At 40.3% G+C, this 144,179-nt stretch overlaps 7 protein-coding genes across 20 annotated transcripts; 3 read left to right on the forward strand and 4 right to left on the reverse strand.

Moving 5' to 3' along the window:
* The first annotated feature begins 841 nt into the window (after positions 1–841).
* On the forward strand, positions 842–4,029 carry LOC141754370 (uncharacterized). 8 transcript variants are annotated; one of them, XM_074613376.1, is made up of 6 exons: positions 842–1,000; positions 1,081–1,124; positions 1,209–1,734; positions 1,828–1,895; positions 2,028–3,297; positions 3,954–4,029. In XM_074613376.1, exons 1-5 carry the CDS (start codon positions 978–980, stop codon positions 3,293–3,295), a joined length of 1,929 nt encoding a protein of 642 aa, XP_074469477.1. In that variant the 5' UTR covers positions 842–977; the 3' UTR covers positions 3,296–3,297; positions 3,954–4,029. The 8 variants fall into 8 exon arrangements, with proteins under 8 accessions (XP_074469477.1, XP_074469472.1, XP_074469474.1 ...); XM_074613371.1 differs by having other exon boundaries at positions 1,209–2,373; positions 2,452–3,297; XM_074613373.1 differs by having other exon boundaries at positions 1,209–2,028; positions 2,149–3,297.
* Positions 4,030–8,886: 4,857 nt separating this feature from the next.
* LOC141753850 (protein MTSS 1-like) lies at positions 8,887–66,200 on the forward strand. 5 transcript variants are annotated; one of them, XM_074612464.1, is made up of 15 exons: positions 8,887–9,324; positions 21,153–21,214; positions 22,593–22,666; positions 46,326–46,410; positions 48,395–48,486; positions 49,742–49,816; positions 50,195–50,206; positions 55,186–55,343; positions 56,647–56,754; positions 56,854–56,951; positions 57,718–57,940; positions 60,258–60,515; positions 61,858–62,025; positions 62,248–62,404; positions 64,059–66,200. In XM_074612464.1, the coding sequence occupies exons 1-15, from the start codon at positions 9,253–9,255 to the stop codon at positions 64,712–64,714; spliced, it is 2,298 nt and encodes a 765-aa protein (XP_074468565.1). In that variant the 5' UTR covers positions 8,887–9,252; the 3' UTR covers positions 64,715–66,200. The 5 variants fall into 5 exon arrangements, with proteins under 5 accessions (XP_074468565.1, XP_074468566.1, XP_074468564.1 ...); XM_074612465.1 differs by lacking the exon at positions 60,258–60,515 and adding an exon at positions 59,530–59,622 and having other exon boundaries at positions 8,888–9,324; positions 57,715–57,940; positions 64,059–66,199; XM_074612463.1 differs by having other exon boundaries at positions 8,888–9,324; positions 57,715–57,940; positions 64,059–66,199.
* Positions 66,201–71,583: 5,383 nt separating this feature from the next.
* Positions 71,584–103,997, reverse strand: tmem65 (transmembrane protein 65). Of its 3 annotated transcripts, none has more exons than XM_074612509.1 (8): positions 103,723–103,997; positions 103,287–103,602; positions 83,566–83,610; positions 82,303–82,370; positions 82,098–82,152; positions 79,431–79,473; positions 78,424–78,529; positions 71,584–76,200 (listed from the first exon to the last, which is right to left on the reverse strand). In XM_074612509.1, the coding sequence occupies exons 2-8, from the start codon at positions 103,534–103,536 to the stop codon at positions 76,054–76,056; spliced, it is 714 nt and encodes a 237-aa protein (XP_074468610.1). In that variant the 5' UTR covers positions 103,537–103,602; positions 103,723–103,997; the 3' UTR covers positions 71,584–76,053. The 3 variants fall into 3 exon arrangements, with proteins under 3 accessions (XP_074468610.1, XP_074468609.1, XP_074468608.1); XM_074612508.1 differs by having other exon boundaries at positions 103,287–103,605; positions 103,716–103,997; XM_074612507.1 differs by having other exon boundaries at positions 103,287–103,997.
* A 5,800-nt stretch (positions 103,998–109,797) lies between these two features.
* On the reverse strand, positions 109,798–117,584 carry rnf139 (ring finger protein 139). Its single transcript, XM_074612749.1, has 6 exons — positions 117,096–117,584; positions 113,138–113,793; positions 112,774–112,921; positions 112,535–112,641; positions 111,008–111,259; positions 109,798–110,718 (listed from the first exon to the last, which is right to left on the reverse strand). The coding sequence occupies exons 1-6, from the start codon at positions 117,256–117,258 to the stop codon at positions 109,945–109,947; spliced, it is 2,100 nt and encodes a 699-aa protein (XP_074468850.1). The 5' UTR covers positions 117,259–117,584; the 3' UTR covers positions 109,798–109,944.
* A 2,379-nt stretch (positions 117,585–119,963) lies between these two features.
* On the reverse strand, positions 119,964–127,773 carry tatdn1 (TatD DNase domain containing 1). The gene is made up of 12 exons (XM_074612496.1): positions 127,655–127,773; positions 126,667–126,732; positions 126,522–126,571; positions 125,886–125,949; positions 124,198–124,341; positions 123,285–123,327; positions 122,660–122,745; positions 122,543–122,583; positions 122,079–122,155; positions 120,774–120,844; positions 120,353–120,479; positions 119,964–120,222 (listed from the first exon to the last, which is right to left on the reverse strand). Exons 1-12 carry the CDS (start codon positions 127,734–127,736, stop codon positions 120,120–120,122), a joined length of 954 nt encoding a protein of 317 aa, XP_074468597.1. The 5' UTR covers positions 127,737–127,773; the 3' UTR covers positions 119,964–120,119.
* Positions 127,774–127,945: 172 nt separating this feature from the next.
* Positions 127,946–131,495, forward strand: ndufb9 (NADH:ubiquinone oxidoreductase subunit B9). Its single transcript, XM_074612510.1, has 4 exons — positions 127,946–128,104; positions 129,358–129,550; positions 130,883–130,996; positions 131,096–131,495. The coding sequence occupies exons 1-4, from the start codon at positions 128,016–128,018 to the stop codon at positions 131,225–131,227; spliced, it is 528 nt and encodes a 175-aa protein (XP_074468611.1). The 5' UTR covers positions 127,946–128,015; the 3' UTR covers positions 131,228–131,495.
* Positions 131,496–132,423: 928 nt separating this feature from the next.
* On the reverse strand, positions 132,424–138,487 carry LOC141754377 (angiopoietin-2-like). Its single transcript, XM_074613381.1, has 7 exons — positions 138,387–138,487; positions 135,305–136,041; positions 134,171–134,405; positions 133,787–133,921; positions 133,449–133,665; positions 132,811–133,006; positions 132,424–132,635 (listed from the first exon to the last, which is right to left on the reverse strand). The coding sequence occupies exons 2-7, from the start codon at positions 135,917–135,919 to the stop codon at positions 132,489–132,491; spliced, it is 1,545 nt and encodes a 514-aa protein (XP_074469482.1). The 5' UTR covers positions 135,920–136,041; positions 138,387–138,487; the 3' UTR covers positions 132,424–132,488.
* Between the last annotated feature and the right edge of the window lie 5,692 nt (positions 138,488–144,179).

Genomic DNA, 144,179 nt, shown 5'->3' on the forward strand with positions numbered 1-144,179 from the left:
TCTAATTGTTTTTCTTACTAATTCTCTTATTTTTATTATTCTTAATGGTCTCTGTTTTTAATTCCTCTGATATTATATTTATATATATTCATATTATATTAAAAACCATGTATATTTTAGCATCTACTGTCCTTTTATCGTCTAAATTCATTGTCTATCTGCCCTTGTTTGAATGTGTTGCGTGTTTATTTTATTTTGTAAAGCACTTTGAGCTACATCTCTCTATGAAGTGTTCTATAAATAAAGTTATTAATACTATTGATAGATGCATAATGTACAGCAACATCCCAAAATACTTTTTTTTTTAAAAACTTTTTTAGCTCACAACTTCACAACATTTTAATCATCTGTCAAGTTTATTTAATACAGCTTCAGAGTGTTGTTTTTGTAGATAAAGAGCTGAATATGAGAGCAACAACTTGAGTGAAAATGATCTGACCCTACAACTAACAATCTCTTAATCCTTTTTTTTAATTTTGTTTTATTTATGTCATGTTTTATTTATTTATTTATTTTATTTATTTATTTATTTATTCATGTATTTATTTATTATTTTATTGTCTGTGTAAATGCTTTATGTCTATTGTGATATCTGATCAGTTTTGAGGACTTTGAGGATGTTAACTTTGTTCTTCTTCTACTACTTTTTAGATGTAGATTCTAGGTCTGCTGTAACTTCTGTTTTATTTGTGTTGAGGCAGAAATGTCAGAGGAGGAAATCTCAAAACCTCAACAGATAAAACCAAAACTACTTCAACTATTGTCTGTATATGTATAAATGTGTGAAATGAGCTGAAGTGCAAACACCTGCCCAGGTTGTGAGAGAGGACTCCAACCTGATTCCCGTTACGTCATCAGTGTCAGACCTGATTGGTCGATTCAGGAACCAACATTTGAAAAGGGCCGCTGTCTGTGCAGCAGTCATGATGGTGTCGGGGGTTCACGTACTGCAGGCTGGTTGGCTTTAGAAAACAAAGATGTCTTTTGGATTTTATGTGAGGTGAGATCATTTCTCTTTATTTTGGCAGAGATATTATTGTTCTAACCTGGTTTTGTTCACGTTATCTTCTTCTTTTTCAGAGTGCTTGTTCTCTCGCTGTTGACTTTTGGGCAGCATGTGGAGGGTAAGACTTCCTGCTACACAAACTGCTGTTCAGTTTATTAACTTCTTTACAAGACGGACCTTTTTAAATTGTTTCTCTCTCTAGCTCTCAGCTACAGAAGTGGAGGCTCCAGTGATGTCAAACCTTTCTTTGATTATCCAAGAAGCCTCCGACCTGGAGGCTTTCTGGGTGGATCTGGATCCAGTTACAGTGGAGGTGTTTCATCTGAGAACCTGAAGCCAGCTGCTGCAGGACGTTCTAGTGGCTCTAATGGTCGGCAGGTAGATGGTGAGAGACAGAACCCACAGCAGCCACGTCAGACTGACCCGGATACAGATGGCATCCTCCGGACCAAAGCTGGTATGTGGGATATTCTGGATTTACCCCCGACTGGAAACGGCTTTGAGTCGGGTATCGCTTCCAGTTATGGAATTGAGATGCATTCTGGTCCCCAACTTCAGCTGGACTCAGCTTGGCCGGCCAAGCCCCAGTGGCGCAGCTACCGGCCTAAGCCCCAGCAGCCCGGCTACCCATCCAAACCCCGGCAGCCCGTCCACCAGCCAGGCTACCCATCCAAACCCCAACAGCCCAGCTACTCATCCAAGCCCCAACAGCTGGGCCACCACACCAGGCCCCAACAGACCAGCTATCAGCCCAGCTACCTATCCAAGCCTCAGCAGTCCAGTTACCCATCCAAACCCCAACAGCTGGGCCACCAGACCAGGCCCCAACAGACCAGCTACCTATCCATGCCTCAGCAGCCCAGCTACCCATCCAAGCCCCACCAGCCCAGTTACCCATCCAAACCCCAACAGCCAGGCCACCAGACCATGCCCCAGCAGACCAGCGACCAGCCCAGCTTACCATCCAAGCCCCAGCAGCCTGGCTACCAGCCCGGCTACCCATCCAAACCCCAACAGCCAGGCCACCAGACCATGCCCCAGCAGACCAGCGACCAGCCCAGCTTACCATCCAAGCCCCAGCAGCCTGGCTACCAGCCCGGCTACCCATCCAAACCCCAACAGCCCGGCTACTCATCCAAGCCCCAACAGCCGGGCCACCAAACCAAGCCCCAGCAGACTAGCTACCAGCCCAGCTACCTATCCAAGCCCAAACAGCCCAGCTACTCATCCAAGCCCCAACAACTGGGCCACCAGACCAGGCCCCAACAGACCAGCTATCAGCCCAGCTACCTATCCAAGCCTCAGCAGCCCAGTTACCCATCCAAACCCCAACAGCCAGGCCACCAGACCATGCCCCAGCAGACCAGCGACCAGCCCAGCTTACCATCCAAGCCCCAGCAGCCTGGCTACCAGCCCGGCTACCCATCCAAACCCCAACAGCCCGTCTACTCATCCAAGCCCCAACAGCCGGGCCACCAAACCAAGCCCCAGCAGGCTAGCTACCAGCCCAGCTACCCATCCAGGCCTCAGCAGCCCAGCTACCCATCCAAGCCCCAACAGCCCAGCTACTCATCCAAGCCCCAACAGCTGGGCCACCACACCAGGCCCCAACAGACCAGCTATCAGCCCAGCTACCTATCCAAGCCCAAACAGCCTAGCTACCCATCCAAGCCCCAAGAGCCGGGCCACGAGACCAAGCCCCAGCAGACTAGCTACCAGCCCAGCTACCTATCCAGGCCTCAGCAGCCCAGTTACCCATCCAAACCCCAACAGCCGGACCACCAAACCATGCCCCAGCAGACCAGCTACCAGCCCAGCTTCCTATTCAAGCCCCATCAGCTGGGCCACCAGACCAAGCCCCAACAGACCAGCTACCAGCCCAGCGACCTATCCAAGCCTCAGCAGCCCAGTTACCCATCCAAACCCCAACAGCCAGGCCACCAGACCATACTCCAGCAGACCAGCGACCAGCCCAGCTACCCATCCAAGCCCAAACAGCCCAGCTACCCATCCAAGCCCCAACAGCCGGGCCACCAGGCCAAGCCCCAGCAGCTCGGCTTAACCCGAATCAAAGCTGGCTTGTGGGACTCTCATCCTCCTCCTCCTCCTCCTCCTCCTCCTCAGGTCGGTGTTGCCTCTGGCTCTTCCTTGCAGCCCACTGACTTAAACCCACAAAAAAATGTGGATCCAGGAAGTTCAAGACCTCTTCCTATGGCATCCCCGTCCCATCCCAGGTGGCAGCAGCAACTGCTGCCAGTCAACAGACCTCATCGACCTCGGGTATCCTAACTGTAAGTTGGTTGAATTTTAAATGTTTTCAAACTGATTTAAATCTTTACGTTAACTAATGTTCAGTGTTGTGCTGAAGTGAGGTTAAAGGATTGTGCTAAGTTTTTAAATGAGAGAAAATTACCTTCCTAATTTATTTCATGTCAAGGTTGTTGGATTTATTATGTACAAAAGTGCTTACAATAACCTGACTGTTGGATTTGTTATGAATAGAGTGATTGTGAGGAAAAGGGAGGTGGCAGGTGCTGTTTTCTTTTGCAAGGTCAAGGAGAGGACGGAGCCAGAAGGAGATAACGAAGAAGACATGCAGCAGAAACATCACGTGCCATAACTCATGAATATTAATATTGTGTAAACCATAAAACGCTGGATCAGGGATAGCTCGGGGTTCAGACTTCACGAACTGACCCATGCACTGTATGTTGTCAGGGACACGTAGACTGGATCCAGATATCTGTATACTCTTTTATTTTACTTATGCAACATTAATTGTTCGGAATAAATTGTATTATTATGCTTTAACCCGTCTGTTTGGAAAATCTCTGTCATACAAGATTAACCAGCACGTAACTGGGCCTTGACCTCTCGGAGGTAGAAGGCCAGTTCCTTCAAGGTATAAATGCATTGCAAACTTGCTAAATGTTATTTCTGTTCTCAGGTTCCTGACGTCTCTCTGGAAGCAGTGTGTCCTGGTATCAACTTTTGTGAAATTCAATAAAGTACTTGGAACAGCACCCTCTGACATGTATGTCATTTACAACTTGAAAAAGTACAGCACACAGTAGCCCAACAGAGTCGTATTGTAATGTCTTTGAACAAGATCTTCACCAAATCAGAGGTTATATTGGGGGGGTCTTCCCGGTTACACTAAACGGTAGCTCGCAGTACTGTGTATACAAAAACAAGAATAGAGCAGTATGTTTATACTGAGATTCTTCAGTATTCAACCTGCAGTGTCCCTTTTGAAAGGGTATAAGAGAACTGTCAAGTCATTGACTGATAGATCAAAAGTTCGAGGTAGTTGCGGGGGGGGGGGGGGGGTGTTTGCCAAGCAGGTGGTTGATCTCAGGAAAATTACAGAGGACGGGCATGAAGAGTCAGTCTGCAGAATCTCTGCCACGGGCGGCTCACAGTCCTGCAAACAGCTGCTTGTTATCGCGGCCAGTGAGGATGCTTTCTATGCTGCTGCTGCTGCTGGTATTATTTAACATTGAGAGTTGGTGGAGTTTGGTACCAACATTGCCAGGTTGAGTTTTGACTTCCCCTGTCGCTCATTATAAAGCAGGACATTGTTAAACTGGAAAGGGAGCACAAACCGCTTTATACAGTAACACACGGGCAGCAAGAAGCTGCAAAAGTATATACTTGAATGTTGGCAAAAGTGACCCCAAAGAATGCAAATATTTCTAAAACGGTCTCATCCTATGTAGGACGGAACCTGACAAAATGAAAAATAAATAAATGACTCGTTAAATAAATGTCTTTAAATATAGCAAAAATAATATTAAATTAAATGTAGCCATTAATTAGTAGATAAAATGTGACATGAATGTATATATTTTTTTATATGCTTTTTTTAATTTTCCCTTTTATTTATGTTTTATGATTTTTCATGTTATTTTTATTAAATTCTAAATGTGTATAAATATGGTATTTGACGAGTTGGGAGTGAGAATGTGTTGCATCTGTAACCTCACCGCCAGATGTTACACACTGTACCTCTAAGTCACCATTTAAGAGCAGGAATATTGTATAATTTAGCATGTTTTAACCCATTTCATACAAACTATACATGTACGTTTCATTACAGAAATCAATTTTGAAAATCACGTTGCTCTGTGTCACTTCTTTAGATTTGATTTTCCGTTTTACATCCTCTTCTCCTCCTGACTTTTTCAGATCAAGTTCAGGTTATGCCTCCACCAGTGATGTCAAAGCAGGTATTTTGCCTCTGGCAGCATCAGATGCTCTCTGATCATCACTCTGAAGACTCCCCTTTAAACTACCGCAGCAGGCTGGTGATTAAATGAAAGCAAAGTTTGAAAAGTGCATGTTGGTTTTCTTTATCTGGTCACTGGTGTGAAGATAATCTGGAAATGCAGAGTCATAATCCTCATGATGAGGCTCATAAAATATTCTTCTGAACTCAATTGAACGTGCTGTGAGTCTCCGGCTCCTCATCGTTTCACTTCCCTCCCACTTCTTCTCCTCTCTGATAGCTGTTATTATTACTGTTATATCCTGTTTGGGGGGAGATAATGACACACAGCGCTGCTCTCTGTGCTCTGACTATCAGTGTGTATGTGCTCCCTGTCATTAAGCAGCCAGTCTGTGTGGTTAAAACGACACAGCTTTGACTGTTTGAAGCTCTGCCAGCTTCACCATCTGATCCCAGATCTTCCTCCAAGCAAACCGGTCGGCCCCGCTGGCCTCAGACCAGCCACCAACGCTTCCACACGTCTGCAGGTTTTCCCTCTCGGCCGCTGTCGTGGAAACTCTTTTGCACACATGAGCCAGGGGGTTGGTCCATGTCTCATAGTGATTCTTTTTAAAGGGTCTGTGTCCCTACTAGTGTTGGAACTTGCATGATAGCATTGCAGCAATGGTAGGTTTCTGCTATCACTCCTTTTTTCATCCCTCCATCATTATCATTTTTTCCATGTTTTCTTTTGCCATTTTCCATAAAGATACAAAATAAAGGAGGGTAACCAACACAGAATATCATGAGGTCATATATCATTGTAAAGCTTAGACTATAATCTATCCATCTGTCACATTGTCATGACACAGAGGTCAAGAGAATTTGACCTTTGACCTCTTAATGCTGCAATAGGGCAAATTCTGAATGCCTTATTTTATCTTTCTATTTTACATTATATTTTATTTTGAGTCCTCTTTTTGTTAATATGGATAAATTAGTTTTTAGTGTTTTTATTTTTATGACTGTCTTGTCCATTCCTAATCTTACTATTATTTTTTCTTATTTTATTTTTTTTATCTTACATTTTTTATTTTAAGTGTTTTTTTTATTGGTATGGATAAATTATTATTTTTTTTCTGTTTTTATTTTGTATGACTTGTCTTGTCAATTAATAATCTTACTATTATGTTTTCTTATTTTCTTATTTTATTCTTATATACCATTATGTTTTTGCTATTTTAGGATAAAGTTTATATTTCGGATGTATGTTATCAGATATTTTTGATGACCACGAGCAAAGACATAAAGAGTAAAAAAAAAGTGAAGGTGTTTTTTATAAATAGTTTCACTGACTATGTTTTACCACTAGGTGTCCTCCAACTGACATGAAGTATAACAATAAGAATTCATTCAGATCTGATTCGTGAGTTATCACAATGAGACAGACAATAGTATATTTAGAAGGCTAACGCAGATATTTTCTACTGTAGACTTACTCTATATAAGAAATAAAAACCTCAGAAGTACATGCTGAGCTGCATCTCAAATTAATCTTCTTTTTCTTCTATTCCCCAATGGGAAATGTATATATATATATGCATATATATATATATAATGTGAACACTTTGATAACAGGTTTGACCTTTGACACATGTTGTTCTGTAAAGTGACAGTCTGTCCTGTCTATAGGTTTGACAGAGCATCTTTAACTTCTCCTGGTCGGCAGTTTTTCTTCTTTATCTTCTTCCTCTCCTTCTCCTTGCGCCTCATCTTCATCCTCAGCATGAAGATGATGATGAAGATCTTGATCTTTTCCAAACAGTTCAGTGAAACACTCACTAGGTGGCGATGTAGTTTTAAATATCAGAGATCTGACACACAGTAAGGTAAATATATTAAACCATTTTGTAAAGCCCTTTGACTTGTCTTGTCGATTACTAATCTTACTATTATTTTTTCTTATTTTATTTTTCTTACATTTTACATTGTTTTTTATTGTAAGTGCTCTTTTTGATTCGTATAGAAGAATATATATATATATATTATGACTTGTTTTGTGGATTCCTAATCTTATTACTATTTTTTTCTTATATTTCTATTTTTCATGAATTTTATTTTAAATGGTCTTTTTGATTAGTATGGATTATATTTTTTCTTATTTTATACTTCTATTTTATTTATTTCTTTTTACTTTAAGTGCTCTTTTTGATTCATATGCACGATTTTTTTAACTGCTTTTATTTTTATGATTTGCCTTGTCGATTCCTAATCTTACTGTTATTTTTTCTTATTTTATATTTCTATTTTACATTATTTTAATTTTAAGTGCTCTTTTTTATGGATGATTTATTTTACTGATTTTATTTTTAGGACTTGTCTTATGGATTCCTTCTATTTCTATGTCCTTAACTTTTATTTAATTTAATTTAATTTAATTTAATTGTATTAGTTTTTTTTTGTTTTATTTAATGTAATTTAATTTAATTCAATTTAATTTAATTTTTAATTTTTAATATATTTTATATTACTATTATTTTATTTATTTTTATTTATTTACTTATTATTATTATTATTTATTTTTTAATATTTAATATTTAATATTTCTGTTTTACATTATTTTAATTTTAAGTGCTCTTTATGAGTAGTAACACTATTATTATCATTATTATTATTATTATTACTATTATTATATCATCTAAATGTAGGATCAATGAAATATTCAACACATCCTGTTGCATGAAAGCAGGAGGAGAAGCAGACATTTTCTCTCATCTGATTCATCATTCATTTGTTAATTATAAGAGTGGAGGTGAAGTGGGTGTGTTCAGGGCCTGGTGGTGCCTTCACGTTCAGGATGTGTTGGCTGCAGATTTCTCTCTAAAATAAAAGAGTACAGTATGTAAACCAGGTTCATCCACACAGCTACAGGCTGCTAACATTTCTATATAGGGAGGGATGACAGTGACAGAGATCGTTTATTTATTTTTTTACTGTTTTTACTTTAAGTGCTCTTTTTGATTCATATGCACGATTTTTTTTAACTGCTTTTATTTTTATGATTTGCCTTGTCGATTCCTAATCTTACTGTTATTTTTTCTTATTTTATATTTCTATTTTACATTATTTTAATTTTAAGTGCTCTTTTTTATGGATGATTTATTTTACTGATTTTATTTTTAGGACTTGTCTTATGGATTCCTTCTATTTCTATGTCCTTAACTTTTATTTAATTTAATTTAATTTAATTGTATTAGTTTTTTTTGTTTTATTTAATGTAATTTAATTTAATTCAATTTAATTTAATTTTTAATTTTTAATTTTTAATTTTTAATATTTTATATTATTTTATTTTATTTTATTTTTTATTTTTTATTTACTTATTATTTTTTTATTTTTTTTTATATTTTATATTTTATATTTTATATTTTATATTTCTGTTTTACATTAATTTAATTTTAAGTGCTCTTTATGAGTAGTGTGGATGAATTATTTTGCTGATTTTATTTTTAGGACTTGTCTTATGGATTCCTTCTATTTCTATGTCCATAACCTTTATTTTATTTTATTCTATTCTATTCTATTTTATTTTATGCCCCCTCCCCTCTCTCTATTCCATTAACAAAATCCTTCCTCAGTTGAAGGAGGGGCCAAGAAGAAGATGCGCGTCCCCGTGTCCTCCCCGTCCCCCTTGCAGCGCGCTCCCGTGCCCGGTGTCTCCAGCAGTGCGTGTGGATCAGATCAGACTCTACCTCTCTGTGTAAAGTTGATCCTCTCCGGTGGTGCATCGAGCTGTTTCCTGCTGTCACCTTCCTCTCTTTCGCTCCAACATGCTGCAGACATCATGGGATCTAGATTCACCTGCTCCGAGTGGAAACTAACCGGTTTTGTTCTGAGCTGAGCTGAGCTGGGTTTATTATTTCACCGACACACCGACACAACGCGTTAATTGAATTGTTTGCTGTCGCTTCATTAATGGACGTCAGGAGCTCCCAGTGAGACCGTTTGTGTGATTTCTTTCTGTTGGACGCAGCTGAAGATGGAGACGGTGATGGAGAGAGAGTGCAGCGCGCTGGGGGGGCTTTTCCAGACTGTCATAGGAGACATGAAGGTAACACTATGATTATTATTACTATTATTATATCATCCAAATGTGTGATTAAAATCAATGAAATATTCAACACATCCTGTTGCATGAAAGCAGGAGGAGAAGCAGACATTTTCTCATCTGATTCATCATTCATTTGTTAATTATAAGGGTGGAGGTGAAGTGGGTGTGTTCAGGGCCTGGTGGTGCCTTCACGTTCAGGATGGTTGGCTGCAGATTTCTCTTTAAAATAAAAGACTACAGCATTTAAACCAGGTTCATCCACACAGCTACAGGCTGCTAACATTTCTATATAGGGAGGGATGACAGTGACAGAGATATTTGTTTTACCTTTATTGTTTTTATGGCTTGTCTTGTCGATTACTAATCTTACTATTATTTCTTATTTTATTTTCCTATTTTACATTATATTTTATTTTGAGTGCTCTTTTTGATTCGTATGGATGAATTATTTTGACTGTTTTTATTTTTATGACTGGCTTGTCCATTCCTAATATTCCTATTTTTTCTTATTTTGTTTTTTTTATCTTACATTTTTTATTTTAAGTGTTTTTTATTGGTGTGGATAAATTATTATTTTTTTTTTTTTTTACTGTTTTTATTTTTATGGCTTGTCTTGTCCATTTCTAATCTTACTATTATTTTTTTCTTATTTTATTTTTCTTACATTTTACAAGTGCTCCTTTTGCTTCATATGCACGATTGTTTTTAAATGTTTTTATTTTTATGATTTATCTTGTCGATTCCTAATCTTACTGTTATTTTTTTAATTTTTAATTTCTATTTTACAATATTTTAATTTTAAGTGTTTTTTATTCTATTCTATTCTATTTTATTTTATGCCCCCCCTCTATAATTGAATAATTATAAGGGTGGAGGTGGGTGTGTTCAGGGCCTGGTGGTGCCTTCATGTTCAGGATGTGTTGGCTGCAGATTTCTCTAATAAAATAAAAGACTACAGTATGTAAACCAGGTTCATCCACACAGCTACAGGCTGCTAACATTCATATGTAGAATAGAGACTTTATTGTCATTGCCATGGGAAACAACGAAAAACAGTTTAGCAGCTCTTGTTTGCAGTAAAAGCAAACATAAAAACATAAAAATAAAAATATAGACAAATAAATGTCCGCATTTGTGGACATCATTTTGAGCTTTGATCGACATTTTTCACCATTTTCTGACATTTTTTAGACCAAAAAAGTAATCGATTAATTTAGAAAATAATCAACAATGAAAATAATGGTTAGTCGCAGCTCTAATGATGATAGTAACTGAATATTTTGGATTGGTGGTCGAACAACACAAGCATTCGAAAGATGTCACTCTGGGCTTTAGGAAAATGTCTCGGGCTTTATGATTAATTGATTAATTGAGAAGATGATTGGCAGATTAATTGACCTGCCAGTGTCTCTAAATCACCAACACAGATCCATCAGTGGAAGTTGAATATCCAATGATGGAAACTAGATCATTTGGTGTTCTTTTCCTGTAAAATAGGGACTTCTGTGGCTCTCTGCTGTTTCTACGAATGTCAATACGTCTTCAGTTAGGTGTCAGTTTGTTCTTTCAGTGATTGGCAGTTTTTGCTTGTGACTTGCCTCCAATTTGGGGACAAAAGGCCTCAACATTTCAGTCTGATTCAGGTTGAGTGTTGAACTAAACTCCAGGATAAGTTAAGTTTAGGTCAAAGGTCGTGTTAAAGGTCGGGTTTATGTGTGTGCAGGTTAGAGCTGCAAATATCTGTTAATTGTCAAATATTAAATGAATCAGCAGCTGTTTTTATAATCAACTAAAGTGGCAGTAGGCAGTATAATTTTGGCATCATTGGACAAAAATCCCATAATAACCTTTCAGCATATTATAATTCAAATGTTCTGAGAGAAAACTAGACTTCTCCTCCTCATGGCTCTGTTTTCAGGCTTTAGAACATCTAGCCTGTGACGGGAGACTTTGACCAATCACAGGTCATTTCACTGAGAGAGCGAGCGTTCCTATTGGCTGTGCTACGGTCATGTGACCAGAACTTGGCGTTACATCACCAGATTTCACTATGGCGGCGGCGGCGTCACAAACTTTCTCATTTTACAGCTAAACCGTGCACTACAAGATGATTCTGAGAACATCTGAGGAGAGAAATAGGCATTGACGTAACATAATATTGATTCATATTTGATCAGCGCTGCCTAGTTTGACCGTTTGGTCGGAGTTCAGAGTGATTGACAGCGGGCTCTCATAGACGGCAGCTGGACAGCGGACTGCTTGTTTTCCTGCCGTTAGGAACACCAGAGGACACAGAGGAAACAGTTTTTTTTCAGGTTACCTGTTTCATTTATAAAAATAACTTTAATCATATTTGCTCCGATCTGTCCTACTGCTGCTTTAAACGAGAAAATAATCAACAATGAAAATACTGGTTGGTTGCAGCTCTAGTGCCGGTTATAGTCGGCTGTGTCCTCTGTAGGAACTCTGTGTGTTGGGGGAGGGGCACCATGTAGACACACACACACACACACACACACCTGTTTCCATGGTGACGTAATAACAGACAGGTGGTTTCTAACAGGTGTGGTGGTTGGTTCACAAAGGGAGGTCTGGGAAATCTGCCACACCCTCTTCTCCTTTCTATTCCCGTCTTCCTGCTCTTTTCCTCTTCTTCTTCCTTTACATGTCTTCCTCTTTTCTTTTTTCTTGCTCCTCCTCCTCCTCTTCTTGTTCTGACCCTTCTCCACCTCCTTCACTTCCCTTTCCTCCTTTTCCTTACAGAATGCCCCTCCTCCCTTGCCCTCCTCTTCTTCCTCTTCATCATGTCATCTTCCAGTTCTGCTCCTCTTTTTCTTGCCAGCGTGCTTCTCTCCCTTCTCCTCTTCCTCCCTCTCCCTCCGTCATTTGCTTTCTTCCTTTCGGCATCCTTCCTTACCGTTCTGTCCATTTTCTTTTTGCTCTCCTTTCCTCTTCTTCCTTTTCTTTCTCTCCTCTTCTTCATCCTCCTTTGTGTCCTTCTCCTGTTGCCCTTTACCTCCTCCTCCTCTTCTTCATCTTTCTCTCCCCTCTCTTCTGTCCTTTCTCTGCTTCTCATTTTTCCACCTTGCAAGTGAGTCTTCATCTCTCATCTGTTTCAGGTGTATTTTGTTTCATCTTCTTATGAGGTGAAAACACGTAACGTTGATACCAAATGCTGCCACACTTTCTTTCTAAATATTCATGTAAAGATTCCCACCTGCTTTCTAACCTGCTGTGTTCACAAACATGGCTGCTGCAGAATGATTTGAGCTGAGAGTGATGCTGCATCATGAACGTGAACAGAGAGACTTGTGTTCTCCTTCCCCCCCGTTCCATTACATTCACTTTACGACAAGTCGTTGCCAGACACTTACCGTCAATCTCAGCCCAGACCCAGAGATACCACCTGATACCAACGTGGTTCTACTATTGGCTCTCAAGCCTTGTTAGAAATGAGACTTTCCTAAATCAGCTGCTCACTGTATTTTAGTTTTTCATCAAACAAACCGAAGGAAAGTGCATTTGTTGGGGACTATTTTCAGCGGCGGATTGATCCACATGTAGGTGCTCTAGTGAATATTAGTGTCAGACGGTGTGTGGGGTTGAGTCAGAATAAACCACAGTGTGTTTGTGTTCATGGTGATGAAGGAACATTTCTGTGTTTTTAATGGAGCTCAGAGGAAGAAGAGATATCAGGCTGTGATGCAAAACTGACTCAGAAGAACAAAAGTAATCTTATTTTCATTTTTGACTGCAGACTGTATAATCTAGATTAAATAAGATTGCAGCTCACTTTGCAGCAGCCTGATGTTTAATTCATCCAGGTGACTCGCAGACAGCCAGATGCAGGATTTGCCTTGTTAGCAGGAACATGTGGGAGGAGAGAGACTCCAGTCTGCTGCTCCTCATTGTCTTCTACATGCAACAACTCCGTCTGTGTGTGTGTTTGTATAATCAGACTGCAGAGGCAGGTGACGGCTCCTGATCTTTATGTTGAACTACAGATATACAATGAGAGCATTTTACAGCCGCTGGGTTAATGAAGTTAAAATACCAGCTCGTCTGTCACTAATTATAAGAACGTTTGGCGTGTTCAGAGATGAGGTGTGAAACAGTAGTAGATGAATAGTATTTTTCTACTGTAGGAACTTTCAACCCATAACATGTGGCTTCTAAAAACATGTAAGAACCCGGCGTTGGTGCCAAGTTCGTCCTTGTTTCCACTTTATTTTACAGACAGGAACATTTCAGCCAATAGCAACGCAAAAGTTGGACCATCTACGGCATTTTTATGCCTCTGCGCCGGCAACAGTCGTAATTTCTTATATCGAACCTCAAGTTTGGCACAAACGTCAACTTGAACTCAAGATGAACTGATTCGATTTTGGTGGTCAAAGGTCAAAGGTCACTGTGACCTCACAAAACACGTTTTTTGGCCATAACTCAAGAATTCATACGCTAATTATGACAATGTCACACAAATGTCTAACAGGATAAAATGATGAAGTGATGACATTTTGGAGAGACATGAATGTAAACTGTGACTAGTTGGCGGAGGCCAAGTCTAGTTACGTACTGTAAGGTGTATGCAAGAGAAGAAAGTGATTGAGTGACCGTCAACAAATAAAGTGATATAGGTTTTGGCTTTCTTTCATGTTTATACAAACATATGATCCAAGTTTAGACGTTAGTGGAGAATCCAGGGCCGACACAAGCTGGTTATTTGCCTAAAACGGCGTCCGTCGGGGAGGTGGAGCGTGAGCGCGCGCGATAGGACCCAAAAGATGGTGACAAGAGGTCAACTTCACGCTGCCGTAAAGTGGTATCGGTGCCGTTTTGCAAGTTCGAGTACATGAGCACAGTATCGGACCCGATACTGGTATAGCACCGTACAGCACCGTCCGCAGCCCCTGGAAGTATTTTGTGACTATAACTTGTGTTTAGTATCCTAGTATCACCTCCTGAGCTGATAATATACCTGTACTCTCTGCAGGTCGGTCGGCTACTACTACTACTACTACTACTACTACTACTGTGTTCATGTGCCGTATAATGTGAGTGTGTCTGGCTGTTCATCATCCACACGTCACTGAGCCGGTTATTACTGTTGATCCGTTTAAGTGGAACTGATCTGCATGTTTCTCCCTGGAGCAGGATCCTCCTCTGACACTGAGCTGCTTCACGTCTGCCTTTAAACCGTCTCCTATAGTGTTTTCCTCTCGTTGAATAGACTCTGAACTGAAGGTCTAAAATGTTGCTGCTGTGGATTTGGAACATGCCCATATTAGCATCTTTACAATGCATAAAATGTCATTTTCTGCCACATCAATTCACTGCCTGTTAAATGTAATAACTATTCAATGACGTTTATATTTTCAGTTTTTTTTTATTACAAATGCAGTTTGAAATGAGCAGCTTTTCCCAGCAGACACTGTAGATGAAACGTTGTGGATGTGAAGCAGCACGCGGGACAATAAACCCCAGAGCAGACTTCCAGTTCTTCCTGTGAGAGCCAGACAATTGACAGGAAGCAGAGTGTTGTGATGTATTGTGAGGAACATCTGTGGAAACCACTGTGATGCTAACTAAAAAGAAAACTCTGTTTTTAACCTTGTTATTGCTACCAAACACTCTGGTGTGCATGTGTGTGTGTGTGTGTGTGTGTGTGTGAGTGTGTGTGTGTGTGTGGTTTAAAGTAATGCCTCTGAGCGTATTAGCTGAATGCTAATCACCATTTATCTCGGACTGAGCCGTCGCCTTAATCACCTCTGAGCTAAAATAATCCTGCTCTCTTTTTCGGGAGGCTGCTGTGTATCCGTATCGGGATCGTCATGGAAACATCACGGACAGAGCTGCTGCGTTGGCCTCGGCGCCTCGGCCAAATGGGTCACTTTGTTTTTTTGTGGTCCTGTTTATTGGCTTTGACTCGCTTTGCTGACATCAGTCTGGTTCTGTGTTTTACTGTCTGATGTCTGGTTTTAAGAGGGGGAATCCACTGTTGGGTCATTATGTTTTGGTATAAAAGCACCTGCTGCCACCTACTATTCCAATTATTCACTCACACAATCATAGCTTTGTGAAATAGTCCAAGCTTGAGGGCTGTGTAATTAATCAAATCTCAATTTTAGGTATGATTTTTGTCTTCAAACAATTAGTTGTTTGGTCTATAAAATGGTGAAAAATGTCGCTCGGTGTTTCCCAAAAGCCCAACATGACGTCCTGAAATGTCTTGTTTTGTCCACAACTCAAAGATGTTTAGTTTACTGTCATAGAGGAGGAAAGAAACAGGAAAATATTCACATTTAAGAATCTGCAATCAGAGAATTTAGACTTTTATTAGTTAAAAGAATTACTGAAACCATTTAAATCGATTATCAAATTATTTTGGCGATTGATTTAATAGTTGATATTAATCAACTAATTTAGATTTAATTTTTTTGGAACTAGGGCTGTCAAAATGAACGCGATAATAACGCGTTCATGCAAATGAGTTTTAATGCCACTAATTTCTTTAACACATTAATGCAACTTGTGATTTTTAGGTTTTAGCAGCTCAGTTTTAAAGCTAGAGTGAATATACTGGTATCACATGAAACTACACAACCTAATGAATCCATTGGTACCAATCATGTCATACTAGCTTGTCATGAAGGAGGCTAAATAACGCTCCAAACTTACGCTAAATGTTGGCGAGGAACAACTGTCATGGCCATTTTCAAAGCGGTCCCTTGACCTCTGACCTCCAGATATGTGAATGTAAATGGGCTCTATGGGTACCCACGAGTCTCCCCTTTACAGACATGCCCACTTTATGATAATCACATGCAGTTTGGGGGCAAGTCATAGTCAAGTCAGCACACTGACACACTGACAGCTGTTGTTGCCTGTTGGGCTGCAGTTTGCCATGTTATGATTGGAGCATATTGTTTTATGCTAAATGCAGTACCTGTGAGGGTTTCTGGATCAATATCTCTCATTGTTTTACAATAATAAATATATACATACATTTGCATAAAGCAGCATATTTGCCCACTCCCATGTTGATAAGAGTATTAAATACTTGACAAATCTCCCTTTAAGGTACATTTTGATCAGATAAAAATGTGTGATGAATTTGTGATTAATCACGACTAACTATGGATAATCACATGATTAATCGCGATTAAATATTTTAATTGATTGACAGCCCTAGTTAGAATATAATAAATAGGCCAATCACTTAAATCCACGTTGTAGTCAACACTGATACTCTCATGTCTGTTAAATTAGCTTAGCATAGCATAAAGACTGGAAACAGGGGGAAGCAGCTAGCCTGGCTCTGTCTAAAAGTAACAAAACCCACCTACCAGCAGCTCTAAAACTCACTGATTAACACGTTATATCTCGTTTGTGTAACAACAACAATTGTCTGTTTTATTGGGGGTATGTGCTGGACTATTTCTTGGCTGGGAGCTGTAACCCGGCAACTGTGAGAGTCCGGCACATAAACCCCCGTAAAACCCCAACTTGACGTTTTTACACATCAGTTTTTGTACACATTGAACAAAGGAGATATAGGATGTGTTAATTAGTGAGCCGTTGCCCCCCTTTTTTCCAGTCTGAATGAGCTAAGCTTTACTGTACAGATATGAGCGTGATATCAAGCTTCTCATCTGACTCTCAGCAAGAAAGCAAATAACAGAACAAGTGCCAAATTATGCTTTTAGTTCAGGATACAAAAATCTGTATTCGTTCTAGTGGAACGGCAAAACAAGGCGACTGTTCCTCTTCACCTGTCTGACATTCCTCCAATGACAAATCCACAAAGATGTCCACCTTTTATGTTCCTGTTCCTCTGGGTTCAGGTCTAAATATCCCCAGTTTGACCTTTTAGAGTAAAGTAGCTGTCTGGACTCAGTGGACTGATATTCACTCATCTCCTCAGGCTTTTTTTTTGTTCTTGGCTTTAACGCCACAGAATCACACAGTCATGCTGAAGGTAGAGGAATCAGATTAGTCGTTATTGTCTCACAGGATCAGCGGTAAAGAAGAAACAAACAGGGATTTCTAGTTTTAAAGCCGGTGCAGGCGCTCACAGAGCCAAACAAACAGAGCAGAGGATTCCTGAAGGACCGGCAGGCTGCTGCTGCTGCTGCTGCCTCCGGTTGTTGCCACGGTGACAATTTATGTCCTCAGTGACTGATTGATGCAGCGGCCCTGCCCTCGCCATCGCCTCGCCTCGCCTCGGTGTGTTCGGGAGAGAGAGAGGATGTAATGAGATGTGGGTATATCGTATATATAGTGTAGTAGAGAGGAAATGATGAATGAGTAATAAAGAGCAGAGGATGAAACGGCAGTTTATGAGAAAAAATTATGTGTGTGTGTTCATGAAAGCAAGAGAAGAAGAAGAAGACGTGTACGTGTTGAATGTGAGAGAAACAAAGAAAGCAAAATGTGTGACAGGAAAAAAACAGTGTGTGTGTGTGTGTGTTTGGGTGAGGATGAATGCACGTGTGACCCACCCCTCCCCACAAATATCCATCTCTGTCTGAAGCCCCCTCTGCAGCTGCAGCAGCAGCGTTACCATAGCAACGGTAGCCAGGCGATGACGCCGGGGCATCACTCTCACAAACAGAACAGAACAAGGCTGAACACACCCAGCGCCGCTCAGCTGGGCTGTGCGCCGCGTTGGATGATGATGACGTTGACAAAAGGCAACGCCCACAGAGTGCAGCTTATTACAATACTCCTATATACCATGTGTATGTTTAGAGAATTATTAGTTGTAATTGTCCCTCCTTTCCATACTGGAAGTGAAGAAACCCACTCATAGCGGGACAAAATCCACATTCCTCTATATGTCGCCGTATTCGGGTCGTTGTAGGCAAAGAAATGGATCCAGGGAGGGGGGGGGTAATATTCTGAGAACAAACATTGTCCAAGATGAATATAGCAAATTTTAGAGAGGAAACCCACAAATGTAAAAACCTTGAACCTTAGAATAAACTTGAATATTCTCTGATATTATTTAGTCATAAATTCACGTGTTATTATGGTAAAGACGACCTCAGAGCGAGGCGACGGTCCTGGACGGTACATATACATGTTTTCTTTCACGTTCTTTTATAAACATAAATAAATAGTAAAATAATTAATATATTTTGCACCCGACGGCTCACGTTACCGCAGTGTATAACGGTGGTAATATTCAAGATTTTTTCTTTATAATCTCAGAGAATATTAAAGTTATTTTCTCGTAAATTTGTGACTTTATAATCTCAGATTATTCAAGTTTTTTTCTCGTAAATTTGTGTTATTTTTTTCCTTGTAAATTAACCTCCTTAATCCCAGAGAATATTCAAATTATTTTCTCATAAATTTGTGTTTTTTTTTTCATGTAAATTTGTGACTTTATAATCTCAGATTATTCAATTTTTTTTTCTCGTAAATTTGTGAGTTTTTTTTCTCATAAATTTTGCACTTTAATCTCAGAATATTCAAGTTTTTTTCTCGGAAATTTTTGTCTTTGTAATCTCAGAGAATATATATTTTTTTCTTGTAAATTTGTGATTTTTTTTCTCGGAAATTTTTTTCTCGGAAATTTAAGGAATATTCAAGTTATTTTCTCGTAAATGTTTTTTTTTTTTTCTCGGAAATTTTGAAGAGGAATGATTACAACGACCAGTAACTCTCCCAACGGACACACAGCACACAATAATTGTATTAAAATAGACTTTAGGAAAGCCGAGCCATCCTTAACACAAACATCTGTCCAATATATCATCTTCAAAACAGCTCCTATGTGTGGACAAGCGATTACATGTGTCCTCGCCCAAACCTTTTTATAGCACTTGAAACAATTCAGTGCCACAATTACAAAATGCTGTACAAGTACACAGAAGTAAAATAACATAAAACATGAAAAAAATTATCTATAATTCCCATTTTTGGCTGAGAGATGTTGATTCATCTCCATAATCTTTGTTTCAGGCTGTTGCTTTCTGGTCTTATGTGAAGTAATCCTGGCCTTTTAAGTATATTATATTCATACACAATTACAGCATAAATGTAGATTTTTAAAGTGTGTCTTAATTCTGGGATTATTTTATTTCAATTGGTGTCTCCGTTCTGAGTCTACAGAATCCACTGAGTGAAGACGCCTCAGATGTTTCACTGCAGTAAAAAAAAAGCCCCACCCTCCCCAAAACCACCAGGGGACTCCCGCTGACATTAGAAGCGTACCCCAGTTTCTTCTGTCTTTGTGTGTCTGGCTGCAGACGCTCCGTGTGTTTCCCTCCATGCAGCCGACTTTCTGAACGCTCGTACTGCACTGCAGAGCTCAGCTCAGTCTCTGTATCGGTCTCATGTTGAACTCAGTGGACCCAAACTGTATTGGCATGCCTGGGGGGGCGCTTGTTTGGCTTCCTCTAGACGTGCTGCTGGGGCGGGTGGGGCGTATGGATCGTTGTATTGATCCGTCTCCTTGTTGTCTGTTGGCTCACTGCTGCAGCTGATGCTCAGGATTTATGTGGGTTGGTTGAGCCTGAGGATCTTTACATGGGCTCAACTTTATATGAGGAGGAATTTGTTGTTTTAGTTGAGAATATTTAATGTAAATTAATATGAAAAGAAATGAAAAACTGTGAGCCTACTTAAGTAGAATTACTGCAAACAAAATAAGAGCATGATGGAGATTATTGGTAGTGTGAAGCTGTGTTCACTGTGCGAGCAACACAGTAACAGTTTACGTCACTTTCAGTAGTAGCCGGTGACATGAAGCTGCAAACTGACGCCCAACACTCGTTGTTGATGCTCCACCTCCCTGATGGTGCGGGCGAGACGGGCCGGTGGTGTGCCCGACCCCGCTGGGCCGGGATCCCACCTCAGCCGGCACGCACCGGCACTCACTTTCATTGCGCCACGGGGTTTTGCTTGAACTCTCGCGCTTGCTTTAGACTCCTTGGTCCGTGTTTCAAGACGGGTCGGGTGGGTTGCCGACACCGCTGCAGACCCCTGGCGCCTTTTATGTCGGCAGAGGCCCGCCCTGGCGGCAAGACGGTTGGGGCGCACCGAGGACAGTCTGCACCGGTTGACAGTCGCACCGGGAGCAGGGGGCCCCGTCCCTCCTCAGCGTGGAGAGAGGGCGCAGCGAGACCTTTTTCCACGGTGCGACGAGGTCCGGGCGGGGAGCGCTGTAAAGCTGCAGCCGCGAGCCACCTTTGCCCCGCGCCTTTCCAAGCCTCGGGGCAAAGGGTCGGGGCAAAGGTGGCTCTGAGCCCCGAGCCCCGAGCCTTTCCAAGCCAACCTAGAGCCGGTCGCGGCGCACCACCTCGTATGCGGGACTCCCCAGCCTGCCGTGTGTCGCTCACACCCTCCAGCTGGCCGTTAACGAGGGTCTTTTGGCACAGAGAAGTACTCGTATCGGAAATAATTGTTTGGTTAGAAGAAGTGATTTCAGTGATCTTTTAAAATGCTCTGGAGACATAATGCTTTTCCTAAACCTAACTAAGTGGTTTTGTTACTTAAACATAACCACGGCCGCTTCACGGTAACGACGTGGCGTCTAAATGACACGCAAAATAAGCCTAAAATGCGTCTCATGACATGCAGAATGTCCTTAAAACATCCTGCTATTTATACGCCTTCCCATGAGATCAGGTTGCCCAGTGACACGCTGACCTGATTAATTTCTATCAGCACAGATACTGACCTTATTAGTCTGCCAGACACATTGAATACGGAGTGTTTTAGTCACAGCAAAAATGTGAAATAATAGTAATAGATTAAAATAGATTTTAAATCCATCCTTCTGACATCTCTTAAAAATGTTTCTTCTCTTCTCTCTTCAGGGCAGTTATCCTGTCTGGGACGACTTCGTCAGCAAGGCCAGCAAGCTGCAGTCACAGCTCAGGTAATGCAAGTTAAAGATGAAAAAACACACCACCACAAATCATAGAAAATAACCCATTTAAATAACCCATTTAAATAACCCATTTCTATGAGATTAAAATACTACCAGTTGCTCCGAGACAAAGAAAGAGACAAAAAAAAAAGGTTAATTCCTTCGCTGGTGTTGTTACTTGTTGGCCGCTCCAACAGGCATAACGCTAAATGTGCGCACAGGTATTACACACACAAATACACACACGTTGAGTCTGTGTGTAACCTGAGCTCATGAAAATCCAATCAGTCGGCTTCATTAAGTGTTTAAATGTCAGGTTCACCTCTCCTGTTCTGTCGCCTCGTCCCCGACACACACACACACACACACACACTGAAGGTCGTGTACACACAAACACGTAGAGAAACATGCACATACAAACTGCAAACATACACTTAATTCATCAAGAACAATAACACACATATACACTCAGCCCTTCCAGCCATTAACCACCCACCAACATCCACCTGCACAAACACACACACACACATGCACACATGCACAACTCAATTAACCTTCTGAGGCTGGCAGAGATTAATGATGCCACCATAAAGTCATTATCAGTAAGACGGATCAGCAGCAGCCACCAGAGATTCTGCACTGGGCCAGAGGTCAGCAGAGGTCACAGCTGATTACACACACACACACACACACACACACACACACACACACACACACACACACACACACACACACACACACACACACCAAGGCGTCAGACATCAAAGGACCACGCCATTGCTTTTGCATGTTTTATCCTGTCGACTATACAGCCGATGATCTGCCGTAACACGGAGCATCGATTTTTAGATCGATTTCCTTCCTTTCAGGCAGTCATTGATTTCAGTTCAGTATGACGTGAAAAATCAAACTTGCTTTTATACATATCAAGATCAAGGTTAACTCAAGTGAGATATTAAAATAAGACGCGATGATAAGGAACATTTGGTAGAACAGATAAAAAAGGGAGAATAGACGTGCATATTATATGAAACACGGCGATTAGCGGCAGTTTAATGAGCGATATTTTGCCCTTAACAAATTTTCTAATGCCAAAATCACACCAGAGCAGCTGCAATTACAATAGTTTAACTTTTAGCGCCGAAGCGCCGCCAAACTAAAAGTGGACGATAGTCTAATTTTTAGCGGCGAAGTGCAGCCAGAGAATACCTGCAGCCACGCCTTGCGGCCGCAGAAAAATTTCATTTTGTATTTTGGCGAGCTGCACTTCGCCGCTGCCTGGTGTGTTTTCGGCGTAAAGATAAAACATTGAAACAGATTTTGAAATAGTATTTTATAGGACAACTCTCTCCTCCTTATCCTAACCTTCCTCTGTTGTGTCTCCCAGGACGACGGTCGTCGCGGTAGCAGCCTTCCTGGATGCCTTTCAGAAGGTGGCCGACCTGGCGACCAACAGCCGAGGTAGGCTGGAAACATGTCTGTCTGTCTGTCTGTCTGTCTGTCTGTCTGTCTTTACTCATGAGCTGCTTTGGTTTTTAATCTACTTTTTGTTGTTACACTGTCTTTACATGCACGAAAATACAATTCTACTGTAAGCTGTTTACGTGGTTGATGAAAACGAACACTAGTGACGGACTCGTCGGTCATAGAAACGGCAGTAATCAGTGTTGTTATTGTGGTGAAGCAGTTTGCACGTTTTCTATTGATTTGTACTTTTCCATTATTGGCAAATGATCAGAGGTGGCTGTCTTCCCGATCGCTGGACTGGAACATCAATAGAGGTCACTTCCTGGATTGATTAGAGGAAGCAGGAAGCCTTGATCAGGAGCTCCGTTTGTTCTTATTCCAGCACAGTGTTTTATCTCTGGGAGCCTTTTCTAGATAACTCCAGGTTTTAATGGATTCTGTATATTTTGTTTTTGGGAAAAGACTGTGTGTGTATTTGTGTGTGTGTCCGTAGTGGGATGTAGGCCAGCTTCCTGTCGGAGTGACTCGCCGTCACAATGACAGCAGTAGCCGAGGAAACAATCAGTCAACGCTGTGATGATTCTAGGGCTCCGGGTCACAGCCGCTCTGTAATTGACTCTGTCTGCTGTGTGTGTGTGTGTGTGTGTGTGTGTGTGTGTGTGTGTGTATAGCTGTTAAACCTGCAGGAGTGTGTAGAATTATTGGTTTCTTTCAGCAACTGTTGGGACAATTAGAGGTTGTGGAGCCACATCCCACTGTCCCCGACATCCTCCTCCAACCTGCCTCCTTTATATAGCACCATACATACTATTGTGTCGAGTGCTAATTTTCCCAGTTATGTTGCGCTGACAATTTACTGCCTGGAAATATATTGTTTTTGTGTGAATGAGGCCTTTTTACTTTTATCTACCAGAGGGAGTCACAGGCAGGAGGTCAGAGTGGATGGTAGGTGTACAAAGCGCAGGACTTTGACACCAGAGAGCAAAGTTCACATCCTGGGTCACGTCTGTGTTCGGGTTTAAGCTCAGGACAGACCGGCCGCATCAGCAGAGCGCGGCGGCTGCGTTACCTGTTGTTTTTTATTTCAGCGTCCATGTTAACAGGTTAGAGCAGCCACACAGCCGGCATGAGATGCGCGTCTCGTTTGCGTCTCCTCTAGAGATTCGAGGTTTCCCTATTTTCGACGCGAGCCGCACGGTTCACAGCAACAGTGAAGGTGATCTATTGACTGTAGATTGACATCATATCACCATCGTTACTACAGTTACGATGTCTATATCTGTAGAATATGTTAGAAAAAAAGTAAAGATTTATTTTTAAATCAACACTTCCTGCTTTCATTTCAAAATAAAAGCCCTCAAGCGTTTTCACTGTGGACAGAATTCCTTCATTTGTTAACACAAGGCTTTTATTCTGAAATATTTGCAGGACAGTGTTGTAGAACATGCAGTGACTTGCACGGCTCCATGTATGAATAAAGTACGGGGTTTTAATCGTGGATTTTCTCTGTTATAATGAAATGAAATGGCCATTATGAAAGGGAAACTCTATGTAGAAAGAAAGGGCTGGCAGCAGCAGAAACGCAGCTGGTCTGAACACCTGACGCGTGAATCACGCAGCCGCCACGCGACACAAAGTGTTTAAAGTTGCTGCAGATTTTTTTCTGTTATTGATGCAAGACCATAATCCGTACCTGAACAATGTTAAATAATGCTGTCGTCACTATGAGCAGATATTGTAATGCAAGGTTGGTTATTTTGGTGGAAAACAAATAAAATACGTCGTCAGTCAACATTTTACTGATTCGTTGAGTATCAGTATTATTTCAACCTGCCAGATTAAAATTAATCCGTCATCTGCATTACGTTTCCCTCTGAACATATTAGCCTTTGTATAAATAAATAAATAATTTCTTGGAGACAGCGTTGTGGCTCCTCACACCTCTGACTCAAGAAAACAAACAGCACTTATTACTTATTGCATCTAATTTAAAAACAATATTTATTTAATAAAATAATCCCTCAAAAAACATAAACAACTAAGGCTCAGATCTAGACCCAGTTAGTCGTAGATCTTAACGTAGATTTTGTCGTTTGTTTATGCTGTAATATGTAGCGCTCCTTTTTGCATGGATGGGATTTTTACATCAATGTGATTGATTAGATTATTTTTTTTTTTTTGTTATAAGTGCAAACTGTAGATTTAATCTGTGAGAGACGATGGAGGGATGAAAAGTGAGAAACAGATGGAAGTGGTGTTGGAGATGACGGGGGGGTAAATGTGTGAAATTTTAGGCCAAAACAGATAAAAATGTCGGATTAGAAAGAGAGGATGATGTGTAGTAAAGGGATGGATGGCAAATGGGAGAGGAGGAAGAGCAGGTAGAGGAGGAAGATAGAGGGCAGATGGTGATGGGGGGAGAGAGAGAGAGAGAGAGGGATGATGGAAAAGGAGGGATGATGGAAAAGGAGGGAGGATGGAGGGGGGAGGGAGGCTGTCATGTCCAGCCGGCTGCTGCTGGTGCTCATGGCAACAAGATGGAAATCACTGCAGGATTCAGTCAGAGCAAAAAGAACCGATATCTCATCTTATCTCATCCTGTCTTATCTAATCTAAATTCTCAAATAGTGGCCTGGGCCCTCGTAACTAATCATGGCCATTTTATCATTCTGTAGATTAAATGAATCAGCAGCCAGAAAAATGATCAATAGATTTTTAAAGTAATTGTGAATTTCAGCCGTAATAGAAGTCCGTTAAAAGTTCAGGTGAATGTCGACCTCTAGTCACGTTCTCATGCTGTCCAACAAACAACCTCCATGTTCAGAAAAGCATGACCCCACTTTTATTTATTACTATAGCTTATTATATATTTATTTTTTTAAACTTTCCTACTTCAGGAACTTTCCACGTTGCTGAGCGTTGACAGTTGGGAAGTATTCAAACATTGTTTCTGTAAGTGGAGGATCTCTATCTTATTATATCCAACACAAACACTACGGAGATAAGATGCGGTGCATCCTCCTCTCTCTCTCTACCTGTCAATGTGTGTGTGTGTGTGTGTGTGTGTGTGTTGGTCCATGGTTACCATAGCAACCTGCTGACGGGGAGGATTACGTCCTTAAAGGGCCCGGCGAGCCGTCGCTTTGGCAGGGGCCGCGTCAATATGTCAACACCTGGAAGAGGAGGAGGAGGAGGAGGAGGAGGAATTTAGTATTTTCAAGTCAAAAGGCTCAAGTAAAGTGAAGTGATGAGTCACTGGTGTTAAAGTTCAAGTCGAGTTTCAAGTCTTTTTTAATTTTGTTGAGTCTAAAGTCATGAAGTTTGTGACTCAAGTCCATCCCTCTGATATCTATCATATAGAATAACCTCAGCAGCTGTAAATAAGAGCTGTGTTGTTACAAGTCACCACGTCCACAAAATGTTTGTTTCTTCCAAATCGGATCCAAAGTCGAGATGAATTCCTGAATTTTATGCTCAACCTCTAACTTCACTCCTTCATTAGTGGTGAGTGGATGTTTCTGACCGCAGTGCTCTCTGGGACTTGTAGTTCACTTCTTTCCTGGAGTTGTCTGGAAGTTTGGACTTTTTTTTTTTTTTTAAATGAACGGGAAGCTGCTCACCGTTTGTTCTGATGATTCTGTAAAGGTTTCTGTTGAGTTTCACGGCTTTACGTCGTCTATGGAAGAAAGAAAAATCATCACAGGATTGACTGGCAGTTCTAGTCTCATCCTCTGCGGGGCAGGAAGTGATTCTGATGATTGTAAACACAACACACAGCTTGTACCAAGTGTTGTTCCCTGATGTAAAAAAAGACGTGACTCCCTGTGGATGCTGCTGCAGTCGATATCTGCGTGTGTGCGTGTGTGCGTGTGTGCGTGTGTGCGTGTGTGTTGGGGCTCACAGATGGCCTCCTTTGGCAGCTTGTCATTTAATGATATCATCTCAGTCGCAGGTGAGTGATGTCATATCTGCAGTGTCCACATGGCAGCGCTTTATTTTTAGGATTTCCATCAAGGTCAGATCAGAGGCTAAAAATAGACACGTGTTTAAATACACGATCAGCTGTTTTCTAAATAACTTGAAGTAAAGATAAACCGTGTTTTAGTCTTTCTAACACGTGTTGATTCCTCGTATATAAATACAGAAAACACTCTCACACACTGTCTCTGCTTACAAACTGATAAACCATAGTCTGAAATAAGTTTCTCTGTGTCGGTGCAGAGAGTGTGCTGGTGTTTTCTGTGCTTTTCAAAATAAATTCTGACATCTGTACAGTCGGTTCATTAAACACAGACTGCAAAAATAATGTCAAGCGGTCAAATTTGCGTGAATAAAACAAGGAGAAAATGAGCTTTGCTTTCGAGGTCGAGGCGCTTTTATGTTGGGATCAGAATACACAACGTTGTTGTCTTATCCTGTTTCGCTTCGCCCTGTTTGCAGTTGTGTGCGGAAGAGTTGCTCTCATGTGTTAGGAGTTTGTCCTTTAGTTGGGACGTCATGAGGTGGTTGGCTCCCATTAACACCGTCCTCCCCGAAAAAAACCTGTCCGTATAATTCGTCTGTGCAAGCAGCGTATTAAGACCCATATTTACTTTTTGTTGTTAGGCAGCGACCTCCTTATTAATGATGACGGGAGCAAAGTAGGAAGTCGGGTGACGTAATATAAAGCGCGACAAAGTCCACGTAGGGAGGAGGTCGAGGAGGATGCACAAAAATTATTAATTATTATTTGTTCTAAAAAAAACAAACAGGTTTGAACTATTCTAATATCTATTTTTACGCAAAATGTCCATGACACCGTGTCCTAACTGGCCGTGAGCGTCGCAGCGCGGCGCGCTGTTTAAAACTGAACTTTGTCGGACGCCCCATTTCAATTTAATTCCTGCCGCTCGCTTTGAAAGCATTTCAATGGACGAGGAACGGCTGATTGGTAAAGTTGAAATGAGGAGTCATCTATCCGATCTGTTTAGCTCCACGTCATGGTTTAATACATTACAGGCTCTCGTCTCTTTCATTTTTAAGTTGCGTGTTATCTTTGCTATATTACATCTCATGTTAATAATGTTCATGGCCTCACTTCTTTACTGCATACCGCTCACATGGTAGCTATGTGCTCCCATACTTCAGGGTCCAGTAGGAAACTGGAGCTTCGCTGTCAGTTGCTGCTTTACTGAAAAACCATCTCACATTTCCTGTGAGCTTCACGCTGAGCTCTTTACTGAACACACTCGTTGATCAGAAACCGTCATGTTGTTTTAAGTGTTTTGCATGTTTATGCATTCAGCTCTCTCTCCTCTATAGAATCTGCAGTGACAGCAGGAGTAGATGTTAATGCACATCCAGCATTATTTCCTCATACATTATAAACCAGTGCATTCCTCAAATATCTTTAAATGTTTACAAATATTTTTATTTTTAAAGAGTTGAGATGCAACGATGGTTATTTTTCCAGTGCATGCCAAGACACAAGTAAACGGGTAACCCTTCATTTCACAGGTTATTTTGCACTAATTGTCAAATAATATCTTTATAACGTTTATTTGAAAGAGCTACCTAATTTGACAATTATATGGAAAATTCAGAAACATATTTTTCCCACTGTTACTCTTGTTAATTTAGCTTCTAGTTATGTTGAGTTTGAAAGCAGTTAATTATTTCCAGAGGACTTTCCTTGAAAGAATTTGAAACTTCATTCTTCATATTTGTAGAATTTCATGTTTTTTGTTGTGGAAAAATATAGATAAAGATATTTTTCATGCCCGTCTGACCTGCCGTGAACTGACTGACTTAAAGAATGTACTAGCTCAGCAATTAATTATAATTATTGGAAGTATACCAATTAAAATACTGTCTTTATTTGATCTTTAATTAGTGCTAAATTACACGGATATTTCCCAGAAAATTATTAGGAATTTATGGATGTGTGTTACTCAAATTGCAGCAGTTTTTTTTAAGAAAACATCTCAACCTGAAGCAGAAAAATAAAACAAAAACGGCCCCACAAATATAAAATAACTGATGGTAAAAGTCTCTGTATGAGCTGCCAGCAGTGGGAGAAAAACATCTGTGGTAGAATTGAGTATTTATTTATTTGCCAACGTGTAATTCATTTGATTCATTTCACAGTTCAGTTAAATCAGATCAAAGAGGCCAGAAACTAGAAGTTGTAGCTGGATCAACTTTAATCAGCAGACATCACAGGAGATACTCTACAGAGTGGGATGATGTCAGAAACTGTTGAAGTTAAAACCAAACGCTGCGTTCTTCTGTTCCAGCTCCAAACTCCTCGTCCCAACAGGCTCGTATATCCTCCGCTCCACCGAGGTCAAACATCACAAACACAGGTCACGACATGTTTAAAGCAGGAATAGTTATTTTGATGTACTACTGTTGCTGCCTGATGACTGTGGGGTTATTTAAAGTAGCTCAAAGGCTCAATGAAGTCAGAAATATCCACCTTTCCTGGTAGAAAACTCACATTTACGTGACTCTTTGGTGAAAGTCCCTCAGAATTAATTTGCATGTGCTTCTGTCTAGAATCTCCATTTTGCACCGACATTAATAACAGTAATAAATCCATCCAAGAGAAGGAAACAGAGACACATTTCTACCGTCAGAGTTGAGGAAGATGGACCAGAATGCACTTTAGCTTCAGGATAGGTCATACTTCCCAACCTTGAGACCTCAGAATTAGGGAGGGTTTAAAAACATTCACTTGAGATTGGGACTTTCACCCAGGAGGCCGCTGTTCATTTCCCGTCTGAAACCGGAAGTCAACGTTGACTTATTTTTTTTACGTAACTTCCGTACTTAAAGGGACTCTATGTAAGAATCAGAAATTGTTTGTTAACAGCGACACCTTTGGCCGTTAAGTCAACAAAAGTCAGCGTCCTGTTGCTCGCGCTTGTGCATGAACGAGCATCGCTCAAAACAGTGAGTCGACACACGTCAGCTAAAACCACAATATCACTCTATATTTCAGCTGCTTGGCAGTAATGTTAGCAGACCAGACGAAGGTCTCTCCATGGATCGATGCTTATACTGTGTTTTCCTGCTTCAGCCTCCCGACCGTGGTCAGAAGGAACAGGGACAAGGAACATGAAAAATGAGGAATAACTATACGTTGACATGTCGTTATTGAGGATGCTTGGCTGTTAGGTGACAAAGACACACTAGACTCTAATGACGTCGAAGAAAGGTAATGGTTCTCTCGGTCCACATCGGACCGGAGACCGAGACCTCAAACTGGGTCTCGGGGTCTTTTAAAAAAAGCAGAAAACTGGTGTCAGAGATAAAACCACGTTGATTGTAGGTTTTCTGCTGCAGATAGAAAGATGAGTTTTATAAATGAGGCTCCAGGTGTTTCTCCTCACATGTGCTGTTTTATGTGAGAGCAGAACTCAACTGACTGCCAGCAGCAGCAGCAGCAGTAGTGTGTGGTCTTTAAGGGCCTCATTATGGTATGGCATCGCCACGGCAACGGCAGCAGCTGCCTGGTTTGACGTCACAGAGAATGTGATCCTCTGTAACACACACACACACACACACACACACACACACACACACACACATATACAGCATATGGAGTGAGTGCAGACATGCATGTAGACTTACTGTACGTCACATTAGTGCAGAACCAGCAGTAGATAACAACATCTACTGGGACAGTTTATCCACCAGTTAAACCTGCTCACACACAGCTGGGCCAACCGTTTCTCCTCACTGGTCAGGTGAAAGCCCGGCGTCACGTTTCACGCTTGTCTCATACTCCGTTCGTAGCTATATCTACGAAAAGTAATGCACTGTAAGTCGTGTATATCCCATGAAATCAATTTGTGTGTAATTTAACATTATGGTAAACGAGGAAATATAAATGGCAGTGAACGCCGCCGTAGAAGGAGGTTGTGGTGGACGGGTGGGTCAAAAAATACCAGACTTTCTCCTCAGGAGACCGCCGTTCATGTCCCCTATGAAACCAGACGTCAACGTTGATTTCTTTAGCTTTCTTGCACAAATTTAAGGAAGTTGTTTCCTGTGAAGATGGAAGTTTATTTTGAAAAGACCATATGCATGTAACAAGCGGGAATTGACACGTGTAGCTGGACATTCGTAGGAAAACGTAAAAGCATCTTGGAATAAAAACAAAGTGGAAAAGAACAGATCGGCGTGATGTCGGATAAGAAAATAAAAAATAAAAACAAGTGGATTTCTTTCTGCTAGATAGATTATAATTCAAACTTTCAAATCCAACTTCTTCCCTTAAATATGTCAAGTAAGGACACAAAATAAAACTGAGTAGAAATAAGGAAAAAAAAAAAAATATTTTAACCTGGAAATGCTAAAAAATTAAATTCTTTATTGACAGAAGAATAATCCTTTAATAGTCATGTATTACTATATCAGATAATCTTTTATTCCTCATAACATTGTGGCTCTTTGTCGCCTCCATCTTACAGTAATATACCTGCTGTATGTCTTTGTGAGGCGGCCTGAGGGTGTGTTTGAATTATTAACCAGGGCGCCCAGCAGGTGAGGCTGTGTGTGTGTTTTCTTTTCATCCTCTGCACAAACCGCTCCTAATTAGTTATGAGGCCCCACCCGTCTGAGGGAGCATGAGAGGGAATAATGAAGCGCTCCCTCTGCAGGCCTGGACCCGGGCTGTGTGCAGGCCTCTGTTGAGAAAGACCAGGATGTGGGGGGGGGGCAGGTTTCCCTTCGGCTGCTGGCCCGCCGTCATAATACAAGCTTTATAATTCATAGTTTTATTTTATCATCCAAAGAAGCATTCTAGTCTTTACTTTCATGCCAAAATTGGTTGAGAAATAAGAGATGAAGGAATTAAAACGAGAAGAGATATTAAAGAGAAACTGCTGAAAAAGAGAAAAGCCGGTGTTTGGAGACGTCTGTCCCTCCTGAGAGCGGCGGTGTTGTGGTGGTGGAGGTTACCAGCAGGAGGTCAGATCCATTTGTAAAGGTTGAGCGGCTGTTAAATAATTCACCGCTACACTATCACGCTGCAGAGATGAACTATCTGCTTTATACTAGTTTCAGACGACTTCACTTCTTCCTCCGGCTCAATCTGCTGTGATACGTTGACATAATAACCCCGATAATCTGAGCTCCACTAATTCATATGTTTTATGTATTTTATATTACAGTGCATGTAATGTAAAAGACAGACTGACATACTGTAGCAGCCTGCTAACTGAAGAACGTGGAACATTTAGAGCCAGATCTGTTTCTCAGTTGTTGGAGGAGACCAAACTAGAGCTAAAAGAGAGTCAATATTGGACTCTTACGTAAGTTCTTGCTAACACGTCGTTCACCAGAACAACTTTATAAGGTGACAACATGCGAGAGTTTAATGGAGTTCTCAAGTGGACAGAAAATCAATTAAGGCAACTTTAAAAACCTTTATATGCCAACTTTATGTTAGCTTTCCTTTTTGATCAACATAAAAATCACTCCCGCTAACTGGTGCGCCAACACTCACAAGTTTATATAGTAGCTGCTGTGCCAATACCGACGCTTGGTGAATGGCCCTACGCAAACTGTGACGCTCTAGATTCCTCTCTGAGCTCAATTTTGGACGCGTCAGGGACGGCGTGTCAGTTTCTGCTCGTTACATACACGGTGTCCTTTCAAAGTAAACTTCAGTGTTCACAGGAAACGTACAGTTTCCGATCATTACCATGGTTTATAAACAGACAGTGAAAGATGCTCGGTGGCGCTTGAAGCAAAAAAAGTTCGACTTCCGAGTATAAATGACCCAGATCTTCCGGCGATCTTCCGCTCCAGCCTCGGTCTGGGTCTCATTCACGTGAACGGAGGATTCGGCTATTAGTGCATTTTACAACTTTTAGGATCGAATGATTTAAATAAGGGTCCGGACGTCTCTTCTCAGTACCGCCGTTTGGCCACTACGAAAATATCCCGGCTTCCTTCCTGGAGTTATACAGTCTCTTATCAAAATAAACCTCCAACGTAGGTTTACTTAGTTTTTAGGTTTACATACGCAACAAAAGTACTTTGGCTACGCTTGTTACTTAACTGGCGTTAGTAAAGTACGGAAGTTACGTCACAAAACTTCAGTAAAATAAATGAACGTTGACTTAACCATAACACAGAGTAGTGTTAGAATAATCGTAATAATGATGTTTAGATGTATAGAACTCTTTTTTTAAGTATTCAAAATTCTGCTTTACGTAGTGAGAAAACATCAAATGGATATTAAAATTACATAAAGCAGTTCAACGTAGCTTTATGAATGTGAATAGTTTTTGATGTATTTCTTAGAGATGGAGAGAGAGTCTCTTTGTTTGGTGTGTTTGGGTTTATAATGAGTATAATCATTTGGTATTAGACTCCTATTTGGGGTATTGTTATCAGTAGCTGTGATACCAAAACAACACTTTAAGGGAAAAACCTTTTCTATTTTTTCATTTGTATAATTCCCGTTTGAGTCCTGGTGGATTACTGGTAGAGAAATAGTGTGTCCCATCTCCAGGCAGTGATGGGAGGATCAAAGTGTCTCAGAGAGCTGCCCCAACAGGCTTTAGGTAGTGAACACAGACACACACACACACACACACACACACACACACACACACACACACACACACACACACCTGAGAACACTACTGTCAACATAGACCTCCCACACAGTTAATTACTGACACAACACACACACATGAAGCTACAGTATCATCATTACTTTTCCATGTCAGATCTGCTGTTTCTTCAAATCTTTGCATTCATTTTTTAAAAAGCATCTTAAAACATTTGTTTTCTTTGACTTTTTCGTGATCTTACATCTGTGTTTCGAAAAAAGATTGATTGATAATGACAGCAGCTGTTAGTTGCAGCCTCTGTGGACAGAATTCCTTCATTTGTTAACACAAGTCTTTTATTCTGAAATATTATGTGCAGGACAGTGTTGTAGAACATGCAGTGACTTGCAGGGCTCCATGAATGAATATAGTACGGGGTTTTAGTTGTGAATTATTACACGTTTAACCTTTCTGTCTAAAATAAATATAAATGACATTTATAATGAAATGAAATGGCCATAATGAAAGGTAGACTCTTAAACTCTATGTAGAAAGAAAGGGCTGGCAGCAGCAGCGTGAATGCAACATAAATGCAGCAGAAACGCAGCAGAAATGCAGCTGGTGAGAACACCCGACGCGTGAATCACGCAGCAGTTCAGCGAGGCAGCCGTCAGGTGCTACTCATGCGGGCTGTGTGGACACGCCGTCAGACGTCTTAGAGGAAAAGTTATTCTGCAGAACTTTATCTCCTTCATGATCGGTTTGTTAAAAACTGAAGAGACTGGCACACTGTTGCTCTTCTCCCCGGAGTCTTTAATCGGATCTAGTAATGTGTGTGTGTGTGGAGATAAGCTACAAAGAGACACTTCACCTCCTCTCACACACTCTGTTATTATCTCTGTCTGTTTGAATCTCTCTTCTCTTTCTAGTAGCTGCTGTTTACTGTCAACATGTTGTCTGGTTTCACTGCTGCTGTTGAGAATTAGACTTTTAAACAGTGACACCTTTTGTTTTCTAGGAATTACTGCACGATGATTTAATGATGAAACACACAGGATCTCAGGATACGGAGGAGCTGGACGTTTGGACGTTTTGAAATACTGAATAAGATTTTCAAACATGCTGCTTCATCCTGCCTCTATCTGACTGTCTGGACCCAGAAATAACAAGATATTATTATTATTGTAAGATAATATTATTATCATAATAGTGAACAAACGTAATTGTTCAAGTTGTGATACTTTTGTTTGTAATATAATGTCTGAATTTCTTTATGTGGCAAAATGTCTTTCTGGGTCCCAGTGTGTCATGTGACCTGCAGTTTAAGCAATTGAGGCTGTGATTTGCAGTGCTTTTCCAACAGCTAAGGGGCGTTGCAGGTGTGTTTTAATCACCTCCGTGGGCTCTCTAGTATACCTAATGTTAGGAGAAAGAAAAAAAAGTTCGCATCATGTCAGCAGGTAGGGACGTCACGGTGAGGAAACACTGGTGACACATTTTACAAGAAAAGATGACGCTCAATATGTGTAGAGCGCTTACTTAGATCTTTAACGTTCGAGCTTTCACTGCGGGGCCGCAGGTTTCCACCCGGCGCCACGTACGCCGGCTGTGACTATACTCCGTCCTCCGCACAGCTTCATACCATACGGATTTACAGATTACCTCATTAACATTACGGTTCCCTTATAGCATTGGGTTTACATTAGGGCTGTCAATCGATTGAAATATTAAATCGAAATTAATTGCAAATTAATCGCACATTTTTTATCTGTTCAAAATGTACCTTAAAGGGAGATTTGTTAAGTATTTAATTCTCTTATCAACATGGGAGTGGACAAATATACTTGCTTTATGCAAATGTGTGTGTATGTATTTTTTTTATTAGTTTTTTAACCAGGATTAAATCAATATGTGTAGGTCTTTACACTATTACCATGGTAATGATTGTAGTGTGTCGTCTTTCTCAGACAGACATTGAGAGTGCAGCAATCCAAGCAACGTCTTTACAGGAGAAGTTGAACTCTGATGTGACACGAGTTGTTAGCATTCAGATACAACTCTCTGACACACACACACACACACACTGAGAGGGCAGGGGGTGTACACAGTCGGCCTGCCAACGTTTTCAGACTCCAGATTAGCGGTGAAATAAGAGCTCTGGTTTCGCTCGGGGCGCTGGCAGCAGTTCGGGTCGAACAAATCAAACGCTCACTTCACTTTGTTTTAGTCTCCGCTCAGAGAGAGTGTGTGTGTGTGTGTGTGTGTGTGTGTGTGTGTGTTGGCTGAAACTCGTCACGACGCCGCTGGACGTTGTTTTAAAGTGTCGGGATTAAAGAGCGTCTGATATCAGCGGGATCTTGTTTCTGCATTCCAGTTTCTCTGTAGATCGAAACGTGTTTCCACCCGTCCGTCTGTGTGTGTGTGTGTTAGTGTGTGAGATTGCTGGGAGGTCGGTTCGTCTCCTCGTCCTCCTCCGAGCTGTTCAGACGTTGCTTCTGTTTTCTCAGCTGCCAGAGGAGGAGAAATAACTCAACTGTTCATCTCGATCCATGAACATCTCCCTAAATGTTCCTCCTGAGCTCCTCAGAGGCCGATAAATGTGTTAAAGTTCAAGGAATCATGGCAGAGATCACAAGAGAAGTGTGTACACTATATGTGCAAATACAGTTCAAATACAGTTTAAATACAGTTTACAACACATGAAGGAACAACTGAAAACTTTTATTTTCACTCAAGCTAAATGTTTTTCTTGGCACTTTGCTGCTTTTCTCTGTTTTATATCGTTGTAAATTGAACACATTCTGCATCCACTATATACACAAAAAAAGATCTAATCTGTGTCCTCTACCTGCAAGTATGGAGTCGAGGTCTCAGCAGTTGACAGGACAGCAGCTGTCTCACTGCTGGTGATTGACAGTTATCACCGTCCATGACAACCTCACCGCGCCCACCGGGACACCGGCTATAACAGTAACGGCTCAACAGATATGAGTACAACATGTACCAAACCGTCCACTGAGAACACTCTGAGATATTGGAGAATGCTGGATCCAGAGACCGGGACCCAGAGGCTCTGAGATCAAACTTTAATTCATAAAAGAGTTGTAAAAACTAATAATCCTTAAATGTTGCAGCTTGTTGAGGATCGTCCATCATGTCAGAGGAGTGTCTGATCCGTCCGTCTGACTGCAGGACGTAATCAGAGAGGGGAGATATTCCCAGGACGCCTATTTAAAGAATCCTAAGACTCCACTGTAACCCCCCCCACACACACACACACACACAGACACACACTCCTGCAGAAGGCATCCTAAGACTGCGGCCTGCTCTGCCAGGCATCTCCGGCCCGCTCCCCTCCCTGGATCGGTGCGTGGTATTCCAGGACCGTATGACCCCGTCAACCTCGGAGGAGCTGCGAGGAATTCTGTTTACTCCTCTAAAGGGGCTCGCCAAAAAACTCCCACCTCACATGTACCGTAACCCACCTAAAGGAGGATGACGGCATAGAAAGCTAAAAAGCTGCAGTACTGACCCTGTTCAGACCTGGCACTAACATGCATCTCGGGTGATCCTATCTCTAAGTACTGATGTGAACGCACCCAAGACGCATTTAGATACTACTCTACTGTCATGGTGTTGTGCTGCCGAAGCGCAACAGAACGATGCTCCGCCACTGTTTTCTCCTTCTTCTTCTTCTTCGATGGGAGGGGGCGAGGGGCGGGATGGCAGCATGAGATTACCACTAAAGATTCTCTGGATTTCAATTCAGTATTTGAAGATGTGAAAGATGAGATAGAACTTTATTTATCCTTAGGGAAATAGTTTTTAAAGGTTGGTTTGATGCAACACGTTCTCAGTAGGCGGTGTTACACGGTGGTCGGGCACAAACCGATTACATTACGTACCCACCGCCCCCTCTGCGTTTTGCTTTTTTTTTCATAGAAATAAAACCCATTTAGTTCATTTTAGTGTATCAGCGGCGTGTTATCAATAGATAGTCGGATGATGGATGCTACAAACTGAAAGTGAAAGTCTCAGTAAGAGCTCTACGTATGTCTAACGCCGTCTTTTCTTATAAAATGTTGGTGACAAAGCGTTGGTATTTGACGTCCTGGAAATGGGGACGGACTGTTTGATGTGATGACCGTTATTTTTCCACCCAAAAAATCTGCCTGCTGCCTGTACAGTACGCAGAACAGAGAGAAGAAGCTGTAAACTCATTGAACCTGATGGATAAAAGGCTGTGAAGATGCCTAAATGAACTGTTTCTGTGTGAAATAGAAGTCGCCGTGCAGCTTCGTCTCTCCAGCTGAGCTCAATGTGACCTCCGTGACGTGTCGCTAATGAGCTGTAACTCGGTGCCTCGGCATTAAAGAGACGGAGGGCGGCGACACTTCTGCTGCTTGTTGACATGTGAGACGTACCGAAGTGGTAAAGTGACCTTGTGGTTGTATGCACACACACAGAGAGAGAGAGAGAGAGAGAGAGATGCTGACTGATGCAACCAGCAGGCAACACTATGCAGCTGTTTGACCATTAACCTGATTGGTTACTTCTGCCTGCAGGTCGGCCAATCACACTGCAGCACACTGTGACGTCAAACTGAGTTTTTGTGGAACTTTGACATGTTTTTTCTCTTCCTCTTCTTCATGGGTTTTGTGCTGCTGTTTGATTGGGTTGCAGCGATGATGATGTCACAGTGTAATCATATCAGACATCAGAGCTCACAGTGATACAACTGAAAGGAAACAATGGAAAAGAGAACAGTCATCATTATGAATAATATAACAATAATAATGCAGCGTGATGTCACATTTGAAGGTTGCAGTGAAGATTTAAAACAGAAATAAATCTACTGCCACTGGATGCTGGAACACTTCTCTGCTCTTAAAGCCAAAAAGCAGCAATAACTTTGTTTTATCGTTTTCAAAGTTGATTGAAATGTAGAAATGATTCCAACATCATCATCAGGAGTGCGGTCCACACATACTAGTATCATCTGATGCTGTATTTAGTGTACTTTGATTATGAAGCATAATGAAGAGATCGAAACTGAGAACCAGTGGTGGAAGGTAACTAAGTACATTTATTCAGGTACCGTACTTAAGTACGATTTTGAGGTACGTGTACTTTATTTGAGTATTTTCATTTTATCCAATTTTATTCTTCTACTCAGCGTCACGGGTTACTTTGTAAATTTAGATTGTTACAACAAAATAATCATCAAACTATGATGTATTATTTTAGATTAAACTGACCAGCAGTATAAAGGAAAGATGCCCCGATCACGTTTGTTGCCGCCGATATGATTGCCGATCGTCAATGAATCGTAAAAAGGCACCAGGGGTCTGTGGCGATGTCTGCAACCCACCCGACCCGTCTTGAAACGCGGACCAAGGAGTCTAACGCACGCGCGAGTCAGAGGGTGCAAGCAAAACCCCAGCTGAGGTGGGATCCCGGCCCTGCGTGGTCGGGTGCACCACCGGCCCGTCTCACTCGCAACGTCGGGGAGATGGAGCGTGAGCGCGTGCGATAGGACCCGAGAGATGGTGACGAGAGGGTAAAGTCACGCTGCCGTAAAGTGGTATCGGTGCCGTTGTATCGGAGTCGTTTTGTGAGTACGAGTACATGAGCACTGTATCGGACCCGATACCGGTATCGGCTATCAAAATAAAAAATAGACTAATCGTTACAGCTCAAGTTCATACTGTAGGCCGTCGGGCGGCGAGTCTCAAGAGTTTTTGCAGATCTCAGATCAGATTTTGCAATTTGCGGGTTACCTTCTAGACACGACTGCAACTTTCCTGCCACACAGTAATGTGTTTTAAATTTCTTGGACTGATCTAACATCTTTTTTATTCTTATTTATAGTTCATATCATATCAACAATAATTACAACCAGCTAAGTGGCAAAAAATAGCTTCCTATTTGTAATTCAGAGTTGGAGATTTCTCCGGATTCATTGCATCTTAATAAAATCCAATCTTGACATTGATATAATCAGTATAGCTGATTTAAAAAAAAAGAGCTACACGCTGTTTGATTTTAGCGGTTCCACCTGCTGTAGCCGATAATAACACAACGGAAAGAGCATCACCTGCCCACACTGTTTGAGTGACAGCTAATGTAAGGGACATTATGCTTCTCCATCTCCTTCATCCCTCCCGTCTTCTTCCTCTTCTTTCTAACTATGATTTCCTTTCTGCCCTCTGAGCCTTCTTCTTCGTTGTCTCCTTCTCTCCTCGTCCTCATGCTCCAGTTCTCAAAAATAGCTCTCCAGTCGTAACCTCCCTGTAGCAACAAGGCAAGAAATATAGTCTCCTACTACAGGACAGTGATTTACTGCCCGTCCTGCTGGGCCACAGTGTGTGTGTGTGTGTGTGTGTGTGTGTGTGTGTGTGTGTGTGTGTGTGTGTGTGTGTGTGTATATGTGTGTGTGTGTGTGTGTGTGTCTTCAGCTGCTCCGGTTCCTCAGCCCAGTTCCACCAGTGGGCTCCTGTGGGGATGTGACGGCTGAGTTCACATCCCAGTCGGTCGGTCGGATGGATGGAGGGAGACGGGTTTTAATTCCAGTCTTAGATTCCAGGTCACGACTGTTCGCTGTAAAGCTCGACGCCCTCCGCGGGTTATAGCGGCGGGAGCTGTGAGATCCGCTCCGCAGCGAGGCTGTTGGCTCGGAAATATCGGTCAGGATCTTCTGTAAATTAAGGTTACGTTCAGTCTCTGTCTGCTGGAGTATATTCACTGTTTCTTTACTGTAGTTTAACCTTTAACCTACTGATGCAGCTTTAATAATTGAAGTTTTAACATGAATCTTATTCTCAAGGTCATTCAGGATAGTGGAGTCCTCCTGCGTATATTTAAAGTCTTTAGTGTCTCCGGTTGAGCTGTGTGAAGACTCAAGTGATGTCCCTTATATGCATCCCTACCGTAGACTGATATTTGCAGAAGAAAGAACAGATACCTGCCGGCTGTGATTGGTTGCTCCTCGTCACATGACATGCGATGCACGCTGCAGCGTTCCAAAAGTTTACCTATGATGTTGTTAAATCAGTCTGAACACTCTTTAAAAGAGTGTTCAGACTGAGTAAAGGAACTGCAGTTGGATATAAGTCAATGCAAACATGTCAGCTGCCACAGACTTGAAACAAAGACGTGCTTGAGGAAAAATGTGTCCTTCTCCCAAAGTTTCATGAGCATGCAGACGAGACAAATGAAAAGGGAATCACTAGAACGTTTTATACACCGAGATGTCACAAATACATTCAGACGCTTCTTCCGTTTTTGACTAATCGTTCCTATACGTGGTGCCGCGATCCGGACTTCCTGTGAACGGGGTCGAGTTTGGTCTCACATGCAGATGAGCTGCTGTGGAGCCTCGAGGCCGTTCAGTCTCTGCAGCTGCAGGTCAGACAGAGACGCTGCTCTGTCCCACTGAATTGGGTCAACTGGGTCTCAGTGCCAGTCATTAACACACACACACACACACACACAGGCCCAGCGTGAGAAGTCCTCAATCGGGTCAATCAGCTGAATTGACCAGGAACTAATTGACTGACTGAGCCTGCAGGAACAGAACTAGTCTGTAACACCAGGACAGGAGATCAACCTATTTAAATGACCCTTCTCTTTTTGGTAGTATTTAAGTGCAAAATAGAGAAAAAGGGACAAAAGGGACTTAACATAATGTAGATTTAAAAGCATCCATACAGAGAATGCACACTTCCACATCTTTATTTTTTGGATTTACTCTGAATATTGACTCGTGCACGTCTGTCCCGTCACCAAATGATTTAAACCAATCACGACTTCTCTCTTCTCCTCGTGCCATATTTTGTGATTCAGAGTGAAACCTGCAGCTTCATTTGTTGGTGAAAGACGTGTCCAGGCAGCTTCTTGGCAGAGGGAGGAATACGGTCCCATCATGTTGAATCAGATCAGATTACTTTTAGCTTTTACTCAGCAGTTTTTGTTGAAATGATCATCTTCCCTTTGATCCTCTCTGCACCTCAGCTCAGTTTAAAGCTCAAGTTTCTGACAGGGACCCGACGTTGAGTCACCACATACACAGAAACTGTCCTAACATCATAGTGTGTAATAACCTTTTAAAGTTTTTTTATATCCAGAGCATCAATATATCATCATCAACTATTGTCTATGCAAAGATATAGAGGAGTAATGTCTACCTGAGCAGAAAATGAAGTCTCTCTCCCTCTGTGTGTTGTAATCAGAGCTTCTCTGTGTTTTGTTGACGTAGCCGGGCCGGCCATGCATGACTTTTTTAATGCATGTGAGCGTGCGCCACTGGTTAGCTCACGGCTGCTCTGCACTGCTCTCATACGGTGGTTATAACGCCGTCCCAATCAACGGAGCCGTTGCAGAAGCTTAGCATTCACCCCTCAGGTTAACACTGTTAGCTCTGTTAGAACTGATAGCTGCGCGCCGCCGACTCAGCCGTCGCCACGTTGAGAGCCGTGTTGAGAGCCGTGTTGAGAGCCGTGTTGAGGCAATAGATATTCTCCCAATCTTGCATTTAGCACCTTTTGGTAGGATCTGGCGGTATCTAACGATGAGGTTGCAGATTACAAATCTTCCCGTGTGCTTAGCGTGTTGGAGAGCTACGGTGGCCGACGCAAAAACGTGAATGTCCCTCTCTAGAGCCAGTTGTTGTAAGTAGAGTGCTTGTATACATGGGAAGTGAGTGGTGAAGCAAGAGAGAGAGAGCGGCGGCGATGAGAGCGAGTGACGTTATCGACTCCAGCATAAGCAGGAAAAGTTAACAGAGCTTGGTTTGTCCGTTCTGGGCTACTGTAGAAACATGGCGGTGCAACACGGTGGACTCCGTGGAGAGGAGCCGCTCCCTATGAAGATATAAACGGCTCATTCTCAGCTAACAAAAACACAATGACTCTTATTTTCAGGGGATTATACACTAAAGAAAACGTACTTATTAATACTATATTCCATTTCGGCCAATAGATCCCCCCGAATTGTTCCACTACTCGTCCTTTATCAAAAGCTGAAGAGATTTTAACGTTTTGTTCTATGATATAAAATACGTCAGTAAATATCCCACTTATGAATTTTGACTCTTTTTTTGGGTTAATGTAACTTCATTTGAAGTAATATCAAAAGGATAAAAAAAGAAAGAAACGAATGCATTTGATCAGCAAGTGCTTCGTCGAGTAGTGCCACATTTGAAAAAAGCTGGAAATATTCATATAAAGCCTCAGATTTTAACTGCGAGCGACTCTTGGCCTGAATATGACATGTAACACTTAATATGAGTGGCACTGCAGAGTTATTCACACTCTCTCGAACTGCTGAGGTCCTGGAAATTGCAAAAAAGGTCTAAAAAAAGGAGACGTGCCCGGGCAACACGGGGGCCAAACGGTTTGAATCATGCAGATCTGGGAAATTAATTTTCCCCTTGAGAGCTACAAGTGCACATTCTTCCTGCACTGGGTGTTTTGTTGATGTCCTGCAACTTAAAATGTTGTAGAAACCATGCCAGGCTGCAGCTTCGGAGCATCTTTGACTCCATTTGGATGTCTGCTTTTCAGCTTTCACCATATTTTTGTTAGAAACATCTTCTCCAGAGAGCCTTTTCTTGCCACTAGCAACATAAACACGGCCGTTGTGAATAATATCAGTCTTTTAAAAGCACACGCTCTGCGGCGCCTCGTGAGATGATGGTTTTGTCTGCAGTGTGTTTCGCGTTGCCCTGCTGGACTGATACAGAAGTATAGCACCTTGTTTCTCAAAGGAGCTCAGCGGAGAGGAGGTGAGAAGAGAGGATGTAACACCTCGTCTGAAAGGTGAGAAGAGAGAAGGAGGGGGGAGGAAGAGGACGAGGTTCGGAGAGAGAGAGGAGGGTCGGCGGTGTGAGAACTAGAGAAGAGGATGATGTGTGAAGAGAGAGAAGTGGGGATGATGGATAGTGATGGTGTGAAGGAGGAGAGGAGGAAGAGGAGATGGTGCTTGGACTAAGTAGAGATAACGTCCAGATGTTCAACTGAAAAACAGGTTGATGCATTACTGAGCATTACAGAGCGTACCTATCACACAGATCAGGGATTAGAAACCTCAGTACGTCAGCCCCAAAAATGTCCTCCTGAAAACCTAAAGGAATACATCAACATGTCTTCGATGCCTTCAGAAGACGTAGACCTCTGTGCTCTATGACCTTTGAACCTGCTGGAACAAATCAAACAAGTCTACAACAACACTTGACAGATGACCGACAGTAAGACTTTGTGCGATGTCATCACCTAAAGCCAGATTTATGGTGGACACGAGGGGTTAACAGGAGCACAATTATACTTATTTTATTTTATTAGTTGGAGGCAAAACAAAGGAAAGACTGGAGGCTAAAGTTACACATCAAAAATGTCATCTTGCTGTGTTGTTGGGAGCCAGAATCGAGACATTTGAGATGACAAACTGTGACTCGAGGCTCTAGCGAGCTACAATATCGCCGAAGAAGTTTCAGAGATGGAGAGAAAACGTTAGCCTTCTGCTAACCGTAATGAGCCGTCACGGCTAAAAGAGAAAATGTTGCTAATAGACTAAACTATTAGAGAGATGAAGAGAAAAGTTAGATACTATACCAGTTGGTAACTCAGCGGTCTGAAAAGTGAAGCCAATGCTGAAGTGCCTTAAACCTGCATTCTCTCTACCAGCCAGCAGGGGGCGACTCCTCTGGTTGCTAAAAGAACTCTGGTTGTATAGAAGTCTATGAGAAAATGAGCTTCTACTTCTCACTTGATCTATTACCTCAGTAAACATTGTAAACATGAGTTTATGGTCTCAATCTCTAGTTTCAAGTGTTCTTCAATACAGCATGATGTTCATTTAGTAAATGATGGTCCCATTTAGAGTCAGATAGACCATAAAGCAGGGGATGCTTTAGGGCGGGGCTACCTTGTGATTGACAGGTTGCTACCGCGGCGTTGTCCGGTCTGGGAGTTGTCCGTGTTTTCATCGTAGAACTTTAACCCTTTCACAGTGTGTTTTCACTTCATGAAAGTTAATTGTAAAAATGTTTTATTCAGCGTTCGGTTGTACTTAGCTCCGTCCTCTTGTGTCACTTCTGGTTCCAAAAAACCAAGACGGCGACGGCCAAAATGCCGAACTCAAGGCTAGGAAACGGCCGTCCACAAACCAATGAGTGAAGTCACGGTGACTACGTCCACTTCTTACACTACACTACAGTCTGTACTACAGTATATGGAAATATGAACACAAAACAAAACTGTGCGGAAGCGAGGCATAAACGGATGTATCGTACGTGATCCAGCCGAGTTTAAACAGGAACGTCCAACAAGGAAGTAAAATAACGCCACAATGACGACTAGAATAATAAAAGTGATTGTGGTTATTTTTAGCTGAGACATTTTAGCATTTTGTTCTTGAATAGTTTTGAGACACTGGTCATACAAACTTCTAACTTTTTATACGTTTGTGTCCTTAATCAACAAGCTTCTAAACGAGTCATCCTGACCACATGCACAGTATCATTATATATCACTCTTAGATTCTGGTCTTTCTCGTGCAGTGAGGGAGGGTTACTCTTAGTTGCTGCACCTTTTTTAAGGCTTTAAGGAGGCTGAAGAGGAAAGAAAAGGAGATATTGGGGAGAGAGGAAGATGTGTAGGAGAGAGAGAGATGAAGAGGAGGAGGACATGTGGAGAGAGGGAAGAGCAGAGGAGAGAAAGAGGTGTCAGTGGTGCAATGCAGTGCTCACTACCCCACCCCAGACACACACACTCACTTCTATACTATACTCATAGGGACCAATCATTGACGTAGCACACTCCAAAACCTTAACGAGTAACTGAGTAGTTATGACCATGTGGATCTTTGGAGTTTATCGCAGAAAATCTAAATTAACAATGTATTTATGGTCAGTTTTTTTTTTATTATTTATTTAAATAAATAAAAAATTTATTAAACATTTTAATTTATTATTATTATTATTATTATTATTTATTTTTATGTACTTATTTTAATTAATTAATTTTAATATATTTATGTATTTTATTAATTTAGATTTATATAATTTTATTTATTTATTAATTTCAACTATTGATTGTGGAGCCCTCTTTGCATTTTCACTTAAGTATTAAAACTAAAGAGTAACTGAGTAGTTATGATCATATGGATCTTTGGAGTTTATCTCAGATGTCTACATTTACAAGGTATTTATAGTCAGTTTTTTTTATTATTATTAATTATTTAAATAAATTAATGAAATATATATTTTTCTTTTAATTTACTTCTTTTAATTTGTTTTTTAATATATTTATTTATTATTTTATTAATTTCGATTTATATAATTTTATGTATTTATTTATTTCCACTATTGATTGTGATGCCCTGTACAAAATCAAAAATGTAACACATAATAACTGTAGTGAAGTATTTTAAGGTGTCTTTAAAACTGAAGTATTTGTATGAAGTTTAGATGTGGTTATCGAAGGTCTTCACACGTGCACTAACACAGACGGTAGCATGCGTAAGTGTGTTGGAGGTGTCGTTGGATCTCCGGGCTTGACAGGCTGAGGTCTGGTGAACTCTTTCCCAGGAGGGAGTGTTCTGTCTGGGGGAGAGAGAGGACGGCCATCTGGCCCCTTCGGGTGCCCGTGGAGCTTCTGCTGCTCTGACAATTAGCTCCCAAACCGACTCGTCTCCAACCTGCTGGAGTGTCCTTCAGCAAGGGACACGCTCCGAACGAGACGGTCCCTATCAGCTACGGGGTTGCTGTTCTGGAGACGACCTCTGACCTCTGTCTTCTTTACTTTAGTAGAAGATTATCAAACCTCTTTTGTCTTGTCTCTCCCTCCTCCGTCGTCTTATTATCCTGCAGTGAAAGACTCAGATGGTGTTGATCAGGTTTTTTGACACAAGTCTCTCCACTAAAAAAGCAGCTAATTTACTGTATTTTGTGTTCTTTCAGACTGAAGAATGCAAACTGAAATGTATTCTTTAATGGTGGAATTTAAGTTTCAGTTTTGAGGTGTATTTTCAGAGAGCTTACGATGATCTGCTGCCTCAGTTTGACACGTTTGACCGACAGATTGTGTCTCTGTGTTTGTCTTCAGGAGGGACCAGAGACATCGGTTCAGCCCTCACCAGGATGTGCATGAGGCACCGCAGCATCGAGGCCAAACTCCGACAGTTCTCCATGTGAGTAGATCTCTCTGTGTATGTTTGTGTGTGTGTGTGTGTTGAACAGGTGTAGCATCTCCTCCCAGCTCTCCATGGCAACCTGCTCCTCCTCTTCCTCCTGCTTCAGCTTTCCATCCTCCATCTCTCTCTCTCTCTCTCTCTCTCTCTCTCTCTCTCTCTCTCTCTCTCTCTCTCTCCCTCCCCCTCCCTCCCTCCCTCCCTCTCTCCCTCCCTCCCTGTTCGGTCTTTGTTTTCTAACTACATTTATTATAGTGAAAAATAATTACCCGGATCAATTTTATTAATTATTTATCTGTTGCCGTTACTTTACTGTTTTGTTTTATAATCCTTCTTTGTGCTGCCTTCTTCCCATTTTGCCTCCTCAGAAGTTCCTCTTTATTTTCCGAGTCCTTCACGTCTCTCTCTCAGCCTCCTGCTGTAACAGCGTCGTCTTTATTTCTAAAACCTAAACCTCACCCCATCCTCCTCTTCCTCATTCACCTTGTTTCCTGACCCAACTCACTGGGCCAACTCACTGCTCCTCGTCCTCCTCCTCCTCCTCCTCCTCCTCCTCTTCATCTTCTTTTCTCTGCATGAGACCATTAAGAGTCAGCCAGAGAAGATGAGACCTCCAGCTGAGTCAGTAAACAGAGATGTAGTATATCTGGTCACTGGTTATATGAAGCATCTCCACATACAGACATCCATCCATTGCCACAAAGCAAAGTAAATGTGTTTTTCTATCATTGCAATCTGAATCTCTTTGAGTTTTGGACTGTTGGTTTTGACAATACAAGACATTTTGAAGATGTAACATTGGGAAACTGTGATGATGCCGGCACCCTATGGGTCATATACGTACCTCACGTCCGTCCCATTCTTGTGAACGCGATATCTCAGGAACACCTGGAGGGGATTTCTTCATATCTGGCATAAACGTCCACTTGGACGGGATGGTCAAAGGTCAAAGTTCACTTTACCTAGTAGACACCAGTCTTCTGGGAACAAGTCACATGACACAATAACAAACAGAAAGCGAAAGGTAAAGAAAAACGTATTTCTCTGGAGGGTCCTTTCCATAATGTTGTCAGACATCTGAGTCTGTCAGCGGCAAAAACAATCACTTTTAGTGGATGTAGATGACGGTGAGGAGTCGCCCCGAGTGATTACATTACAGCCTGTTTAGCGACTGATGTCTGCAGCGTTCTCCCTCAATACTGGACCAGTTTCAGAAATTATTGTCTCTATTAGTCTTTTAAAGTTTGATCACACTACACGACTTTAGCCCTGATTTTCTGTTCCCCCGACAGTTCTTGGAGCTCCCCGACAAAAGCCCCAGATCAGAGGCAAATTGGTGTTGGCTCGCCACTCGTACATCGGCACTTGAGCGTCATGTGAGAACTGTTCAAAGATGCTCGCCGATGCCTCGCAGACACGAAGCAGATATCTAGCACGCTAAATATCCTATCCTATATCCTATATTCCTGGTGAAAGATCTTGTAGTGTGTGACCTCCTGTCGTCGGTCAGTCATGTAGTGTGAAAACCACGACGACTTAAAGACTCCTGATTACAAGACGATACGATACACTTAAAGTCCCCTTGGGGAAATCTGTCTTCCTTCAAGTGCTGCTCACCATCAGCTGCCTCCACAGCAGCATCAATAACATGTAAACAGAGAAACACAAAAACCAATGTAAACCACAAACAACGTATATAACACAAGATCTGCATCAAACAGCATAAATAAGAGATAAAGATAAGAACACCACAAACCTGCAGCCTCAACAAACATTATTTAAATGTTGATCGAGGTGTGCGAGTTTAAAACGGTTCAGTTTGCATCGGGGGGGTTAGGGATGTCAGAATGGTACGACACCCTTGTGTTGTGGGATTCTTGCATTAGACACAAAAACATGTGAAGATACTGAAGTTTCCCTTCTAACCTTAAACCAGTTTGTTAACCCTAACCTTCATGGTGTGTGTTTGTGTGTGTGTTGGCAGGGTGTTTCTGGACTGTCTGATCAACCCTGTACAGGACCAGATGGAGGAGTGGAAGAGAGTCGCCAACACTCTGGACAAAGACCACGCCAAAGGTACACAAACAAACACACACACTGCAGCATAGACAACAAGTGAAGGCACACACACCATGCGGTTATGTGTGTGTGTGTGTGTGTGGTGTTCATGGACCTCTCTGTTTGCATATGTATGTTAGGGCTGTCAAACGCCACTAATAACGCATTAACAAAATCAATTTTCGGAGATTGTGGCGGGCTCAGTTTTAAAGCTGGAGTGAAGATACTGGTATCATATGAAACTAGAAAACCTGATGAATCCATCGGTACCAACCATGTCAGACTAGCTTGTCGTGAAGGAGGTTAAATAACGCTCCAAACTTGCGCAAAATTTCGTCGAGGAAAAACTGGCATGTCCATTTTCAAAGGGGTCCCTTGACCTCTGACCTCCAGATATGTGAATGTAAATGGGTTCTATGGGTACCCACGAGTCTCCCCTTTACAGACATGCCCACTTTAGGGCGGCTGTGGCTCAGAGGGTAGAGCAGGTTGTCCACCAATCGGAAGGTCGGTGGTTCGATCCCTGGCTGCTCCAGGTCACATGTCGATGTGTCCTTGAGCAAGACACTTAACCCCAAATTGCTCCCGAAGGCATAGCCATCGGTGTGTGAATGAGTATTTAGATTAAATCCTGATGGGCAAAATTGGCAGCTTAGTAGCCTCTGCCATCAGTGTATGAATGTGTGTGTGAATGGGTGAATACTGACATGTAGTGTAGAGCGCTTTGAGTGGTCGGAAGACTAGAAAAGCGCTATATAAATGCAAGTCCATTTACCATTTACTTTATGATAATCACATGCAGTTTGGGGCAAGTCATAGTCAAGTCAGCACTCTGACACACTGACAGCTGTTGTTGCCTGTTGGGCTGCAGTTTGCCATGTTATGATTGGAGCATATTGTTTTATGCTAAATGCAGTACCTGTGAGGGTTTCTGGATCAATATCTGTCATTGTTTTGTGTTGTTAATTGATTTCCAATAATAAATATATACATACATTTGCATAAAGCAGCATATTTGTCCACTCCCATGTTGATAAGAGTATTAAATACTTGACAAATCTCCCTTTAAGGTACATTTTGAACAGATTAAAAAATGTGTGATTCATTTGTGATTAAATATTTTAATAGATTTACAACCCCTAGTGTAAATATGAATATCTGACATGTATCTTTGTGAATCTAACCCGAAGTATGTATATACAGTACAGTTTCTTTGCATACTTCACACTATGTGTTCATCTATCTGTACATGTGTGTGTGTGTTTCTCTACAGAGTACAAGAAGGCCCGTCAGGAGATCAAGAAGAGATCTTCAGACACTCTGAAGCTGCAGAAGAAAGCAAAGAAAGGTTTGAGACGTTGACATTCGTAATAAGACGCTGATTTATGAGAGATGGAAAGCTGGGAACAGTTTGGTTTGAGTCGCTCATATTTAAATGATTAGTGGTGCTCATGTGGTGCGTTGTGGTATTATTGTGGTATAATTAAATCTGTAGTGGTATTTAAGTGATGTAACGTTATGAAGAGACGCAGTACTGGAATTTACTTCAGTACAATTTCGAGGTACTTTACTTGGGTATTTCCATTTTACTACAACTTTTACTTAAGTAAAAAACTTCTTCCACCTCTGAAGAGATTTAAAAATTAATGTTAAATTTTGTTTCTCTTTTCCAACAACCTGCGCCCTTCCCTTCCTGTGATGTCCCATCATGCTCTGCTCTGTCCAGCTGATGTATTTGGTAAGTCGCTTTCTTACTTCCTCATCTTTGTGTCTATTGTGCACGGTTATTCTGGAGAGAGACGGGAGTACTTTACGACCCCTCTGACCTTTCACTACTCATTTTGTTTGGAAATACTCATCCGTTCAGTGTAGGGATGTGCATGCCAAGCAAAAATACTATTTGAAAATCACTGGGAATTAGTCGATTATTATTCGAATAAACGCCGCATTTATAGCTATTAGCTACTATCTAGTCACGCGGCCCTGTGCGTGGGGCTCAGGAGGTAGAGCAGGTCGTCCACGAATCAGAAGATCTACGGTTCGATCCTCGGCTCCTCCAGTCTACATGTCGTTGGCCATCAGTGTTATGAATGTTGACATGTATAGTGTGAAGCTCTTTGAGTGGTCGGAAGACTAGAAAGGAGCTTCATACAGTAAATGCAGCTCCATTAACCACTTCGGTCGGCTGAAATATGTTCCCAACGTTGTTTAGATATTTGTGTGACTCACAGAAACCGAAGTCTGAACACAACAAAAGAGCTGAGTCACGCTAAGACATGATATACTGTAAACCGATCCAACCACAGCAGCGTAACTGACACACTACACAACAATCTGGAATAACATACAGCCTCACTAATAATATTATCTTTATCACATATATATATATATATATATATATATATATATATCAGCCAATAAGCAACAAGGAATGTCAGTACAGAAATGCTAAAGATGTGTTTGAGGTAGGGATGCATTGATACCACTTTTTCTCAGACCGAGTACAAGTACTTACATTTGGGTACTCGCCGATACCTAGTACCGATACGAGTACTTCTCTGTGCCAAAAGACCCTCGTTAACAGCCAGCTGGAGGGTGTGAGCGACACACGGCAGGCTGGGGAGTCCCGCATACGAGGCGCTGCGCCGCGACCGCCTCTAGGTCGGCTTGGAAAGGCTCGGGGCGAAGGTGCTTCCCGGGGCCGTGGCCAAAGGGCTCGCTGCGCCCTCTCTACCCGCCGGGGAGGGTCGTGGCCCCCTGCTCCCGGTGGGGCACTAATAATGCACTGTAGAAAACATGTGTTTTAATTTGCCTTCAAATAATACTAGAAAACAATTTTCATTCAGCGGTAGATCGGACCGGTAACGTCGTGATCGATACAGGTAGGAGAGCATAAGATACAGCAGGATAGAATAACACGTTCTATCTCAGAACAATGTGTAAAAACCAGCCTGTCACATTAATGCATCACATTCAGAGTGACTGATAGCTGGAAGGGGGATGAGGGTGTGTACAGTATGTCAGTGTTATTCGACCCACTGAGCTGCAAAGAACCACAAGTAAACACCAAAACAAGCCGTCTGCTTTTAGAACCAGCAGTTCCAGTCTGATTCATCGATCTAAAACCAGATTTATTGCGGGTGGAAACATTATTATGAGCGGAAACAAGAGCTCGTTGTTCCCCGCCGACAAAGCCCTCGACGGCTTCCAGCTTTGAATTGAGCCTTCAAGACGGAGTCAACAGGACCCGGGGTTGACCCCCAGAGGAACCTCAGATGTGGCGGAGCTGCTCCGGTCGCCGGGTCCTTCCAGCCTGTTATTACTCCGTGAGAGGAAACTCCCTCTGCAGTGGGGACGGAGGATTCAAAGAGGGACAAATAGAAGCTGTGATTGAACTTGAAGCTGGAATGAAATGAATGTAATGAGAGAGGGAGGAAGTGAGGACGAAGGGAAACCTCTGCTGAGCTGGAATGGATGTAAAGGGAGAGCGATGGAGGGGAGAGTTCCCTTTGCTTCACTCTGAATGTGGTTAAAGATCGAGGGAGAGATTAAAGAAAAGCTACTGTTATTATACCTCTTATTATGCCTCTGCGTGGCCCAAAGCATGTTTTCTGGTTTTACGTCCGTCCGGTCCATTCTCGTGATATCTCAGGAACGCATGGACGTAATTTACTTCAAATTTTGGCATAAACGTCCGCCTGGTCTCCAGGATGAACTGATTAAATTTTGGTGGTCAAAGGTCACTGTGATCTCACGTCTGTCCCATTCTAACGCGACATCTCAGGATGTAAACTGGCGGAGGCATGTAACAGAAGTTCTTTGCAGCTACTATGCCCCGTAGTGTAGCAGTGTGTCCTGTGTTGTTGGTAGTTGCTCTGAGAAAAACGTAAAGGGCTTCCTGACAGCGAGGTAAAGCGGCTGAGGACGGGAGCAGCAGAAAACCCTATTTTAGCCACCTAAAAAAAACAAAAAAACAATATTAGTTTAAGTGAACGCTATATTGAGAATATTTTCACCCCTTTACCTCGCCGTCAGACTGCCCTGTCTGACGGGATAACAGAAGCCGTTATAGCGCTCTCTTCAAAGCCACCAGACTCCATTCACAAAATCAGTAATTTTACCTCTCAGTACACGGGAGTAGCTCGTCTACCGCTGCATCCATCGGTTACTTTCTGATCTGAACTAACGTGGCGTCCACAGCAGTACGTTGCTTAGCTTCCTGCCGGTTCTCCTGTCTTCTTCTCAAAACTGGGAGCAAGTACTGTCACTCTCTCTCACTCATCTTCAACCTCTTATCCGGGGTCGGGTTGCGGGGCCAACAGCTCCAGCAGGGGACCCCAAACTTCCCTTTCCCGGGCCACATTAACCAGCTCTGACTGGGGGATCCCGAGGCGTTCCCAGGCCCAGGGGGGGGGCATCCTTACTAGATGCCCAAACCACCTCAGGTGCCTCCCTTCAACGCAAAGGAGTAGCGGCTCTACTCCGAGTCCCTCACGGATGACTGAGCTTCTCACCCTATCTCTAAGGGAGACGCCAGCCACCCTCCTGAGGAAACCCATTTCGGCCGCTTGTACCCGCGATCTAGTTCTTTGGGTCATGACCCATCAGCCCTCATGACCGTAGGTGAGAGTAGGAACGAAGATTGATCTACCGGCCTTCCGGCTCAGCTCTCTTTTCGTCACAACGGTGCGGTAAAGCGGATGCAATACCACCCCGCTGCTCCGATTCTCCGGCCAATCTCACATTCCATAGTCCCCTCACTCGCCAACAAGACCCCGAGGTACTTGAACTCCTTCACTTGTAAAGTATGTAACATTAATACACTGATTATAAGAATGTATGTATATACTGTACATGTAGCAGCGTCATAAGTCTGTGTTTCCACAATCAAACAATTCAGTAGTTGTCAAATAAAAAAAGAGGAAGCAGCTTCTTGTATCTCTAATAAATAAGTAAGTTCCAAAATAAGGTGGCAGGTCGTCTTCCTGCATGCATGCATGGATTTTCTAATCTGAATTTGTGTGTGCATGTAAACGTCCTGACTGAGGACAGAGAGAGGAGGATAATGTTGTGAGAACGTGAGACGGATCTTCTGCTGTCGGCATCGTGTTGTTTGAATTCTGTGGGAAACCAGAAATGACATTCCCGTCCGCTGAAGCAACTCTCAGCCGTCTCTGTCGTCTCTCTGAACGATCCAGTCAGAGAGTTTTCTCATCCCCGTCTATCGGGGCCGACCACATAAAAACCGGCCTCGCATCTCGCTGGAGGAGGGAAGAACTTTAATTACATGTTTGTGTCCGTCCTGAAAAACAAGACGATGAGATTACCAAATGATCGTCTCAGAGAGGGAGAAACGTCTTCCCCCTAAAAACACTGTTGACAACAATAAAGAAGCTTCTCAAATGGGATGTGGTCAAGTGTCACGTTTGACTTTGTGGAAACGTGTTCATTTCTCACTCTTTTTTATGATGTTTTAGGACCAGCTTTTTGTGGTATTTGTTGAAAAATATAAAGAAAAAACAGACTCTATGTACATCCTCAACCTCCATGGAGGTCCAATGGAGAGAAAAGGAGTTAAAACATTAGATCACGGTTTAAAATGCAACCGAATCCTCCTCCTTAACGTCTCTATAATTTAATACTGAGAGTATTTTGTAATCAAATGTCTTCAGATAATTAATGACCCCACTAGTAATAATAATGTGGTGTGTTAGTTGTTTGTTTGGAGAGAAAACTCTTTTAATTCTTTAATGTGGGTTGAAGGTTTGTGGGCGTCTCTCTGTAACTGTTGTTTTGAAGCGACCGAGTGTTGAACGTCTCGGAACAGGCTGTTCTCTCCGGAGCTGAGCTAATAATCTGTCAGCCGCTCTGAAACCTGAAGCTCTTTATTACTTCTAATATCTGGATTACTGCACTACGTTTCTTTAATATCACACATAAAGTGTCTTCACTCACTTTAAGGTCAAGTCTTTGTCAATGAAGATATGAAATAACTCTGATATTTAATCTTTTGTTGTTTCAGTGTTTTATTTTAAATGAGACTTTTTTTTAGCTTTTTTTTTTATTATTTTCCTTTTTTTTTTGTGTCTCAGCACTTTTTCCTGGACTTTTTAATGCAACTAGACAGTTTTGTTCTATTGTTTTGATGCTTTCTTTCTCTGATGTTCTCCGACAGGCATTAAATAAGTTAAATTATCATTTAAGAGACTATAGCAAACTTTATATTTAAATAATAATGCATTTTCTTTGACTTGAATACGTGCAAGATTCTTGTGAGTAGAGCTGAAACTTAGTTGATTGACAGAAAATTACTTAAAAACACATTTTATAATTGAATAATTGTTTCAGTCATTTTTTTTAAGCTAAAAGAGCCAAATGTTCTCTGGTTTTAGCTTTTTGAATGTGAGGATTTACTTCTTCTTTGTCTTACATCGTAGTTAACTCAATATATTTTTTGATTTTGGTCGGACAAAACATGAATTTGACTTTGCCTTTGGCTCTGGGACATCATGATGGATAGTTTTCACTTTTCTTAAAGAATTTTCTTTCAGTTAAATGAGAAAATAATGTTTTAATTAATGGATGATGAAGATAATGTTAGTTGCAGCCACTTCAGAGCTTCTTCTTTCACTTTTATGGGAAATTTGCATCTGTTTTTTCTGATAATTTATCCAGCGTGGTTTCTTAGATTTAAGTGTGTGTGTTTTGTCTGTGCAGGCCGCGGGGACCTGCAGCCCCAGCTGGACAGCGCCATGCAGGACGTCAACGATAAATACCTGCTGCTGGAGGAGACGGAGAAGCAGGCGGTGAGGAAGGCGCTGGTGGAGGAGAGGAGTCGCTTCTGCTGCTTCGTCTCCATGCTGAAGCCCGTCGTGGTCAGTCACACATCCAGACATTACATACTCCTTTATTTCTATTTTCTTTCACTTCTTATGTTTTTGTAAGAGCAACAGTTTCCCCCCGGGCATCAATAAAGTGTGTCTGATTCTGAAACATTCAAACCACTGATTACAAAAATAAATGAAAGCCACAAGCAGCGATGATCGTGCCCTCGCACCTTCCCGCACGCCGGGGGTACTGGGCGGGACGCCGGTTGACGCAGCTGTGCACTTCCTTGACCATCGGAAACTGCGCACACAAGTTCGATGTTTTTTTCCTGTGTGGACGCGTCATTGTCGCATCATATCATTGGGGTACGACATGCACAGTAAAATCTGGTCTGCTCTCACCGAAACTGAGCCAATAGCGATGCACGACCGTAGTTCCAGTTACACCTGTGTCATACCCTACAGCTCAAGACTGTGTCCCAGCCTCTTTCAATTAGCCTTGCGTGGAGAGCGTGGAGTGTGTGGTGCTGGAAAATGACATATTGGTAAATTTTGATTTTGAGTGTAGACCAGACGATGTAAATTTCATGTCAATTGAATGATGTTTGTCACACAAGGCCTACTTCCTGTTGTGAAATGGAAATGATGGTTGGCTTTCTTTTGAAAATTCTTAAGGGGCCTATTGAGCTAATTTGCCACAGCCAAGCCCAAGACCCATATCATACGTAAAATTGCGCCACTTCTGATGCATGTGCCAAGTTTTGTGACTTTTCAAGTACCTACTAGACTAATTGTTTCAGCTCTAAACTTTACTCTTAGAGCAACTTTTCAAAACAAAAGTTGCAAAGTGCTTTACTGCCAAGTGCCAAAAAGTACAAAATAAAAACCAAAATAAACAACCACAGTGGTGCAAAATGCAGAATGAACCAAGAATCAAACACAACAGGCTTAAAACACGACGGTTTAGTCCACAAAATGTCCTCAAGTTCACGGTCCCTGGAGGAGGGATCGTCAAAGGATTCGAGCAATCCTCTGTTAAACTGAAATTATGGTGAACATTTCACCTATAAAAACATCAGCATGTTAACTTGTGATCATGTTAGCATTTATATTAGTAAAAAAAACAGTAAAAGACCTTTAAAGGGGACACATCAGGCTCCTTTTTAGGTTCATGCTTACACGCTTTAATGTTCAAAAAACACTTTATTTTTCTCATAGCGTCCGTGCTGCAGCTCCTCCATCACCCTCTGTCTGAAACGTTCTGTTTGTAGCTTGAATCTCCAGTGGAAGTATCGCTGTGAAGTAGTTTGGTTGTTGAGTTTTGAGCCCGTTGATGTGTTTGTGTCGTCAGGAGGAGGAGATGTCCATGCTGGGGGAGATCACTCACCTCCAGACTCTGAACGACGACTTGAAGGCTCTAACTATGGACCCACACAAGCTGCCGGCCTCCAGCGAGCAGGTACTGAACCTAACAGATCTCCTAACCTGCACCTGTGTGCTGATCCAGGATCCAGACAGCTGCCAACACACTGTCTCCTCTCTCTCTGTCTCTCTGCAGGTCATCGTCGACCTAAAGGGCTCCGAGTGCACCTGGTCCTACCAAACGCCGCCCTCGTCACCGAGCACCACCGTATCCAGGAAGTCCAGCATGTGCAGGTAGGTTGGTTGCCATGGCCACAGAACAACCCTTTATCTCAGCAAAACCTCCACAACAAGCTGAAACATGTACTGATTTATCCTGTTTGCTCTCTGCTGCCTCCCTGTGGTCCACAGGAGGAACTGCAGCTTTATTTCTGATTAGTTTAATGAATATTTCTGATAGATATTAGAGGAATATGTATTGTTGTACTCTGAGAACAGTGAAGTACATCAGGAACCGTCATCTTTTCTGTTGTTTTAATATAAAAAGGGAAGGAAGAGTTGCAGCTGATCAGGATGATTCTAGTAGTTTCTTCGTGGCAGCAGAGCGTTTCAGCTGCAGCGGGATCACAGAGGGTCAGACTGACTGTTGGTCTAGTTCCCAAAAAAACAGTCTTAAAAAGTTCTCTGTGGTCTGGCGGGGCTCAGTGAACATCTGCTTCAGTTACAGACTTCCCTCTGATGATGGCTGTTTTTAAACATCTGTCCAGTTTCTTAATCAATTATGTAACTTTTCCACATTAAAATGTCTAAAAATGACAACACCTATGTTCTATATCTCATCAAGTTGTGTACATTATGCTGCTTTATGCAAATGTATGTCTTCAACCATGAATTGATTCCCTCTCCTCCTCCTCTTCCTCTCCTCTTCCTCTCCTCTCCTCTTCCTCTTCCTCTTCCTCTTCCTCTTCCTCTTCCTCTTCCTCTTCCTCTTCCTCTCCTCTCCTCTCCTCTCCTCTCCTCTCCTCTCCTCTCCTCTCCTCTCCTCTCCGTCCTACAGCAGCCTGAACAGCGTGAACAGCAGTGACTCTCGCTCCAGCGGCTCACACTGCCACTCCCCCACCTCCCACTTCCGTTACCGAGCCTCCTCTTCCTCCTCTTCCTCGGTGCTCCCCCAGCAGCCGCCGGCCCGCCTCTCCTCGGTCTCCTCCCACGACTCTGGCTTCATCTCACAGGACGCCTTCCAGTCCAAGTCCCCTTCACCCATGCCCCCGGAGACCTCACAGGTAAGGAAAGAGGAAAAACAACACTCACTCTGTCCACTCTTCATCCTCCAGTGAGGTCAGAAAAGACCTCTAGGTTGCTAGGATACCGTAGGTTCATTAGCTGGAAGCTGCAGCTCATCTGTGTGTCTGTGTGTGTGTGTGTGTGTGTGTGTGTGTGTGTGCTGAGTCACCCCAGCAGCCAGACAGCGTGTTCACTTTCCCCCTGCAGGGTTTCCTAAGCTGTGGTTCACGGGCAGAGTGGGGACACCCAAATACAGGCTGCAACTAACAATTATTTCCAATATTGATGAATCTGTGCTTTAAAACATGTATTGTATTGTCGTAGAGTCCTCGGTGACGTCTTCAAATGTCTCATTTTGTCCGACCAACAGTCCAAAACTCAGAGATATTCAGTTTACGGTGATTTAAAACAAAGAAAAGCATCAAATCCCACGAAACGTTTCATTCATTTTTTAAGCAAATTATTAATTTCTTTCATTTTCTGGCGTATCGACTAATTGTTGCAGCTCCAACCCAAATTTTAAAAAAGTTTGCCACTCTAAAAGATCAAGGGAAATAAAGGCCATTCATTATTTATACTAATTATTTCATACATTATGAGAAATCAACCCTACATAGGTGAGGTGTAACAAACAGGGGGCATTAAAGAGCTCTCGCATGTTCAAAGGGGTTTTTCGAAAAAAAATTCTGACATTTTTAGGACATTTTTCATTTTTTTAAACTTTTTTTAGGACACATTTTTCAGACATTTTTAAAACTTTATTTGTAAAGTACATTTCTTACCTTTTTTTACCTTTTTTTTTCTGACATTTTTCTTCTTTTTTTTACCTTTTTACAGACACATTTTTTGGGACATTTTTGGGGGATTTTATTTTCGGACATTTTTTTTACTTTTTTTCAGACACATTTGTCGGACATTTTTCAGACATTTTTTTAACTTTCTTTTCGGACATTTGTTGGACATTTTTTACCTCGTCCCTGAAACAGAGCTTAGTTTTAGCTGCCAGCCGTTACAAAGACATCAGACTAAAATACATTGTGTGAGTTTGTACATCGCCATAACAACCCAGGACAGTCGTCCAAGGACAATTCATTGTTTTCATGACTTTTGGGCTAAATTTCTAATTTTCCATCACATGACTGTAAAGCTGGATTAAAGACATTCAGTGTTCAGGACTTACCTCTGAGTCTTAAAGTCTTAACCCTAAAACGTCTCAAGTGTTTCATCTTGTGGGAAGCAGCTGTTTAACATCACTGTGTTGTCCTGTTTGGATATTACTCAGTATATTATTTATGATGTTTACTCTGAGCAGCTTTTACAGCCTTTAGCTTCTCATTCATCCTGCTGAACCGGCTTCTTCTTCACGTATCTGTCGTTCTTCTTTGTGCTGCAGCAGCTGCTTCTTCTGTTGTTTGTATTTCATGCTTTCTCTTTTAATTCTTCTGTTTGTGCTGAATGTATTAACACTGATTTTATTACTAACCTGTGTCGTGCTTCTGCTCTTCCTCTGTCTGTTTATCTCTGTGCTGCTGCTGCTGCTGCTGCTGCTGGCTCTCTGTGTGTGTTGCTTTGCATGGCTCTGCTGCAGTCATGTGTCTCTTCTCTATCTGAGGAGCCTTCCTCTTCCTCTTCCTCCTCTTCCTCACCCTCACACAGCGAGCCCCACTCCGGGCTACAAAAGGTGAACATCTACACATAAAAACACACACGCACACGCACACACACACACACACACACACACACACACGTCTGTAAGGTGATTTTTAGGACATTTTTTTAAACTTTTAAAACATTTTTGGAGATTTTTTCTGACATTTTTCATTTTTATTTTTTTTTTACTTTTTTTGGAGATTCTTTCTGAAATTTTTTGAAATTTTTTCTGACATTTTTCGGAAATTCTTTTGGAATTTTTTTCAGATATTTTCTTATATTTTTTCAAACTTTTTTTTCGAACATTTGTCGGAGATTTTTATGTCCGACAAGGCAGCTTTACAACAGGTGAACATCTACACATGAAAACACACGTCTGTAAGGTTGAGCCAGCGTCACACACTCTGGTCTGTTGTTGTTGTTACTTTGTGTTATTAAAATGCCGACGTCTGTTTGTGGGTAAAGGAAACTTCTGGGCTCAGGTAAAGGTAAGAAGAAACACAAATGGACAGGGAAACACTTAGATAAAACACCAGAACCACCTGATGGAACCCAACCTTAGTAGAGGCTGACATAAAACCACAATCCTCCTGCTCCATGTTTTCACATCCTCAGCAGTCATCATTTTTAATTTTTTGTTTTTCTCCCTCATCCACTCACCTTCAGTTGTCAAATGGTTTTGACCATCACGCTGCCCTCTGTCTGCACGGAGTGGTACTGCAGGCCCTGGACACCCACCTCCACCCTCCATACTTCACCTACTCCACCTCCACCACCACCTCTCCCATCTCCTCGCCCTCCTATTCGTCCGTTTCTCCCACCTGGCCGTGGTCTCGTTCAGGCTCCGGCCAATCAGGAGACTTCCCGCCTCTCAGCCCCTCGGGGATCGGATCGGTCCCGTCGTCCAGAGTCCCGTCCTGGAAGGTTTGATCCTCATTCTCCCCCGATGTCCTCCTCCTTCACCTCTGTTTATCCATCTTCTATCTACCACTCTTTTTTCCCCTCTTTCTTTTGATTTTGTTTGTCTTTTCATCTTATTTTTGCTCACTTTGAAATCCAACATTACAAGGATACATTTCATTATCATTAATAATTTAACACTGTCAGCTTTGCTCTCTTTTTTAAAATTATTTATTTTTTATTATTGTATATTTATTGATTTCAAAAGGGTCGAACAATCAAGAACTAAGGAGCATAACACAAATATTTACCCTCTTTTCCAACTCAGAACACATTCTCCAAACACATGAGAGCCAAAAAATGAAATCAAATATATAAATAAACAATAAATTAAATTAAAATATACAAATAAACAATAATAGATGAAATAAAATACATAAATGAACAATAAATTAAATTAAAATATATATATAAACAAATAAAATTGAAATATATAAATAAACAATAATAAATTAAATACATACACAAAATTGAATTAAAAAAAAAAACAGGAACAGAAGGTTTATACAAATATATGTATACAACGAGGGTAATCAGGCATACTGATGAGATAATGGCAGACCTATATAGAAATATACCTCGAGATCTCAGTCCCACGGGTTTGATGTGTGGTCTGTAAAAAATAAGCTCCTAATTTTGATAAACATAATTTTTTATCATATTCATATAAACATATTCCAATAATAAATATATACATACATTTGCTTAAAGAAGCATATTTGTCCACTCCCATGTTGATAAGAGTATTAGATACTTGACAAATCTCCCTTTGAGGCTCATATTGAACAGATTAAAAATGTGTGATTAATTTGTGATTGAATAAATATTTTAATCGATTGACAGCTCTAGTAAAAACTCAAAATATTTGCTGGCTGCAGCCTCAAAATACAGATGTATGCTTACTTTTGTTGTTCATATTGTTATAAAATAAATATTTAAAGATATTGCAGCTAATTACACGGTATGAAATCCTAAAGTCTAAATTGGGAAATACCAATTTGGTATTTGCATTTGTTATTCTTTTCAAAATGTTATAAAATAAAAGATTAATCAAATCATTGTCAAAAAATAATCATTAATTCATCTATATTGAGAATCTCCAAAATGCTATTTGGGTTTTCCAAAACAACCTTAATTTAACTGCGTTATGTTGTTTCTTAATCTTGTCTTAACCATCGTTTTTAATCATTTAGTGTATAAGATGTTAAAATTAATGACAAACAGTCAAAAAAACAAAGTGATATATAACTGAGAAAAGCAACAAAGTGTAATGCTGCATTGTTTCGGATCATGTGTTTCTGTGCAGGACTGGGCCAAACCGGGCCCTTATGACCAGTCAGTGGTCAACACCCTGAAGAGGAGCCGGGACAGGAGAGAGACTACAGATCCCAGCAGCCACCACGGCACTGACGTCACCACACCAGGGGATGAACCACATGGGGTTAGAGGAAGCCACTCCGTGACATCGCACAAGGTCAGTTGGTGTTGGTCGTGTAAACTCAGGTCACATGACTTACTGGGAGCTTTTTGATTGGACAGAAATTTGGTAATGTGTAAATTCTGACGGGAAGAGATTAAATCCAAACGAGTAGTGGAGTAACATTACAGGTGTCTTTCTGCTGTTAAATTAGTGATTCAAAGAAAAACACAACAAACTACGAGGTGTGTGTGTGTGTGTGTGTGTGTGTGTGCGCAGGACGACAGGGAGGCCCACGAGGAGTTGGCCCGAGCGCTGGCCCGAGGCCTCCAGCTGGACATCCATGGCTCCAGCAGAGACTCCCTGCAGGGCTCCAGTGGCTACAGCAGCCAGACCAACACACCCTGCTGCTCAGAGGACACCATCCCCTCACAAGGTACACACACACACACACACACACACACACACACACACACACACACACACACACACACACACACACACACACAAATACACACACATCATGCTTATATTATATGTTTTATTTCAATATCATAAAACGTTTCGTAAAGGTACAAAGAGCACTAGGTTAAATACATTAAGTCCATCGGGAACAAACCAGAAAAAGGTACCCGTAGAACCCATTCACATATCTGGAGGTCAGAGGTCAAGGGGCCCCTTTGAAAATGGCCATACCAGTTTTTCCTCGCCAAAATGTAGCATAAGTTTGAAGCGTTATTTAACCTCCTTTGCGAGAAGCTAATATGTGGCTTTTTTTTCATGGCATTTTTATGACATACTATACCATTACTCTTTAATGTCTCTTTTATGATGTACTATAGTATGACTTTTTCCGTGATTTTTTCTTTTATGGAAAACTGTGTTGTGGCTTTTTTGCATTACTTTTTTAGGCATACTATACAATGACTATTTAATGACATACTGTATGTGAACCACGACTTCTTTTTATATTTTTTATGATGTACTATACAAAACTTTTTTCATGACATTTTTCGACTTAATATACTATAACTTTTTATTTTTTCGACATACTATACTAAAACTTTTTAAAAGTTTTTTGACATACTATATGACTTTTTTATTTCTTTTTTTCGACATACTATACTTTATTATTTTTTTGACATACTATACCATGACTTTTTTTCAACATACTATATTATGACTTCTTTTTTTTTCAACATACTATACTATGACTTTTTTTATAATATCATGGTATAGTATGTCTGAAAAAAAATAAATAAATCACAGTATAGTATTTAGAAAAATTACATGAAAAAAAGTCATGGTATAGTATGTTGAAAAATTTAGTGAAAAACAATCTTAGTATAGCATGTCGAAAAATTTCATGAAAAAATGTCATACTATATTGTATGTCAAAAAATTTCATGAAAAAAAGTCATATTATAGTATGTCGGAAAAAATATAAAAAAGATTTTCAAAAAAAAATATATGAAAGTCATAGTATACTAGGAGTTCTTTTTTATATATTTTATTCGGAAAAATACCATAGTATGTCGGAAAAAAAAATTCATAATATATTGAAAAAAGTCATAGTATAGTTTGTCAAAAAAATGTTAAATCATGGTGTACTATGTTGAATATGTTTTTTTAAAAAGTCATAGTATAGTATCTAAAAAAAGTAATAATTTAGTATGTTGAAAAAAGTCATAGTATAGTATGTCAAGATTTTTGTTTAAAAAGTCATATAGTATGTTGAAAAAATAAAGTCACAGTAGAGTTTGTCTAAAAAAATTTAAAAAAGTCATAGTATAGCATGTCGAAAAATTTAGTGAAATTAAGTCATATCATAGTATGTTGAAAAAAAGTCAGTATAGTTTGTCGGAAAAAAATAGTTATGTGGAAAAAAAGTCATAGTATAGTATGTCAAAAAAATTAAAAAAGTTATAGTATGTTAAAAAAAAGTCATAGTATTTCGAAAAAAAGTCAGTATAGCATGTCAAAAACAGTTGGAAAAAAGGTCATAGTATAGTTTGTCAAAGAAAAGAAAAAAAAAGTCACAGTATAGTATGTTGACATTTTTTGATAAGCTGGTTCTCTGTTCCCTTCAGTATCCGACTGCGACTACTACTCCGTGGGAGCGGATCAGGACGGCGAGCATCAGCAGTCATCAGACTTTGATAAATCCTCCACCATCCCCAGAAACAGCGACATCAGTCAGTCCTACCGCCGGATGTTCCAGTCCAAACGCCCGGCCTCCACCGCTGGACTGCCCTCCAACCCCGCTGCCATAATCACCCCGGGAATCGCCACCATCCGACGGACGCCATCCTCCAAACCCAACCTGCGACGACCCTCCGGGGGCCTTAGCTTGGGTCCCATCCCCATTAAGCCCCCCATGATCCCAGTCAAGACCCCCACTGTGCCTGATCACCACGGTTTCCCCAGCAGGGCGGCATCAGAGGACGGCAACGCACCACGAACCCCGCTCAGCCCTCCGACGACCCTTTTGTCACCAGGCAGCAACGGGCCACTGTCACCGAAGTCCGGCCCGTGGGAGACCCAGCACCTTACCGAGGGGTCAGATCCTCCTACCCCGCCGCCGCAGCCCGGCGGTCGGGTGTCAGAGTGGGAGCGCCGGCCTCTCCCGGAGCTCCTGGAGGAGACGGAATATAGCGAGGTGGAGGATTTTCTGGTGGCTATCCGACGAGGCGTCAGGCTCAAGAAGACGTCGACCAACGACCGATCGGCGCCAATTATTCACTGAGACTAGAATAGGTTGGTTTGACTTGAGCCATTTTGCGTCCCTGGCTGCATTTCAGCAAATATGCTCTCGAAGGGACACAAAATGGTCTTTAACAAGTTAGCGCAAATGGGAGCTTATGACATCAAATGGACGCTGAGGTTAGGAGGAAGTTGCCCAGAGTCTCTGATCAAGGATCAGTTTAGAAATTAGCTAAGGTAAGGAAAACAACTCGGCCCCATCACCTTTTGGCCAAAGATAAATTGTTTAAATGAGGGATGACAACCTCTTCGTTTTGGGGCATCACAGCCTGCCTATACATAGTTTGAAAATCTCTTTTCTGAACTGATACAAACTAAAGAGAATCTATCAAACTAACGTGGGTAAAAGGTAGAAGTGTCTTGTCCAGATTAAATCATTTATCCAGTGACAATGTAAACCTTTTGTTAAATATCAATGGACTTGTTCAGGCAAAGAATTTCCCCACATCGCCACTTTTACTTGCTTTGGAAAATGAGTGAAACCTGCAGCCTCTTGCAAGTTGAAAACTGTCAGTATTGCACTTGACTAACTCCAGTTAAGTTTCCCTCTGAGGTTACTACCGGTGCTGACCCGAGATCAGTTCCCCTGGGCAACTTCCATACGTAAGAGAAAAGGTGAAAGGACAACCTTGTGGAAACAAGTTGTAGCAGAAACTACTTAAATGAAACATTAAGTCAATGTTAATGCGTGTAGTATTGGGAAGAAGTGACAATAGATAACGTAGGGAAAAAAAATTCTGGAAGGATTGATGGAGTATTTTCAAAAAGATCAAATCATTATTTGTATGTACATATTTATATTTTGATGTGTTTGTACTTTTTTTGTTTGTCATAACGCTCCTTTTACATCCCCCCCCCGTAGTCTCCACATTTCCACTAAAGGTGCCAAAAGCCTGATGGCTGAATTTAACTTAAATATTTAATTGAAAATGCTGGATTTTTTTTTTTTTTTTATGTAAAAACATAGATGGGGTGTTTGATAGAGAATAAAGACGGACTGAAAGAAAAATCGAGCTTCTACGCAAACTGAAAGAGTATTTGTATTTGTTAGGGTATTGAAGAGTGTAACCATTCACAACTAGGTTAATTATTACCACCGACAGTAGATTAACCTGCATGTTCTTAAAACGTTTGCCCCGGTATAAACAATCATTTTGGCTTTTAAATTAGATTTATAAGACAGTTGAGCCAATATAATATCCCAGCACTGGATATTAACAGTAGCGGATCAGGAACCGCGGATGCCTACGACGTGCTAGATCAAGTCTGCTGTTAGATATTGCTGTAATTTGATTTTTATTGTTGCAATTATATTCTTTAAAGGGACTGTTTGTAACTTTTTACATGTATAAATCTACCGGGTCGGAATCCCATGTGCGCTCGCGTGTGGCTACGCTGTTCAGACCGCTCCTCTGCCTGCTTGTCTTCACTCACACAACGCGCTCGTTCTCGCTCACTCCACACTGCAGAAGAGTTAGTTTAGCTCTGAGAATATCTAGTGAATGCAGAAATAACTGCTGCAGCTCCTCCAGACCAACAGAGGTTTCCCGTGTCTTGTGAAGTGACGGGGCTCCGCAGAGAGAAACGTTATCGTCTCCGACCAAAACTCCGGTGTCTCCCCCGTTCCCTCCGGCCGCGGTCGGGAGGCTGAAGCGGGAAAAGCTAACACTAGGATCAGCATTGATTCATGGAGAGACCTTCGTCTGGTCAGCTAACATTACTGCCAAGCAGCTGAAATATAGAGTGATATTGTGCTTTTAGCTGACGTGTGTCGCCTCACTGTGTTGAGTGATGCTCGTTCATGTCTATTTAGAGCGAGCAAAGCGCGAGCCCGACGCTGACTTTCTTTAACTTAACGGCCACAGGTGCTGTTAACAAGACATTTCTGAAAGTTACAAATAGTCCCTTTAAAGCACCTTTTGAAAAAATTCTAAAAATGGACTAATCAAACTATTATTAAGTACCACTCTACACAGACACAATCTGACTTTGTCGGCCTCCAGGTTCACGAAACGCCTCTGTCCCGGCTCATTGTTCAACTTTTAACATGTTGCTAGTCTACCAGCTACGTAGCAACCGTGTGTTAGCATACACTTCCAAAAGTCCATGGTAGTAAATAGAGGTTGTTACTACAGGTTCCGTGTTACTACTTAGCTAGAGTAATTGGAGTAATGTGGATTGGTGTATTGGTCTGTTGTAGTGAAGCCAGTGTGCTGATGGGGAGTTGTAATTTAGTTGGCACAGATGTTAACGGTTGAGGACGAGTCAAAGCTTCAGTATCGGGACGGTGTGCTGCAAACATCTGAATTGGATTATTTTAATGTATTAAATGGCATATTAACCGATAATGACTTTTAGTATACACCTACTAATAAAAAGATCTGTTAGTTCACCTTCCCAATACAGGCACCACTATGAAGTGTACATTATTTGTAAAGAGAACGGGTATATAAACTCTAGCTTGCTTTAGTCCTAAACTGTCTGTGCTTAACTAGCCATCAAACACCAACTGTTGGGTCTATAGAGAGGTTTTAAAGGTGGTTTAGCACTCTGGCAGCCGTGTTGGAGGTCTTTAGCTCTCTAGCATGATTACAGCTGATTACATTTGGATCAACAGAATTCAAAGAATGTTTCAAGTTTGATACATCTACCTAATTATTAGCTAAATACTGTATCAATATACCGTTACCAGTAGCTAAGGAACAGCTCTTAGTGGAAGCTAAGATTGTAGCCAGTGGTGGAATGTAGCCAGTAATGTACATTTTAGTACTCCAGTAGAAGTACAAAATGTAACTAAGCACTTCCATTTTCTGCTACTTTATACTTCTACTGGAGTACTAAAAAGTAGAATATTGACTTCCAAAATGTAGCGGAGTAGAAATATAAAGTAGCAGAACATGTAACTGTAGTACTTCCATGTTCTGCTACTTTGTACGTCTACTCCGCTACATTTTGAAGCCAATAATGTATGTTTTAGTTCTCCAGTAGAAGTATAAAGAAGCAGAAAGTGTAACTAATACTTCCATTTCTGCTAGTTTATTCTATTCCACTACATGTTGGAAGCCAATAATGTACTTTTTAGTACTCCAGTAGAAGTATAAAGTAGTAGTTTAGTACCCTACTACATTTTTCTGACAGCTTTAGTTACAGATTATTAATAAACTATTAATCAACTAATAAGTTACATATTCCCAGGACATTTACATTTGAGATGACTGAACATTTCTACAGACACTTTTAGATATTAGTTCAGCTAGCTTTTGGAGATCCATTATCTCTACCATGTCGACAAAGATATTGTTAAATTTCAAGTTTGATGTTTACATATTTTATTTGCTTAATGTTAATATTTTGTTTAATTCATCTTTTTTAAACACTGTGCAATAACATAAGAAAGAATCTAATTTGTCAGACAGACGACGTTCAGACGCATCACAAGAAAGTTTCTCAGCTAGCGGAGAGCCTCAGCTCCATAGACCTCCAGTACGGTTCCAGACGAGGCCGATAGATTTGAACTGAAAATCCTCTATTAGCTGCGATTAAACCGGCGGTTACAACCGAACAACAAGCGTGTACCCTGCTGTGCACTGATATTCATGTACGACTGCGACAAATATATAAACCTGTAATAGCTTGTAATTACTAAATGTCGAATAGCCCGATGAGTTAAAAATCGAGCTGGTGTTTGCGGGTAATTAGCGTAACGAGCTGAGATAGACGAAACTTCCCTGTTGCTACTAAATAATTACTGTTAATAGAGTGTCATCACAAGTCAAATTATTTATTCATTTTAAATGTTTTCACTCATTTTATTTGTTGCTTTATGCGTTTCTAAACTCCCCAACTGTCCCGTTGAGCATATAAAACATATTAACAAATATATTTAATATGCATGTTGTCTTTTTTTTTTTTAGTCGAACAAAAGATTTAATAGTCTGCTTTTTTCTACTGGAACTAAAAAAATGTTTTCCTCAGTTGGTCTGCTTCTACTGGACCAGAATGCATTTTAGATGCCGTTTCATCATCTGATGTGTTTCCCTACAGGGATCATTAATGTTTCAGATTTTGTGTGACAGCAGTTTGACACCCTGTATGATGACTGAAGCCTGTCTGTTTTATATCCTTTTTCATTTTCCAGCGCAGGTTAACGAATACAATCGTGTAGCTGACGCGATAACAAGCGTATGAAGCCGAATGTTCGAAGCCTGCGAGGACTCAGTAACTGTGTGTGATGCTAACGCACACTGAGGATTAGAAAAGAGATTATTAGGAGTCACATCACATTAGTAACAGAAAATGCAATTGTGTCGAGAAATTTGAAATTCATTCTAGATACAAAAAGAATCAGTAGTCCGGTCCTCGGTGTGTGTGGAGGCTGTTTCTGTCTCTGAGCTGTAAGGAAAGCAGCCGTCAGTGTGTCCCTGCCCTTTAACGTTTAGCCCTTACTTTGAGACAAGTTGCCAAATCCCCAACAGTATATGCTAAATGATGCCCTGGGTTTCTTTCTTTTATTGTGTTTTATTCTCACTGAGGTGCTGTATTAATCTGGGTAACATTATCACTTGATGCATCTACTTTTTCTCCACGAACATTTAACAAATAAATAACTGAAATGACACATTGTGTTTTCAACTTCCATCCTGTAATGCATTTTAAAAGCCAATGATTGAGTGAAATGTCCCAAGATCCAAGAGATGGCCATCCAAGACCATCATACAGTGTGTTAGTCCTGGATCAGAGCTAAAACTTAAGACTTTTATGACCTCCTTTTCCCAACAGCTGAGCCAAGACAAATATTATTAAAACCTGAGAGCCACAGAGAGTTTGGAGGACGGTTGCGAAACTCAAACAGCCTCGAGTTACCCTAGCTGGCAGAAGGGATTAAAGGGAAAACATTTGAGACTAAGAGTAAGTACAGTATTAAGGCCCCAAAGAACCAAAAATGTTCAATTGAATATATGCACATGATGCTCTTTAGTGTTTAGTTCATTGTCCTTCTGAAAAGTACACTAATGTTTTTTTCATTTGTTCCTCTAAAGTTCAAAAAGTTGTAAAATTTAAATTAAGGTTAACATGGATGAACTGTTTGCTTCTGCCCTTAAGTCTGATTTTGATTTGATCTAAACTACATCTTTATTTATGAATGGAACAGAGACATAAAATGTAGTTTCTGATAATGTCAAACATATAGTCAAATGTTCCTCAACGGGGTTAAAAAAAATAAATAAAACCTGTTAATCTGAGCCTTATTTCTGGTTTCTGGGTAATAACTTGGACGATGGAAACATAAATTTGGTTATAATCACCGCTCAACTACATACTGACATAAAGTTTCCTTTTGTTTTACTTAATTTTATCAAAACGGCACATGAATGTAAAACGTTTAAACTGTCAACTCAGATAGTGAAATTTCCCACCAGCCTTGAACGCATCATAACAGTTAAAGCTGAGAAACATTTCCATCTTATTTCAGTCATATTTGCTCATAAAGTGAAAAACATGAGCAGATAATTAACAGGTTTTATTACGTTTTTAAAGAAGACGGACACTTTAGATTTTAGCTTCATTACCCAGAAGGTATCAGAATTGTCTCTTACTGTGACACACACAGTCCCGTCTGTGGTACTAGAAGTACTGGCAACCTGTTGTGTTTGTTTTATTACTGGGCCGACCTGTTTCTTTACCTCTGGCTCAGAGAATCCTGTACCTTATGTTTAATGTTCAACTCCTGAATTACTAACTGTCTCCTATTTTCTATGTATACCAGCTGTTTTGGCTAAATAATAAAATCGTAGCATATGATGTGCATCTGATGACTGAGGACACTTGTGGTTTGTTTTTTCTTACTGTGTTCGATACCTCTGATTAATGTTTTAGATCAAAGTTTCATTTTTCAATTACATTTAATTTCACAAGACTGAAGTAGTAGAAATATTTAGTTTGACTGTGAGCTTAGTGAAATAGATTACAGTTTAACTTTAGTCCAACAGCTAGATATTGAAAACATTTTGATCCCTTAATAAACTCAGTAAATATTTAAATATTACTGACAAATACGGAAGTTCTGAGAGACAAGTGAGAAAAAAATAATTCTGGTGATCCACTTTATAAATCTGATCTAAATTGTTTGTTTTCCTGTGTTTAAGACTTAAAAACAGGTTCTGTAATGTTTTTGTTTAAAGTTTTGCCAAGATCATTTTTCTAAATTACTTTTTTTCTTTCTTATAAAGTAAACAAGCACAACATAAACAACAAAATCAAAGTTGTATTTTTTGATAATATTGTAATAGTGGTACAAGTTAGTTTTTTTGTCCTGTGCTTTAAGAGCTGGTTTGAAGGCTTAAGCCTCGTCTAGCATACTGCTAAATACATCACTTTAACTGTCACATACTGCATACTACTGAGGAACGCAGTATACAGTATGTACTGTATACTGCATACTGCGCTCCTCAGTAGTATGCAGTATGTGGTTTCGAAAACAGCATGTGTTTTGCTTATTGTTACTTCAGCTGATTTTGAGGCTTGGATTGCTTTGTAAACGGTACTAAAACGTGGGTTTCACATCAGCACTATGATCATAAACAAATCGTAATGCCCCTGAAAACGTGGTTTCAAATGTTTCTCCATAACATTATGATTAAATAAGCAACAATCAAAGCTTAAATGTGGAAAAAAACCATCTTAAGTTAGTATATATTAAGAGTTTAACACTAAACGCTTTCTTGTAGGATCCCATCGTTCAACGTAAGAAACTGATTGAGAAAAGGTGTTTTCAGAGCCTTTAAGATGAACTGTGTCCTGAATGTGACTCGACATCGTCGCCGTCGACGATGAATGAGGCGACACAAGAGCTTCAGGATCACCTGCGGAGCCAGAGGTAAACACTCCCAGATTTATTATTAGTTAGTTTCAATTGCACATTATGTTGCAAAAGGCATTCTGTATAATCAATCCTTCCACATCACTGGTGTTATATAGTACATACATGAATCAGATCAGTGCTCAACAGCTGCTGTTCCAGACTGTCCACAAGATGGCAACACCACACAGCATTCCTTTAACTGACGGACTTGAAACACATTACATACTTTGTTCATAAGCCTTTAAATATCTTTTCTCTTCAGAGGGAAATAAAAATTTGCTCACCACACAGGCCTGAAGAAAACCTTCATGCTCTTTGAAAAACAATAAAAACATGATATGATACAAAAACATACAAGTTGAGATTGTCCACGGTAACAAACAGCATCATTTATTATTACTTATTAATTAGTTACTCCTTATATGATTCAAACAGATTGTATATTGCTCGTTGTCCTCATTCTCTTCTATTACGACAAATTCCCCTCGAGGTTTTTACAGTTAAACTGAAATATGTTCTGCAGCCGAGTCGAAACACTCGTTAAAATATTGTTCAAACATCTCCGTCACCCGGAGGTCTTTACTAACCCAGCCCTTAATTCCTTTTGATTTGAGGATTTGTGTCCTGATCCTGAACATTTCTCCTCCCTGCAGCAAACATCACAATCTGTTAAATAACAGCAATACATCTCAATCATTATTACAAGATTTTTAAAGTTTTGGCAATTTTCAAACTTTTCAAGGCGTGAAAATAACTCCTGTTCTCCTTCCATATGTTTATGACGTGTGTAGAAAATAAAGTGTACAGGCTCGTGTGAAAGCCAGTCGAGGGTTAATGGAAAACAGAGTGATGTGTCTGAAATCACTCCCTCAGTCACTCATTCACTACTTCCTATATAACAGACACTCAATAGTTCACTCTGTAGTAGAAACGCACTGATATGAACAGATCATGTGAAGAAGACGAGAGGCGAGCTTTTTATATTGTCCCACTAGTGACGCCAGAGTTTAGAGAACTTTCTGTAGAGTAAACAGATTGAATGTGTGTGTAACAGTATAACCTTAGTTTATTCTTTAAATATGTAGGCTAATAAACAGCAGCCTTTCTCTCCTTATTGATAAACCTTTAGCTCAGCCTCCTAAAGATTACTTTCTCATACACTAAAAATGTCTTTGTGAATTACGTTTTGAGGGATATGTTTTTGACACGTCACAAATACGTTTCTTAAGGCCCCGACACACCAAGCCGACGGTCGGCCCGTTGGACAGTTTGGAGCCGTCGGTGAGCGTCCGTCGGCCTAGTTGTTGCGGTGTGTTTCGCACCGTCAGCTCTAGTCGGCCCGTGTTGGAGGTTTTTCGGCTGATTCAGCATGTTGAATTGGCGGCGGAGCTCGTCTGTGAGAGAAATCACTCCGATTGGCTGTTCAGCTTAAAAGAATCAGTGCACAGGAAGATATTTTATCGAAATCGCAATATGGCCTACTGCAATTTTGAAATCGTAGTATTTGTTAAAGAACAAAAATGGTCAAAATACCATTTTGAATTAAATATTGTGGTGCTGCAGAGATGTCCTGGCCTACACATCATTATCTACAGACTTAAGAAAACATCTTTGTTTGGTACAGATACCCGCAAAAATCACACCATAATCATTTTAATGTGTGTTTCAATGAAAATGAGAACATGTAAAAATTATCATTACCTCTAATATCACAAGTCATATCGCAATATCAGTCAAAAATATCGCATTAGTTTAGTCGATAAGTTAATCAACAGGAAAATAATTATGTAATTATAAACCAAAAACAGAAAATATTCTCCAGCTCCAGATTCTAAAATGTGAGGATTTCCTATTTTATATCATTATAAGTTGAACATCTTTGTGTTCGAGGGTATTGAGTTCTTATGTCAGAGAGCCCAGGAGAATTATTAGTTTCTTTTCTGACATTTTATAGAATAAAGAATTGATCGATTCAGATTAATGGATAATAAAAATAATCATTTGTTTGCAGCCTTAAAATTGGGACAGTGAAATAAGTAGTGAATAGGGAGTGATTTTAGATTTTAGCCAGTAACAGTGAACAGAAGACAATAATCAACTGGCTTCACATAAAGCACCGGGAGTCTATGTGAGAGAGACACAGAAAGAAACAGAAAGTTTGAGTCACAGAAATCACTGAAACTTATGTGGCAAATCCCAACTCTAACCATCATGACCTAAAAAAACACTAATTACACAGACAGCTGGATGCAAGTCAAGCGTCCACGAGAGAAAAGGGAGAAGAAAAAGATGGAGCAGACAGAAAAACAGAGATACAGAAACAACCTTGGAGAGCAAACATCGGTGTAGAGCCCAAAACTGAAAATAGCAACTTCAGTTTCCAAGTAGTGTGTATCACCACCGTGCGCCTGCTTCAACCCGTACAAAACATTTGAAGACTTTCCAGCATATTAAAAACCATCTGACAAGAAAATAAAAAAAAGTCTGATTATAGAGCTACATCAGTTCTTCATGCAAAACACCTACAAGATTCTCCTGGAGGTAGCAGTGGACACTGTTCCTTTTATTTTACATAGTTTGTTGTTGTTTTTTTGGTAAAAGTTTAAGACCCTCACTGCCGATACTCAGGTGCAGCGACTGTATATTCATCACTGAAAGGTCTGCTCAGTTTCAGCTCAGTAATGAGAAACTGTTTTTGACCCAAAATGGACATAATAGTGTTTTAGAGATGAAGTCTTCAAATGTATAAAGTGTCTGCTGAAGAACAAGAACCAAATATGTGCCGTTCTTTCAAATAAGAAAAGGGACAAGACAGTCAAAGGTGTCTGTTAAACACGAGATATAGTGTTCCACTTCATGCTGTTTGTGTTTCTACTGTCAGGATGGGAAGCGACCACCAGTCACACCTGGATGTTTCTGAACCGGTGGCTGATAAACAGCAGAATAGGGAACTGGATTTTTTGGATTCACACCCCGTCCTCTGTGGGAAAGAGGAAGGACGTCTAATACCCTGTATTGAAGGTGTTGAGACAGGGGAGCACTTCCCATCCTGGGAGCTACTGAGGCAGCGTTCACAAAACCCATTTGTTCTGTGTTAAAAAACTGAGATGGAAATCTAAGATTGGTTTCCACTGACAACCAAATCCTCTCATTTCTAAGGATTTAGCTTCACTGAGCCTCAGCACAATGGAAAAGATAGGTCACATTCTTGAAACCTAGTTAAAAAAAGGCAATATACATGCAAAAGACTGAGTTTTTTTTGTCTAGCACCTGAAAGGTTATGCATTCATTAGGGTTGTCCTGATCTCTATAAACAGATTCTGCATTCATATGTGGTTTTCCGTTTGTAGTCTGAGTAGTATTGACCATAGATGCATGCATATAAAGATGGACGACGTGACAGCTCCCCAAAAGTGAAGCCAAAACATCTGGATTGCCCCCCTGGTGGCGGGCTGCAGTATAGCTCATAAAGCCCGCCCCCCTCCATGTTAGTGAAAGGGACATGAGCCAAACTAAAAACTCAAAGTACACCTCAAATAAATGTTTCCCCAAAGATGGTTTCAGTCATTTTAGCTAGTTCTTATCACGCTGATTCATTATTTCTGATACGTTTGGTTTTAATTAGTTATTTGATGCTATAAAAAGGGGCTGAGACGTCATGATTGACAGCTGTGATTGAGAGCTAATCTGAGTGAAGCAGCGGAGACTTGGGAATTGTACGAGAGAGGAGATGTAACTTTAACTTTCCATAGATGGACGAAATGCACCGGCTATCGTCTGACGATGATTTAGATTTTTATAGGTTTAAAGATCAGCTTGTAAACTGGCTACTTGTGAAACAATCCCGTCGCAGACGTCCTCTCTCAACTCAAAGTCCAGTCTCGCATCTCAAGTTGCTAATCGGACTGTAAACAATGACATCGCACGGAAGATGAAGTCTTGGCCCGTATATCCACTGGCTACACTGGAACCCCAGAAATATAGCCCCTTGCCTCTTGAGGCTTCTCCGCCGTTAGACCGATGGCCGATGGGATCTGAGATTAGGGTTGTACCAATCCAACTTCTTCCCATTGATACCGAGTCAGACGCTTCAACTCAGCAATCACCAATAACTGCTGCTCCATCAGAGCGTGTTGTCCGACCATGTTGGAAATAAAAAGTGAATGAGAGAGAAGTGATAAGTTCCCTCATCAAAATTTAAAACGAGTGAATTTAAAATGAGTGAATCCCCATTAAACTGACATATTGAATTACCAGATGGCATGTCTGGATGGAGCACACAGTGTGAGAACACCACAGCTTGGTGCATCAGAAGATCAGTTTACACAAACAGCTTTAGAGGGTTTTGGACACAGAAGAAGTGTGAACGCTGCCTCGAGCAGGAGGACAGAGAAACTATAAATACTTGTTTTAAGTTGACATCAGCAGTAGCCAGTCTGTAGGTGAGCTGTAGTGGCTTGTTAGGAAGAGTGAGACGCTGTGTCGCTGCAGGGTTGTGCTTCTTTCTCCTTCTCCTTCTTCTTTTTCTCCTTGTCGTCATCGTCGTTCAGGAAAAACAGCGGGAACATCCCCAAAATGCAGCCGATGGTGACTCCGATGGCTTTACCCTGCAGGAGGAGAAGAAGTCATATCATCGTGTTAAAAGTTAAAATCCTTCTTCTTGTTCTCCTACTGACAAACTCTAGAATAAAACCGATTTAGTATGTTCCTTTGGACTTACTAAAATAAGGAGTAGCCTGTTAGGGTCCTAGTTGGCTGTGATACAGAGGAGTACAATATAGAGATTCACCGAGCTATCGGCCGCTGACCGGAGTCGGACAATTTTCAGCTTTATCGGCCGATCAGTCTCAGATGTAGCCGATTGCCGCACGATGGTTCACGTCATGCGCACAACGCCACAGACAGTAGCTGACTATTGTGACAGCCACATACACATACTAATCCACACTAATACGTTTTCGTTTTATAACGCATAACTTTTGCTTCGTTTATGCTTGGCGTCCACACTACTCTTTCGAGCCCCTAAAACGGAGACGTTTAAAAAACGCTGCTGACCCGGTTTTAGTTTTAAAACTCCGGGGTTGAGTTTTAGTCTGGACGGATAGAAACAGAGACCTTTGAAAACGATGACGCAGACAATCATGATGTTTCCTTCCCTGATTCTTCACGCCCCATCACGAAAACCTTTTACGGAAGAAAACAGGCGCCACCAGCCTCAACCACCAGCGGTTAATTTCAACATGGATAACCAGTTACAAGCGTTGCTGACCTTGTTGTCTCTACTAGCAGCAGTTGTGCAGCTAAATTCTGCATTTTATAATACTGCTACTGCCTACATGCGCAGGAGTCCGGCTATTATTTGAGTGCTTTGACTCCCATGTCAAGCGCTGCTTCCTGTTTACATCTGGATGTGCATGCCCAGTGAAAGTGAATGGTCATGTGATATGCGTTTTCAGGTGTGGTAGTATGGACGGAGATTAATTCTGAAACGGCCCTAAAACGCTCGTCTGGACAGAGATCGTTTTTGTTTTAAAGCCGCAGTCTTTCGCTAGATTTAGCAACTTTCCAGACCCTCTGAGCGACATTATCTCTAAAAAGCGGCTAGCGACAAATTTAGCGACTTATTATTATTATTATTAATAATAATAATAATAATAATAATAATAACACATTTTATTTGTAACGCACTTTACATTTGAAACCATTCTTAAAGTGCTACAAGGTAAAAACAGGTAAAAGCATCAATATAAAAAACAGATAAAAAGATAACATCATAAAAATAAGAGCATAAAAGCAGCAACCAGCGAGGTTAATTAAAAGTCATATTCAGTCCATCAGGGAAAAAAACAAGAACTATATTCATAAACAGTATGTTGTAATTAATTCCCATGCTGCTGCTCAGAGTAACCGCAGTGACCGGCTCTTCTCCAACTCTGTCGGGGGGGTGTGGAGCAGGCAGGAGGATGCTGGGAGTTAATACAATATAACACTCCTTCTTGTAAATAGATCCTGATTCATAAAGGTTTTGTATAAATAAATACATAGTTTTAGATAGATAGTAAATGGGAGACTTTTAATAATAGGGCTACATATACAGTAACATATGTTTTCAGATTCTTCTCTGATATTGTAAATACTACATATCATGTTCATCATTTATGAAAATACAATTTTCCAATACTGAAAAGTTGCAAAAAAATTGTGTATTATAGTTCTTAGAAAGAAAGAAAATCTGAATCTGGAGATAACTTCTGTTAGGATTTGACGCTATATAAAAATAAAATAAATTGAATTGAATCTGCAGGTCAAACTTTTAAAACAATCATAACTGAACAGGAAGATTGTAATCGGTGCATCTCTAAATTACAGCTCTGATGTGTTTTCTGAGGTAATTTCAGACTAGAGTAGTTTCAGCTCACCAGCTGCAGGTGTTGCTTCCTTTTAAGCCGTTATCTCAGGATGTGATAGATTTTATTTTACACCACTTTTTTCATTCCTCGCGGGTGACAATGACAAGAATAAAGCTTGACAGTGATTGATCGACTGGTCTGTGGATTCTCCTGAAGATGTTTCCTCTGATGTGCCTCCTCTACCAGCAGCAGACTGTCCTTCCTGCTCCACTCAAGCTTTCTTTTATATTTTAGCAAATGTCCTTGTTTCATACCTACCGTTATGGATGAAGGCTACATAATGACACAAACAAAATAAACTTTAAATAATTTTTTTTTTTTTTTTAAATCAGGGCACCCTGACTTTGTCATTTCTCGCTGTTGGCGAGAAAAAACACAACATTCCCCAAATAATAATTGAAATAAATCTAAGAATCTCACCATGTGAGAGCTGACCCTGGTCTGCCACATGTCCACCTGTTTGGGCGTCAGATCTGGACCATTCATCCCCAGTTTGGAAACCAGAGACTCCACATAACCTGCAAGACTACATGCACATATTCCTGTAATTATAATTGTGTGGACATTTATTGACAACAACCATTCAGAATGATATGTCGTAAAACACAGAGGATCATTATTTTGAATACCAGTTTGTCAGTATTTAAGTTTTATATGAAAAAAAGCTGTGCTACAGTTAATGTGCTCAGTATGTTTTTATGCTGTTTTATTTTTCTTATTATTATTTAATTATTATTGGCATTACTACTAATTCGTTTTTTATTTTTATTTTGTCTTCTTTTTAATATATCATTATGTTAAGAAAAATATAAAAAAATATCCATCTTATTAGGATGAATTGTAAAACCTGGAGGGGAGGTTTTGCTATAAACCCTTCTCACCTCTCCTGCACAATCTATGCTGTTTATCGTTTTATACTTGAGTTTATTAGCACAAAGAAAGTGATAAAAAACTAAATTAATGACATGAGCAGGTAAACTTATTTTCAAACTGGTTCTAACAAAGATGTAAAGATAAAACAACCTGCATTTGTTTTATCCAACCTTCATAATCCAAAACTAAATCACTTTAAAACAATGTCCTCAGGTTGAGAATGTAAAACGAACTGGTTCTCCCAAAGATAAAAGAACAGAAGAACACAAACACACACCAAAATATAAAACAACTACATGTAACGGCCTGGGAGGGAAACAGCAGGTATTATAAGACAGAAAGGAGGGATTCAAATTTTAAACTACAAAGGAGAAAGAAAAAAACCATCAGACACGGCAAAACAACGACACAAAGAAACCTCAGTTCATTACTTTTAAATTTAAAAACGCAGCATAAACACCGATAGTACCTTGAAACGTCTTCAATAGACTCCACACATCTACCTTAAAATAAAACAGACCCGTCAGAGACGGTTTATGATGCTGCTCGCTTACCCGAGACCTGCCAGATCTGAAACCAGGTTCCCCAGTGCCGCAGCTGCAAAACACAAAAGAGGGAAACACTTTGATTTCTGCCGTTCTCTGATGAAACATACATAGAGACAAATAATTAATGCAACACATAAAATGAAGGATATTACTGACTTTTTAAAATGAATTGTAGCATCTTTCATGACTTTTTTAAGGTCTAGGTGGAAATTCAAGGACTCAAAAACGGCATGTTTTAGGGGAAAATATGCGGTTTTAAACCAGCAGATCCCAGGAAAGCCTTGAGAGAGCCAAAGCAACACATCCGAGTGTCATGTTAGGTGTTCATCAAAAATACTTTAAAAGGTCATCTATTCATTTCCAAATATCAGGAGTTTTAGAGACTAAAAGAAACGTTCTGGGATGTTCTAGTCTGTCTGTTTGTAGTTGTTCTAGATGTTTAATTTAACTTTAATTCTGACAGACAATCTTCTGCAACCATCAGCTTTCCATCCATTTCATTTCCCCTCTGAGATTGTTGGGATCAAAACATCCGAAAGACGTCCACACTTTGGTGTGCGTGTTTTACGGGACGATGTAAATCTGACAAGATTGAGGTTGACAGAACTGTCACGAGGGTCCCTGACACCTTTCCAATGGTGGAAGTCAAAAAAAAAAGTGTGAAATGTTGTCCCCATTTGTACAAATCCCACCTCGTCCCTCTCTCTGACAGACGACTTTTCACCTTTCACAGCTATAAAGATTTTGCATTCAGACGATTCGTTGTATGAACTTATCTTTTCAAGCATATTGATCAGGATGGCTCCTGTGGACGCTTCCCTTTAGAGTAGAGGTCGACCGATAGTGGATTTACTTACGCCGTTTTTACTAAACTGGGTTTTGTCAGTATGATTACTGCGTTCACAATGGCACAATCAAACCGCACCAGAGATGGATTAAAACAGACTAAATGTTGGCTTGTGAAAGCGCCCCCAAAAATAGATGAATGGATGATTGAAGTCAAATTCTAACGGGACAATTAATTGGCTGCTGTTGAGGCTGTAATCCACCTGCAGAGCCAGTGTCGTCCCTCCAACATGCCCCCGTTTGAGGAAAACTTAAGAAACTCACCTACACAAACGACAACCAGAACGAATACTTGAATACACCTAAACTCTGCAGTGCCAAGTGGCCCACATAAATCTCTGGATATTCGAAAAAGATGAAAAGCAGAGCGAGGAGCCCAAACAATAGATCAAAGCAGCAAAGCAGGAGATGAGCGTCAGTAGGAGTGAGAGAGAAGGTGTGAAAAGTTTTCACAGATCAAAGAGCACTGTTGGAAAACCACCAAGAAGACACTATAGTCAGCTTCCTTCTCCATCTGCCTTCACGGCTTTACCGTCAGCAGAATCAGCTTCACAACTATTCCAATTAATGTACTACATCAACAATAGTTGGCAGTTATGAATAATTCACGCCGCGGCTTGGATTCTCATGGGGGATTGCTGACAATGTGGCAAAAAAAAAAATATGTGTCCCGGCCATTAAAACTGTAAAGGTGCTAAGTATGTGTTTGTTTTGTCTTCAGCGGATCTCTGGAGGCATTAAAACCAACCATGCTTGAAGCTGAATGTACGCAGAGTGTCCTGAAGGGAAGTGAAACTCCAGATGGACGTCTTCAAAGAAAAACTCCTCGCTGCCGACGGAGGGGTGAAAATACAATGCTTCATTTCACCTGCACCTCTGACACTGATTGTGTATGACAGTGATGAAACGGGAGTCAGCAATAAAAGCTGGGAAAGATCTTGTCTCTAATAAAAAAATAAAAAATATGGAATGAGTTAATTGAGCATCACTGCAGGCTGGATGACGATGACACAGATATAAAGCAGTGCCTGCATGGATAAAGACGTCAGAGCAGAGCTATTGATCTAGAGCCATTTTTTTTCATTTGCACTTTGCAGAAGAAATTGGAGCCAAGTATCCATGGAAACGGAATAATCTAGTGGTGAGGAGAGGGGAGGAGGCGAGCTCCAGTGCCTTGACGGTTTTCACAGCGTGATAAAGACCAGAACTGAGACCCAGAACAGCAGACCATGACGCCAGCAGGCTGTGTTGCAAGAAACTGCAACGTGATTCAGGAGAACTGATGAGCTGCAACTGTAAAGAAGATATTTCAGTGCAACTTTATACAACTGGTGGCATCATCACCTGAACTATACGAGTAATACAAATGTCTTAACGGTGATGGCTGATGGAATAAACTGTGTGACTTCCAGACTGAAGAAAAGCAATAACATCTGTATGGACTTCATGTGGTCATAAGGTAGTAGGGCTGGGACGATTCACCTATCTCCTGATTCAGTACTATCACGATACTTTACAGTTAAATGTAAGTGTTATTGATGTTACAGAACTGTCTGTCAACTTCTGTTATGGACATTATCACCACTACCGCATTGCATCGTGGGATATGTATGCCGCCGAAGTGTCTAGCATTTGCATACGCTAATATTTCAACGAATGTACTACTGGTTTCATACTAAGGTTTCAGACATACTAAAAAAATCTCACCAATTGTTTTATTGTATTAAATAGCATGTTAGTGTGGAGTTTCAGACGCATCCAAAGTCAGATTAGATTTAATTGTGACTCGACTCCAGACTTCCTGGTCTGTTTCTCACATGCTCTTACCAGCCATGGTGGAGATCCCCAGAGTGACTCCGATAGAGAGTTCAATCTGTGTTCCCTGGAGAACAGAGGAGAAAGAGGTGAGATATTCATCCAGACTCGCTGTTATTGTCACAAGAAGAACAGGTAGACAGAAGAACATGTGATGTTTGACGAAGACTTCAGATTCCATTTCATTTTTCATCACTGTGTGAATAAATTCACTTACCGCTGCGATCATGATGGCGTTATCCAGGAAACCAAATCCAACAAAGGGGATGGCGTTATGGACTAAAACTGTAAACAAAGAGGAAGTAAATGAACATCACTGGAAGGATTAACACATCATCTGACTGATTTACATTTAATTCCTGCACTTTGCCGTCAGTGAACTGAAGACAGCATGTCAATCAACATAAATAAATATAATATATAAATATATACATACATTTGCATAAAGCAGAATATTTGTCCACTCCCATGTTCATAAGAGTATTAAATACTTGACAAATCTCCCTTTAAAGTACATTTTGAATTGATTAATCGGGATTAACTATGGACGATCACGCGATTAAATATTTTAATCGATTGACAGCCCAAGTTGTTTTGGTTGAAATGTTACGGCTCGCTTGTTTTGAATACAGCATATGGGATAATATAGCATATTCTACATTTGACTGGTTATTAGTCTATGCTTTCATTTACCGTATCTAGCATGACAGTTAAATGCTGCATTACGTTACTTAAAAACTTTAAAAAATAAGAAATATGATTCCCTACTTTTATTCTGAAAGCCATATGGATGTCCCAGAAGCTTTACTTCAGAATACCCTTTAAAGAGTTGCACTCAGTTTAGCAATCCATGTACAAGTAGTTTACTAATCTATCGTCTATATATATATATATATATATATATATATATATATATATATATATATCTCGTCTATATATATATATATATATATATATATATATATATATATCTCGTCTATATATATATATATATATATATATATATATATATATATATATATATATATATATATATATATATATAACCTCTTGTGGCCTCCATAATTTCCCACTGTGGATAAATATTGTTTTGAAAATGACTCTCTTCTTGTGAGTTCTGCTGAGGGAAAAACGTCGACTTTAAAATGATGTGGAGTCTGATTATGAGGTCAGTTATTGAACCGAGGTTGTCTCTGATGTTCAGACTTCACCGAGCAAACTGTTATTGGATCAAATAACAGACAAGAAAGAAACCAACAAAGCTAATTACAGTCTGGTCAGCTTTGATTTCCACCATAAACACAAAAAAAGATCAACTACTGAAAGTGTTTATTAGAAAAGTAAACAGTCTTTAAGCCAGAACTGCTGACATCACACAAATACTGATGGGAGGAATTATGTCTTTCCAGAATATAGAGGATTTGTATGTGTGTGTGTGTGTGTGTGTGTGTGTGTTAGTGTGTCAGGTTTAATCTCTCACCATATCTGATCTGGGCTGAAGTCGGCGGCGAGGGCTCCAGGGTCTCTGAGAACAGAAAACATGAAAAGCCATCAGAAGTTCGCTCATTAACTGCTGATGTTTGACTTACAGCGTCTGCAGCAACATGGAGACACAGTTTGCTCACCCTCGACTCCTCACAGTCGCCTCTAATGTTCAACAGTTTACTCTTTCAGTCGACTCCACAGTAACTGCTGACAGCTCTTGTCCCCCACACACACCACATTCATAATTTAAACACAAGCGTGCCAAAATGCATCATCCCACTAGGTTTCTTATAAATCAGATGTGTTGTTTCAGTTCAAGATTTTGACCTTTAATTATGGCGCCCTCATAATGCCAATCAATGCTGTTTTTAAATGTCAGAAGACAGTTTAAAGATCATCTTTTCAGAGTTCATCACAGTGTCTCAACCACCAAAGACAATCTTATTTGTCAGACAAACATAATTGAATACGTTATATGAGACATGAATACATTTCTTGAAGAAAAAAGCTGCTTGTTTTTTGCTTGTCCAAGATGAGGATGAACTCTGGTTGCATGATTACCAGACATTTGCACACTGTAGTTTATTATGTTTTGTCAGCTTTTATACTTTTATACAGAAATGAAAGTTGAGCAAATCCTGCAGGAAAAGAAATGTTTTTTTTTTTTTTTGCTATTATCTAAAATACAAATTTGTGTGAGTTTTTATATTGCACTGACTGAATTCAGGCTGGTATTTATTTGCACCTGTTAACCTTAAAACCCGTAACACTGAAATGATTGACCTTAAATGCTTCCATTGTGAAAGAATTTTAGTTTTACTGTTTGGGGTCTTTAACTCAAGGGATGTCTCATGTGAGGCAGTTGGTTTTGTTTGTAGGGAAGTTCAAATTAAAAAATTAAAAATGTGATTACTTACGGTATGGTTTTTAATTGAATTTACAGAACAATAACTGTATTGTGATGTTGCTACCATGAAATATAATTACATATACCGCAATAGAAGATTTTGGCCATATCACCCACCCCTATAGGATACTGAAAAAAGTATTGTTTTGTGATCAGTCTAGAGACTCGGGTATTGTATTGGCACGGGTATCAAATAATTTCAAGCAATACCGGGCACTACGAACTAGAGGGTATACTTGCATGTGATTGATTGGCATGCATTATGATTAACTGCTGAAGTTGAACATTTTCACCGGACAACCTCGAGACTTTAGTCAGAGCCTCTGCAGCAGCGCTGCCACGGTGCCAACACAGTGGTCTCATTAAGAAGAAAGATGAGGCTGCGTTTTCCTTTTTTAACCGTTATCCGTCTGAACGAGGCCTTAGAGCAGAGTGCCTCCACAACAGAGGTTACAGTATTTCAAGTCAAATGAAAGCTCTCTATAACTCCCTCCAACTGCCATCAGAAGCTTAAACTACTGCAGGGTTATTCTGTTCCTAAACTTCCCAGGCTCCCGTTGGAGCCGGAGACATCCAAGAAGAAGTTATGGTAACCTGTAAGACAACTACTCTCATGTTTACAAAAATATTTAGAGTTTTAAGAATTAAAAAGTGATTAATTGACTGTTCAGATGGAAGTTAAAGCAATATCAAAAATCCAAATATTAAAGCGCTTATAATCAATTTTCTGATAACAACAATGCATGAAATGAAAATGTGAAAGGAGTCGCTTGTAGTGATGAACTGACTGCAGCTCCCTTCGGCTTTATGGAGCGTTACAGTGAGTTTCAGCTCATTTTTTACCCACTTTACTGTTTTGGTTCACTCTCACGGCTCTCATAGAGACTTTATCGGCCGCAGTGGGCGAAAGCTTTAAGAGGAAAAAGCTGTAAAACGCCACTGTACACTGCCTGCTCAGCAGCAAGCAGCAGACAGGCACAGTTAGAGACTAGCTGATGAACACAGTGGAGCATTTAGCAGCTTAAGAGACATATTTCCCACAGGAGTTGGTAGAGACCAAAAGCAGAGCTAAAAGAGAGGGAATACTGGACTTACATTCATCAGGTGGACACAAACACGACTCCAATGAATGATAATATTTCTCTGTAACTGTTGGATGTGGAAATAAGCAACTTTTGCTAACAAGTGCCCCATAAACAAGTGGCCAAAAAAATATGGCAGGTTTAAGACTATAAAAATATATACAAATGAAAATAAATGCTAAAAATAACCAAAAAACAGCAGAACACAGAGTAAAACAAGCACTTCTACCCTTTTTTTTAATACCTTGGATAAAGAGAGGAAAGTTAGGACCCATACGGAGCCAAATAAAGGTGCTGTTCTGGGTAAAATAAAGGGGCAGGAGTTACATTACATTAAGAGATTCAGTCATTTCACATGCTGGTTTGGTCTGCCGTCTGACTTTAATTGGTAGGAGAGAGAGAAGAGGAGAAGCTGGGGACCGGAGTTGATGTGTCGAGCACCCTGGGGAGACACTGAGCTGACTCTAGAGAAGTGGGTCACTGGAGCAGATTGCATTCTGGGGCATGGAGAGACCAATTACAAGAATAGATCAATTATAGCAAAAGATTAATCTGCTGAGTCCATCACTTCCTGACCTCCCTGTGTGTCTGTGCATTTATGTGCTCCACTCGCACAAGTGAAAACCAACTTTTCTGCCAACAGAGAGATGCCAAGAGCACAGAAATAACTGTGCGTGCGTGTGTGTGCGTGTGCGTGTGCGTGTGCGTGTGTGTGTGGCGGCGGCTTTAAGACTCATCTTTCAAAACAAACAGGCAGCAGATTCGCACCTCCCTAACGGACCAGTCGCTGTGGAAAGGTCAGGGTCTATTTCAGGATGCAGGAGTCCAAGGCTCCTTTCAAACTGGGCCAGGAATATCTGATCACAGAGCCTGGTGCAACAGGAAATTTTATTTTATAAAGTAGAAGCAGCGGGCAACCTCCGGGTCTGAGAAGTGAAGCCAATGTTGAAGTGCCTTAAACTTTTATTCTATCTTAACAACCAGCAGGGGGCGACTCCTCTGGTTGCTAAAAGAAGTCTGATTGTATAGAAGTCTATGAGAAGATGAGCCTTTGAACATTGTAAACATGAGTTTATGGTCTCAATCTCTAGTTTCAAGTCTCCTTCAATACAGCATGATGTTCATTTAGTAAATGATGGTCCCATTTAGAGTCAGATAGACCATAAAGCAGGGGATGCTTTAGGGCGGGGCTACCTTGTGATTGACAGGTCACTACCACGGCGTTGTCCGGTGTGGGAGTTGTCCGTGTTTTCGTCTTACAACTTTAACCCTTTCACTGTGTGTTTTCACTTCATCAAAGTTAATTCTAACATTTTGTTTGCCGAAAAATGTCTTACTCTGCGTTGTTTTACTTAGCTCCACCCTCTTCCCCCTCTGCAACTTATGGTTGCAAAAGAACCAAGATGGCAACGGACAAAATGCCGAACTCGAGGCTTCAAAATGGCAGTCCACAAACCAATGGGTGATGTCACGGTGAATATGTCTACTTCTTATATACCTCCAAATACTGCAAATACAATTACAAATACTCAAAATAATCCAATCCAAAAACATTTTTATAAAAAAATACGTTTCATTAGCGATTAATTCCAGATTAACCAATCAATTGTTTGGTCTATAAAACATCAGAAAAACAGTAAAATATGCCCAGCACAAGGTGACGTCATCCAATATGTTGTTTTGTTTGAGCCACAGATCAAACCCCCAAAATATTCAATTTATCTATGGTCTAAGACCAAGAAAAGCAACAAATTATTGAGCATTAGAGGGATAATGGATTGGAATTTTTGCTTGAAAAAAGGCTAAAACAATTTTTTATATATTATGTACAATTATTGACCAATCATTGCAGCACTAAAAAGGACAAAATTTCAAAGTAAAGATAAAATCTATGCCGTCTCCTTTACTCACTTACTCCTAAAGTCTTTTCTCTTTACTCTGAGCAAATTGCTTTCTAGCTATGAAAGAAAAAAAACAACATTCATATCTTTCCGATCCACAAATCAAATCCTCTGCCAGAGCCCGACTATCGGAGAGATTAGTGTCGTTAGATTCACACGAGGATCTGGTGCTTCCTACGTCTTCCTGACGGAACGCTCCATAAGATAAAGTTACCAGGCAACAAATTCCGTTCCGCTCGGTGAGCAGCATCGCTTAGCAACAACATTCATCCAGGAAGTGACACTGGAGGGTGTTAGGGAATTTAAGGTATTACAACTTTCTGCTCTTCATTCATTTTTTAAAGCAACAGGACACCGCTCTAATGTGCACTCCTATGACTCCTGCATCAATATTGAACATAAAAACAGCAGTGGAAGGTCGCATTGCTTGAGGGCAATTATACTTTGTGAATAGAAAATAAAGAAAATCATTAATTCTGGACTTCAGATTTACTGCACTTATTTTGGAAATTTTGTCCATCAAACATCATTTCAATAATAATTCAGTGATAATTTATCCCCAGTTGTACTTGTCTACATGTCTCGAAATTTCATAGCTGGTACAACAGCCTGATGGTCTCCAATGTCAATTCATAAATAAAATATCACATTTCACATCCCACTCAGGTTTCCTGTATCCACTGAGAGTCCACTCAGATGGATTATCAGGTTTCATTTGCTAAAAAAGGAGAATTACTACACATTTGATGGCAATTTAAAACGTGCAGCCAATACAAGATTTACTGATTTCTCCAGAGATGTTGGTACTTTTGCAAAGGCCATTTTTAAATATACATTCATTTTAATTTAACTTCATATAAATGATTAAAAAGTGTATTACTTTGGTGGGGGGGGGGGGGGGGGAACACAAGAAAATTGCAAACTGCTTGTAGGCAAACGTACCCTTAGTTTAGATTAATGTCCACAGAAAAGACTTTTGTGTCTGAAGTCCGTCTGAATTTAAATGAGGGTTGTTGAGTGTTGCATCATTGCACTGCTGGTGCATTTCACAGAAAATATATTTCCATATGTGAACCAAAACAACTGGAGGTCTGCCTCACTCTTCACAAGCTCTCTGGAATTTTCTTTATGAAAACATTTGATCCAGTTTATCATTTAGTTTAGTTATCATTTAGCAGTTTAAACGCTGAGGATGTGCAGCCTTTGTTGTTAATACTGCAACAACAACAGACCACTTTAATCTCTGTATATTTGAGCTGCACTATCTTTGAAGTCAATCATGAATTGCAGATATCTTCCCCTGGTAGAACAGCCCTCTTTTTAAAATCATTGATCCTACGTCTGACTATAAAGCACTGATCGATCCCCACAGCTGGCCAAACCATTATACAACCTCCGTCAGCAGACATTAAGAGCCTCTTGGAGCTGGACAATGAACCCGTGACGACACATAAATCAGAACTATTTGCCAGTCAAATGATTAAATCCATCGCTCCCCAAAAATGCCAGTACAGTCAGCTGAGCTCATTAAAACCTCATTAAGCCAAGGCCTTAAACACACTTCACCAAATTACCATTTCTTTAATGTTGGTAATAAACAAACAGAAACAAAACCTTTCAATAGCTTGATCAGGAAACCAATTAACGTGTTCAGTGTCCCAGTGGTTTCAACAGCACTAATTTAATGAGATGCATCAAACTGCATCAACAGAGAGGTCAAACATGTGTCTGTACAGCGTATCACCAGCGGTCCAGCTGACAGTACTTTCCTAAAGAAAAGATCATGTTGTGCATGTTTCAGCTGGGCGCTTCATGTCTGACAATTTCATCCAGAAGGACACTGCATCACAAGTTCCCCAACTATTGTATGTATTGCCATAAAATTTAGTTAAGAGTTTATTAAAATTGTGGGAATTAAGGAAAGAATGTTAAATAAATATGAACTCACTAGTAACGAAATCTTCTAAGCGAAACATTTAAAAAAAAAAATCAAAAAAAAAAATCCTGTCAGGCGGTAAACTAACATGATTTTCTACATGGTTTCTCTGAGTTTGAGTTTTGACTGGCGCTGTTGCATCATCTCATTGTGCCCTCTTCTTCTGCAATTGATTGGGTCCACCAACTGTTTATCTTGGCACGCTCAACACCTAATATTCTCATAGCAGCAGTGGAGGGGAAGCTCACATTGATTTGCATTTTCTTTTTGCCAGTGTTCTAGACATTTGGTTAAAATTTGCGCTACATTTGAATGGACCCGTGACTAGTGAGTCTACCCTGCTTAAATAAGGTAAAAACAACAACAATGAAGTCAACTGAAATATAGAATTTCTCTCTCACCCCTAAAACAGGTGTCCTAAATGGAAACTGTACATAGGATGAACCTTTTCCTCTGGCAACAAACTCAGGGTCTAAGAGCAAACTCCATTCTTCATCCATCCCAGAGTTTGGTTTTCTGGTGAGTAATGAGTGTTGCAGCCTCACAGAGCCGCTGGAGCGACTGTTGACTCTTCTTCTTGTTGAAAGAAGAATATTAATTTGGAATGCGCTGCTGTGGGCCACACGGTGGGAATAACCCATTTTCACCCTTTCTGGTTTTGACTTCCTAATGACTGCAGTGTGAGTACAAACACTGGGACTCCTGGGAAAACGTGTCCAGAAATAGGTCTGACTGACGCAGGCACAAATTAATATCACTGACACAATCCGCCAATGGCGGCAGATTTGGAGTCAGATGAGTGAACGCAGAAGAGTTGTAGCTCTCGGTGGATCTCGGTCCGCTGCAGGATGTCTCATAAACTACATAATGACAGCAGTGTGAGTCTGACACGGTTCATATGTCAGCGTGTGATTAAATCAAACACAAGCTGACTCACTGTGTATATATATATATAACGGTAATTAGACATCAGCAGATGCTGCAACGTCTGTCTGCTTTCAGACTGACGATTAACAGAGTGGAACAGCTTCCTGCAACACACACTACACACCTGAAGAACACACACCAACGATAGATGTGATTATAAGAATATATTTAGTTGATGATATCTCACAGTTATAGCTTAATTATTTCATTGTGATGCTAACATGCATTCACCTGTCAGGCTGTCTCTGTGATACTTTCTTTGCGAGCATCCGTCCTGATGTATTACTGGAACACTAGTTTGAAGCACTGGAGGATTTGAGCACTAATTACATCTATTCAAATGTGGAAAACATGACATTTATTTTTGAAATTTGCATTTTGGAACATCTTTTGTGTTCTTGCGTTGTTTTCGCAGCAAGTGGATCCTCGGCCTTGAGAACTTTAGAGTCAGATGTGACAACCGTCACAGTCTTGCCTCAACTGAAAATAAACGAAATAAACTTAAGTGACGGGGAGGAATTGAGAAGACAGACTGTCCAATCGAGTATCCAGGCAACACATGCTGTCATGTCACACTCTGCTCCCATCACACACACGACGAAGGAAAATCTACACCGACCAAATGCTTCATCTCCTCTACCAGCCAACCAGACGGCTCATCCACCATCACTTTGACGTTTCTTTATATGAAGAACTCTAGATGCCAAACCGTCATGTGGAGTAAAACTAGTTGGCTCCCTCAGTTTGTAAGAAGACCCATCACTCTGCTGTCTTCTAATTAGTTTCCACGCTCACTTTACACATCTAACCTCCAGACGAGTGAGATTCTGCAGCTTAGACGAGTTCAGTGTGATGAATGTTGACACTGAAATATTACTCAGTGTGATTAAATCAGTCGCTGAAAATGAGGGCATGCTGGGAGTTGTGCTCTGAATATAAGTTATAATCGTGATGGATGATGTGGAGGCAAAACAACACTAGTGAAACTGAGGGAGAGTTTCCTCCGTGGAATCCGTCTTACACTTCTGAAACACACTCTAACGGTGTTATCCTGCTTATACAACGGATTCTTTCCACCAAACAAAAAAGACATATGGCCAAAGGTATGTGGACAACCATGCATTACATCCAGATGTGGTTGCTGATCTTTCCAAATCCATTGCCATTAATCTGCTGCTATAACAGCCTCCCCTATTCTGGTTTAAGGTTTTCTATTAAATTTGAGTCATTCAGCCCCAGCAGCATGTCTCGGAGACATTTGGGGACATTTTTACACCTGGTTTGTCGGTTTTACAAAAGTGAATATGTGAAGAGCTGCTGACACGTACTGAAGTTCGTCTCAAACATAGAAAATACATCGTTTGTGCCGCTGCAGGTTATTTTTTCCTGTTTCAACACTTTTTAGGACCTGGAGCTTTTACACTCTACTTTCCAAACTCTTCAGACCTGAGCAGGAACGCTGACATTTTCATTTTATTCACAGTTACCATTTGGGGCAGCCTCTGAGTGTATCTCTTGCTGAGAGCAGGCCTGCGACATGCAATGGGGACAACACTAAAGATAGCGTAGCTCTGCTGTGTAACTGGAGGACAACAGATGTGTGCTGCACACAACAAAAAAGGACATGGAGTCGAGATACTGCCAGGAGCTCAAGCTGCTGTCAAAAATGTGACATTCAGATTTTCTGTGCTTCAAACTCAAAGCAGAGACCTCGGGGCAGGCTTTCTGCCTGACAGCCGTAAACCGTTTGAGACGGCGCTTGGCTCAATGGGATCACAGGCTAGGAGGCTAACATAAGAACCAAACATACATCTCTGCTGACGTCACGGTGTTTTCAAACTACACAGCTATATACAGACTGACTGCTGTTACAGCAAAAACAGGGCGATGGAGAGGCAAAATAACTGTTTATAATAACTGTTGATCGATTGACTTCTGTTCCAATAGTCAGTCAAATTAATTACAACTGCAATCTGATTCATGCTGCACACGGCGTAGTTTCCAACCAAATAGTAGGGGTGTAAATTACACATTTCATCACAATATGATATTATATAGATTCTTTAGACAACGATACAATATTTGCTGATATCACAAAGTCTTCCACAATACCAATTTGATTTGATTCAATTCAAAGGCCTGCACTCAATATGAGACGATATCATATGGTCATTTAACCAAAGAACGTATATTGCCAAGAAGTGAAAATCAATTGTTTGTTCCATGGCAGCATCAGCGCCCAGCAGCAGAGCAATGCTTCCGCCGTTTTAGACTGAAAGGGACTACCGGACGCCAGTAAAACATCCAACTAAAAAGTGCCGTACAAAAGTAAAACAAAATTATTTTTCTTCTATTGTCATATTCTATCCAAAATTGCCAGTGTTGACCAATAAAATATTATAAATATAATACGAGTTTTCAGTCAGAAAAAAAGCAGCAACTGTTGTCGAAAAAGATCGTTGCTTCTATACTCTTTGATTTAACCCAATCAATTACATGTATATCAACTCACAAAAAGCAAGCAAAATATGATTTGACAATTGTATGACTGGGCTCTTCCAGAAATTCAAATGAAAAACAATCCATTCTTTTCATAAGAAGAATTTCAAAATAAGGGTGTACCTTAAAGATGATGATATATATCGATGTTTTCACTTTGCATCGATATATTGGATAGTTGAATTGACATATCAATCCAGATCGATGGATCCTTACACTCCTACCTAATAGCAGTAAAGTTGGTCACCTATGATAAATGAGGGTGCACCTCTAAAGGCCTTTTCACACCAAGTCTGTATTTTTCATCCAAAATTGTCATCTCTGTCATCTCTCCTCAGCTCGCTCTTTCTGTACGTCTTCACCCTCCACCCCTCTCTTTCTCTACACCTGTTTATGTAATTATCAGCTTTAGGATGCGGAGCGATCTCAATCTCCCGACATGAGGAAGCACCTTCTGCTCACTTTAAAGTGATATTATGCTGCCATCGACCTGCCAGGCTCAGGCTTTGATAGAAGGGCTCGGAGGCAGCTAAAGTTTTGAAGTGAAGGTCTAATTTATGTGTCAATCAAACATCACCTCTCCTTTAATCTTACTCAAACTTCCCAAGTGCTGCTGAGCGCCTCAAACCGCTTCCTCAAGTCTCGGGAGGAAATAACAGCTTCATTCCACAAAACTTGCTGAGATTGACACGTTCCTGAGGTGTTTTTCGCACACAGCAGGGAGTGGATGACTGAAAGCACACACTGTGCTGTGTGTGGCAGCAGGATTCACTATTGTTATTATAGGTATATAGAGGATAAGTGCCATTCTCTACGCTGACAGTGCAGCAACAATGAAGTTAATGAGGCGGCGATGAAAAGTAGTCTACGGTTGGGGTTTGACATCTGAATTCATTGACATCAATCACTTATTGAACCCAAAACTGAATGTAATTAGGTTTAGCTTTCTACCTATAAACCATTTTAATATCATGTTTCCATCTATTGGGAGCCTGCAGCTCTCCGTTTATAATACTGAGCTGCACAAACAGCAGAGAGAATAGAATAAACCCGTCACCATTTATTTCATCCGGTTCCAACTTTCTATCTGAAATGAGATTGTTGTAATGCCGCCTGCACTCGACAGGATTTATATGCAAACAAAGAAAAAGAAAAAAGCACCCGTGTTTGCTGTGGCACAGAGAAGTGTCCTTTTGCCACTAATTAAGTCCCAGTAGATTTGAACCATTTGTCTGAATCGCTGGTGTGAATTGTTCTCTGCACAGAGACCTGAAGAGAAAACCATCCAGCACTCCATCCAAAGAAGATTATAATAAACTAACTATTAATCCTTTCCACCCCAAACACAGAATATCCAGCACACAGAATAATGATTATACCTTCACATATTGCCGTCATGTTACTCTTTATTTCTTATGATATCAAATGAGAGACCCTGTAAATAATCTAATATAAACACTGGACAGACGTCCGGTCTGGGAGTTGTTCGTGTTTTCGGCCAAAAACCAAGATGGCGAAAGCCAAAAAGCTGAACTTGAGGCTTCCAAACCACAGTCCACAAACCGATGGGTGACGTCACCGTGACTAGGTCCACTACTTACAGTCTATGGTAAAGACAAATAACAGCTAGAGCAGTCTGGTAAGTTCAGAAAACTACATGACATTACTGTTATGCAGCCTTTAAAGCCAGGAAAAGACAACATCTGGTATCTAGTCTCATATCACAATATCGATTATATTGATATATTACCCACCACTACCAGACACACACTTTGTCTAAAAGATAAAAGGGCTGAAGTGAACAGTTAAACAGCTAAAGTGTAACCCACCTTCAGTCTGGACTACACGCTGCTTCACTGGGTGTGTCACAAGCTCAGTGCAAGGGGTTAATTATAAGCTATAGTGGAGTATACAGGTGACTTCAATCCATCAGGTAGGCAGTGAGCTGAACCACAAACTAACCAACTAAGGATTCATCACAAACAGCAGCACTGTATTAACCTGAGTCTTTTGATTCTTTAGTGACCAAATGAGTTGATCTTATCCCAAGAGTGTGCGCTGAATAACAATAATACAGGATGTTGAAATGTTGAGCCAAAACATCCTAATGTTAAATAAGACAAATTGAATCTTCTCGTTATAATTTCTGATGAGCTTTCTTTGTTTGGAAAGAGGCTCCATCTGCCCATTGTTTAGTCACACTGAACCTTTAATGAGCAACTGGTCCTTCAAACTTTCAGGTCATCCATTAATTATATTAAAAAAAACACACCAGGGCTGGGTTTCCATGTCTGGTTCAATTTTGGATCTGTTTCCCTGCTGGTAAAATACAGATTCAATCCGCTACGGCGACACTAAGGAACCTTTTTCTCTCCTGGGTCTTTTTTTAATAGCAAAAAGCAATTTAAAAATCATTTTGGTTGCAGGTTTCTCATTTCTAGTCGGCCCTAACCATCATTTTTGGCCATTAAAAATGGCAAACATATCCCGCGACAGGTTATTAGCTGTAGCTGACTGATGTTAATTCTAAAAAATAAAAACTTTGGCTGCTTTCTGGTTAATTTGCTCTCTGCAAGCCGGCGTCTGTAAAGTTTGGACTGGACTGGGGTTATTCTAGTTCAACAACATCAGTCTTCTTTAAAGAAAGTCACCAGCTAATTGCATCATGTCAATTTCATGCATATTAAATAAATATCTTTAGCTGACCAGAAGCATTTGGAGTAATTACCTTGTGAGTGAGTTAATCAACGTTATATCTTCTGCCGCTTGGCTCATTTTCAGGTTGTCAACATTTATTAAGGCTGCAACTCAAAACTTTCTGCCAACAAACACTACTAACAGATCTGTGAGTTTATATTTACAACTTTGGTTTACTGGAAATATCAAAAGCTAAACCTGGATTTGGAGTCAATAAAATGCTATAAACCCCACAGACTCTACACAGCACATATACCCACTAAGCTTTGGCTACGAATCAACATCCCAAAGAGTCTGTCTCTGAAAGCAGCACAGCTCCTGTTCAGCGACGCTCACAGCTGATGTACAAGAATAGCCCAAACACAGAGCTGTCCTCACACATTCTGCTGCTGCACAAGCATATATGCTGATGTGGGAGGGATAATCTGAGCTGCAGACTGGTGGGTTGAGGAATTTTATTTCTGGAAGGCCACGTTTTTAAATTTCAGAACCCAATACTGCCGTTTCAGTCTAGTGACTCCAGATAATCATGACAAACAGCCTGTTTTAGGTCACTGATCTACAGGATTGTGGCATAATTTCACTCAGCCTGCCTGGCTTTGCAGAGACTTGGAGAGGTATTTGTAACACAAAATATCTGGTGACTTATAACCTTTTCCCACCAAAATTAGCTCTCCTTTTAAACTCCTTTCCCATTGCCAGTAGACGAGTATAACTTTCTGTTTTTATTCCTGTCATGTTCAACGCACTAAAACACGGTTAGTAAACGGTGAAAAATGTTACAGTGGTTACTGAAGTCTGGTGAGCATATTAATTGTATGTTTTGTACGTTAATAAATTATAATAATTGTTCAAATCCCTGTTGATTTTATTTATTATATATTCACTTTGACGCTTGTCACATAGCATCACGCCAGAAAAAGGTGTGAAAATCATGTTTCCATCACTGCTGATCAGAGCTGGAGCCGATAAATACCCTCGACTATAACAGAGTCATTTGTCCCAGGAACGAATGCTGACTGTAAACTTTCACTGAAGACAAAAGCCAGATGTTAGTGGGTGTTAAGGTTCTTTTGTCCAAAGGGAAAGGGGCTGTAAGCTACCATTATTTGGGGAACCAATTTAATCTGAAGAGCTAAATAGATACCAATGCACATTCTTGAAAAGCACTGCTATATTATCCACATTACAGCCATTTACTTTTCTGTCAAACTGACACACAGGAAAGGGCAGATTCACAGCTCCATGGGGCTTTTTTAATTGCCTCAGTGGGACATCCTGTCCTGCTCCAACAGAAAAAGTGTGAATTTCACATAATTAATGTCACAGAAATAAGTAGGTATGGATGAAATAAAAGGTACAGCCCGAGGAAACAGAGGGGTTCAGTGGTAAATACTGTTTATACTGAATATGCTTTCCCTTTTTGGGACTCATTCTCAAGGTGTTGGTGCAGTCCTGCAAAAATCTGCTGCACGGTACAACTGATTCAGGGAGCTTCTTTATGCACGGAGAGGTTGGCATTGCCAAGTGGCCTCATGAAACTCGTTTAAAATCCCTTTCACAGCATGCTTCAAAGAACGGTCCAGCCAATAGTTCCTCAATACTGCACATCAACACCTCAATGTTTTCCTCTTTTGAAAAGCCACATCACAGCCAAGTGAGCTCATTAGGCTGTTTTACCTGATGGAATGATGCTCTGATAAAATGTTTTCATTCTCAAGTGTTTTTAATAGTGCTGTTAATCGATTCAAATAGTTAATAGAGATTAATCGCAAATTAATCACGTTTTTTATCTGTTCAAAATGTACCTTAAAGGGAGATTTGTCAAGTATTTAATAGGTTTAAATTCAAAGGTTTGATAATGTCAATATCACTGAGAAGAATGAGCTGCTCAGCTTTTAGCAAGTAAAGCTCCTGTGCCTTGCTCAAAGGAACTGTAATAGCATGCTAAAAGTATAATTTCATCATTTACATGCCATTACATCTGCTACTCCTGTCAGAGACATGCCGATGGTGTTTCCAAGCGAAGAGAGGATGAACAAATGATGGTGTTTTTTCTAACTGGAGCTCTTCGTCTACCCTCCTCTTCACTCGTCACCACATGATGACAGCATCTGTAGCCAAATCAATTATATGAAAAGCGAGCCGGTCTCCGGAGCATCATTAGTGAGAACAACGTATTAGCGGTGTGACATTTCAGACAAATTACTAAACAAACCGTGACCACTCGATACTCCAGACTTAGAGGACGTCTGAGGACTTACAGAGTGTGAAGACGATGCAGTGTTAATGATACAAACTCTAATGATATATCAATTTATTAAGTTTGAGGGACATTTGACAGTAAAAAAAAAAAAACATCTCTTGTCGACAAATAATGTAATGGAGAGGGGACACCGTTTCTGAACTACCTCAAACATTCCTTTAGCATGTTTGTAGAGGAGTTTTTCACAATAATGGTGACGCCATACCATTCAGGAATGTCACCCTGCCGGTGAGTCAGTCCTGGGACGTACACACTGATAACCTTAAGTTACACCTGTGAAAACATCTGCTGGGACAAAGGCCTTTACTAAATGTCATACTATCTCAGCTAAACGTGACCACCCATATTCTCTCCTTTTACATTCACTATGAGCGTCTGGAGTTCACAGCGTCTGCTAACTGTAGATGTAATATTTTAATGAGCCTGCAGCTCAGCTCGATGTCAACACTAACTCACTGGGCTGAAAATGGTTCACAGCTCAACAGTAAATGCTTCCGATCCTCTCTCGGTTCTTCTCTGGTATTTAGCTCATTAGTAGTAAAAGTAAAAGGGGAGTGGGGGGGTTCTGAGCTGAAGACAGTTGCTTATTAGAGAAGACTTTCACAGCCAAAATCATTCCTACACTGATTTGGTCGCCTAATTACGAGGCTGGACGGTGCTGCAGAAAGAGAGGGGATGCTTTGGTGACCGACTGCACCGCCAATCTTAAAAATACACCACACACTCTCTGAGCTCGGACATATTTACTTACTTTTGACTGAGTTTACATACATAGAAGAAACAAAGTTACTGTGAGAAGTCAGGTTAAGGCAGGAAATTGAAGGAGGTTACTCAAATAACCTGCTCACTGTGTGGTTTTACTTGATTGTTGTTCTGATCCATGCTAAGCTAGCAGAAGTCTTTGAGCACAACTGACCACCCGTACAGTCCACAAGAAAATTGAAAATGAGCGCACAACGTGATTGGTTGATGCCTTTACTTGCGGTGTGAAAGCTCAGAGAAATCAACCTTGTTCCAAAAAAAAAAAAGATGACGCTTTTTTACCGCATAATATTCAGGTTCTGAAAGTACTTATGATAAAAACAACTCTTTGAAAAAACATATTGATGTACGAATTATCGCACGAATAAAACGCTGCCGGTGTGTAAAGACCTCAAGGCTAAAAAAAATATGTAATTACGCAATCATGCAAGTGAGTTTCCACAACAAATGACTTCTCAAAAGTCATGAAATTTGTTCTTGTCACAAAATGAGTTTACATTGTTGAAATTGTACATCTGAGATAGTTTCAGGCCGTACCAGAAGGCATAGCTACAAAAACAGTCCTACTAATATAACTATCTGTCTGCTTCTTTCATTTTACTTCTAAAAAAGTGTCCTGTACTTGTAAAGATAATAAAAGTGTTTTGTTCCCCAAGTAAAAGCTTCCAATCCCAGTTAATGTTAAGGATCACAAAAGTGTATGAAAATAATGAGGACGATAATTAAGCTGCGACACATCGCTGGAAAACTGAGGGGAAATTAGTTGTTTGGGTCAAACTCTCTGAAGAGGAGTTCAGAGCGCTCTGCTGCCGCGCTGACATTAACTGTTCTAAGGGGGATTAAGAAAATAAAACATAAACACGTTATTATGACCTTTAAAACTTTCCGGGGCTCAAAGAGTCGACACTCACTGGGATTATTATTACCCACAGCAGCTCAACAGTATTGAGCCATAAAATGATCAGCACAGACTTGTGTTGCCTTTTCATCCATCTGATTATTTCTGTGGAAAGGTTCTGGTTTGAGAAGACATTTTTAAATAGGGCTGTCTTTGACCAAAGAAATTCTAAGTCAACTAACACAGTGGTTCCTAAACTTTTTCACATCAAGGACCCCTAAACGGACACAAATTAGACAACGGACCCCCATCTGATAAAATTTTGTCCCAAGGTCCTTCATCTGGATTTCTGCTTTTAGATGTTTTATTAGAGAAAGTGTATGAAACCCATGACCTAGGCATAGGAGAGATAAAATAAGATAAAACTTTATTAATCCCAAAGGAAATTAATTTGCCAGAGATTGCTCAAAAATGACAATAAAATAAGAATAAAAACACAGAGTATTAAATATAAAGTGTATAAGAAGTAAGGGTGGGATAAAAAAAATTGGTTCAACTATGTATCTAAATTTTTTTTTTTTAAGATTTTGAAATAGATTGTGGTCTATAGAGCACCCATATACTGCCATTTATGCTAAATGCATTCAAATGGCCCCGATGGATGTATATAGAGAACGGAGCTGATGGAAGAGCTAGAGACCACCTTGGAGAAGTTCAGACTTCAGGACATCTCTGACTACATACAGTACATGCTGAAAATCAAACATTTTTAATGGATTCATTTAGACCATTTCAAAAGTAAAAGTAGAAGTGTATGATTCAACTTTTTCCCATGGTCTAGTGTTAAAAAAGTTGACAAAAATCCTATTAAAATCGCAATATCGAATCGCAATACTTAAAAATCGCAATATATATCAAATCGGCACCTCAGTATCGTGTTAGTATCGAATCGCGAGAGAGGTGTATCATCACAGCCATAATATGATGTAATATTAACCTGTGTCTAACAGAATAACAATAACAGTAAGATAAATTTAGCACTAAAATAAAGTAATATTGCGCACAATATTCTGTCATTTTATTACTTATGAATGAAATTATAGTGAAAATAAATGATTCCCCTTTTTGGTGGGGACCCCCCTGGAACCCGCTAAAGGACCCCTGAGGGTCCCCGGACCCCTCTTTGAAAACCACTGGACTAACACTCATAGGATTTTGTCGATCAGTTGATTTAAGTTTCTTCAAAAAGAATCACACAAAAGCTCCACTTTAAATCTGGTGTTTACCAGAGATGTGCTCCTAAGGTTCTTAGAAATAAATCATTCAGCATGAAAAAAAGCATAAAAAATGACTAACTGATTAAAGAAATGTTCGTCGACTAAGACCAAAATGACTGATTAGTCGACTAAGAAAAGATGTTTAATGACTCACTCAGGGTTCTATACACTTCAAAAGCTGCCATACCTGTGCAAAGACACATTCCTACAGAAATCCTTACACAACAGTCTCTCTAAAGAAATGTTTGCCAACGACTGGGTGTGGATCCAAAGCTGGGGTTTTTCATTTTACTTGAAACTACAGGTTATGCAATGCTGCAAATACATTCTTAAATCCATCTTAGTGTATTAAAAGCTGAATAAAATGCTGTTGCATGGTAGGCGGATAGATTAGCAGCCACAATTTCCTCAAAAAATCAGCTTACACATCGTCTTACATAATACCCCGAAAAAAGCAGTTTGGGTGCACAGTGCTGCTAATGAGAACACAAGAAAGTGATGAGGAACGGGTCTGAAACTCTTACATTCGTAGCAGTGTGTCAGCATTTCAACATTATCTGATTGTACGGACAGGAAGGAGGGAGAACAGCAGCATACTGCAGAGACGAGGAGGACAGTAAACGCACCGTGAGACGCTGAGGACGCAGAGCACCTGGTGAGCCGACTCCAGGTGCTCCATGTAACGCAGTTAATGAAGTGAAAGTGACATCTACACTACATTTACATCTACATACTTAGTTTAAATCCAAGCTGAAAACATTTTGAAAGGCATTCATTTATTGATGAAGGTTTTTCCTGGGATTCCCCCAGACGCTGTGAGGACATTACTCAGATCTTTGTACTCCTGATTCAGCAGCTGATTTTACTATTTCAGTCCTAAGATGAGTCACTCTGCTTGAAATAGGGAAAAATGCCTCAACATGAACCAAAACCAAACAGAAAATAACTTCCAGTGACTCAAAAGAGGAAATACTACACACACACACACAAACACACACACACACACTCGCCTGCCTGTTCACACCCACTGACGCACACAAACACACCACACACACACTGTGCGAGGTGTACAATGAGGTGTTGATGTGCCAGTATTGATTATTTTTATGAAAAGATGCTAAATGCGACATTGGGATTATTTCTATTGCCTCCTCACAGCCCTCAACGTGAGCTGAGCCGACACTTGTAGCCATCTTGTAGGTGGGTTTTTATGACTCAAATCCCAACATAATTTGCTAGCTGTAGAAGGCAACACCACTTTTCCAATGTTGTTGCAGTTTCTCCAGCTGCCACCTGATGTTACCAAAGAGCCACATGTTTTACACATTGACCACACCTGAGTCAGGTAAAGGTGTAGTAATGAGTAAAACATGTGGCTCTTTGGTAACATCAGGTGGCAGCTGGAGAAACTGCAACAACATGCCTTCTAGACTACAACTAGCAAATTCTGTTGGGATTTGACTCATAAACCCTAAAAATGCAACCTATACCACACTGCTAAAGCTGAATTAGCATTAGTTTGTGCTTCAAACTCAGCACAAACTTGTGATTTCCACTTTATTTCAATTCTGAATATGCAGCTTTATTATTAACTGATGCAAGTGCAAGGTGCAAACTGTTAAAGAAAAGGGCTGGCTTCACTGGTTTCACACTTTGAGTGCTCATCAGTGGGTGGAGTCTTTGTGAATGAGAACCTGCAGACGGTTGGCCGCTCAGAGGCACATGATCTACCACACCTGAGTCAGGTAAAGGTGTAGTAATCATGTGCCTCTGAGGGGCCAACCTTCTGCAGGTTCTCATTCACAAAGACTCCACCCATTGATGAGCACTCCTTAAAGTGTGAAACACACTGCATGTTGGCCAGCCCTTTTCTTTCACAGTTTGCACCTTGCACATCAATATCAGTCAATAATATAGGGGGGAGGGCGATATAGGTGCATGCTCTGTATCTGTGACTTCTCATTCAATCTCAGTATTTAATTTTTTTTTGTATGTTTTTGTATTTTGACATAATATGCTATGGTCCAACCACTAATGAATCATATTTACCTCTATACTCTGTGAATAGTATGAACTTGACCCTATAGGTCCTGTGTTGTGTGTTGGGTTGTGTCTTAAATATTGTTGTGTTTTGTTGCTGTCGCTTTTGATGTTGTTGGTCATTGTTGTGTAAAGATTGTAATGTGATTGTGTACTGAAATGTAGCCGAGTAACATTTTACAGTAAATTAACTGTAAAATACGGTGAAATTAATAAAAAAAAACAGTTCAAACTGTATTTTTCATTTACAGTACACAGCTGTACATTTCAGTGACAGTATAGTAATGTTAATGTTACAGTAACATAAAGGCAACCCTGCTGCCACTCTTACCAGTGTGTTAACTTGACCCTATAGGTCCTGTGGTGTGTGTTGGGTTGTGTCTTAAATATTGTTGTTTTGTTGCTGTCGCTTTTGATGTTGTGGTCATTGTTGTGTAAAGATTGTAATGTGATTGTGTACTGAAATGATGAAGCCTAACAGCTCAAAGTGATTTAAGTGGACTCCAGGAAGAATAGGAGATCCCAATAAAAGAAAGAGTCTCAGAGTGTCTATAACCTTTGACCTGCTTGATCTGGTTTCTTACCTTGAGCAATGGCTATGGACTCGAAGCTCTGCAGCTCCCTCAGCAGACTGGTCCTCTCCGTGGGCTGGAGGCGGTAGATGAAGTCTTTGACTCTCTGTGGGGAGTTCAGCGGATCCCTGGGCTCGTTCCTCCCGTGTGTTCCCATCCAGCAGCGGGGTGTGTGTCGCCCTACCACCGGCAGCCTCGACACCACTACCACAGCCGGCGGTAACCTCTCCACAGCGGGTCGGAGAGCTCTAAGCTTCAGCATGGTGGTGAAATAAACTACTACTCTGAGTCTGTGTGACGGTTTTTAACGGTTCTTTCTCGCGCGGAGCTCCTCGTCGTCTCCAACGGCTCTCCAACGGCTCTCCAAAGGCTCTCCAAAGGCTCTCCAACGGCTCTCCAACGGCTCTCCAAAGGCTCTCCAACGGCTCTCCAACGGCTCACCAACGGCTCTCCAACGGCTCTCCAACGGCTCCGCTCGGCCAGAAGTTGTTCCTTCTTCGGGCTCAATGAAAGACAACAAACCGACCGACCGTTTCTGTTAAACTCGGGTTAACTTTAAAGCTTCCGGTCATGTCTTGTTGTTCCTGCCGTCCACTTGACGGACCCGGCTCATGATCTGTCAGAGACTCGGCGGTCAGTCTGGGGGAGTTTGTGGAACATGAAGTTCAAACTGAAGCTCCGAACAAGAAACTAAAGCAGCGTCAAGTCAGCCGGAATTAAAAATCTGGTTTCTGGCTGCGGCTTTTCAGAATAAAACACGTTGCTTCCGGCAATGACTTTCATATTATATATACTGGCAGAAGATTTTTTGCAACGTGAGTGCAGCGTACCAATAAATAAATAAATAGATAAATATATATATATAAATAGATAAATACATAAATATATGTATACAAATAGATCAATATATGTATATAAACAGATAAATAAATAAATAGATCAATATATGTATATAAACAGATAAATAAATAAATAGATCAATATATGTGTATAAACAGATAAATAAATAAATAAATAGATAAATATGTATTTAAATAGACAAATAAATACATAAATATATGAATATATGTATATAAATACATAAATAAATAAATATATGTATATAAATAGATAAATACATAAATATATGTATACAAATAGATAAATATATGTATATAAACAGATAAATAAATAAATAGATCAATATATGTCTATAAATAGACAAATAAATAAATAGATAAATATATGTATATAAACAGATAAATAAATAAATAGATAAATATATGTATATAAATAGATAAATAATTAAATAGATAAATATATGTATATAAATAGATACATAAATAGATAAATATGTGTATATAAAGACAAATAAATAAATAAATAGATAAATATATGTATATAAATAGATCCACCTCAGCTGGTTTACTCTCCACCCCCACGTCCAAACTCCGCAGCTTTGGGGACAGAGCATTCTCCAGGGCAGCTCCCAAGCTCTGGAACTCACTCCCCAATCTCATCAGAGACTCTGATTCCCTCACCACATTCCAGTCCCGCCTCAAAACACATCTTTTTTCATCTGCTTACCCGTAGCCCCCTCATTCCCCCTACCCATCAGTCCGTGTGTCTGGATGTGATTGTTCCTGTGTATGTCGCTTTTTGTCGTTCGTCTCCTGTCTGTCTGTCTCACACCGTTTTCCCCCCCGACTATGTTAAAGCGTCTTTGAGAATATTATAAAGCGCTATATAAATCTAATATATTATTATTATTATTATTATAAATACATAAATATATGTATACAAATAGATCAATATATGTATATAAACAGATAAATAAATAAATAGATCAATATATGTGTATAAACAGATAAATAAATAGATAAATATATGTATTTAAATAGACAAATAAATAAATAAATATATGAATATATGTATATAAATACATAAATATATGTATATAAATAGATAAATACATAAATATATGTATACAAATAGATCAATATATGTATATAAACAGATAAATAAATAAATAGATCAATATATGTGTATAAACAGATAAATAAATAAATAAATATATGTATATAAATAGACAAATAAATAAATAGATAAATATATGTATATAAACAGATAAATAAATAAATAAATAGATAAATATATGTATATAAACAGATAAATAAATAAATAGATAAATATATGTATATAAATAGATAAATAATTAAATAGATAAATATATGTATATAAATAGATACATAAATAGATAAATATATGTATATAAATAGACAAATAAATAAATAAATAGATAAATATATGTATATAAATAGATAAATAAATAAGTATATATACAACTTAATAAATAGATCAATGTAAATAAATAATAAACAAATAGATGAATACATAAATAGATAAATAGATACATAAATAAATAAATAGATAAATAGAATTTGTGCTTTTAAGAAAATATTACCTGCATCTCTGATTTCCTATGATGGCATCCAATAATATTTTTGTATATTGTACAATACCATAGTATTATGTATAATATCTGTGCAGAGGAGGCTTTGGACGGAGTCAGGCGACCTCTCTTCATCAGTATGAATTAAATACTGAAGTCCAGGTGCAGTTTTTTAACCAACAGCAGCACCTGAGAGTTCTGCTTCACCGAAATGTCACCAAAATGTCACTTTCAGCATTTAGGGGTTTTACACGTCTATGCCTAGAGGCTCATTGTCTCATAGTCCATCCACACCTGTAGGTGAGGCTGGTTTGATTTACTGGTTCACCCTTTATCAGTCTTTAGGCCCCTACACATACACACACACACTCACACACACTCACACACACTGTGCCATAACAGAGATCCGTCAGGTTAATAGAGTGTCACACTGTGAGAGATATGGCTCTAATAAAACATTGGATGCAATCCGACTCAGATTATCAGATTAGAATTCAGAGGCATGTCAGATTGTGGGATGAATGCCTGGTGAATCATAGCGCTAAGAAGTCAAAACTAAATAAATACCAGCAGAGACAGCTCCTGATCTATCTATTCTCATGTTTTTGTTTGTCATATTAAAAACTGTACTGCTGTGAAGGCAGCCCAAAATCTAGAAGAACATCTGCTGTTTGCTTTCTTGTGAGTTCTTTTAATGCTGTCACTCCAGCCTGCACCTGAGAAATCATACTTAACTCAAAATGGTGAAATAGCTCTATCTACTGGTGCAATGAGTGAACTGCATCTCCACACACTGAATTGTGTACTCCCCTTAGGGCTGCAACGATTAATCGATTAGTTGTCAAGTATTAAATTAATCAGCAACTATTTTGATAATCGGTTTGAGTAATTCTTTAAGAAAAAAAAAAGTCCAAATTCTCTGATTCCAGCTTCTTATATGTGAATATTTCCTGGTTTCTTTACTCCTCTAAGACAGTAAACTGAATATCTTTGAGTTGTGGACAAAACAAGACATTTGAGGACATCTGATCAACATTTTTCACCATTTTCTGACATTTTATAGACCAAACAACTAATTGATTAATCGGGAAAATAATCAATGAAAATAATCATTAGTTGCAGCCCCTATAGTCTGAATGTGTCTCGCTGCAATTCAGCTGCTTCATTGGATTTCTGTGTGACAAATATGTACTTATTAACACAGTCATTTAAAGGTGATGCGAGTGATATTTGAGATACAATCCAAACGCAATATCAAAGATGATTTTATTTACATAAATCTCTTTTTAAAACAAAAGGCAAAATTAACAGCTTTTACCTTTTAAAAAGCTTTCAGAACAATCAAACTAATAATAATCCTTCATCGCTGAAACGTGTCAAAAAGCACAGCTTTCTAATCAAATTAGACCCCATCTCTCTCTTCTCTCATTATCAACAAGAACTTCATGGATTCCTCGCAGCTTAATTACAACAGTAATGAACACGAGTTTGTAGTCAAACCCTTAAGACGTTCAGGCTGTGGAAGTCTAAACAACGTAATACTCGGAGGAGTTGTGCTTGAAATACAAATTCACAATGAAGACCTGTGTAGTCACTGTAGGGATCTGCATTAGCCGAGCTGTACGGTCTGAAAAGGTGAAAACATGGCTCCTAAATGATTTAATTCGTTCTAGTAGTTTTAGATTTTGGATCAGTGTTCAGTAGGACGTCTGCTGCTTGTAGCTCAATCACAGATTGTGTGAAATGACAGTGTCTTTGCAACTTGCTGCAACAGAAAATGTCTGTAATGGACTTTTCTGCTGATTTTTTTTAGGCCTGGAAATGAATTAATTTATTGAACGTACTCTTCCGGCCCTGAAAAGGGACCCTGAGACTAGAAGCACAGTTTGAGCCTTCAGAGAGGAGCGCTCATCGCCGTCTGTTGCCCAAGTTGGACAGAACGAGAACGCTCCAGTCTGTACCAGTGATTAGAAACAAAAAGGTGCATTTACTGAACGATAATCTGCTCTTACAACATGACTAAAAACCGACACGTAAAACAAATTATGATTTTTTTTTTCCTTTGGAAAGAAAGTACTTAAAGTCCATAGTAGACAAAACAAGTGGCACCTTTTCATACTGTGTTTTTGTGACAAAATAATCATTTCACCCACTACATTTTTTTGGAAATACCAGCGCTCGTATTACAAACAGTTTCTAGGTTTGAGACAAGAATTTAACCAAACTAAATACTGATTTATGGGAAAATTTGCATTATTGAAAGAAAAAAAACCTCATCTCTTATCCTAATTGAGAAAATGTGCACGTGTTTGTTTTATTATATGTACAATAACGTACACAAATGTAAGCGAGGTCACACAAGAGACCAGTAGTAAGTAATGATAGAGGTATATCAGTGATTACAGTAGCGAGTCACTTTTTTTCTTTTTTTAATCAGACACACCTCTCAGTTTTTCTCTGGTTGCCGCAGAGTTGATAGAAAACTGCTTCACTCTCCTGCCTTCTTTCTCTCTCTGTTCACAAACACTCGGTTTGAGTTAGTTAAGGACAAAAATGTGCAACAAACGTGAGCTGTGATCAATCTGAGAGTCGGGATTTGAGAGCACTCGAGGCTGGTTTAGTAAAATAAACATTTCGAGACATGTTTTGAGCAGACACATGACAAAGAAGTAACCCTCCCCCGGAGACTGTTAACCAATCACTTTTGGCAAAAATAAAAACAGCTGGAGGAAGTAATGACAGCAGGTTTCAAACGGAAGCATACAAAAATGTGTTTTTACGCTCAAAACGTTCTTCAAAAATCCCCAAAACTGACTTGCAGACTGATTAAAGCTTGAATTTGTTTAGTCGCTCCACAGTTTTGTCGTTAATAAACTAACTACCACTCCAGCGTTTCCCCTGTAACACACTGCTAGGGAACATGAACTGCATTGTTAAGACATCGTCTAAACACATTACATGTCGGCAGGCACGCATGAACAATCACACACTGGGGCTGCACACGTGACAAAATCTAAACGAAGTCGTGATGTGACTCAAGAAAACACACATTTCCACAGCGTGCTCGACAAGGCGGACTTGTATATATACTGTATGTTGCAAAAAATCTCACATCACACAAAGGGATAATTTGGGTGTTTAGAAGTGGGATTGTGTGAGGTACTTCTCCATAGTCAGTGTATTACCTACAGCAGATGGAGTTTGGAGAAACAGAAAGGAGTACCAGCAAGGGAGCAAAGTAATGTCCTGCTGCGGACGGGGGGCAGCAGCTAAATGGATTTTAGACACCTAAAAGTCAGGACCCCTTAACATTTTTTATATCAGTTCAAGTGTACGCTATATTTAGGATATTTTCGCCTGTTTATTTTGCCGTCAGACAACTATACAGTCTATGTTTTCCGACAGGGATCTGAAGCTATCTGATCTGCTATCTAATTGAAGTTATCTCTGCTCTTGCCAAAGCCACCAGACTCCATTGAGAAAATCAGTCATTTTACCTCACAGACCACAGGAGTTGCTGATCTACTGCTGCCCAGATCGGTTAGTTAGTTTGTGTTACGGTGTGACTTTGGTTAGTTTGAATTCACCAAAGTCACACAATAGCACAAACAAACTTTTCATACGTTTTATATACTTTCTGCAATAACACATCTAGAAGGAAAAAAAAACTCAGATAGGGGACCCTGGGACCAAATTCTATCAGGCTCTGTGGTCTAATTTGTGTCCATTTAGGGGTCCTTGACGTGAAAAAGTTTGGGAACCACTGAACCCTAACCCTAAGTACCTCATACAACCACAGTGAGAAACACCCAAATTATCCCTTTAACTTACTGATGTGTATCAGCTTTGAGGCATTGGGAAATAATAAACGGTGCAGAGACAGCCGTGCCCACGTAGCAAGATTTGTATCAAGATCTCCAATAATTTGGGGATAAAATGATATTGATAATAAAATAACTGTATGAGTTTTTGGTCTACATCATGCAGCCCCGGCACACACACACACATACACACATACACACACACACTCACACAGAACGAGAGCAGCAGTTACTCTTTCCACGAGCCCTTATAGAGTAAAACTCAAACTCAAACAAAAAGAAACTAACAAGAAACAAGAGAATGACATCCCTGACATTTTTTCAAGAACAAATTAAGATGCTGTTGTGTTTTATAATTATTTTTAACTTAAATATAATAAAGATATATGTATATTTCTTTTCTATAGATCATTTCCTGTCAGTCCTCGGTGGAGTCTGTGTCATCATTGATATAGTCTTCTTCTACTGGCGTGCTGCCATTCTGAGTCCCCCACTCGTCTTCGTCGTACTCTATGCTGTCGTTGTCCTCCAGCAGCTCGTTGTCGAGCTCCCCCGGTCCTCCCGCAGCCTGGACGCCGGCTGCCGCTCCATCGGCCGGCAGCTCGGCGTCTGGCTGGTCTTCCCCCGGTGCCGGCGGGGCTGCGGCAGCGACGTCCTGCGGCGCTGCGTAGCCCCCGTTGTTGTTCGAAAAGGCGTCTCTGTCTCGGCTATCGTCCTCTACGTAAACTCTCTGATGGCACATGGGGCACGTGTCCTGGATGTAGAGCCACTTCCTCAGGCACAGCGCGTGGAAGTAGTGGTGGCAGGGCGTGATGCGGGCCGAGGTGGCGAACTCCTGGTAACAGATGGCGCACACGTCCTCGATGTCCCTCAGCTGGTCCCCGCGCATCTCCGGCAGGGAGTTGATCTTCTTGACGGCCGTGCGGCGGTTGATGAAGGTCTTCCAGCCGTTCTTGGCCTGTAGGTAGATGTTGAAGTACGCGTGCAGGCACATCATGCAGGCGCGGATCTTGCTGCCCGATTCAAACATCATGGTGTAGGCGCCGTTTCCGAACATGATGACGCCGAACAGGAACTCGATGATGTTGCCTGTGGAGCGCACGTAGTAGACGTAGTCGTCCAGCTTCTCCCACAGGACGTTGGAGAAGCCATCCACCATGAAGAGGCCGTAGACGGTCAGTGACACCACCACCTGGAGGGAGGGAGGGAAACATCAAAACCTGCGCTGAGTGTTTTCTATGTAAGCCGCACAACCATTCTGGCTCAATTTAATAGCTCTTCCTTTAGATAACTACAGCTCTTACAATACTATTACAGCCTCTACCGCCTCCTACAAATGTAAACCACAGATGACTCAGCTTTAAAAGTAGAAAAAACAGTTCTGGGGGAAAGTGGCCGAAAGTCCATCTTCTATACCAGACTAACACACACTGAACCTCACAGACTGATGAGACCTAACAGGAAGTATTCTCCGCCCTCACCTTGAGGCAGAGCTCCACGCAGAAGGCAGTGACGGCGAAGAGCCAGGTGTTGAGGGCGTAGTGGTGCCAGAGGGCGTAGCTGAGCGCCACGGGAAGCACGAAGAGCGCCAGGGACACCAGCAGGACGGGGAAATGGCGGCGAACAGAGGAGACGTGGGAGGCGCTCAGGGACATGAGGACGGGGTCGGTCATGCCGTGGATGAAGTGCAGGATGGCTGTCAGCAGAAGGCACATGTTCCGGCTCAGACGGACCTTCAAATCAAAGCGAGAGAGGTTCTCAGTCACAGATGTAGAAAGCAAAATCATAACCTCTTTTTTGAATGATGAATACAGACTACCACCGTCTGCTGGTGTGGAGAGTTATTTCCTCTCACGCAGGTGCAGAATGATCGTGCTAACTGGCCGTCAGCTGTAGTCTTTGAGGTGTGTTTGAGTGCAACTTGTTGGCCAATACAAAGGCGACGTGAGTCGACTCAACGGGCAGCCTTCGTCGCCGCTAGTTCTTTGATGTCGGGTTGGTGTGTCTGGGCCTTCAGACTTAAGAAAGTTTAAGACCTATTTAATACTAATTACAAGTTAAAATAAGACTTTAAGCCCCCGTGGCTTAGAGGTTAAGTTAATTTCGATCATGAACCACAACGTCCGCCAGTTAGAGTCCAGCCAGGTACGTTTTCTGCATCTCTCTACTGTCTGTAATAAAAGCTTAAATCATACAGTCATACATCTCCTGTCTGTACCAGTGATTAGAAACAAAAAGGTGCATTTACTGAATGATGTGACGACTCTTCTTCTGGGAACAAAATGACGCCTGCTCTTACAACATGACTAATAACCGACACGTAAAACAAATTATGGTACTTTTTTTCCTTTTGAGAGAAATGCAAGTATTTAAAGGTCATAGTAGTAGTAGACAAAACAAGTGGCACCTTTTCATCCTGTATTTTTGTGATATTTACCGAGAAACAATCATTTCACCCGCTACATTTTTTTGGGAATATCAGCACTCTTATTACAAACAACAATTCCTGGGAATTTAACCAAACTAAATACTGATTTATGTGAAGAAAAATGTGGAAATTGTCATCATTGAAAGAAAAAAACCTCTTCTCTTCTCTCCTAATTGAGAAAGTGTGCAAGTGTTGTACAGTCAGTATAGGTAAAACACACGCTGGAAACAAGATGAGAAAATAATAATAAATCAACTAGGCCACATTCAAGGAGGTTACTGTGTTGTATACTGTAGTAAAAACAGGTATTTCAGAGGCTTTAAGAAGCCCTTGTTACTGGTGCTTTGGAGGGCAAAGTGGAGAACGTCAAAATGACAATAATGGAGGAAAGCAAATAGAGAAGAGTAAACAAAGAAGGTGAAGGTTCAGAAACACATCCAGCATCTAATCAGAAGCTTCTGCTGTCTGCTTCAACAGTTGTGTCCATGATCCCTTTCTACATCCACTAATTACACCCGAGTCAGTAATCAACCTGTCAATCAACTAGAGAGCTGGAGGCATGAATCCTGCAGTAACGTACCAGGCGTTCCTCGGGGTCAAGGCTGCTGAGGCCCGTCTGCAGAGCCAGGATGAAGAACAGAACAGGCGCTACGAAGCCTAAACGCTTGTCCTCCTCCTCCGTCGAACCTGAGGGGTCAAAAAGAGACACTAAAATCCAGGAGCATTCTTCTTATAGCCAGTATGTATAGCAGATTAAACGCGCACGTGCACGCGCACGCACACGCACACACACACACACACACACACACACAGCCGTACCTATGAAGGCCAGGATGCTGAGGCCGAGGTAGTGCGCGACAGAGGAGATAACGGCGCTCATCCCCAGCACGGTGAGCGTGGAATCACAGCCGGAGATGATCAGGTTACTGGTCAGATCCCAGAACACGTCCCAGCTCAGCAGGTAACCCTGAAAACAGAGCGGTGATGCTTTTTTGGGGGCATTTTTTACCTTTGCCCCTTAAATTCTGACACTGGTTCCAACAATCACACTTTCGGTTTATAGATGTGTAACGTCTCCCACAGCAACGACATACAAAAACATGTTTATAACTACTGTCTACAGCAGCCAGGCAAAAACAATGTTGTAAATGAAACACCCTAGACTGAATTGTTCTGGTCTCACCTGTGAGTCTGAGCTCCCGTCTGTGCCACTGCCTGTGGCGTCTCCGCTCTCCCTTCTCACTGCCCGCACCACATAGACCAGGATCAGCGCCTGGGCAGTGACCCGGGTCAGCCAGAACAACCGCAGCACATCAGGGAATCTGATTCTCTTCCACGTGTCCTCTAGCAGCAGCTGAAGCCCGTAGATCCGGTACATGTGCCGTACGAGCAGGTAGACGTACCGGCACGAGTAGTAAAACCATTTGAGCCTCATGGCCAGGCACACAGCCGTGTTGAGAGCCAGCGCCAGGCCCGAGAACACGGCCACCAGCTGCCTGACGTCCGCAGGCAGCTCGATCATCAGCCCCCACAGAGGGATCATGATGTCCAGGACCACCAGCGCGGCAAACACCGACTGGAGGTTGAGAAGGAACACATAGCCCACGCCAAAAACTAGCTGGACTGCGGCCATGCCCAGCCACAGCGTCGGGCCGTTTCTGGGCAGCAGTCTGAACCCAAGTGCCGCCTTGTAGTAGGCGCTGTAGAAGTCTATGTGGGAGGTGGCGTAGTAGTTGATGAGGACCGCTGCCATGCCGAGGAGAACAGCAAAGAAGAGCGTGTAGAACTTGAACAAGGCTTTCTGGGAGAGCAGCAGCACCATGCTGGAGATGAGGACACCTGAGACACAACAGAGACACAGTTCAGCAAAGATGAACGATAAAGTGATGCAACTACTTCCTATTAGACAGACTAGAAAATTAACAGAAGACTATTGCTGACTGTAGCTTGTAAGTTTGTCTGATAAACGATATTAAGTGTTGTGGATTTTCAGGTGAAGAATGTGAACATGGAGAGAGAGAGAACGGCACAAGTGCCCGAAATACAAACAAGATTACGAGGAAAACAATCAGCTTGTTGCAGCGTGATAATCCGGACAAGTCAAAGATAGAACAAGCAACAAGGCAAATAGAGGGAGAGAAAGAGTCAACGATTTCATTGAATAAAACCTGAGCTAAATGCAGTACCTGTGAGGGTTTCTAGACAATATCTGTTATTGTTTTGTGTTGTTAATTAATTTCCAAAAATAAATATATACACACATTTTTATAAAGCAAGCATATCATATAAAATCTTTAAAAAGAAAATTGCGATACATTGGTAAATTGATTTTTTTCCCACCCCTAGGGTTTTCTTATAAATACACTGTTATTCTTTATTCATGTACTTCAAGGCCTTTTACACAAAATGGCCTTGAGCTGTAACAGAACAGTTTGTGTCTGAGCAGAGACCAGCCAGAGATATTAAACTGAACACAGCAGCAGTCTATTAAAAGCAGCAACTGAAGAGGTGTTATGTAGTTTTTGCATTATATAACTTTAAGTTATATAATGTATACTGGCGTGGACTGTCTCTTTGTCACCTGACTTTTTTCCCCGCCGCTTGTTGCCACCTTGACCTTAGGCCCCTTACAATGTTAACCTCTAACTGAGAAGCTTTAGTCAAGGACAGTGTTAACACTGGATCAGCTTTGTAAAGAGTACATTGATTAAATAGACCTCTTAGTTGTTAAAGGGGTGTTTGTGGATGTCTTCATTTGAATATATTCAAATACTAGTTTGTTTGTCTCGCCCTTGAACACTTTACCAAAGTGTTTTTGTTTTATTTCAGGTAAACAGTCTTCGGTTTACATGCTGGTACTAAACATAAAAAACAAATGTGGGTTGAAGAAACATGAGACTGTTGGCTGACCCACTTACCCTTGCCTCTTCAAACCAGTGGACTTTCATGGTGCCTGAACTGTTCAAAGGTCTACAAACTGTACAAACGGAGAGTTATGTAAGCTGGTAGTTGTTTGTCTGTGTATAATGTTTTCTGCTAGTGACTGGAGAGAAGCTTTACCACGTTGTTCTTTGTGGGGTCTGCTGTGGTTACTGAAAAGCTTAAGCTATGTCTGACAAGCGCCACAAATATCTTTGAAACTATTTGTCATGAATCACATGATATAATAATTAAAATGTTATTTCAAATGAGGTTTTTATGAGCTATAACAGGTGTATCTGTAAAAGAAAACTGAAGGCAGATCAGACTTGAGTTTGACATCATGATTTCTGCCATTTTGCTCTCTACTAATATGAGATATAAGGGATATTAAGTTGATGGTTATTAGAAGTGAAATGATTAGTTGATTGATCGATTAGTCCATTGACAGAAAATTACAACAATTTAGATAATCTGTTAATCACTTCAATCATTTTAAAAGCAAACAAATCAAAACATTCAATGGTTTTAGCTTTGAAAATGTGAATATTTTCTGGTTTTCTTGGTCTTCTGTGATATTAAACTGAATATATTTGAGTTTTGGACTGTCAGTCAGACAAAACAAGACATGCAAGTAAGTCAACCTGGGGTTTGGGAAATTGTGATGGGCATTTTTCATTATTTTCTAACATTTTATGGACCAAATGATAAAATCAAGAATGAAATGAAGATAATGGTTGCAGCCCTACTGGTTTGTCTACATCAAGTAAGTTCAGACCTTGGTTTTAGATAAGATAACAGCTTCCTGGGCAATGTTACAGAGGAGAACCTGCACTATATTCAGTTTTGACAGTTTTTCTTCATCTCCTTGTATTTTTATATCTGGTATTTTTTTTTGTACTTTGAACTTTGTACTACTAACTTTACTGCCTTTTTACTAACATGTTTTGCACTATGGAACTGTGATGCTGGAAACTTGAATTTCCCACGGGAGCAATAAAGTTACTATCTATCTATCTACCTACCTATCTATCTATCTATCTATCTACCTACCTATCCACCTATCTACCTACCTATCTATCTACCTATCTATCCACCTACCTATCTATCTATCTATCTATCCATCTACCTACCTATCTATCTATCTATCTATCTATCTATCTATCTATCCATCTATCTACCTATCTATCTATCTATCTATCTATCTATCTATCTATCTATCTATCCATCTACCTACCTACCTATCTATCTATCTATCTATCCATCTACCTACCTATCTATCTACCTATCTATCTATCTATCTATCTATCTATCTATCTATCTATCTATCTATCTATCTATCTATCTATCTATCTATCTATCTACCTATCTATCTATCTATCTATCCATCTACCTACCTACCTATCTATCTATCCATCTACCTACCTACCTATCTATCTATCTATCTATCTATCTATCTATCTATCCATCTACCTACCTACCTATCTATCTATCTATCTACCTACCTACCTATCCACCTATCTACCTACCTATCTATCTATCCATCTACCTACCTACCTATCTATCTATCTATCTATCTATCTATCCATCTACCTACCTACCTATCTATCTATCTACCTACCTACCTACCTATCCACCTATCTACCTACCTATCTATCTATCCATCTACCTGTCTATCTATCTGTCTGTCTGTCTGTCTGTCTGTCTGTCTACCTACCTGTCTACCTACCTACCTACCTACCTACCTACCTATCCATCTATCTGTCTACCTACCTACCTACCTACCTACCTACCTACCTACCTATCAATCTATCTATCTACCTACCTATCAACCTATCTATCCATCTACCTACCTATCCACCTATCTACCTACCTACCTACCTATCCATCTATCTAACACCTGTGATAAAACAACAACAACCTGCCGTTAGTGGTCAGCCAGCTAGACAGCTTGCTGCTAGCATCAAATCAGACTGAATGAGGTTGGAGAAAAACGAGTTAAGCACCGTGTCAGACAAGTCCGGCTTGTATTGATGTTACTGCTGGAGTCTAAATCAGCTTTAGTCGGTGACAGGTGACAGGTGAGCTCCTTCACACTGCTCTCTGACGTCACATGGCGCAGCGTCACTTAGCCAGCTAGCAGTCAGTTAGCTGTCAGCTGGTTCCTGGTTGTTGTTGTTTACATCACCTTTAAGCTTTAAAACCGTAATACAGTAACTCACCCGTGACTCTGAGCAGCACCTTGCCCACCGCCCCGGCCCAGCCCGACCCCGGGTCATAGTAGGAGTTGAAGATGGCGTCGATGATAAAGATAGAAGGAACTCTGAGAGAAACGTCGAGCAGCGCCACGGCCTGCTGGCTCAGCCGGGCTGGAGACGACGCCATGCGGCTACAGCGGAGAGGCTGGACGGCTACCGGCCTGGAGAGTCCTGGTTATACATCCAGCACTAACATCAAGTCCCGTCTCCTCCTCCAGCAGCTCTGGTCTCCGGTTATGAGCGAGCTGTGAACCTGTCCGCCATGTCCGCACAGATCTACCTCCTGTTGCTGCTTCTTCTTCTCTTTAACGTCGAGTTGTTTATCATCCGGAGCGTTAGTTATCACCACCAACCGGTTACTCTTCACTCCTCCTCAGAATACCTTTGAAATGGCCATTTCGCTGCTGCTTTGGTTGCTTTGGGAACACCGGAGAAGTTACCAGACTGTTGGTTCTGACGTGACGTGACTTGACGTGACGTATGCTGACGTGACGTAAGTTCCGGCGTCAGAGGGTGTGGCAGCTGACGTAGCATTTGAACACTGATAGTAAATAAATCTCACCCTTTTTTATTTTTATGCCAAAACACATTAAGATATATAAATAATGTCAGGAAATAAACTGGGACGCATTTAGAATGTGTAGCATTTAAATAATAATAATAAATAAATCTCACCCTTTTTTTTATTTTTGTTACTAACACAAGTTATGACAAAAACACATTAAGATATATAAATAATGTCAGGAAATAAACTGGGACACATTTAGAATGTGTAGCATTTAAATAATAATAATAAATAAATCTCACCCTTTTTTTTATTTTTGTTAGTAACACAAGTTATGACAAAAACACATTAAGATAAATAAATAATTTCAGGAAATAAACTGGGACACATCTGGAATGCGTAGCATTTAAATAATGATAATAAATAAATCTCACCCTTTCTTTATTTTTGTTAGTAACACAAGTTATGGCAAAACACATTAAAGAAACATAATTTCTTGTGCATTTCAGTATTAGGGAAAGATACTTTAAATTAAGTCAACTTGCTGATGACACTACATTATTCGTAAAAGATACAAATGAGATTAAAAAAGCAGTGTGTCTAAAATGTAATTTTAATGGCCATTTTCCTGCTGCTTTGGTTGCTTTGGGAACACCATAGAAGTTACCAGACTGTTGGTTCTGACGTGACGTGACGTGGCTGGACGTGACGTGACGTAAGTTCCGGCGTCAGAGGGTGTGGCAGCTGACGTAGCATTTGAACACTGACAATTTGGTCATTTACTTTTAATAAATCTCACCTTTTTTATTTTTGTTAGGAACACAAGTTATGGCAAAACACATTAAGATAAATAATGTATTGGGCATTTCAGTATCAGGGAAAGATACTTTAAATTAAGGGTCTCATATTATGCTCATTTCCAGGTTCATAGATGTATTTTAATGTTGTGCTAGAACATGTTTAACCATATATATATATGTTTAAAAGACATGGAAAAGTGCATTTTGCATAATAGGTGACCTTTAAATCACTGATGACACTACATTATTTCTTAAAAAATAAAAATGAGGTTAAAAAAGCAGTGTGGCCAAGAATTTAGTGGGGTCTCTTATTCTCACTTAAGGAATGTGATATTACAGATATGGTTATTTATCATCTTATAAAGAATTTCTTCAATTCAAAATGCCGGTAAAACCAAAGGAGTAAGTTCCGGGGTCAGAGGGTGTGGCAGCTGACGTAGCATTTGAGTACTGACAGTTGGCCATTTACTTTTAATAAATCTCACCATTTTTATTTTTGTTAGTAAGACAAGTTATGGCAAAACACATTAAAGATATGTGTTATTATAAAAAATATTAGGAACAAACTCAGTTATGTTTCTGTCCCTTCATCTAGATGTGTTATGTTCTTAATATGCCTGTATATGTTATTAATATGTCCTTGTACAAAGTATTTCCTTTTATAATTGTAATGTAAATGTAATATAAATTATTATTTTAATGGAGCTTCCCAGCAAAAAGTATTTCAAACGTTAGTAACTGTATAACCGGCGTGTATCTTGAATGTTTTCTTATTTGATGATATGCAGTGGGAGAAAGCTTGGAACATTTGTGATAAATACTGTATCAATAGCAAACTTAAGTTATTAAATTAATATAATTTGATACATATAAACTAAACTCTGGCATTGTGAAATGTAAATGTAAGTATTTTTGTTTTGTCTTCTTTTTGTTGTTTTTTAATTCTCTATCAATTTCTACCTCTGTAAATGAGCATGTGTACAATAAAGAAAGCATTAAAAAATAAAAAATAAAGCCGACAGTATTTTGCAAAACTCTAAAATAATATAAAAACAAACAAAAAAAGGCTATCTACACAAGTAAATGATATAATAGCAGTTTTGGAAACATTTTAAATCAAATGTGCTATTATGTGGTTCTATTTTTGTCTTTTCTTTTTTATACTTTCATTCCATTCATGTTGTTTAACACTATTTGTATAAATTGAATGTCCTAATGTCTTGAATAGAAAAAGCCGATATGCAAATGTTAACGAGTTTGTTAAACTTCATGTTTTTATTAAGTTATACATGATAACTGATATATTTGTGCAGACAGTACTTTAAAATGGTTTTACATTCTTAATAGAATTCACATAGATCGAATTATGTTAAAAACATAGTTTGAGTGTAAGGAGTGTAAACTTGAGGCAGACCTTAAAATAATTGCTTAATTTTTATGGCAAAACAGTCGAAAAAAACAATAGGAACTTAATTTATAGGTACATGAAACACAGACAATTATTTAAGAATGAAGGAATAACCCATGATTGTTTTTATTTCAGAAGAAGACTGATCAGAAGTTATTTGACTTTTCAAAAATTGGCTAACGGAGAGTTTTCTCATTCAGACAGACACACACACACACACACACACACACACACACATTCATAAAGGTCTCCTGAAGGTTTAAAGTGCTTCATCATCAGCTGGAGCTGAAGAAGACTTTGATGGTGTTGTTGTAGATCGTGTTGGCCAGCTCCAGCGGGTCCTCTTCCCTCGCTGCTGCCATCACCTCTAGAACTTGTCTGGAAGAGACAAATAGTGAAATCTAAACGTCAGCTGTTAAAATGATTGATTGAAAAACGTTGATGTTTGCTCGCCTTTAAATATCCACTGAGTTCGACAGAGAATCTACCCTCGAACTTCATTACTCACATGATGTGACAGGGCTCGTTCCTGTCCTTCATACAGTGACCCGCCTCCCATTTCTTCTTAGTGGGGAATGTAGTTTTAACATATTTGGAGCCTGCATGCGTGTTCTTCACGCCGCACCACGGAGCATCTGGGAAGGAACAGGTAGGTATTAATGCATGAATAAATGAATAAATGTAACAGTTAAAATGGCAATGCAATGCACTAGATATTTTTTTTATTTTATTTCATGTAATGATGAAGCCATAAAACACAGCAACTGTGATAGAACGTCAATGACGTGCTGAAAAGAATTAAATCTGATGTTGTGAAACAATAATTCTGGAGCAATTTAACTGGAATATCAGGAACATTTGACTTTATGCTTCTCTATATGCTTTTCTTGAACATTTCAATGGCCACCGTTAGTCAAATACCAACTCACCTGTTTCTATCATGAGTCTCTCAGTGGGGATCGACTTCATGGCTTCAATATTGGCCTCTGTTTTCAAGGAACTGAAAAATAGAAATAACGATAAACGCTTTTTAAGTTGCAGTGTTGTTAAAGGGTCAGTGTGTGGGATTTGGCAGTATCTAGTGGTGAGGAATTATTCTTATTTTCAGGTGATTATACACTAAAGAAAACATACTTATTAATATTATATTTCATTTTTGCCAATAGATCCCCCGAAATGTTACACACTGTTCCTTTATTATGCACCTAATAATGAAATTATCTTTAGTTTGAATTAAAGAGAAATAAAGGTGGCTGTGTGAACCACACAGCTGAATTGTTTTTCAGATGATATAATAGTTCATATAATCCATCTCAGGACTGTATTGTTCACATGATTGCAGAGTCGTCTTAACTTAAAAAACAAAAACAAAAAACGCTAGGATAAAAAACTAAAACTGCATATTGTACGAGTCATGTTGCTCCAGGAGATTTTTTAAATCCAATTAAATTAATTTTTATATAGCTTTAAATCATAACAGAAGTTATCTCAAGACTCTTTCCCTATAGAGCAGGTCTAGACCGTGCTCTATAAATACAGAGTACGTTCAAACTCTTCCTTTCATTGAGGTTTGGGCTGGTTGAGTTACATTTGTCCTCCATATCATCAACATTAGCAGCTGCAGAGTTTTGTCTTTTTTATTTTATTTTAGGGATGACATCATTTATTGAACACTGACTGTGAAATATCAATACTACTCAGGTGTTGTTCATACTGTGCAATATTCATTCTCACTGTGCAATATCATTTTTCCACTTGTACAATTGTGTTAATAGTCAATACTGTTTATATTGTTCCTATAATTATATTTCTTTCTATTTAAATTGTTCATATTTTGTTTCACTTTTGTTTTGCTTTTTGCACCGTGTTGTATCTTGTTTTTACTGATGCTTCTTGTTTTTTTCACTCTCCCCTTTGCTGCTGTACACTGCAAATTTCCCCACTGTGGGACTAATAAAGTAATATCTTATCTTATCTTATCTTATCTGATCTGCTCTGAACAAATTCTACATAAATTCACAAGCTTCAAGCCAGTTTGTTGCATCTTGATTTCTAGTTTAAAAACGCAACGTGTCGTCCTGTCGGCTCCACAGTCCGTCTCTGGTCGGCTCTAATCAAACACTTTCCTTGTGTTTTAGATCGGTGGTAAGTAAAGTTAGACTGGATGTGGAACTGAGCCCACATGTAGTTCATGTTGGGTCAAGTCTTCAGCTAGAAAACAAAGATCCTCTCACCATCCATTTATTCCAATGTGGAGGTCCAGGTCTATGAGGGCGGCAGCGTCGTCTGCCGTCCCATCAAATGAGTGGACCTGAAGGAAAACAACGTTTTACAAATAGTCCTACAGTCATGTTATAATGAAACAAAGATGATTAAGCTCCTTCAGCGGTAGCAAAACAGTAACACGATGTTACAGGAGTACAGATTTTACTGCAACACATGTCTATTAAATGCATCACTTCCTGTAAACTGGAGCTTTCCCAGGACCCCCACAATGCAATGCACAATGGAAATGGGAGTAGTTAAATATTGGAAAATCAAAAACTTTGATATAAAACAATAATTTCAGTAATAAATCAAAGTTGTAGTTTGATTCCCTGCTAGTGCAAAATGTTGCCGTGTATTACTTTCTACTAAAACAGTTCACTTTTGAAGATCAGTACACTTTAGAGCAATAGTATGAAACCAATGTCCTCACCACTCCTCCAACACATCGGTCTCGATTTCTCTTCATGATGTCTGTCAAAGAGAGACACAGAAACAGTCAAATGCTTTGGATAAAAACCCAGACCAGGTCCTGGGTGCACGAACCTACCGATGAACTCCTGATGGGAGTTCCTGCAGTGGAGGAACATGGGCAGCTTGGTCTCCTCTGCCAGCTCAAACTGCTTCTCAAAGTATCTGTTACAGACCAGAAAGAGCAAACAGACGAAAGACTGTATTTACTGTTATAGAGAAGACTTGAAACTAGCGATTGAGACCATAAACTCATGTTTACAATGTCTACTGAGGTAATAAATCAAGTGAGAAGTAGGCTCATTTTCTCATAGACTTCTATACAATCAGACTTCTTTTTGCAACCAGAGGAGTCGCCCCCTGCTGGCTGGTAGAAAGAATGCAAGTTTAAGGCGCTTCAGCATTGGCTTCACTTCTCACACCCGGAGGTCGCCCACTGGGTGCACCTTTGCAAAGGTATTTCTCTCCGCTGTGGGCGATATATTCTAATGAGCCTGCATGCGACATAGGAAGGGGAGCAAAATCTGAGAGGCTTGTTGAATCACATGTTTTCTGATCTAAGCAGCCCACAAAAACTAACTAACTGGGTTGTCTTATTTCACAGTTTGTGGGTTGGTAGGCTCTCCAGATACCCAGATGTATGAGCATAAGCACTGAAAACGTTACTTGTTCATGATATTCTCAAAAGAGACAAATAAACTTACTTGAGTTGAGTCTCTTTTGGGCAAAACTCCAACCTGTCGAAATCTGGAACAAGGAGCAGAAACACATTACAGCATCATTAAACAACGGAAATGCTCCCACACTCAGGACACCGCATACTTAATATTCTAATATACTTATTTCATATTATACTAGTGATGCCACTTTTTCAGTCCTGATACCGATAGCGATACCTGGGCTTTGGGTATCGGCCGACACCGAGTAGTACCGATCCGACACCAGTGTTTAACTAATAATCTGTATGCCTCACTGTGTGGAAGTGACTGGGATCATTCTGTTATAAGGAAGATAAGGCAACATCAGGATTGACTTTAACATTGCTTTTCCTAACTTGTAACAAATAAATCCATAGATATAAATTTACTGAATTATTTATTATTAAAACACTAAATCGTGCAGAAACTTGAAAAAAATCTTCAAAATTAACAGGAATTACAATTCAGGTGTAAATCTTTTTAATGCAGCAACAACTTGGCCAATTAAAATAAAAAATGTCAGTATGTAAATGTATATGGTATATAAACATAGAATTTAATTGAATAGATCAGCCCCACTGTCACTGATACCCGGTCCAGCTATTTGAGTTAGTATCAGGCCGATATCCAATCCGGTATCCGTGCATCACTATATTATACCGCTTCATATTTTATATTCTATATACATATTTACACTGAGATAGTAGTGTAGAAAAGCAAAGTGTCATAATTGACTAATTTCTTGTGGATAAAACTCTTCTTCTTCTTCGTAGAAAATCTGCCTTCCCATGCTTGAAAATAAAACAAACTTTGCACACAGGTCCGGTCCTATGCTAAACTTCGTCAACTGGCTTTGTGGGCTAGTAGTCCTGATGGTTGCTCTACAGCAATAATTTGCAACACGGTCAGCAGTACACACCCAGTCCACATTCTCCGATGGCCACCACCTTCCCTCTGTGTGCCGCTGCCAACTCCATCAGCCCTGAGAAGTACTGGGACTCTCCTTTCTGCTCAAACTCACTGCAGCGGGTGGGATGGCAGCCGACCGTGCAGTAGAACTCATCTGGAATAACAAAGAGGGAGATTTGTTAAATATAAAAGGTATAAAAGGTCAAGTATAAGAGGACAACATCAGGCAGATTTAGCTCAAGAAGAAATAGACTTATGGATTTTGTAATTGGATTTTTTTTCATATATATTTTTTTTTCATAATTTTTTTTTTTTTTTCACAGTTATTTTTTATTTTAACATTTTCACATTTTTAATAATTTTTTATTTTTAAGTTTAATGTTGTGTTGTTGGCACCACTGACAGCCGTAACCATCATGAAATAACTGCACTTCCTGTCTTTTGTGCCAGAGAGCAGCAAAACGCGTTTTTAAATTCCAGTTGAAGTTATTTTTTATTTCATTTTTTTTTCTATTTTCCATTTATTTATTCTTTTTAATTTATTTTTTTTCATATATATATTTTTTTCATTATTTGTTTTTTCCATTTTTTAAAAATTTATTTTCATAGTTATTTTTTATTTTAACATTTTTAATAATTTTTTATTTTTAAGTTTAATGTTGTGTTGTTGGCACCACTGACAGCCGTAACCATCATGAAATAACTGCACTTCTGTCTTTTGTGCCAGAGAGCAGCAAAACGCGTTTTTTAAATTCCAGTTGAAGTTATTTTTTATTTCATTTTTTTTCTATTTTTTTTTCTAATTTCCATTTTCATTTATTTTTTTCTCATGCTTTCTCTTTTCTCCATCTTTGTTCTGTCATGCTACATATCTACCATTACTGCAAGAGATAAATGTTGATTTAACAGAAGATACAGGAAGAAATTTAAATAATAAGTTTTCAGTTATACTCTATTTACTGTATGTTGATTTGACACACTTCAAGGTGACATTTGACCAAATGTGGAAATGTATGTCACATGTAAAGAAATTAATACAAAAAGACATTTGAAGTCAAGATATATTACCAAATGTATGCGTATAAATATATATTTGGCTGTAAAAGTTAACACGATAATATCGCGTTAACGTAAATTTGTTTTAATGGTGCAAATTTCTTTAATGCATTAACGCAACTTACAATTTTTAGTTTTAAAGCTAGAGTGAAGATACTGGTATCATATGAAACTATAAAACCTAATGAATCCATCGGTACCAACCATGTCATACTAGCTTGTCGCAAAGGAGGTCAAATAAAGCTTCAAAATTACACTAAATTTTGTGTTGTTAATTGATTTCCAATAATAAATATACTGTATACATATATTTACATAAAGCAGCATATTTGCCCACTCCCATGTTGATAAGTTTTTATTAACTAAATAGTCTACATTTATGGACAAACTGCGGAAATGTATGTCGTACAAAAACACATTTGAAGTGAAGTTATATTACCAAGAAATGTGTATAAATATAAATATATCCAAGACACGTGCGACGATCATGTCATGCAACTGCTGAATTAGGGTACTGGCACATTTTTTGTCCATTTCAGGCACTGCAATACAACCGTAGACGGCACAATGGACACTGAAAATCAACCAAGAAGCATTTGGTTGCACTTTGTTCAACTCGTATTTTGTCATTGATATCATTACCTCTGGTCTCAGCTAGTTTAAGAGCCTCCTTGCTGTCTTCCAGGTTTCCTCCTGTGATCATAAACTGCAACAAAGCAACAGGTTTTACTTTACTTATGAGACAAAATTTAAAATGGCTTTTCAGTGTTAAAGGATAACTTTTTCAACCTGGACTCTATTTTCACATGTTTTAGTGTCTAACTGACCAATAGTGACAACAATTTCTGAAATCGGCCCAGTATTTAGGAGAACGCTGTAGACGACAGCTACTAACAGGCTGCAATACGGTGCTATAGGGGCAAGATGACACCGTCATTTACATCCACTAAAAGTGCTTGTTTTTGTCGTGACAGGCTCTGATTGTTATTATAAGGGTCTGACAACATTATGGAAAGAGTCTAGCTCAAGGAGAAGTCTCATTGTGAAAGGTTGGCTGAAACATTTTACTCAAAACCACAAATGTGAACCTCCTGGTGGCGCAAGAGGAAAAGTCAGAGGATCACCAGTCAGTAGGATTCATCCTCTGAGGACCATGAATGTCTGCACTAAATTTCATGGCAATCCATCCAATAGTTGTTGAGATATTTCAGTGTGGACCAAAAGAGTTGGTTAAAACTCAAAGTGCACTTATATTAGAGTGATGGAGACATGACTTACCTTCTCAACTCCGGTTTTCAGAGCTCTGTCAATGATCTGATTGAAGTCATCTGTCAGAAAGTCACAACTGGTTTCAGATTAACTGTTCTCAGATTAACTGGTCTCAGGTTAACTCCTGATTCAACAAAGTGAATGAGTAGCTCACCGTCGTGTTTCTGCTTCCCTCTGTAGAGTCCTCTGAACATGGGATCTGTCAGGTTCACACCGATATCTACAGAGCCAGAGGATGGAAATGATCTCTTCTGCAATATGTCACCAAACATGTGGTATACTTAAAGGTCCCATATCGTGCTGATTTTCAGTTTCATGCTTGTATTTTGGGGTTTCTACTAGAACATGTTTACATGCTTTAATGTTAAAAAAAACACATTATTTTCCACATACTGTCTGTCTGAATATACCTGTATTCACCCTCTGTCTGAAACGCTCCGTTTTAGCGCATTTCAACGGAATGGCAACGGAATTGCGTTGCTAGGCAACAGCTTGGGTCCATGTTTACATCATGTCAGCTGATGTCATTCACATCCACTGCAACAGGAAATAAACTGGTGGACACATTTAGAATGTTTATGTTTAAAACTGTGAAATGGTCTAAATATTGTAGATTTGTGACATCACAAGTGGACAAACGGCTTGTTTCAAACGCACAGATTCTGAATACGGGCTGTGTGTATTTATCCCTGGATTGAGTGTTTTGATAGTTTAACAGTATTGACATAGAACTTAAACCTACTTTATGATATAAAAGACTTTGAAAATCTCACTTTTTACAATATGGGACCTTTAAGTATAGTACTTGAGTTGAGGGTTTGATTCTCACAGAGGTAAGATGTAATATTTTAATATTGACTCTATCTGGATTCTTCACTTTAATGCACAACACAGTATGTGATGCTGACAGTAGTGTGTTAGCAGCTGCAGTGCAGTGAAGGCTGTCATCAGGAGTTGTGAACTGCTATAAACCAAAAACAAACCATCTAATGTGACTGCTGCTGTGGCTAACTCCAGCTAGCTCCCATGCTATCTAAAACATGCAGGTTAGTCTGTTTGCAAGCAACACCAGCATGCAGTGACATTTAGAGTCATCTACCTTCTCTTTATGTTTTATTAATCTAGACTTTAAAGTGTCTTACCGATGAATTTGTGCTGTGCCATGCTGGTTGTGAGAGCAACACTCCTAAAGAGAACTAAACATGCAGCTCTCAGCTGTACCATACTGCTGCAATACCGTAATCACTATAGAAGAGCGCAGCCACATTAATGAAACAGCTATCTTTTTGACTATTTTTCCTGTTTAATTCAACGATTTTAGACGACAGACAATGTGGAGTGAACGTGCTTGTATTTAGTCGTTATTACAAACATCCGTAATTAAATTCTGACTGTTCTATTCTTCTGTTGCGCATCGTGTAGGTATTTACGGTCATAACGTCCACACGCTAAACTCCCAGAATGCTCCGCGGCTCGCTGAGAAGGTGACAGAGGAGGTGAAAGATGGCGACAGCTTACCTGACCCACCAGCAGAAGGTGTTGAGGCTCTACAAGAAGTCCCTGAGACACCTGGAGTCATGGTGCATCTTCAGGTAAGAGGAGCTCCGTTCAGGCTCTGTGGAGAATAATAATAACATGAAACATAAACAGTAGGACGCTGCAGTCTGATAACTGTACAGCTGAGCTAACTGCTAAGCTAACAGCTAAGCTAGCAGCTAGCAGCTAGCCAGGTCACTCATTCCTCTGTCCTGCTGCAGAACACCTGTCCTCATCAGATCACCTGTCCTCATCAGATCACCTGTCCTCATCAGATCACCTGTCCTCATCAGATCACCTGTCCTCATCAGAACACCTACTCTTCATTAAACCCAGAATATATAATTACATTGTCCTGTTAGTTCAAAACATCATATTGGTTAAAGATTAGTTAATTTATGCTTAACCTGTGTTGTCAGCTCTCTGAAACCAGCTATAGTTTATACTTATACTCTACTTGTCTCAGTCTAATACATGTGAATGGATATAACTAGAAATCATCTAACATCATATTCATTAAGCCAGTTTAAAACTTGGGTATTTGCGTATTTACAGTTGACAAACACTGTTCTGTGGAAGTTATTATTATTATTTAGTAATTAATCAAGCAACCAACTCTGTTCCATCTGATGAATAGTTGTATTAATGTATTGTTGGTTGCAGTTCAGACTAAGTAAAGATTAGCGAGGTATGGTAGGTATAGTGATTTAGCATTTTATAAAGTAATTAAGGCCTCTGTTTCTTATACAGTTAGTAGTTGATTTAATGAAGTAATTTATTCTAGATCTAGTCAAAATTAGGGCTGCACAATTAATCGAAATTTCATTATATTTCATAGAATTTTTTTTTAGAAAGTTCAAAACAGTAGTTACATAGACATGTTCAGATTTTTTATTACAAATATTCAATAAATATATTTCACAGTTTAAAAATAAATTATACAACAAATTCTGTGCTGCAATTTCTTGTTACTTAACTGCTGACATAAAAAAGAACTTTATCTCCAGAACTTGCATATCAGACAAGAGTTATGAAGAAGAATCAAGAAGAATTTGACATTTTATATGTCAAACATCTCATTGTTACTGTGCAAGCTAAGGCTGCCTGGAATGCACACTTTCTCGAGAGGAAGAAATGCTGTTTGTTAGAGCCGAAATGAATAGCACATGTTTTTTCTTTTGTGTCGTGGTTATGTATCTATATGTTCTTCTTCCGAGCAGTTACAGGAGATATTTGGGTCTCCCTCTGCACTGTCAGTAGTAAGTATGATTTAAGAAATGTAACGGTTGTGGTTATTTTCCCGTTACAGAGACAAATACCGGTTCTACGCCTGCATGATGCGGGCTCGCTTCGATGACAACAAGGAGGAGAAGGACTTGGTGAAGGCCACCATGATGCTGAAGGCGGGAGAGGAGGAGTTCTGGTCCAACCAACATCCACAGCCCTACCTCTTCCCCGACTCTCCTGGAGGGACCTCCTACGAGAGATATGAGTGCTACAAGGTGAGGCAGTCTTCATCATGTGATATAATTTACCACTGGATATAATTGTTTTTCCTTCTCCATTATTTTCTCTCTTACATTACGAAGAAAAAGGTTATATAGCCCTGCAGTTTTTGCACAATTTCTGACACTAAAGGAACAATTATTTAAATTTATTGGTCTGAGACTTTTCTTTAAAAGGACTCAATGAAAGAATCAGAAATAGCTTGATAACAGTGACACCCGTGGCCGTTAAGTCAACGACAGCGTCCTGTTGCTCGCAAGCGTCGGTCAAAACAGTGAGGCAACACACAGGAGTCTGAACGTGATTGACAGGCATCATTGATTAAAGTTAGCAACATTAGCGGCTAAAAACACAATATCACTACATATTTCACATGCTTGTCAGTAATGTTATCTTACCTCGTTTTCTCACACACTCGCCGCCACTCTCTCTCGTGCTTCACCACTCACTTCCCACGTGCATGCACACTCTTCGCACTGACGCTGCCGTTCTCCAAATAACCTATCCCACTCCCACCCGACGTTGGTCACATTCCAACGTCTAAGTCTGAGTTGTGGTGGGGGTTGATCATTTGTTGGCGTTAACAGACTCCCTTTCTAACTGAACGTTAGCTGTGGTTGCACACTGTTTGCCCTGAAGCGGAGCTGTAGAGAGTAAAGACACTCACGAGTATGCATGACGTCACATTCGTTGGATTTCCCCGGAAAAAACGGCCCACATTCTTCACATTAAAAGCAGTCTACAGGCTGATAGACGAAACCCAGAAAGTCGTGGAAGGTCTCAGTTTTTCTTTTAACTCAAAAAACATTATACGTGTAAAATCTTACAAAAGAATGTAGGATGTGGCTTTGTGGAGACAATACATTTGCAAGCTGCTTCTCCTTGTTTCCTCTTTTTATAATTAGTGGTTTCTCTGTTTTAAAATGCCCCCTACAGTACTGATATTTTAATCAAACTATTAATCTTATATGTGGCTGATATTGACATGTAGAACTGATGTGAGACGGTGTCTGTCAGGTTGTTACTGCCCTCTGCTGGAGATGTAAGGAGAATGCAACTGGATTATCTCATTTACTTGAAACAAATCTCCATCTCATATTCTGAGAAATCAAATCCTCAGATGTTAAAAAATCTTTAAGAAATTTAACATTGTTTAATGTCAAGGTTATATTTGTTCTTTTGAATTCTCAAAATGTTCATACCTTTTATCAGGTGGCCCATTTTAGCTAATAAGGAACAATTATATATTATATTTAAAGTCAAAAACATGATACTGACAGTCCCGATGTGACGTGATGAAAATCCTGAGCTCTGTTTTGTCCCTCCAGGTCCCAGAATGGGTGCTGGAGCACTGGCACCCCTCAGAGAAGGCCGTGTACCCTGACTACTTCTCCAAGAGGGAGCAGTGGAAGAAACTGAGAATGCAGAGCTGGGACAAAGAGGTGGGCTGTCCGGACACAATAATCAATGAATTGATAATAAAAATAGCAGCCAGTAGCAGCCCTTGTTGTTAACGGTTGTGCCCTCCTGTCTGCTTCCAGGTGGCCCAGCTGAAGGCCGAGACTCCAGCTGGCGGCCCCAAGAACGAAGCCCTCCCTCCAGCCCGTGTGGAGGGAGAACTCCCCCCTCTGTGGTGGCAGTTCGTCACCCGACCCAGGGAGCGCCCCACATAAACACCCTCCACCTCCTGGGGTCGGTCACCCCCCCCCCCCACACAGTCAGAGGGGAAACTGTCTTCACCACACAAAGACTGGCTGACCTCTTGTTGAATTACCATCCGTCTGTAAAGAAGTCACCTGTGCAGGTTGCATGGCTGAGAAAACAACCTGCCTGAATGAACACGGATCCTTCAGGAGTCAGTTTAAGGAAGTCTGTGACTTTGGGAAGTCCTGTAGAAGAATCATTGTTCCAATAAATAAATAAATAAATATATGATGTAAATTGTGTTTGTGTTTTGTCTGCAACTCAAAAGAAAATCCCCTACATCTAGACATCAATGAGTTAAATGTGAGGTAAAGCATGAAAAGTTGACCGACTGAAAAATAATAAGTTTTACATTAATTTAGTCAGATCATGTCATTATGTTTAAATGTGTGTCTTCTACTCATGTAACTCTGCAAGAAAGCAGCTTTTGGGGGTTTTCCCCCCAGAAAAAAGAGGTGTAGTTCTTTAGAAAATTACTCACAAATATATAGGTTTATTTTTTAAAAAGGCTCAGTAATTTCTTTAAACAGCTGGACACTGTAGTTTTTAGCAAATGTCAATCATACAGGCAGAAATAGTGCATTTGTGGGGACTATTTTCAGCAGCGGATTATTACATATTTGGTACATTTGTGATTATTTCTGTTAGACCCTAGAATATGGAGGATGTAACCGGCCAAAATAAAAAAATATATGAATATATAAAGAGACTTGATAAATAAATATTTAATTAAATGTATCAAAAATAATATTGAAAAATAAATGTAACCATTAATTTATTGATAAAATGTGACATAAATTGATATTTCTGTTTTAATTTGCTTCTTTATATTTACCTTTGTATCAATTCCCTTATTTATTTACTCTTTTGTTTAATTTTCCCTTTTATCTATTTATGTATTTATTTATTTGTATTTATTTTAAATTCAAATTTATTATTTTATATTTATTTATTTATTTTAAATTTAAATTAATTATTTTACATTTATTTTTAAATGTATGTATTTATTTACGTATGAAAATTAAAAGGGTAATTACCAAAGTGTAAATAAATAAGGGAATTACTACAAAACAGAAATATCAATGTCACATTTTTATCAATTAATTAATAGCTACATTTATTTTAAATATGATTTTGGCTACATTTAATGACATATTAAAGTCATTTATTTATTCATTCCTTTTTGGATTTTGTCAGGTTCTGTCCTCCATACTAGAGGCAGCTCCATCACTATGGCGACGAGCGTGGCCTGAAGTTGCGTGGTCGTATCATCATGGTTACGGCCTTCAGAGAGTAGAAGTCTGACTCCTTCCAGGAAAACCAGACGATGCCGTCCGGCCCGAGCAAGTTCTTAGCTTTCAGAGAGTAGCGCCCCCCCTGGTGGAAAAACATTAACATATTTATATTTATTCTAGATTAGACAGTGGATAACACCATTATAGGTTTTAGTCAGGATAGGACCAGACGGACTCTCCGTTAATGTTAGACCTGCTCTGTGTTCTTGTGCACGGTCCTACAGCCTGTTGTGGTGTGTTCTTGTAGATAGTCCTACCTCGTAGTAGACTCCGTTGAGGTTGGCATAGAAACACTGGTGGAACCACCAGCCGGCGTGGCTGATCTCGGCACAGATGTTGCCGGTGTCTGGCGTGCTGAAGCCGTGCTGGTCGTGGTACCAAGCGAACGAATCCTCCACCGTTCCACTGAAACCAGACACATGGAGGCGGTACTGGTTCTCCTCATTCTCTATCCTGCAGGAGGAGAAACCACAATAGTTACCGATGATATATATTTTTTTAATACCTTTTATTTACAGTTGTCCACCACAGCAGGCTCCTGGGAGGTCCGGCAGGGATGGTGTTGACAAAAACAATTATTGTATTTAAAGAACACTGTTCATGTTATATTTAAATTGTTGCTTAATAAATTCAAATGTATTGTAGGCTGTGTCACATGGTTTTATTTGTCCTTTAAGTGGAAACTGACTGTAAATTACTAGTACTTTTACAGTGAGCATTTTTTAAATTTAAAAGGACATTTAAATAAACGATTATGGTGAAAAGACATTGATTATACGTTCACATTTAGACCATATTTCACCGGGATTTGCAATAGTGAAACTTAAGTACTGTACTGAAGTATTTTTACTTCATGACATTACACCACTGCTACTTATACATCTCGTCAGTCTACCTGAAGCTGTGGTAGAGGGCGTGTCCGTGGGCATGGCTCCAGTCCTGCAGGTCGATGCGGAGGCTGTAGTGGCCCTGGTTGGTCAGCAGGTGGAGCTGTTGGTTGCCCAGCCAGTGTTCTCCTCGCAGCTCGCCGAAGCCGTCGCGGTACTCCGACCAGCCGCGGTTAAAACTCACCAAGCCATCGCGCCGCCGCTGAAACACCGTCCAGCCCCCGCCTGGAGTCCACACACATATACATACACACAAAGATATATGCAACGTTTACATATTGGTAGACAAACATACGGCACTTCAATCCAACTCTGAGTTTATCTGAGTAGATAACATGAGTCTCACCTTCGGTCTCCATGTCGCAGTAGACAGGCAGGAGGGTTCCTGGAGACAGGATTATGGTGTAAACACCAGAGTGACGAACACCATTGTGATACAGAGATGCACAGTCTGATGGACAGAAAGACAGGTGCCGTCCATCTGAGGGAGAGACAGACAGAGAGAGAGACAGGGCTTCACACAGCAAACTCAAACTGTCAACTAAACATAATGAAATCCTGAGTTGTTGTTATTTCTAGATTTTTGTTTGCTACACCTAAAGTCATCACAGCGTTGTAAAGTAAAATGAGTATAACTGTGAAGAAGTGCTGCTGTGTGTAGTTTTGATTGCGTGACAGTAAGGTTGCATGCAATTCACACAACTCACCACTGTGCTGGTTGCATGTGTACCTGGTGGCAATGTGTCTCGCATGCTGAGCAGCGGCGTGGTTCTGATGACGTTGACCGTGCAGCTGGCGTTGTGGCTCATGAGCTGCACGGTGGCAGACAGGTTGCGAAGCTGCACCTGCAGCTCGTGCAGCAGCGCCGCGTGCACGAGCAGCAGCGTTTCGGACTCGGCATGATGCAGCTCCAGAGAACGCAACCGCTGTTCAAAGGTCGACTTGAAATCAACGCTTTCTTCACCCTGAGAGTTAAAAAGAGAGAGGTGTTGGTTTGTCATTGTTCTCCTGTTGAAAACAGTGCTAGCCCTAAAAAAGGGAAGCGAGAAGTAAAGAATGGTAAAGTTGAGACAATCTTGCAGCATCTAAAAACAAAGTGTTTTTTTAATTGGAAGAAGTGAACCGTCGTGAATGTGGAAAGTACAATTTCAGTTTTAGCGCCTCATTAATGTGGTTAAATAAATTGAATTATCAAGATAATCACCAAAATTAATACTTTTCAATTACAGGACACAAAAGTAGGTAAATTTAGCCCACTGAGTAGCTCACACGCTCAAATCTGAAGGGAAAGCATTGCTCTACTAAGACTTCTGTCAGCAAACAAAGACTCAGACTGCAGCTTTAACTCGACTTTGACCAGGGGCTGGCCTCGAGACTCTGAAGCCCAGAAAAAAGGCTCTCTGGGTCAGGCACGCTCAGAAGGATGCAGGGCCTCGGCCAAAAGGTCTGCAGCTAATCCTGTTAGCATTCAGGGTTAAGGAGGACTTAGTGGGTGTCAAAACAGAGAGATAACGACGGACAGAGAGATAAAGACAGACAGAGATAAATAGACAGACAGAGATAAATAGACTGACAGAGAGACACAGAGAGAGAGAGAGTGAGAGAGAGAGAGAGAGAGAGAGAGAGAGAGTGAGAGAGAGAAGAGAGAGAGAGAGAGAGAGAGAGAGAGAGAGAGAGAGAGAGGAGGGTGCCTGTATAATTTATTTCTCCTATAAAATACATGGACAAACATAGAGCTGCTGCTGAGGGAACATAAGGCTATAAGTAAGGGATAATATACATCTAGCGGGTCATTGTTGTGAAAGAAATCCCTTCATGGCGATGCTGCACCAAATCTACCGTAAACTATCAAACAGCAGTGTACCTGCTCCTCCAGGGCCTTGACTCGATGCCGGTGGTTCCTCAGCTCCTCCTGCAGCTGTGACATCGTCTCCCTCAGCTCCTCCAGCTGCTCCTTTCTGCTCTGGTTCTCGTGGAGCCAATACGAGATGTCGTCTGTGCAGCGGAACATATCAGGGCAGCGTTGCTGCGTCGTTCCCACCGGCACCGGAGGCAGCGTCGCCATCAGCCGGCACTGGCCGCTAGACGTCAACTGACTGCTGTACTCGCCGCACTGTGCTGATGAACCGCCAATAGTCCGGTTGAAGGTTTGGTCGGTACTGTCGCCGCTGCGTATCACCGGTGGGGCGTCCGGGAACGGGTCAGAGTGTGTTTCCAGGAGGGAGGAAGGAGGATGCCAGTCAGCGTCCTCATAGTTGTCCTTGTTTATGTCCCAGTTTGTGTCCCAGTTTGTGTCCCAGTTGGTTTCTATGAGGGTGTTGGGATGTACATCGTCATCGTGTCTGACGTCTGAGCGTTCATCAGAGGCCGCGAAGTCACCAGTGACAGGCTGGTGACACCGGTGGGTCAGTAAGACAAAAGTTAGTAAAATGGATCGCCACTTCATCCTTACCATCGCGTAACTCGCCCACCCGTCCATAGCGACTTCAAGTGAAGTCACCGGTAGACTCAATTACCGGATCAACATCAGGGTCAGACGTCAAGCTGAGGTCCAGCAAAGTTAGGCTTGGCTTGTAGGCTTCGATTGAGGATGGGGAAGAACTGTCCAAAACAAAGATGAAGTTCGTGAACTTTATGTCCATGAAATGTGACCATGGCTCTGAAATATCAGTAAGTTAGAATCTATGGCCCCGACCATAACTCTGAAATATCAATAAGTTAGAATCTATGGCCCCGACCATGACTCTGAAATATCAATAAGTTAGAATCTATGGCCCCGACCATGGCTCTGAAATATCAATAAGTTAGAATCTATGGCCCCGACCATGGCTCTGAAATATCAATAAGTTAGAATCTATGGCCCCGACAATGGCTCTGAAATATCAGTAAGTTAGAATCTATGGCCCCGACCATGGCTCTGAAATATCAGTAAGTTAGAATCTATGGCCCCGACCATGACTCTGAAATATCAGTAAGTTAGAATCTATGGCCCCGACCATGGCTCTGAAATATCAGTAAGTTAGAATCTATGGCCCCGACCATGACTCTGAAATATCAGTAGGTTAGAATCTATGGCCCCGACCATGGCTCTGAAATATCAGTAAGTTAGAATCTATGGCCCCGACCATGGCTCGGAAATATCGGTAGATTTATAATATGCTCTACACTATATAGCTATTGAAAAATACAGAAGCAAAAGAATCGTTCACGGGGCGGTTCACCGGGCGGTTCACCGGGCGGTTCACTAGTCGCGGGTGAAGTGTAGTTTCAGATGAGGATGCTGGTCCTTTAAAGCCAGATGACCCAGCCCAGATCCTGCTGAGGTCCCAGCCAGGTCAAAGGAAAAGTTCAGACCACTTGGTTGGAATCAAACTGTTGAAGATTTGAAACAAAGTCCTGATGAAGTTTACACAAACTTTAGTCGATGTAACTGTGCCACAAACACAAGCATATTGGGCCCCTTTAAGCTGTCTAATTCTTTACTATCTGCAGAGGGACAAATTTGCTTTACATCTTGGGAAAATTAAGACCCTTTTCAAACAAAAATGACATGGTGGACTCAGTTCAGAACAAGGACATTTTACTGGAAATATGTACCCGATTCGACTGTTATCAGACCATTAAATAGACGTTATCAGTCGCTATAAGCACCATAGATGTGGGTCATTAGAGGCCTACTATGCCTACTAGGTTATAAAAGTGAAAGTGAAACTTAAACGCAACACGTTCTAACATGTAAAACTGAATGAAACGTCATGTTTTGAACACAATGAAGAAGGCTTCCTTAGGTTTAGGCAACAAAACTACAACTTCTTCAGGTTTAGGCAACAAAACTACAACTTCTTTAGGTTTAGGCAATATCATAGACTCACATCTGTGGGGCTTATAGCGACTGACAACACAAATTTAATAGCCTGACAAAGGTGCAGTGTGTAGGATTTGGCGGAATCAAGCAGTGAGTTACATAGGTATACTGTTTTGTCAAAGACATTCAGAAAATGTGTAAAAATAAAAAAAAACACAAATGCAAAATACCAAATGTTCATGGAAACCCAGGTACATGAAAACACTCCGTGTTGGTGCATTCAAGGATGCTCCGACATCTGATATTTGAGAATCAGCCGATGAACAACAACCTTTAATGGTACGTGTCCACAGGGGCGTTTTTTTACTGCGAGGGATCGCCTCCCTTTCCAGCATTGGACGCTTGATGGGCTGCCACTAAGGCACCTGATTGGACGAACGCTTTCCCCTCGTGGGCTGCTGCTCCCAGCTTTCAAACCGGAACCAACATGGCGGCTCGTTTGGAAACTTTCTTCTCTTATATCACGAAAACACATCACCGAAATGTGTTTCTGAAAACATTTTATGAGAGAAATACGCCGTTAATGAATCTGTCTTTATTTTAGATCGACAACGGTTAGTTTAAAAAGTTTTTCGTGAGTTTCCAGAGGCGGCGAGTCGCACCGGACGCCCCTGATATGCATAAAGTAGCCTCGGCTATGCAAATGAGGAGCGGGTGAAGTGACGCCCCCGTCTCTCGAATCGCGCTGCCACGCTACCAGAATGCATTGCTACTTACATAGACAATGAGTGGGAGTCGTGGAGAGAACGGAGCCCTGTGAACACGTACCATAAGAGAGGACCAAATTCAGATACAAGGAATCCTAATTCATGCTACTGGACATATCAAACATCGTCACTGAATGTTTAATCTTGCGTATTTTCCAGAATCATTCAATATCACTGTTCTTCGCTGGCAATATATTTGTCCTTTTCACAGTGTTCACGTCTTCTGCGTTTGTTTCCTTGTCCTCATCTGTCCTCTATCACCACACGATGGCAACGCAACTTTGACAACACAACTTAAGGTGAATATATGTTGACTGTTGAGTGTCTAAAACAATAAAAACAACACAAAGTGTGTATCTGAATCTCACTCCTACCTGTCGCCCTGCATGTCCCAGCATCTCCGCTCTGAATTCACCTCAATGGAAAAGCATCGTGACGGCCAGGAGACTGATTGTGTGTACGTGGGTGTATGTGATTGTGTGTATGTGCGTGTATGTGTTCAGCACCGGGTGTGACATCTTATCCTGATAATCCTCTAACGGGATTGGCAGCGGTTGGCCTGGAAGGTAATAGATTACATTTAATGGGATTAATAATGTGAGGAGAAGTTACAGTATCTGACGTAAAACAGCAAATGAAACAACGGAGTGATTTTAACAGGTGGTACTGAAGGAAATATATTCAGCTGAAGCATCGATCTGTTGACGTCACGGCCTTATAATAAATCACAATTGTAATAATATAAAATATGTCGAGATAGGAGAAGTACAGAAGAGTAATGCATTCACTTGAGAAATAAAAATCGCCCTGTTTTTATGAATTAACAAAATCCCAAGAGAAACTCTCGATTTAAGTTTTATTTTGTTAGGGTTTGAGACATTGGAGCCGACTCGTGTCTTTAAGTAATATACTGTAGATATATATATATAATATGTTATTAGTTTGTCGACTTTGCAGCTCTTCTGATCTGCTGAACATTGTGGTGTTTCTCCAGGATCAGTTGAATCGATGTGGCTTCACGGATAGAAGATGATTCATCTGAAACGCATTCAGGCCAACATGTTCTCATCCCAACTCGTCACATGACGTCACTTTACAGTCGCAGTAAACACGTGCTTAATGTTGTGAATTTACCAAAACCGCTTGCTTAGGTTCAGGCAACAAAACTACTTTTAGGTTTAGGAAAAAACAACATGGTTGAGCTTAAAATGTAAAAGTTTGTAAAGTGAAAATGTGACGTTGTGAACACGGGACACGATCGAACAGCTGATTGTAAAGTGAAAGTGAAACTTAACAAACGGGACACAAGCAGCGGTCTCCTCGATGAAAGCTTTGTGTTTGTTGGACCCATCCACCGAACCCTCCCACACACCCTGTATGTCTCCATCACTCTTTAAACTGCGTCACCACAACACTTTCTCTGTGCATTTACTGTCCTCGTGGATGGGTTTACATTATGGTTAATGGAAAGCCCGGTGCATCTCCTGCTGCCGCTGAAGAGTGCATCGTGCGTCATCTTCAAAAATCTTCTTAGAGTTACTGAGATAATAATCTCTTTAATTCAGAAAAACAGGGCAGATTTTTCTTAATGAAAACTACTTTTTATTTTAGAAAATAAACTAGATAATTATTTCATTAATTCAGAAAAAAAAAATATTTTCATGAAAACTTTTTGGAATTATTAAGATAATAATCTTGTCAATTCAGAAAAACAGGGCAGATTTTTTTATTTTATGAAAACTTTTTTTTTTTAAGATTAAATTAGATAATTATCACATTAACTCAGAAAAACAGCAATTATTTCCATGAAAACTTTTCTTAGAATTACTGAGATAATAATCTCATTAATTCAGAAAAACAGGGCATATTTTTCTTAATGAAAACTACTTTTTTATTTTAGAATAAACTAGATAATGATTTCATTAATTCAGAAAAGCAATTTTTTTTTCATTAAAAGTTTTTGGAATTATTAAAATAATAATTTTGTTAATTCAGAAAAACAGAGAAGATTTTTTTTCTGTAATAGTTTTTTCTTAAAATTACAGAGATAATAATCTCATTAATTCAGAAAAACAGGGCATATATTTCTCTCTCAAGTGAATGCATTATGCTTCCGTAAAGAAGTACTAATTGTTGATAAATATTGTATATTAATAAACAATTAAAAATGTCTTTATATGCGCTTCAAACTATGTTTTAGTGGATAATATAAACCATTTTTTAAATGTTTGTATAATGGTTATAAATGCTTAATGGGAGTGGAGCATACCAGTAAAATAGAATCACTCTTAATCCCCTGCAACGTTTATTACATCCCATAATACAAAAATGTTGAACGCAAAAAAAAAACACATACTGATGATATTGCTAAAATGAAAGTTTATCCTGAACGTGGCGCTAAAGAGAGTCGGGTTTGAATGCAGACGTAGAACTTTTGGCCTGATGGTAAATATTTATTCCAGGTTATTAAACTTAACATTTGTTCTTTCTGTTCAGCGTTTAGACACAAGCACGGAAAGACAGAATTTAATTGCAGGAGTTGGTGACTAAAGTGCCTCCAGTTCAGATACTGTGTCGATAATGCCATGGGTTGACTCTCGTCTCATCGTGCCATTACCTCTTCAAATTCTTCCTGAACTTATAGAGGTAGAGAGAGAGCGAGAGAGAGAGAGTGTGTAATGGGTTGAATGGAGGTTCAAGGCTGCAGGAGTCCTCTAATGGGTTTATATTTACCTGCCTGCCTCCAGAAGCTGCTCACGTTGTTCCATTAGAAAAACAGGAAAAAACACTTTGTATAAGACCAAAACAACATGACTTGAGTTCTTCATCAAGAACAAGTTTGAATAACAAAAATGTATATTTTGCGACAAAGTTCTTTCTTCTTCTTCGTCACATGTTTGACATTTTGAGAACATAACAAGGGAAATATGAATACTAGTGGCAACTGGTCCTGGTATTTTTACAGAGTAATATACTTGGGAACAAAGACTTTAATATAGATATACAGCCTTAATAAAAAGGTCTTAGAGGTTCTTGTTGGATGTCGACAGTTTTTGAAGCTGCCTGACAAAAGCTCCAGCAGTTTTTTGAATGCAGTTTAAATGTGTTATTTTTACCTATTCTGAAAATGGTGTGTTTGAATATTTCTGCATACTGGGGTCCCTAAACAGTCTTGGAATTACATAAATTGGGTATCACTGTAAAGCTGAGACTCTTGTGAATCCAATGAGCCCAACTGTATTCATGTGTGATGATGTTAGTTCCAATAGGAGACATTTCATTGTAGTGAGTGACCTATTTTTTTAAACTTGACCTCACTGTATAAAATGACCTGTGGTGACCTCTAGGATAATCACAGCCTCATGAAACTTTACAGCCACAAACTACAGACCTAGAGCATTCAGAGGATGGATGGATCAAACTAGAGACCTAGAGCATTCAGAGGATGGATGGATCAAACTAGAGACCTAGAGCATTCAGAGGATGGATGGATCAGACTAGAGACCTAGAGCATTCAGAGGATGGATGGATCAAACTAGAGACCTAGAGCATTCAGAGGATGGATGGATCAGACTAGAGACCTAGAGCATTCAGAGGATGGATGGATCAGACTAGAGACCTAGAGCAGTCAGAGGATGGATGGATCAGACTAGAGACCTAGAGCAGTCAGAGGATGGATCAGACTAGAGACCTAGAGCAGTCAGAGGATGGATCAGACTAGAGACCTAGAGCAGTCAGGGGATGGATGGCTTTCCTAGCTAGATTGACAATAAGGGGGTTTCTGAGCAGTTTACACAACGGAAGTGCTCGCCATCCAATCGCCGAAAAATACTTGCAGAAATTTCCAAATGTCAAAAGTTTTTGATCCCAAATCACAGCATGGCTTTTTCTATGGTGTTCCTCCAGGTCTTGGTGTCTTAATGTGGTATTTTAGAGGGATTATTGATCTTTTTTTTTTATCAATTCTCAAGTTCTCAAATCTGTGTAACAAATTATATCAATCAAAAAATTGCTTCAACAACGTATGAGACACAATAGAGCATTGGGATGAGCTTCATATACTTCTATCATCATTTTCTACGCTCTTTCACAATTAATTTCAAATAATTCATTCATTCATTCATTTTTATTTCTTTATGACTAGAACAACTTGACACACAGTGCTGAGCTGCATCTCAAATTAATCTTCAGCTTTCAGATGATGTACAGAACTTCTATGTGACATGTACTGCTGACCTGATCTCTCCCCCAATAGACCTCCTGTACCCCCCTAAAAAAGACTAAACGGGTCTATTGTGGGTCTCAGAGGGTTAAAGAGAGGCTGTTTGTGGACACGGAGCTTTAAAAGAAGTTCATCCTCAACAACCTTTTCCACGGTGGTCAAGTCAATCCCCTCCGATTCCTCGTTCGTCACACTGAGGGCTCGGACGATGGAAAGATGCTGCAGCAGGTGTGTAACTGTAGACTCTGACCCTCAGGTCTGAATCCCCTCTTCCCTCCTCTGACAACATGGCGGTTTGGTGTTAATCTGGCCTGATGGCGTCGGTTGACATTTAACACACGAGGCGGGGGAACGGAGATTTGCATGGTGCGTTTCTTTCTTTTGTGTCCTGGAGTCTCAATTTAAGCCTGATGAGTTTCCTCTGTGGATTGTTTAATTATTTGTGAAAATAGACTAATAAGATGAAACTATTATACATATTAAAAGTTATTGTAGAAAGACAGAAAGGGTGCGTTCCAATACCTGTACTACCATACTATTCAGTACGGCCCGGTCACATGGAAAGGTGATAAGTGACACAATAATGCGCAAGGCCAAAGCGTGCAATAAGAACGCCGTTCTATGCTTTTGTTGTTGCGTGAATGTACTGCGCTCTGAGTTAGGGATAAAAAAGGGAAATAGACTGATTATGGTGAGTCTACGTTAGTGACGTTAGAGACGTTTGTTACGTGTACAACCTCATACAACAGTTCGTACGATATCTTACGGAAAAAATGTTCCTCCTTGTTCGTTCGTTTCCTACAAAATGTCCAGCAACACGTGGCAATTTCTGCTCGTTACATGCATACAGTTTTTTTTCAAAATAAACTTCTTCATAGGAAACTACTCAGTCAGGTTTAGGAAAAGACGGTGGTTTGGCTTAAAATAACTTACGTGACAAATAAATCAACGTTGACTTCTGGTTTCACACGAGACACAAACACCGGTCTCCTGGGTGAAAGTACAGTATTTTTTGACCCACCGATCAATTAATTACACACATATACATGAATTACAGAGCATTACTTTCCGTAGGTATAGCTACGAACGGTGTATGAGAACAACCTGAATATTCACGTCGCTGACACGCTATCCTCTGGTAGACAGGTGGGTCTATTACACGCTTTGGCGTGATAGCGGGTTGATTTAGTATGACCTAATAGATAGTATGTCAAATGCAGTATGCCAGCCAGCATGCTTTTCTGACTATTCTAACCCACAATCCTTTGCACAGCGGAAGATACGTCACATCGACTGAGCCGCCGAGAGAGCACAGCCTGATGACCGCTCATTGGCCGACACCGTCTCACGGCAGTTCGTGAAATAGTCATGAAATTTAAATCTATTTAATTGAATCCCTTTTTTTATCGAGACGCTCAGCACGACTTTCAACAACATATTTTTATTGTGTTTTACTACGAATATCCAGCAACACGAGACGCAGGGGTTAATTTACGCTCCGGTCTTTTCAAAATAAAACTACTTAGTTAAGTTTAGGAATAGATCGACTTGGTTAGGTTTAGGCAACAAAACAACTTAAGTTATGTTTAGGAATAGATCGACTTGGTTAGGTTTAGGCAACAAAACTACTTTAGTTAGGTTTAGGAATAGATCGTCTTGATTAGGTTTAGGCAACAAAACAACTTAAGTTATGTTTAGGAATAGACCGACTTGGTTAGGTTTAGGCAACAAAACTACTTAGGTTTAGGAATAGATCAACTTGGATAGGTTTAGGCAACACAACTACTTTAGTTAGGTTTAGGAATAGATCGACTTGGTTAGGTTTAGGCAACAAAACTACTTAGGTTTAGGAATAGATCAACTTGGATAGGTTTAGGCAACACAACTACTTTAGTTAGGTTTAGGAATAGATCGACTTGGTTAGGTTTAAGCAACAAAACTACTT

This window comes from Sebastes fasciatus, chromosome 17 (assembly GCF_043250625.1).
Source record: "Sebastes fasciatus isolate fSebFas1 chromosome 17, fSebFas1.pri, whole genome shotgun sequence".
Taxonomy (NCBI): domain Eukaryota; kingdom Metazoa; phylum Chordata; class Actinopteri; order Perciformes; family Sebastidae; genus Sebastes; species Sebastes fasciatus.

Bases quoted from the DNA above. Each gene is read 5' to 3' on its own strand.
- ndufb9 (XM_074612510.1), top strand. From the start codon at position 128,016: ATGGCGACAGCTTACCTGACCCACCAGCAGAAGGTGTTGAGGCTCTAC. The intron at 129,551-130,882 runs GTGAGGCAGTCT...TTGTCCCTCCAG, and splicing joins AGAGATATGAGTGCTACAAG to GTCCCAGAATGGGTGCTGGA. The intron at 130,997-131,095 runs GTGGGCTGTCCG...GTCTGCTTCCAG, and splicing joins TGCAGAGCTGGGACAAAGAG to GTGGCCCAGCTGAAGGCCGA.
- LOC141753850 (XM_074612463.1), top strand. From the start codon at position 9,253: ATGGAGACGGTGATGGAGAGAGAGTGCAGCGCGCTGGGGGGGCTTTTC. The intron at 48,487-49,741 runs GTACACAAACAA...GTTTCTCTACAG, and splicing joins GGACAAAGACCACGCCAAAG to AGTACAAGAAGGCCCGTCAG. The intron at 56,755-56,853 runs GTACTGAACCTA...GTCTCTCTGCAG, and splicing joins TGCCGGCCTCCAGCGAGCAG to GTCATCGTCGACCTAAAGGG.
- tmem65 (XM_074612509.1), bottom strand. From the start codon at position 103,536: ATGCTGAAGCTTAGAGCTCTCCGACCCGCTGTGGAGAGGTTACCGCCG. The intron at 79,474-82,097 runs GTAAGAGCATGT...TGTGTTTTGCAG, and splicing joins GGGGATCTCCACCATGGCTG to CTGCGGCACTGGGGAACCTG. The intron at 78,530-79,430 runs GTAAGCGAGCAG...ATGTGCATGTAG, and splicing joins TCAGATCTGGCAGGTCTCGG to TCTTGCAGGTTATGTGGAGT.
- LOC141754370 (XM_074613369.1), top strand. From the start codon at position 978: ATGTCTTTTGGATTTTATGTGAG. The intron at 1,001-1,080 runs GTGAGATCATTT...CTTCTTTTTCAG, and splicing joins TCTTTTGGATTTTATGTGAG to AGTGCTTGTTCTCTCGCTGT. The intron at 1,125-1,208 runs GTAAGACTTCCT...TTCTCTCTCTAG, and splicing joins TTTTGGGCAGCATGTGGAGG to CTCTCAGCTACAGAAGTGGA.
- tatdn1 (XM_074612496.1), bottom strand. From the start codon at position 127,736: ATGGTACAGCTGAGAGCTGCATGTTTAGTTCTCTTTAGGAGTGTTGCT. The intron at 126,572-126,666 runs GTGAGCTACTCA...ACTTTCTGACAG, and splicing joins AGGGAAGCAGAAACACGACG to ATGACTTCAATCAGATCATT. The intron at 122,746-123,284 runs GTAAGTTTATTT...GGTCTGTAACAG, and splicing joins CCAAAAGAGACTCAACTCAA to ATACTTTGAGAAGCAGTTTG.
- rnf139 (XM_074612749.1), bottom strand. From the start codon at position 117,258: ATGGCGTCGTCTCCAGCCCGGCTGAGCCAGCAGGCCGTGGCGCTGCTC. The intron at 113,794-117,095 runs GTGAGTTACTGT...GTTGTGTCTCAG, and splicing joins GGTGCTGCTCAGAGTCACGG to GTGTCCTCATCTCCAGCATG. The intron at 112,642-112,773 runs GTACGGCTGTGT...TTGACCCCTCAG, and splicing joins CAGCATCCTGGCCTTCATAG to GTTCGACGGAGGAGGAGGAC.
- LOC141754377 (XM_074613381.1), bottom strand. From the start codon at position 135,919: ATGGACGGGTGGGCGAGTTACGCGATGGTAAGGATGAAGTGGCGATCC. The intron at 134,406-135,304 runs GTACACTGCTGT...TTTAACTCTCAG, and splicing joins TCAAGGCCCTGGAGGAGCAG to GGTGAAGAAAGCGTTGATTT. The intron at 133,922-134,170 runs GTACACATGCAA...TCTCTCCCTCAG, and splicing joins GCGAGACACATTGCCACCAG to ATGGACGGCACCTGTCTTTC.